Raw genomic sequence first — 115,627 nt, 5'->3', positions numbered from 1 at the left:
TTCAAATAAAATATTAAATAATAAATATAAAAAAAAAAATCTATTTTGATTTCATGGTCACTTTAACCTCAATTAAACAGCCCATTTTCTGTTAATCTTACTTCGGGTTGAGTCGCATTGCTTAACCTCCTTGTCATACATTTGCCTTTTCCTTATCACCAGGTGAGGGAGTGAATGTGTGTCCAAAGACTGCCCATAAGGAAGTGGTCGTCTAGGAGACAGCAGCCAGAAAATGATGGTTCTTGCAAAGCAAACCAATTTACCTCAGTGACGTAAAAGAAGAGCAACCACCGTCAGTGGTGTAGTATGTGCATATGTGTCAAGATTCACAAGATAATTAAATTTACACCATTCATGCAGCCCTCTAAATACAGATTTGTGCATCTCATGCAAGCGTTATCTAAAATCTGACAAGCTGAGAAATGCAGTATGCATGACATAATGTTATCAAGATTGCCATCCTTTGTACCCATAGACTCCCCTAGTTACAATGAAAGAGGGCCACCATATCCATGCAGCTATTGGCCAATGAGCACTCTCGTACTAACTCCTTATTGGCTAGCTCTTCAAATCACATTACACCAATGAGACTTCTTGTATCCATGAGAATGAAGCTTGTAGAGCTATTTAAATCTAACCACTGTGCCAAAAGATTGCTCATATGTGCATTATATTTTATGAGGAACAGAGAAACAGGAAATTTGGATTTCTACATATAGTGCTGGACAACTCATATCAGTCTTACTTGTGAAGTAGTTTTGACTGCTGTATAAGTAAAAAAAATAATGGATTTGCATCATGAATAATATTATTGGCAACTATTATTGGCAATAATATTATCAGCAACTCAATTAAGATCTTTGACGTCTCTAATAAATTAATTTAGCCAACGATTGTACAGTAAAACATCGTGGACAGATTTAAGTGAGAACACAAGCTTTTTGGAAAATTAAAATTCACGAAATTTGAGGTAAGATAGTGGTCTCATTTGAAGAAGGCCAAAAATGTGTAACTTTAAATTCCTCTTTTATTTTTCTGGGTGGGTTCAGCTCACCTGTCATCTCCTGCGTGATTACGTCTCTCCTCACAGTTGCACCTGGCGTCTCTGTGGGCTCTGAATTTTAGGATTTTTTCACTGAACACCAGGCAAATACTATGAGTTTTGAGGAGAAATATAAAAGAAGACTTCATTTACTTTCAGTCTAAATAAAAATAAGTATGTTTCTTTATCAAATAGGTCAAGTTTTGAACTGACTCACCTGTTTTTTTTTGTTTTTTTTTTTGTTTTTTTCATAGACTCTAGTTTTTTTTCTGTTGGAAATGATGTTATGGTTGAGGACACACACCTATCTATATATTAAGACAATCATTAGGTAATTATGGGTAATGACTTCAAATTAATTTGTTCTAAATCCTTAAAAAATAAAATGGAAGGAAAAGATGACAGGCTGTAAAAAGGCTGTAGGTTTCACGCAACAAAAGGCTCCGTGTGTCACATGACCATGCGCGTGGCCGTGATTGACACTGGCGTGCGTGCCTCTCTGCTGTCGCACACGCTCGTCTTTCTGGATTAAAAATGATCTCTTTAAAACAGTGAAATCGAGGCCTAACTCGTTTGGAAGTCAAGGTAAATGGGAATATTGTTTTTCTGTGCTGTTCACATCGTGACTGCCAAAGAGCAGCAAGTTGTCTAATAAAGTAGGCTGCAGGCAACGCTTGATACTAATAGTGTCGTGTTTTATCGTTGTTTTTGTCGGTTAAGTTACCTGAATATAAGATCACAGATCGAGTTGTTCATCGTAAGAGATTATTTATTTATTTATTTACTTCAAGTTTTTAGTTTCTTTGTACTTTATATGTTTTGGATGTTTTGTTTTGCTAACGTTACACCAGAGCTACTGTAGCAGCGTTGTGCGTTTCTATGGTGACAATGCGTGGACGCGCATGCTTGTCTCACTCGTTTCCCAAAAGCAACTGTTTGCAAGTTCGTTGTCACCAAAAGAGTTCAGTGGAACTTGCGACCATAGTTGGCTAACGATGCTTTCGGGAAACGCACCCCTGAATGATATGACATTGGTTGTGTGTGAATATGAATGTTGAAAAACAAGTCTTACAGGACAGCAAACCACTTGCTGTAAAATGTAGACTGAAGTAATAAAGATAAGAATGTCAGAGAAAAATATAAAATAAAAAGTCTTCTACAGATTTCCAAGAAGTAGTTAATTTTTTTTTTTTTTCAAAAGATAAAATTTTCTCTGCCTTTAACAATAGATATGCATCTTTACCTACCCTTTTGGATATAGGATAATGGACAAGGTTTCAGGCCCTTGATACTGGTACGCATCCCTATGGATCAAGCATGTCTTTAATGGAGCTTCAGGACAAAAGTGAACATGTCTACATAAGCACTGGCCTCAGGAGACAGACAAGTGCTGAGATAGTGTCAGAAGCTCGTCGCTCTCTCAGAACTCTCGCCACACGGCGGCCTTTCACACCTCAGGAGAAGCATCGGCAGCTCTTTGGAGAATCATCTTCTCGTGCACATGATGGACGACCACCATCTGCATTCAGGTAAAACAACATTGGAGATGATAGATTTATGTATTTATCCCTTTTGAATGTATTTTATGCTCCTTATAATATTTAGAATGAATTTTGATTCTAGAATGCAAAAGGACCTGTCCATTTTTTAAGCAGCCTTGATCATGGAAGTATTTTTCCCATTTTTTTTTTTTTAGGGATTTTTAAAAAAGTTTTCATTTAAGAATTATAAGCCAGGCACCAATCATAAATTAAAAACCTTGTAGTAGGTCTGCCTTTAAATGTTTAAAATTATTGTTAAAAGTCAGCCCCCCTATGGAGAAAATGAATGGAATTTTTACTTCCACCCTTTAAAGTACTTGAATTGTAACATTATGTTTATTCATATAAAACTAGTATGCTGTTTTAATTGCTTTCTCAAATTTCTTTTCTAGTCTATATGCCCAACATTTTGAAGCTCCTGACTCCAGGCCAGGCTCTGGAACTCGTCTCAGCCCACTGGAACATGTAAGAAGCCTTTCAAAACTTTATGTCTGACTGTTCAAATCAAATCAGGAAACAGTAATTCAAGAGTTCTCTCAATCTTAGAAACCCAGCCTGTCTGTGTCCCTGGATGAGGATGGCGGTGTTGAGGATGCAACTCTTCCCAAACCCCCAGCTGAACGAGGGAATACAAGGATAGGATCAGGAGGTTCTCGAGCCAGACTGCTTAGAGCAGCATCCATAAACAGACTACCACCCATGACACCAAACACAAAGAGTAAGAAAAGAAATAAACCTGTGTTTTATTAATCTGTTTGTTTTCTATTTTTTCTCTTTTCATTTAATATTTCCCCACCAAAAAATCAAACAATCAATAACAAGATGTCAAAGGGTCACTTTACTTTATCTTTCAAATCAAGTGCAATGCAGTTATGGTGCATATTATTGACCAGGCAGATTGATAACCCTCTTCACTGTGTCCTGTGTCAGTGCCTCTGAAGAGACAGTCAGCTAACTGATAAAGTATTTCACACTGAACCAATATAAATAGACACTTTCAAAAAAAATCTTATATAAATCTTATAGAAACTCTGTATGCCCTGAGTTTGTATTGAGAAAACAAAATGTTTGTTTGTTTGCTAGATTGAATTTTATTTATTTTAGTACATTAGTAATAAAACCATTCAAAAAGTTCAATGACACTAAAGGACAATGCTAGACTGTAAAAGGTTGATATGAATGTAACTATTCTGGCTGAGCTTCTGTTTATTCAAATTTCAAACAAATTAGCTATGTGTGTATATATATATATATATATATATATATATACAAACACACGCACACACTGTAGTTTGGGGTAAGTAATTTTTTTTTTTTGAAGAAATTGATCATGAAGTTGATCAAAAGTAACAGAAAAGACACTTATAATTCTATTTAAAAAAAAAAAAAGGATTTCAAACATATGTTTTTCTTTTGAACTTTATATTCATTAAAGAATCCTGAAAAATGTATCATGGTTTCCACAAAAATATAAAATATTAAGCGGTACAAATCTCTTCAACATTGATAATATTTAGAAATGTTACTTGAGCAACAAATCAGCATATTACAATAAGAAATAACTGCTAAATATGAATAAGATAAATAAATAAATATGAATAAGAATGAATATGAATAAAACAGTTAGTTTAAATTGCAATAATATTTTACAATATTACTGTTTTTACTCTATTTTTGATTAAATATATGCAACCTTGGTGAGCATAAGAAATTATCTCGAAAACATAGAAAAATATGTTTTTTTGATTGTTTAGCTGAGCTGTGTTGTTTTGTGCCTATTCAGATATGTCTCTAGAGGCAAGGATTGGAGCAGACCAACCAGGTGACAAAGAAAAGCTACGCTGTGTTGATGTTGTGGAGCATGAAACAAAATCATCCTCTGAAACAGACCTGCACATACTTATCAAACACAGGTTTGCTTTTGAGAACAAACATCTCTTTTGCTGTCTTATATGCGCACTTGAAGGTTTATTGTTCTTTTAATGTACTCCTACATCTGTAATTTTATTGAACACATGTTTAGAGGATTGAAACCTTTGAATCTGCATGTTTATGACAGGAACTCACATCAGGCGTTTGTCCCTTTGAGTTTAATAACAAAAATCTCTACTGTCAATGCACCACCAAACTCCCTCAGTAAATTGATTTATGCTCTGTGGCTAAGAACAGCAATAAAACATTTTATGTGTTGTTGACTCTCAGGACACCGTGTACAGAGAATGAACTTGTTAATTGTGAACCATTCTGAGGATCAGTAGATCCCAGTGGTATTAATCCCTTTCTCTTTTCTCTTCTATGTTCTCTTTCATGAAATGCACCAGAATTGTGTAAACCATCCGTCAGATCACATTCAAAGATTTGTTTATTCAAATCCAAGCGCTCTCATTAGTACATTGCCCAGAATGCCCACTTATGAAAATCGCAATGTTAGGTTATGAAAATCGTTTCCAGTTTGGATGCATTTACAGACACTCTGGAACTTAATATAAAGTTAAAGTCAGGCAGCAAGCCCTCTCTCTCCCTCTCTCTGTTACATATCCTTGTTGTAGTTGCTAATGGAGCGATATTAGATTATGCAGGCGGTTTGTGGCTGGCTGGCTTACTGGTGTGTTGACCACCAGTACAGTCTCATTTGAGATTCACGCGATGAGATCACGTCTGGGCCGAGGCATCCCATCAACAATGAGGCATTATCGAGACAGTACAAAGCCCAAATATGATCAATGCCACAAATATTCTTAGCCATACCATAATTTCTTCACAATCCTTAGGAAATACCCATGTGACATACAGTATGATAAAGAAGAATGATGCATTATACTGTACTATAAAAATTGAGAAACAGTACAAGTACATTTGAGACATACTATGTCAGTTTAATCTGCTGTTAGTGATAGCACAGACTAAAACCATGTAAACGGATATCTTGATATCTGTGATAAAATTCACCATGACAGTGCATGACTAGATCTGAGACAAGCACGTGAACCTGTGGTTTCCTGTCTGTTGTAGTATCCCTTACATGCACGCATAATTTGATGAACATTTACACAAGCACATTTTGAAAGTTATCTATTTTTCACCAGTAACTGATTTTGAAATCATTGACAGTTAAAGAAAAAGATATAATGAAAATAATTGGCCAAATGAAATGCTACATCAGAATATCACAACAGTGACCTCTTGTGTCTGCCAGGAAAACAGGAGAATTATATGATAATACTGCCATTTATAAATAAATAAATATTCTTTTTTTTTTAATTTCTTTTGAACTTGTATTCATGTTGATATATTTTAAGCATTTTCTATCTACAGACTTTGTAAAAAATGTCCAGGTTAAATATAAATGTTTTAAAACACCATTTAGGTTTTTGTAATTCATCTAACCACTGTTCCAAACACAATGATGTCATTTATGCTCTCAATCTGCTCTGTATGTACATTTATTTGTGTTTGTGATTAACAGAATACCGCAAACTGATGTATCCAGTGAAAGAGGATCAAAACCAGGTATATTGCTATATCTATGATTTATATATCTGCACTTGAAACCAACAAACCGACAGTCAAACACACGATAAACAAAGCAACAATGTTGAAAATCTTGCTCCTGACAAGATCTTGAATCTTGCCAGTAGCCACAAACATCTGATCGGATTGGAAACCCAAACCATTTTTGCTGCAGCAGTTTCTCAAGATTCTTGTCCAGATGCCAGTTGATAGCTGTTTGATCTGTTGTTTTCACAACCCACTGCTTCCTGCAGCTCGTCCACAATGCAAATGTTCAGAGATGCATTTGAACAGAACAGACACTAATGAAGAGGCGTGTGGGTGTAAAGCTCTGACCTTTTCATGCTGCGCTGAACATCCTGTATTACATTCATATGCTTTACGAACTACTAGGGTGAAATTTCTGAATTTCCCTAAGGGATCAATGAATTACATTTGTCTGTCTGTTCTGTTTATATATTTGTCTGTCTGACACCCACTCCATCTCGTTCTGCTGTAGAAGTCAAGCTTGGGCATGGAGACACAGGAGATGACAACATGGATGAATCTGTGTTCTGGAACACTAAAGTCTTTCCAGTCCTTCAAGAATTTGAGTCTTTTGCACAAGGTGATGATAAAAAGTACTCTTATGAATGGGCTTAATATGCACCAGTAATGATCTGATGACCTTAAAGATGACCATTAAAGGGTCACAATGTGTTTTGCTGGACATCATCAGACCAACAAGTTTACATAGAATTGGTCACTTCAAAATTAACATATTTAAGAAAGAATGATTTTGCTTTTTGATTTAACCCTAATGCTGTGTTTAGGGTCAAAAATCATTCATTATCTTTTGGGAATACTGTGAGAACAAATTTTTTTTAATGAGTTAAAGATAAATAATACAATAGTTCCAAAATGATTTTTTTTTAAATGCAAACATACAAGTAGTCAATCCCTCCAAAACATGAGAGTTTTAATTTCCATTCACCCTGTTACAGTTTTTTAATGGTCCAAAAACATTTTATTTGAGTGGTTTCTAGAAAGATAGCCCCAGTTGTGGGGGTATTGGATTGTGCTTATGCAAGTTCATACTAAAGAGCTGCACTTTAGCACTTGAATGTGCCCCTGAGTGAAATCAAAATTGCAGGGAGAAAGAAAAACACAATACCTGAATGCAAAAGAATAAAAACAAAACTTGTGTTGAGCTTGGCATGGTATAGAGCTTTTAACGTCAATGCATATTCGGGGAAAAGAACCATGAAATGCAACCTAATGGCAGTAAATATTTAAGCACTTTGAAAATTCAATAGAAATTCATTTAAAAAACAAATATAAAATATGTATTGTGCCAAGAGTCTGTTGGTTCATTCATAAATACCATTCATATTCTCCATGGCATCATCAGAGGGTGCAGTTGAGGAGAATGCCAACCATCTTGGAAACAGATTTGAGAAGCAAAAATAGCTTTGAAAAATGCAGCCTGTGACTTATCCCCTAAAGGCAAGTTTGATCCAGCAACAATAAGGCATTGCCAGTGCACACAATGGTTAAAAGCATGTAGAGATGGATAATTATTCCACAAGCAAAAGCTAGTTTAAGATGCAAAGATAAAGATTATTTATCAATTTTAATTGAGCCCAGGGGATTTTGGAGATATTGATACTCCATTGAAGTCTAATCTAACTTTTCAGTGAAATATTATGTTGTTGTGCTCAGAGCCAATGCACATGGAATGACAGTAAAGAGCTATTATATACACACTATATATACATACTATATATACACACTATTATATACAAACTAATGATGCATACCATACAGGGGGGGAATTTGCCCTGGAGGGCCATGTTAGCTCTGTCAGTGGGTGTTGACATGTGGGCCAAATGTCATTGAAATGTCAGTAAGCCTACTCTGTGTACACATCAGATCAGCTGAATGAAAGAGGCTGTGTACCCCACTGACTACTCTTCTTTCACTGTCCTTCACAGGGACAGTTGAAGGATGACAATGCAGCAATAATACTGTGGGAAAAATTCGGTTTGAAATGCGACCTTGACATTGTGTTATTTTGTGCACTGGAACATACAGTGAACAGATCGGGTTTTGTCTTCTTCAAAAAACAATCCTTATAGGTGATGCCGTGTCAGATGAGATAGTGGGAGAGCTGTGTAACGCATGCAGTGGTCTCCATAACGCCCTGGCAGAAAGAGGAATGCTGGGAAGGCAGTGTAAAAAGAGGTCTGCCATCCTTAGAACACTCTTCAGGCTGATAGATGTGGGATCGGACCGACTTAACCTAACAATAGCCAAACTTATTCTGGCAGTGAGTATATCGACAAACACACACACAGTACTGTATGTCTTAAACCTTGAATTAATTTAAAAATCTGGGTATGGTCATTATGGTCAGGGTCAAATTTATTCTAAATGGATTAAATAAAAATGTACCTATGAAAACAACATTTTAACATTACATTTTAAACAGAAGAAGTGTGGAGACCTGCCTTATTGCTTTTTTCTATATTACAAGCTCAATGTGAGTGGAAACAACTTGCTGAACATCTGCAAACTTGTCTTCAAAATCAGCCGGAACGCTAGTAACGACACCCTGTTCCTAAACGGCTGCATCCTTGGTTAGATCCGATTATTACATAACTTACCCAGACTTTCTAAACTCAATCATTCATTATCTCTAACATCAGCCCATTGTGTGTACACACACAGACTCCCTGCTGTCTCTGCTCCATTGTGAGGATGTGTGGAGTAAAGGTGAAGCTGTGCTGTACTGTGTCGGCTCATTGAAGCTCATCTCAGGGAACACCGCCCTCTCCAGGCTGCTGCTGTCTAAAGGCTTTATCAGCGTACTGCTGCAGTTGTCAAAAAGACTGATGCATGGTCCATCTACTTCAGCTAATGTAACTTCTCACAAGTCAGAGGGAGAAGGTCAGCATATCATTGCAGGACACATACTGGTACAGGTGAGTCATCCTTGATGGCTGCTTAGATTAAGCAGGAGTCAAAGGTCAAAGGTGCTTTATTGTCAGCTCTAACCCTGTTTTCAGTGTGGCGATCACGATCATACATATACCTACATTAGATAGATTTATCTGTTTTAAAGGGATGGTTTAACCCTATATTACCTGTTTGGCTTGCTTGCCTCTGTGGAACACAAAACAATGTATTTTGAAGAGCGATTTTGGTTGCCATTGACATCCATTGTGTATGGACCAAGAAACATTTCTCAAAATATCTTCTTTATGTACCACAGATGAAAGAAAGTCATACAGGTTTGAAACGAAATAAAGATGAATAAATAGTGACAGAATTCACATTTGGTTGAACTGACAAGACTTTTCTGTGATGTATGATCACCTTTTTTCTTTGTTGTCTGAAAACAAAAGATCCCATCATGCATATCTTCAGTGACTGAGGTTTTGTGCTCCCACTATGTGCTGGAATAGTGCTTTATGCAACACACACACCACCATAGATTAAAAAAAAAGAAAAAAAGTTTGCATTGCAAACATTGTAAATGTGTGTCTTGAAGACCTGAAGAATAAAGAATGCTTGAACCCCACACGGATGTTTCTCAGAACTCTGCTTTGGGAACGAAATGGAAACAAATATGAGCGCTTCATAAGGGTGGGGTTGCATGGGGCCAAATAAAAGGGCAGATTTTAATGTGCTTTTCCTCTGCTTTTGTTTTTGCTTTTGTCTGGGAGGATGCCCTTTTTCCACTTCTCCATGTCCATATTTTACTTCATACTCCTCCAGCACAAAGTATGTCTCACAGGAATGATTTAACTCTGCCCAAACAAACTTCCTGAACTCAGCACGCATGGTTTGATGTTCAGTGCCAATTGCTTTGCCACTCATTAGTCTGTTGGCAGACGGAAATGAGGATTTTTATGAAAGTATGGCCTGATGGGCCAAGCAGCTCTAGTAGGCTCCCTCCATGTATCCTAATCAGTGTCAGATTTATGAGGCCACTTTAAAGACCTTCTGTTATTTCTTCTTGATTATAAGTGCTTCCTCTTTTATATGCATCTCTACCCATTAGGCAGTAGTACACACACATGCACACCTGCTGCACAGTCCCTCATTCACACTCAATCGCCAAACATACATACTCATACATTTCTTTTGTGTGTGTGTGTGTGTGTGTGTGTGTTTTCCTCATACACACAGTTGCTCACAGTCTTGACCTCTTGACTCTTTATAGGTCACAGCAGTTTTGAGAAATATAGCTGACCAGTCTGAGTCTCGGCCTTCCTTCCTGTCCAACAAGTCATTCTCTACTCTTTGCCTGATTCTGGAGAACCACCGCAGTGACATTGACATCTGCATTAATGTGGCCCGAATATTCAGGTGAGTCTGTCTTGCAGTTGTCATTGTGATGTGTGTGTGCATTCAAATTTAGTGTTAAGACCAGTGATTCTAAACCTTTTTAATTCCAACATTTTTATATTTTATATATTTTTTACAATTTCAACCCGATAAAATATTGTAGAGCTTGACATAACTACAATGTATATTGATTCTAAAAATGCCCACAGTTATAAGATTTATTAATTTACAGTACAATACTTTTACAGGTCTAGAACTCACACTTCGATAAGAGTACCTCATATCCATTTTTTCTTAGTCTGTGGAAGATAAAATAATCATTTTTTCCCCAATGTTTTGCTTATAGGTGATAATTGACTTTTTAATAAAATAAGAGAATAAATAAATGGAAGATAAATAAAAGTATAAATTTGTAAATTTTAATTTTTAAATTTCTCAATACAAAAAAATTCAAATGGCTTTACTTTTGTTACATTAAAATATTTAATTTATAAAATATCATACATAAATAACATATAGAAGTATTTCATATTTTATAAATGAAACACTGTATGTGTAAGCCTCACATCATAATGTACAGATCAAAACAGTTAAAAAAAGACTTTAAAATGACTATGTTTTAATTTGAATTCAATGTTTTCTTTTATTTCAAATGATTTGAAGTCATCTTGAGTTCCTTTTAGCCCTTTTCTGAGGCCCTGTAATGGACCCCCTGATTGAGGATTACTGGTTAAAAGTTTTGTAATGTATGCTATAAAATGCATTTTAAATATCCACCAGCTGAGGTAAGTTATAATTTTAGATTGAGCTTTTTGATTAGTGTTGATAAAGTTGTGCCATGTGTATGAATGTGCTTGTGTTCGGTCTCCAGCAAGCTGTCCACCTACACTGAATGCTGTCATGCACTAGCTGAGACCCCACGCTGCTGCAGCCTATTTTTGGACCTGCTAGGCAAATACAGCAGGAAACAGGTGAATTTGGCCCAAGTATATGTACAATGTCGACACACACTCAGACATCCAGTGAAACAAACACATGCATGTAAGTATATAGGCTGTATGTTCCGCTTTCTGCTTTCAAGTGGAACTTGAGCAATGGTCTATGAAGGTGTGTGTGTTTTTCTTTTCATTTTATTTTGGTACAGACAGTTCATGTTCTTCTCTCTCTTTCCTTCTGGCACTAAGTGTAATGAGATCATGTGCTCCCAATCTCATAAAGAATAAACACGGTCCACACTGAGTACTAAGTATCATAAACACAGTCTCACACACCCTGTGCCTCACATAAGGACATACTGTCCTCGAGACTACTGCCAGAAGTCTCTGTCTGCACCCCGCTTTTTCATACATTCTAAATGAAAACAAAGAAGTTGTTGAAAATCTGTTTAAACTGTCTAACAAAACAAAGTTAACAAAAAGCAGCTAGATTCACAGAAGTTTCAAGTTATTTTTGCATGGGTTTAGTGGACCATCAAGTCACTAGGCCTGAAAATAATTTTTAAAATATTTAATCCTAATTGATCGCATAATTTTTATAGAGTTAACATATTACATTCCTTTTAGTAAATAATAGAACTGTGTGTACTGTAATTATTAGTATTTGTTTGTGTGCAATATATTTAATGTAAATGTTTGCAACTTGTGCTTTATGAAAAAAAGAAAAACAACAACAGATTACACATTTCTCAAACTGCTTCAGAACACACAAGAAATACAACATGGAATACAATGATAACTCAGTTATGAAAATCTTCCACACATTTAAAGGTACATATTTTAGATATGTATGCCGCTGATCTCCCAGTGTTTGCATTCATATTTAAATATAAGTCTAAAATATAAACGTTATCTGTCTTACAAGAGGGTGTTATATCATTATTTATGGATCAATGCCAAATATGTCAAATTAGATAAATGCATTAATATGTGTGTATACATATTAAATTGCATGTGTTGTCACCTTAACTTAGACCTACTAAACATAGACCCACTATACAAACTTGTCCTCTGTCTTTTCTTATGTGCAGGATCTGGTAGTGCGTCTCCTGTTCACACTAGGAAATCTGACAGCCAAGTGCACTGAAGCCAGAGAGAGAGTCTATGAAGAGGAAGGCGGGATAGATGTCCTCTTAGATCTTTTTCAGGTCTACCAGGAAACACCATCGCCCCCTGAGCAATTCCATGCCTCTGAGAGAGAGGACGTCCTGGTCAAACTGATCAGACTGCTGGCCAACCTGGCCATCCATCCCACCGTGGGCACGGCACTAGCTGCCAACACACTGTGTGTACAGCTGCTACTGGAAGTGCTGGGTACAAAACATAATCATGAAATATACACACACTCCTCTGAGTGGTTAATTTGTTAATAGTTCATTCAACAAAAATTGTGTATTTACAGAAAACCCACTGGGAATGTTCTTCACAGATACTGCAGTGCATTCACTCATGCATTTCAATGTGGTTGCCACTCTCAAAGCATTGTGTACATGCATGCTTAGCAAAAGCGATGTGACTTTAAACACACAGCAACACAGATGTGTCAGGCTAAGTTTACTTCCTTGAACTTGAATGAATGTGCAAGTTGGTGCAATCAAATGCTGTTCTCTCCACGTCAATTACTGGCACAGGCCCTCAAGTTACTGCATCCTCTCCAATGACGAGAACAGCCAGACTGTAAACTGCATGTTTTTATTATGCTTAGCTCTATTTCTGTGCAGCCTGTTGTTCTCAGAGATGTTGCACTGTGGTGTGATGGATGGAAGCTCGGTTTTGGTTCTGCTTGCAGACGTTTCAGAAGTAGGCATGTTTAGGGTGAAGAGGTAGTTATGCATTTCCTTTTTGAAATAGAGAAAGAGATTTGTGTCCTGTGGAAATATATGCCATTTTTAGAATGTGAGAAATGATATTAAAACTTACTGCTAGATTCTTACAGTTAGAGAAATGACAGTTAGAGGATGCTGTCGTTTTTAGAACTGAGATGTGGACAGTTAGAGAGGAAATGGGTGGGAGATTTATTGTTTCTCGCTTATCTACCTTATGTCTGGTACATTAAAATGACATCCTGTTATGATGAAAATATAAATTGAGAAGGAAAAAGAAACTGAGAAATCAAGGGTAACAATGACAGAGCATTTGCCACAACAAAAGGTGTTTCGAAACGAACACACACTTTGCAGCATGACGCACAAACACTGACAGAGCAAACCGCACTTTGAACGGGAAATACAGGATCTTACTACAGTCACACGCTCTGGCAGATTCTGACTACCTCAATTTCGGATTTATCGTGAAGAACTCACACGAATGGTTTTGAAACTTCTCAAGGGGGAAGTGACACCTGATCAGTGATCTGATCTTCTGTACCAAGAATTGAACCATCTGGCTTATGTTATACTGTAGCCAGAGCTGGGTAGATTACTTACAAATTGTAGTCCGTTACTGATTCCATATTACATGACAAAAATTGTAGTTAGTAACGTAATTCAAACATTACACATTTTAGGTACTCATTTATGACATTGATTTAAATTTAGACATATTTGTTTACTTGCATATCATGTAACCACTAACCAGTGTCAGAGAACTGTGAACATCCAAATGTGTTACATAATTATTAACTTGTTGTCTTAAAATCTGAGGGATACTTCAAGTTAATATATTAGGTGAAAGCGGTTCAGATAACAAAAATCCCTGCATTACATATAAATAAGAAATAACATGAATTTGTGCACTTTAAAGTGTTGAAAAGACAAAAGCCTTGCAGAGACATAGTAATACATGGTTAAATAACTCACTGAGTGATCATTTTAATGTAAATTGATGTGTTCATCAGTAGTTATATGTAGTTAAATATGGTTGTTAAATGCTGTGTGGCTTCTCAGGAGCATGGTTGAAAACGTTTACAGTAGTTAAACCAGGATAACCACAAATTAATCGTGAATATTTTGCGTTATTTTGCTACATTAACTATAATTTAACCATGGTATTTGTCGTAAAAAACAAAAAAACAAAAAAAAAACAGTTGTTTAAATAGGCGAACTTAATGTTCTGTACTATCTTGTATTAATACACTCAAAATAAAACTCTAAAAACCAAACAATCAGCAAAATCAGACTAATGGATACTCATTTTGATAACAGTCTTATTTTAGTATCATTAGTACCATTGAGATACTATTATATGTTTTATTAATATTTCATGAATGTTTATTTTTCATGTTTTCCATTTTTATTTCAGTTTGGTTAAAGCTTTAGTAATTTTTTGTTTATTTTGTCTTTTTAAACAACAATTTGTATTTATTAAAATTTAGTTTTAGTTATTTTAAAGACTTGGAGAGTCTTTAGCCACTCAAACTCTCCTCCTCAGCGTGCATTAGGACGATATAGACACACGTCCTCCTCCAGGCAGTTTCGTAACATTTTATGTTGACTGGAAATTCTTAATTATTGCTCTGATGGTGGTAATGGGAATTTTCATTGCTCTAGCTCTTTTCTTGAAGCCACTTCACTAATTTGTGAAGCTCAATTATATTTTGCTGTACATCAGAAATATATTCTTTGGTTTTTCTCATTGTGATGGATGATTAAGGGGATTTGGCCTTGTTTTCCCTCCTATTTATATTTCTGTGAAACAGGAAGCCATGGCTGGATAAAGTCATGTTCATAATCACCCTGGAGTGCTCAAAATTGTGAATATGAATGGGAAAATACTTCAGAGATATTTTACTCATAAGAATTTCTGGGTTACCAATAATTGTGGCCAACGTGTATTTGAGAAAAACATTTATTTCATAATGATATTTCCCCCCATTTTAAATTCTTATTATCCAATGAAAGGTTAGATTTTTGTGAATTTTTTTTAATAAAAGATCAAAAGGATTAACAATGCAGATTAATTTTCACAGCCTTCATTGATCATATTTACCAAGGGTGCCGATATTTTTGGCCATGACTGTGTGTATATATATATAGTCATATAGGGTTATATAGTTAACTAAAAAAACTAAAAAAAAAAAAAAAAAAAAACTAAATAAATGTTACAGATTAATTTTCACAGCCTTCTTTTATCATATTGTTGGAAACTCAGAAGCGAAGACCAGGAGACTCTTGGGTATCTTCAGCAGGACTCTTTTTTGAGAACACGCTGCGTGGCGCTGCAGTCATCAAAAGTGTAACTAAGGCAATGATACATTGTAGGTTATTTACATTTAGGGGGCAGTGCTTAGAAATGGAGACAGAGCACCTGGGTGACAACCTTAAACAAAGTATGCAAATGAGGTATTCAGGTATACCAACCTGCCCCATTTCACCAGTCCTAATCCAATCAGCATAACAACTCAAAGACTGGGGCAGAGGACCATTACAAACAAAAGGTGATAGTCTCAGTAATCTGGTTCATTTGACTAACAATAAGAGAACAGGAACTGACAGGAACCTCTTGCTACAAACTTTGCTTGAGAGAATAATTTTTCTGATTTCATCATATTTACCTTAAATGCTAAATACAGTGTACTTCACCTTAGTTTTTCATGTGATGCTATGTCAGAACACAGGATGCGAGCATCAAAAACAGAATCATAAAAATGTAATAAAAAATTATAAAAAAACTTTTGACCAAACTTAATACTCATAAAAAAATAAAAAAATTTTTTAATATAAATACAAACAAATATAATAATAAAATACAAATAAAATAATCATTGAAATATACACATATATACACATAAAATGCATCAAAGTTTTCTCTAAGTTTTCTGTCTTTTGCCCTTCTCTCTCAGAGTGCAGGTGTGTACAGGATAGTGAAGAATTATTGGTTAATGCCGTGGCCACCATCAACAACCTGTCTTTCTACCAAGGCATGAGCTCAGTGGTCCGTGCCCAGCACACACACATCTCACAGTGTAAGACGTGTGTCTGTGTGTGTGTGAACGCAGACTGTATATTATATCAGTCTTGGTCCTTCAGTAATGTCCCCCTCCCGTCTGTCCTTCTGTCATTGCAGTGCTACTAAAGCTCTTGCTGAGCTCCAGTATGGATGTTGTTTTGGAGGCCACACGTGTGTTTGGAAATCTGTCGCAGATCAAAGATGTGAGACACTTCATCATGCAGCACAAAGGTGTGAGACACTCTCCCTGCCACTTTTTCTCTCCAGATCTCCAGAGGCTGATGTTGTGTTGGTCTTTTGTGTCTCAGTGGAGCAGTATGTGGTAACCCTCCTGGACTCCAAGACCCCTGATGTGTGTTTCTCTGCATGTGGAGTTCTCATCAACCTATCTGCAGATCCAGACAACAGGGCCATGCTGAGAGCCGAGGGAACTGTTCAGAAGTAACTTGCCTCTCTCTTCATTATGCTTTCATCTTTTGACAACACTGTATGTATAATGTATAAGTACTATGCCTTCTCTCTATCTCCATATTGCAGGCTTATTGACTGTCTGCGTGACTTCGGGCCTCAGGACTGGCATCTGGCCGCTGTGGTGTGTCAGACTCTATGGAACTGCTCTTTAGATGGAGAGCTGCAGCACGCTGAAGAGCTGTTGGAGATCTTGTGGCTCTACACAGGTATATATGAACACACAAGATACAGCACTGCCAGTTTAATATGCTAATTCGGTACAATTAATTTAAAAATAAAAAAGTGCAAGTTATTGCTTGCAACAGTCAAAGATATTCAAATGATGCATGTGTATATAATAATGAAAATAAAATAACATAAATTTGATTTATTATATATAATTAATTTGCAATAAAATATAGTACAATACAATGTATATTATCTATTTTTTAATTGTAAAAAATGAATACATAGCTTTTATATATATATATATTAAAATATTAACAATGTAAATTATATATATTATATATATGACAATGTAACAGAATATATAAAACAAATGGTATATATATTATTAATCAAACAACAGTTAGTTGACAGTAACTTTTATCATGTGCACATATGACAATACATGAAGAAAACACTGTTTATTTTAATGATTAAAAATATTGTATGAACTTAATGTAGACATATGATCTTGCATTTTGGACAGACAGAGGAGCTTTGCAGTGGCCTTCGGATGATGGAGTCAGACAGGTCCAGGAAGCATGCTGGGAGCTGCTCTTTTTGCCTGTAGCTGAGAAGCTTAGACAGAGTTTTCATATTGAAGACACTACTGTAATCATTCCGTAAGCTCCACCGACACACTCCTCCTCGCCACTGTGTGTATTGGCATTTACTTTATGTACACCTAAAAGCTGAGGAATGAGCCAGTGTGCAAATTGCACTTTAATACAATATCTCTTTTAATGTTGTGAACTTATATGTTGTGAATGTTAATAGGGAATTTCTCAATTATGTCCAGCACATTTTTTTTTAAACAAAATAGTTCAAATGTTTATTACACAATCTTATGCTGCTGTATTTAGCTTAAATAGGAGAAAGCATGAATTGTGTCAGACACAGAAAGCAAGTCTTATGTTCATGAACACCACACTAATGGTACATGCAAAAATCACTCACGAGCATCTCCGTGATCTCAAAGACTTTATTAAACAGACACTTCCAGAAAAGTCTGTAAAGAACACAGAATAGAAACATTGTCATACTTTTTAATACAATCACATCAAACTGATATAATATGGCACTGGCTTCCTCCTCTTAACTGGTTAACACTTCACAGCTACAGTCTATATATTACCATAGCGTTTACACAGCTGCCCTAGAGGTGACCTACATACATGCTTAAATACCAATGACCGAAATTAGATTTTTGTGAAATGTATTTAATCACTATTTACTGCGATTTAGCGTTTTCTTCATTGTGTAAACTCTGAAGCTGTTTAACTCCTGCACAATATCCAAGGGACTTTTCCAGAAAAGAACAAGATACTTTATCGCTATTAAGAGGGGAACCCAACTTCTCACATTATTGTTTTAAAATGAGCAACAACTAGCCCATGGTGATTTCCATTTAATGACCATTTACAGGCACTAAATGACCACCAGCCTCATAACCACAAACAAACAGGGAAATTACAAACAACAAAAGGGAAAATTTCCATATTTATGCAAACAGGGATGGTTCCCAGGTTAACAATGTTACTTGCTTTAATCCTCACTGTGAGAGGACAAATTACCGCGTTCAACATTGTGTTGAAATCATTAGTGCACAGCAGGGGATGCTTTTCTATAGTCCTGTAGTGTCTGTGCTGATATATTGCTTTGCTACAAGGGTCTCTACTGTTGGGTGGAAGTTCATGGACATAAAAACATTGATTATGTGACCTAAAAGCTATATAAATTATATCTTAAAGTGTGTTATTGTTAATAAGCATATAAATAACCTTAAATTCTCGTGATATGAGGTGTTTGGAATGCTCAGATCTTTTTTTGTTGCAATTAATAATCAATAACAATAATTGTTCAGTGTAATGCATCATCATCTGTGACTTTCAGGGAAGAAAAAGACTTCAGATTAAATTACAAATGATACAACCAGTGAAATACCATGTTTTATTTATTTTTTTTACAAATAATTTCTTATAAAATTGTCAGTAACTGACATCAGTCTCTCAAGTCTGACTTAAAACCTCCTCCAAAAGAAAAAGTACCATCCCTCTAGTCCTGCCATCATCAGAATGCAGTACTTAACTGGTTTAGTAAACAAAAAAAGACCGCAGAGAATCCACCCCGCTTAAAAAGAAAACACACACACACACACACACTCAAAACAAAACTTGCTTAGTTACACTGGTTAAAGTTCTGATAATAAGAACAAGCATGGTTTAACCCCACAACCGTGCAGTCGTGCGGATTGCCTGGTTCACCGTTTAGCTCTGTTCTGCTCACCAGACAGCACTTAGATATTTAAGGATACACAACAGGAGGTATTTAGTTTAATAAACCCCAAAATAAAAACAAGGAGTTAAGATGACCATGCATTAAAAGGAAGACAGATAAGGCGGATGGATCAGAGCAACAGGAAGCACATCACAAAAGGAAGACCTTTCCACTTTGAAAGTTGCCAACACAAATAAAAAAAAAAGATAGAAAACGGTCATCAAAACAAAATGGCTACATAACAGCTGAAGCTTAACATTTTTCAAAAAAAGTGCTTTGATATTTTTTATAAATGAACACCCCTAAAAGAGCCTATGTTTGGATTTTTTTCTCTACTACCCTCATAGCATTCACCCATTGGAAATGTCCTAATGAAACAAAGTGGTGTCTTACAGTAAACTCTAACAAGGGCTCAGACAGCTATTACTTTTGAATTGCGTTCTCACACTAACGTTCCTGGATTAGCTTATATAAATGGGTGATGGTTTGGGTTTTAAGGGCCTCTCAATTGAGAAAAGCAGCATGAACAGACGGCACCTAAGCATCTTTCGCCAGTGCTGTGCATGACTAGGCACGCGTTTATGCAAAAACAGTAATGCTTCTATCTCTAGCCACTGCTGGAAAAAATAAAAATAAACTATATAAAACGATATGAAAAAAAAAAAAAAAAAAACGCTAGTAGATAGTCTTGTCAGTGCAGTCTTTCTGCACTGGTGCTGGAGTTCCTATTTGTTTTTCACATTTGTTTTTTTTTATCTCACATAAAGAAGATATGATTACATGGCATCTTATCGCAGATGCATTTGAAATACTAAAGGAAGTCTGGCCTCCAGAAGCTCGCAGTCTCAGCTTGTCCTCTTACACACTAGAGGGATTCTTCTCAGAGCCAGTGGCCAGTGTTGGCACTGCAGGCTGAGCAGCCACACAAGTGATTCAACAAGTAGGTTCAGTTGACAGTTTTTTTTTTTTTCCTTCTTTTAACAAAACAACCTTGTCATCGTCCTCCACACCCACCAGTTGTTGTTCTTCCTCAGTTTTGTTTTTTCCTTTTTTTTTGTAATTTTTACATTTATTGAAGTGTCAAACATCAACGACAGTAAAAAAATAAAATAAAAAGGTAGACAAGAACAGCACTTCATGTCATGTAGCGAGTGATAGCTCTCAGAGCGTAGAGCAGTTCTGCCTGCATGCGCGCTTCCATAAGAAGCAAATTAACGTGGACCTGAAAGACAAAAGAAAAGAATCGTTATTAACTCAGAGCCAGAGGATTTAACCTTCACAAATAATCTGTGCCTGTTCATTTTTGTTTCTAAAGTGCTTCTTACTTTCTCAGAGTGCTGGAACTGCCTCCAGAAGCTGTCATACATCCTCTTGGTGATCTTCTCTGGAGTGCGCACCATAGTTTTGATGTAGACTTTAAAACTGCGGTCTAACAGTTGGTTAATTTCTCCATAATCATAATCATCGTACCTGCCGTGTAACAGACAGAGAAAGAAAGATACCTCAGCAATATGATTTAAATAACATCTAAATAAAAATGTAAAAGTGTTTGTGTGTGTGTGTGTGTGTGTGTAGTGTATATATATATATATATATATATATATATATATATATATATATATATACATACATATCTGTACAAAATGGATGTTGTATATATAGTAGTATATATATATATATACACAACAATATATATATATATATATATATATATATATATATATATATATATATATATATATATAAACAAATTTTTACAGCTCTACCAAATATATTTAAAATTACTACATATTTGTGAAACAAAGAATAGTGGAGAGCCTTACCTAATCCCGAACATGCAGTGGATGTAGTTCCAGATGGCTCTACGAAGCATGGAAGTGTCCACACCCTGGTGTGTTGCCATTGTGTTGTACGTCAGATTGTATGCGATCTGGAACTTTTCATCTAGAAGCTGTCCAAAATCTGGATACAGCCGATTCACCAGGGAAAATCCATGATCCTCCCAACTATAGTCCTGCCAAGGCGGAAAACATCACAATTCTGTTATTTTAATCCTCCATTTCTTTTGACTGGCAACAAGGAAGACGATGTGACTTTCTTCTCACCAGCACTCTGAGAGTGGGTACATGTTCTCCTCTCCTGGAGAAGTTTTTGTAGCCATAACTAAGGTCTTCAAAATGTCGTGAAACATCTCTGGATGGTACACACTCCTCATCCTCTGTTGACCAAACATGTTGCTTTAATACAAGTCATCCTGGCATTGTAGTTTGAAATAAAAATTTAAAAATCCCACTTACCAGAGGTGACTACCAGCATGCTTTCTGTTTTTTCCCTCTCAAAACGAGTGGCCATTTCCTCCTGACTGGCTTCCTCTTCGTCATGACATTCCTGGAGCTGCTTCATCTTCTCCATCAGTACTTCAACCTCACCAGAGAACTCAGACACCTAATCACACGCATACAGGAATCTAGGTCATCACACAGTTTATGTGCACTGTATGGTTAGGAATTTGAACCTCAAACTCCATGCATTCCACAGACCCCTTTTCAGGACCACTGGATGGGAGACTAGCAATTATGAGAAAGTCTTGCAATCATTTTCTCTCTGTCTCACCTGCTGGTTTCCAAACATTTCCTCCAGGGTGCTGTTGCCATTGGCAATGTCACAAACGCAGTAACCACTGAGCGAGGGCACCCTGAACGTATGTCCTCCATCTGTGTTGATGTCAGGGTTGATGCCACATCCAAACGTAAAGGAGGCCAGAGAGTGATAGAGCGTGAGTAGCACCACAACATGGATCAGCTCGGCCAGGGACCAACTGTGCTCCTCTGCCTTCAGTAGATGCTGTAAGAAAAAAAGAAAAAAAATATGAGGGCCAATTATATGTAAGAGTGTCCACGACAAAGAAAAGGAAAAACAATTCTTAGAAATGTACTCTTGGTATTCATGTTGGTTTCAAGTGGTTTTGAAAAAGTGAAAAAGAAAAGTTTCAGTTTAATGACTAAGACTTGATGTCATAACAAACAAGTAAAACGTAATAGCATATATATATATATATATATATATATATATATATATATATATATATATATATATATATATATATATATATATATATATATATTTTATATAATTTATATATATATATTTTTTTTTTTTTTTTTTTTAAATAAGCATTTTTTTTCTAAGGAATAATAAAACCAAAACCTATTTAATAAAGCTTTCTTTTACAACTACAATATTAGGACCATTTTCTACCAGACGTTTTTCACATTAAGCACTCCATAAAATATCCAAATCTATATTAATTCAGAAATTAACATGCTTTTAATTTACAGAATTTAATTAACATGCTTTTAATAAATAACGCTTTTAATTAAGAAATTAACATGCTCATCATAGAATAGGATCACTGAAATCACTGCATGTACGTTTGAATAAATTAACAGATTTTTCACATAGACAAACACAAACACACACACACACACACACACACACACACACACACACACACACACACACACACACAGAAAAAAATGGCACCATGTAATTGGCACAAATTATTATAACTCCATTACAGCTAATAAACTTAATATCTCCTGGAACCGGACTGACCTAATACTTCATAGTTGCCTTTAAAAGCATTTTAAAACTTTGTTGTGCTCTTTACAGTTGCGTAACAGCTGTAGGCGAGTGTCCATGTGTGACTGTGAGGTTGAAGTCATACCTCAATATGTTCTTTGGTGAGCAGCCAGGGGCGATGGGCCAGGATCTTATTGAGCTCTCCAAGAGCCCGCAGCTTCTGTGGGGCTTCTTCCAGACCATTCAACCACTTGGGATCACCTCCGACATGCAGGAAGTCATTAACGTGCAGGTTGACCAGATACGTGCACTGGTGCCTAGCGGCAGCCTGTTGAACACAGTCACACCTTTTAGAGGAATATGTCATTGTGATTTTTGAGTGGCATACAAAAATACAGCCTCCAGTCTCACCATTATCCCTATGTAATGTCTGCAGTGCAGAGACAATGGACCATCCATCTGAAGCAGGTAATGCAGAGTCTTAAGAAAGCTCTCCAAATACTGAGGATGGAACCCCATCACCAAGGAGATGTTGTCAAGGCGACCGAGCACTGCGAAGGCGTCCTCAAAAATCGACTGTATTCTTTCATTCAATTTACTGACTTGAAGTATCTAGGACAACAGGGGAATAAAGATGAGGTGAACCTGGGGAATTCAGCACTGGTAAAATAGCTTCACTGTGATGATAAACATTGTTAATAACAAAAAAGGGGGTGCAATTTGTTGATTATAATGGTTGGAGTGAGATTCATGCCAACTTTAAAACCATCAGAGTTGATGTTAAACACTAACCTCTTTCTCTGGAATGAATCTACTTGGTCCATTTCCCACCAGTCTGGGGATTCGCACTCCAACGTCCTAAAAAGACCAAAACCAATAACATAGTTTCATGATCGGCATACATGTCAAAACCCCAGAGAAGCACTTGGCACGAAACTACGATTATTACATTGAAGAAATCCTGGCATGAGAGCTCTTAAAAACAACAGCCTTCCTCAGCTCAAATATTAATGGCTGGTTCTAGAATTTCCTCTGGCATGGGCTAGAAAAGCATTTTCTTTATAATACATGACATGATACATAATGCAATCAGCAGCGACAGTCCGATCTTGAACATTAATCATCTGCTTATTGATACAATAGAAGCTGCCAAAGGCACAGAGAAAATGATACAAAACAACCTACATTCCCTATGAACAAAAAGGCTGTGTGAGTTTGCAATATACCAGTGACATAATCATGCCAAAATAGCTGACTCAGACAGGGATTTGCAAGCAATGGTGTAGAACTACATTAAATGCTAAATGCTATTAAACTTGACACCGCTAGCCTTGCAGAAACATACATCAGTTCCACACAATCGCTATCTTGCATATTTGATTTTAGTGCTTTGCTTGTATAAAAAACAACATTTAGACAATGTGACACTGACTTTAATACTGTCTGTCATTGATAAAAGACGAATGTCTATTGATCCGATGACAGAAGACTAAGATAAACAAGCCAGCAGTATTCATGATGCAAGTACAAAGAACAGGCTGCACTGCAGCAAACGGAATGAATAACCGGACATTATTTAAAACCCACGACAAAAAGGGAAAAAAAAGAAGACTAACGAAACAAGTTAGCTAAAAATACATCTGTCATGATGTCAAGCTCTAATTCGGTTTCTTACCTTTTTACTTAGTCGCTCGCACTGAGTGCAAATTTTGAACAAGTTTGTCATGGTGAGAGAGGAATTTTCCATAGTTTCATTAGATGTCGATGCGTGCCTCATATTGCGCTTTTCTGCTTCTAAATAAAAAGTAGAGCGACTATCTTGTATTTGTTTTAGCTCCCGTTGTTCCTTGAGGCATTTGGTTACGCTACCAGTTCATATCATCTGTTGAAGCTCCCGAGCAGAATACCCACTCTTTCCTAGCTCTCTTTTGGTAAATAACAGGCTGTAAATATGACTGACGCGCCCAGTAGCCAATCGCGTTACGAAAACAACATATGTTGTCCAATCAAGGCCAAGTGGGCGGGGTTAAAAGAGACTTAAAACCGTAGTTTACGCAAAAAAGAAAATTCTGTCATCGTTTATTCAGACTCACGTCGTTGCAAACACCTATGCCTTTCTTTCTTTAGTTAAAAAGGACATGTTAGAAAGAGCATATCATTTATTGGAATAAAAGATGCAATTAAACTGAAGAGTAACGTCTCACATTCTGCCTAACATTTTCTTTTGTGTTTCACACAAGAGTCGTACAGGTTTGGAACAACATGAAAGTAAAAGACACAATTTTATGTTTGGGTTAACTTAACATTGAACACTTTTTATTTATTTATATATTTGGATTTATTTAACTTGATTTATATGGAAATTGTCTATGAATTGTTGAGTTGTTTCTATCTCAGTGCACTGATGGGGAGTTTTTCTTTGGTTTCAGGCATGGAAAAGCTTTTTAATGTTGATTAATACTTAACAGACTTTTAACTTGGCCTTCCAATAAACCTATTTACATAATCATGATTAGTCTAGTCTATGACACTGTTACCTCCTGCAGTTCCAACTGCCTGGTGAAAGGGACAGATTGAAGTAGCCCAAGCAAGTGGGAGGGAATGTTTTTCCCTGAACAAATGTGAACTGCAGTAAACAAGCCCCGCAACGTCAATGAGGAGGATGGCATGGACTACAGTGAAAAACAAGACAAGATCAATTCCTGCTGACAGCTTAATATGCCCCACAGGGGACAAGTCAAGGCACCCAATAGATAAAGTAATGGTTTTGGCTCAGAGATTGGTTATTTTCAAGAAAAAATAAAAAATAAACTTTCTACAGGTGCATTGGTTTACAACTGATTCAATTTGTCAAGATGATGCAATGCAATGCACTTCAGAATTTTGTTCATACAGTTGAACTTTAATCTTACCACCATATTGAATGATTCACAGCTAAAGCATAATGCATAAAGCACAATGTCTTATTTTTCCCCCTGTATGATGAAATGCATTATTGTAGAATATATTGTGTAGTAATAACGCCCAACAAACATGAATTAAAGTTCTGTGCATGAGCAGAAGGCTGTCAAAACGTTTGGATTTGGCATCGCTCACGAGATGAAGAGTAGCTATTCAGCATGTTCATTGTGTCTGAAGGGACCGTCCTACATTGGGGGGCTGAGGGGGTGTAAACAGACCAGAGCAGGAGTCAGCACTCTCTCTGGTGATGGGGGGTGGTTAACCAGGCCCACTGAGCCCTATGGCTCAGCAAACCTACAGAAGAGAATGGTCAGCGTTTGCCTTGCGCCCATCTCCCCCAAGGCACCCTTTCCTCTCTTTATTAAAAGAGCCATAACTATTATCTTAGAACAAACTTCAGGCTTTTCTGTGCCCACACTGTATCATAACATTGGGCTCAGCTGCTCAGTTAGTTATATCTATGGAAATAGACTACAAAAAGTGGAATGACCTAAAACGCAACTAATAATGAAAGCTTTCAAAACGGTAAACATAAATCTTGCTTTTGGAGTCATTTTGAGTCATTTTTCCATTGTATCGATGAATTCATTTAAGCACAGCACAAGAGAAACATATCCGGACATATGCATCTGATATACTTCTTGTAAGAAGTCACAAATTATCAGATTTCTTTTTTGTACCAGTAAAACATGTTAAACATGAAATTATCATTCGATAGCTGGAAGCCTATTTTATGTCCGTATTTTCTTCACTTTTATAGATTCTTTTACTAAAACTTCAATATTTTTGCCATATAAGAAATATTTTGCCATTTTTTAAACCTCAAAACTACAACTTATTCTTCATTAAGCAAAACTTCAATTCACCAGCTGTGGAGATCTCTTTAGTATTTCCTCAAGTGTGAAAATCCAGATTCAAGTTGTGTTCCTTTAGGACTATATAGTATATTATGTGAATGTTAGATTAAAAAAAGCTGATTTCCTGGAGCTGCGAGAAAAACAGCCACCATCTGCCAATGGCTCTGGTTGTGACTTTCTGCCGGTGAAATGTTTTTAATTATGTGTGAACACTTTCTGAGTAACAGGGTGTGTTTGTAGAAGTGACTCTCTGTGTGAATGTGTCTCTGTGCTGTTGTTTTTCTTGTGCTGAACGAGCAGCCACGCTAAAACCACAAGCCTTCGGATGTTCAACAAGTGGCAGAAAAGTTGCCTGACGCAGCCCTTGTCTGAACCAGTTCCATCCTGACCTATCAGAGAACAGGGGGAAGAAAGAGCGAAAAAAAAAAAAAAAACACAAAAGACATAAGCCTAGCAACAGGAGTCAGCCAATCAGAGAGCAGGACAACAGTTTCAGGGTCCAATCTATTTTTTTCACCATCACTCCCCCACCGTAGTGCCTCTGAAAGAAAAAAAAAGTAGTCTAACTTTGAAATGAACTTGTTTCTCAGTCTGTTCAATGACTAGGAGTGATATGTTTTTATGGCCGAATATATCTGCTGCTCTGTACGCACAAAAAAGTGTTGCAAGCCGACTAAAGTCTTTGCAGCCTTGGACTTTAGACTATATGGTGTGACAGTAACCACAATGTAAAAAATAATAATAAAAAGAAGGCCTTTATGGTGTTTTCTGTAACCCACAATCCAGATTTATTGTTTCTGCATTTGTCTGAAAGATCATTTTAAAATCAATATTGCAACAGGAAAGAGGAATAGGCAAATAAACACTAATTCTGCAGCAGGGGTCATTTTTTTACTCAGTTCCCAGTAATAATTCAACTTTGAATATTAGTCATTATCAATTCTTATTGATTAATTGTGCTAAAGGATTGTCTTTTCACTGTAAATGCATGCACAAATGAAGCAGGTCCTCATTGTTCCAAAGGTCAATGCAGGTAAGTATCCTATGTGTGACCCATAAGAACTGCAAAAAGAGAGATCTACATGTTTATGAAAAAATGTCTTAAGGAATAGAATTAAACTCTGTTGCTAACTAGACTAACATAGCATGGGCTCACTAGGTCAGTTATTTGCATGCAGGGTCCAGAATATACAATGGTGAGTGAATAAAATTATTAATAAATATATAAATACTTCTAACTGGGCATGATAATGTTTTAATATATATTTATTATTTATATATTACTAGTTTTAATAAATAGGTGTATATACTGTGAGTGAATGTATGTGTGTATATATATATATATATATATATATATATATATATATAGGATTATTAAACTGTTATTTTACTTATTAGTACAAATGGTGCAGGTAACTGTGTCAACATCAAAAACATCATAAACAAACTGTCTGTCTGACTGTAAAACTGTCAAACAGCACCTGTCATAAAACCATAAAAAAAGTCACATCATATGCATAATATATTTGCTTTGGTTAATGAAAGAATATTCCACATTATTTTCCACTGACGTAAAGTTCTTTAGAAGACGTAGAACAGAAGTTTTATTTAGACTTTGATTTGAATTACTTGCATTGGTTAAATCAACAAGTGTCAAACTCTAATTCTTATAGTTGACTTAACATATTGCAGTTCCATGTAAAGTTATCAAAAACCAGCAAGTAGCACCACTTTATTTACTTGTCTTTTCAACGTTAATTTTGAGCCTTTTTTATATATCTTCTAAGCAAGCGTCTTTGCCTAGCTAAGGCCAGTTAACTTAAATTACAGTGAGAGTTCAATGACTGTAGACTGTGCTCAGGCACTAAACATATAACCATTCAGCAGTGCTTTCCTCCATTATCCGATTCACCTTTAATCTTGCTCTTTCATCCTTATATCCTCTATCACTGGGTCATTTCTCCCACTCAACTTCCCATGTTCCTCTCTCAGTCTAGTACTTGGATTCAGCTTTCTGAGAACCGGGCTGATTGGAGCAACTCAGTCTTGCATCTGTCTTCCTGAAAGAGGTGCGGTCTGCTAGGAACACCGATACAAATGTACACACACACATACACATCCAGACAGTCAGAGGAAATGGCACTCCCAAAGCACAAACTACACAGCATATTAGCACATATATGCATTCACTCAGGACTCAACAATAAGGATTGTTTCTACTGGCCAACAGTTCAGATTTTTACTTTTATTTTTTACTATAAACATGCACACCCAACGTGCACAAAAAAGATAACATGCCCTGGTTGTCATGACAACAGCAGCTTTTAAGGGTGGTGTTTACACAGGACATGCACCTGCATTCCTGTGCTATTTTCTACCTGTTATCTATGTTTGAAATCAATCAGATGGATATCTTTGGCCTTTATATTGTGCCTCTCACTTGAGAAATGTTTCTTGAGCACCAAATCAGCATATTATGTTTCTAAAGGATCATATGACATTGAAGCCTGTAATGGTTGCTGAAAATTCAGCTTTGCAATCACAGGAATAAATTATGTTTCAAAATATATTAACAAATTGCAATTATATTTTACAATATTATGTTTTTTTTGTTGTTGTATTCAGTAATCAAATAAAAGAAACCTTGGTAAAGATTTCTTTCAAAACATCTTTAAAAATCTTACAGACCCAAAGCTTTTGAACAGTAGTGTACACCCTCTCACAAACATGACCTATATACAGTGGCCCCAGAAAGTGTCTGGAGTCACATTTTAAAATACTGAAATAGACACATCAAACATGTTATCTGCAAACAAATGAAGCAAGTATTTTTCTCAGAGCTAACTTTACTTCCGGAATAAATTTTAAGTGGATGTATAAAGTAAGTTCACCTCAGGTTCACACAGATGTTTTTGCTGAGTAATCACACATGTAGTTGTGCAGACAGTGTCACAACAAGATATTGCAGTGTCCAAATACTATTATTTTGAACAATATATCCGTTGTTTTATCATTTTAAATGTTTTTGTGAAACAATGTGCATGAAAAGTGTGCTTGTGGTATATTTATTTCCAACAAATGCCCTTTACTTTGACATTTCTTTATTTAAAACAATGATATTCAGACACTTTAAAGTCTTGCTTAAGTGTCAAATAGGGATGTAACAATTAAAAATCGATTCAAATATGTGACGATTCAAAATGGTTGAGAAGCCAAACAAACTGCGATACAATTGGAGTAGGAGTTTATATGAATGTATCTCTGAGGGGAACCGACTATCTTCATTTCGTAAAATGAAGATTAAAACCAGGATCAAAAAAACAAGCGGTTTGGATCCTGTCCACAATATGACGTCATATTGCAGTAGCCCCGCCCATCACTATTGACTGACAGGCGTGTATTACCATATCCTCAGCTCTCAGTGTGTTGTGCCAAGTCCGGCATTTTGTCTGCGTGTGATCGGCTGTGTTGCATCCATTGTTACAAAGCGGCTGTGAAAAACTATAAAAGTACATAAAAACTACTATTCCGAGACATTCTGGTTAATTTGTATTAGGCTCATTTGAAATGCATGTTGCTTATCCTCTCTGTTTATTGCCATATGCAAAGCAGAGACATCTAAGCTCCGCCCCCTTCTGGAGTCGGGTGGGAAGTTGCAGCTCATTTTCATGTAAGGGAACACACCCCTGAAACAGCACTTTTTAGACCCGCCCCAAAAATGACACTTTTCAACACGTTATAATAAACGATCTGTATGGTATTTTGAGGAGGCACATTCAGGAGAGCCATAAGATTTATATTACATATTGTAAATAAGGGGCATAATAGGTGCCCTTTAAAGCTGTGTTCATAAGCGCTGCACTGTTTTGTTTACAGCGGTAACCCAGGAAACACTGTTTAATTGCTGTTCATAAGCGCCACCTGCTGTCAGAGAGAGAATCTGCATCTCATTCAGCTTGTCTGCTGTTTCATTAAGATATGTTTTATGTAGTATAGTTTCACAAAACTAAAGTCAGACCATTCTGTTTTGGCTTCAAATTTTGAAATTATACAGTCTAATTTAGATTAAAAACTACTCATGCTGCATGTATGCTGCATCTTTGTTTGGATCATGATTCAAATCCAGTGGTTGCCTCTGACAAAGCCATAGTTTGTTCATATTAAGAGATTTCTTTTATTTGTGTAACTTACCTGTTTGATTTGGGGTTTGTTTTTAAATTTCGTGAGTTGAGTGAATCATTACATCCCTAGTGTCCAAATATTTTTTTAGGGACAATGTAGTTAAACAGACAAACAGAAATATCTCTCTTTCTCTCTATTCCATATATCTCGGTCTCCCTCTCTTGTTATATAGCTGCAGATCCGCCACTTGTTTTGCATGTGAGGAAGCCAAAGTTCCCGTGGATGTTATGTCAACGGGGAGTGTCCACAGCTGTTAAAATACAGGGGGTATAGCACACACACACACAATCCAATATGTATATTTCTAACATAGTGTAAATAAAGGCAAGAACCTCTTCTTCAGCACCAAACACAGTGCCACAAAGTTAATGCCTGTTCCTTATCATCTGATGTGAAACCTAAGCAGACTTTGCTTTATAACAGGGATGATCAATACAAATGGTTTGGTGGTCATGACTGATAAAGATGTGTGCTTTACTGAAAGTTACCTTGCATGAGCCCTTGACTGAACTGTCATGTAATTATGATGCTTTATTAAAATAGGTCCACTAAATAGCAAGTCATTAACGTCTCTTGGACATGCTTGATTATGTCTAGCAACTGTGCAACAGGCTAAACTAAAAAACACTTCCTCAATTAGACCAGAGAACACTGTTACTCAAAAAAAAAAAAAAAAAAAATATAGCAGTCTTTTTATCACCCTTCTTTTTATCCATAGTTCACAGCTGTGGAGAGGTAGCATGATGATCTTTTGAATACGTGCCTGTTATTTTAACCTATGACGCCTTACATAACCAGTCTTGGAACAAAACAATAATGGTGTCAGCATACTTAGTGTTAATTTAGAACTCCAAACATGATGTATTCACATTGGTCAATACAATGAGAATACTTTCCATAAACTTACCTGTATGACTCTCAAGAACATGTAATAAAAATAATTTCAATATACAGCAGAGATTGAAATTAGAGAAAAATCTATAAATACTTGTTTTTTCTGAAATACTGTTAATCTTCATCGCTCAAAATATATGAAGGAATATCAGCTGTGGGTTTACCACTTCTCTACTAACATGTTTGAGAAAATAGCCAAGGAATTGCAACAAAAACCTTTATTTTGTGGAAAATAAAATTATCAGAATTAGAGAACAGCCAATCTATAAAGAAAGAAGATTACAACTGAAATTTTGTAGGGTTACAGCTGTCAGAAATTAGTAGGAAGTGTAGAGGCCCTTGCTTTGACTGATTTCAGCACATCTGCAGCCGCAGGACATCACTAGTTTCTCACACTGCGCTGGTGTGATCTTTGTCCACTCTTCAACTCCTGCTGCACAAAACATCCCCCAAACCATGACACTTCCTCCTCCACCTTTCAGTGACTTCTTTACACACTGGGCTTTAATCTTAACTCAGTTTGATGCCAAACAAAATGTTTCTCTTTGGACCCAAATTGATTAAACTTGCTCTCATCACTAAAGTGAACCTAGGACCTCCACACAACATGCTCCTCAGCAAAGGTGAGCCAAGCCTTTTGATTCTTTCTTCTGATGAGAGGCTTGGTCACTGCAGAGTGCACTTCCAGTCCGACTTCTCTTAAACATGCTGAGACAGATCTTTACCCTGTTCTGCACTGAACTGGCGAGCAATTCCAGCTTCAGCGTTGAACCGATTCTCAGGGTTCTTCTCTGACATTCCTGACTGTCTTGTAATTGTTCAGTGATCTAGATTTAGTCCTGTATTCTGAGGTCTCCCTGGTTGCTGACTAATTAGTGTCATTGTAAAGCTGCAATATTCAAGAAATCACAGATTTGGAATGACAAACATCTCTTGCAGGGTTTCAGTCACCTTAGAGCGGCCCGCCATCTTGCAATCTCAGTGAAAACTGGAGGAATGCTGTCAGTTAAACAGGGTTTGTTATAGAATTAAAGAAATTAGCACCAGATGCCAGACAAACACCAATAACTTGGATGTATTTGAAAGTGTTCTCTAATTTTGATCAGAGTTCTTTTTCAACTATATCATTTAAGTTTTTTTATACTGTGAATATAATACAATTAATTTATGAAATATGCTTAAAAAACTGCCCTTCTACTCCTGTTAGGATAACTTCAAATAGGACTAAGCAGTGACCTTGAAATTTAGGAAAATTGGAGGTTGTTCTCTAATTTGGACTTAAACAATCTTAAACATTGTGTAAATAAGCTTCCTTGTCTTTTATTTCATTCAATAAAGAAAAGTATCAAATAGTTGCTTTTCTTAATAACAATCATTAAAACTATTTCTTCAAATGATCATCTTTTGTGTTCCACATAAAAACGTAAGTCATACAGGTTTGGAATGATGTGATGACAGATTTTTATTTTTGGGTGAATTATCTCTTTAAGTAATGGTCCATGTAGAATGTTCCAAATCAGTAAGGTTCCATTTCAGTTAGCATGCTGCCTCAGAATAGAAGGCAGCTGCTCATGTATGTCGGTTTTGGAACAGTGCCAATTGATTTAGACTGATATAGATCTGAAATTCTTGAGAATTGTTTGCTTGCAATGGTGAAGAGGAAATGCATTAAAGGTGCCATAGAATCCATTGATACAATATTTTAAATTGTTCTCTCATGTCCCCAGAGTGTGTATGTGAAGTTTTATCTCAAAATACCCCACAGACAATTTTTTATAGCTTGTTGAAATTGACACTTTTAGGGTATGAGCCAAAACATGCTGTTTATGTGTATGTCCCCTTTAAATGAAAATGAGCCGATGCTCCCGCCTCCCTTCTCAGAAGAGTGTGGAGCCTCAAGAGCCGTGTAACTGATGCTCACATTGCTTCCAAACGCAATTTTTAACTACCACATTCCTATTCACGATCATTCTGGTAGCACGTGAATGCAGCATTAGTGAAAACAGGCAGAGACAATGGTAGCTTTAGCAACATTAGCCTTACAGAGAGCCAAAAAGCTCTTTTGGAAAACAAAATATGATGCGTGATGCTTACTTTGTCTGGAGTCTGGACGTTTACACATGAATCGTTGGTATAGATCCCTCTTTCAAAAGCAATCTTTGCACAATTCCAGCGCTGAACTGACGCTCATTTGTGAGGCAGTCTGGCGTAAAATGTTAGCACAAACGTATAGGACTTTTCAGTTTTTTCCGGGACATTTTCTTCAAAAATGAAATGTAACCACCATGTCCTTAGCGGTCTATGGAGACTCCTATTTTCGTTGGTGCATCCCAACACACAACACTTTTAATGGCTCTTTCTGACATTACATCTCAACCACATAAACAAAAAAAACAAAACATAAATGGCGGACCGCTGCTTCTAACTCAGGGCTGTGTATATGCTAATAGGGCAGAGAGCATCACAAATGGGCAGGACTTTCACCGAGTATGACGTCATAGTCTGGAACTGCTCATAGGGAGAGACTATTTATGATTTTTTGGGATTATAAAACAATGAGTAAGTGAGTTTTTACCATAATAGGCTGGTTGTTTTCACACACTGCGGCCACACAACTGTGTTCAATCACCTTATAAAAGTGATTTTTCTATCTATCTATTTGAAGCTTCTATTTAAAAGCTCCAGTGGACTAATTTCACTCTGCGAGTAATGTACTCGTTCTTCATCAATATCAGATGAGGCCTGAGCCAAACAAAACCACCTAGACCTGGGCCTCAGGCCATGCCACAGTCGGTATGAAACCACTTAATATTTTATTGTTTATGAAAGGCCAGCAGAGAGTGTATACTTCTTGATTTCTCCTCCCCAGCTGTTGAAATTTCCATCCTTGAAAAAAGAAAATAATTTACAATCACTAAAAACCTCTGTACATGGCCTTTTATCTCTTTCTCGAGAAGTAATTAGGATCTGTTTAATGCACTCAGGTGGAAAGATTTACTGAACACAAATAAACACCATCTCTCTCTCTCTTGCTTACATGATACAGTCAGAGATCTTCAGAACACAGTGCAGTTTGAGCACATTTCAATTGACATTGTGCACGTGCATAAACATGCATATTAGCCAAGAGGTACAAGTCAGTCACTAACATATATCAACATGTCAGGGTAAGCAGGTTCACAGTCTTTACTTATTATGTGTGCTTTTTTGAATTATCCTATTTGTTCTATATGTTCTAGAGACTTCACCCAAACATGCCTACCTGTGCAACGCTGTTTGCTGAGCAGTTAATTAATTATGGACCCATGCAAGTCTTTATTAAATATCCATTTTTCATACTGCAAATTGTCGTGTGTGTGTGTGTTTGTGTATATATATATATATATATATATATGTATATATATATATATATATATATATATATATATATATATATATACATAGTTTAGACAAAATAGTGTTTTAATATATGGCATTTATTGGTTATCTTCTATACAAGTAAAATAATTAATAAATAATTAAATAATATAACAATAAAACAATAATAAATATAATTAAATCAATAATTAAAATTAATAATTTGAAAAAAAAATCTAGATAAACTAGTCAACCTCACTAATAATAAAAAAAAAATTCTGAAAACTCAAAAACTAGCACTGACTTCTATTTTTAGAAAGAGCAGAAACATTTTCACTAAAAATAATTTTTGCTACAATGATAGGACTACTTTATGCCCAGATACACTCACATTCTACAGTCAATGCTTTCGAAACCACTTCTTCTCTTTTTAAACACAGCAAAATCACTGTTGTTCTACTGCTATAAGCTTACAAAAGAGAGAAGGAGGTAAGGAAATTTGTTATTTATGAAAACAAAACGAGGAAGTGTGCCAAAAATTCCCGCTAAACACCCACACCACCCCCTCCAACTCCTTCCATACAAGAGATGGAGAAACTGGTTCTGCAGACTAGCAGATCGCAGACTGAATAACATGTTGCAAAACTAAGACAGACAGAGAACGGGGAAAGCAGATGATAAATCATTGACAGACTCATAAACTGAACAACATGCCAGGAAATTACTATAAATTATTAAAATGAACTGTAACTGCATTGAACCGGTTATACTAAACAGGACTCAGAGAGAAATGTATGGGGTAGTCTTTTTGGTAGGCCAAAAACTCTGAATGCCAGAGAAGTGTTAAACTTGGTTCTGGAAATGATTTTGCAATGAATATAATGAGAACAAATGATGCTCCCTTTCATGAATACACTGGCTTCATACACATGGCCGTCTGTTAGGGAGCCCATTTTAGAGGAGCCATATGGTCAGCAGCAGGAAAGACTAGACTTGTCAAGCAATGGCCAAATTAAACTATATAAACAGAGCACCTCTACAAAAGATAGAATCTGTGAGGAAGCAAATCTAACTGTAACAACCTGCCATGGAAGAAAACAAGTAGCAGCAGTGGAAAATGCACATTCACACTAGCCTGGCTCATGAATTTTAGAGTGAAAAACAAAAACGAAAATAAGAAAATTATTATAGACACATCAATCATAAGGGTTTAGGTAGACTGAAAAAGAAGATAAACGAACATCTTTTGTATATATATCAGCATTTTATGCATGTATGCATATATATATATATATATATATATATATATATATATACACACATACATATATACATACATACACATACACACACACACACACAAAATGAAAATCCATCTTTAACAATGACTCGTAATTACCAACCGGCAACCTTCTGATCTCTCCCTTGAAACCAACAGGGAAGTGACTTAAACTGCAATTCATCGACTGGCCGCTAGAGACTGGCTCCAAAAGGGAGTCAATCCCATGTTAAAATGCTAAACTTTACAACAGAAAAAAATGTTTACAGCCTGTTACAAAAAGTGGTTTTGGCCTATATAGCTATTTTTTTCCCTTCAGGAAACTGTGTGTGTGGTGGTAGTGGTGTGTGTGTGTGTGGGGGGGGGGGGGGGGGGGGGGCGGTGACAGGTAGATTGAGCTAGATGGGCATGGTTTCAGCAACCAGGTCTGAAAACAACAGATAAGATGTACAGATAAAGGCAAAATAAAACGCAAGCCAATAAATATGCCCATCATGAAGAGCTGTGTTTGGATTTCCAAATCTTTTGTTATCATCTCAAATGTCTCCTCCCGAGCTTGAGGAATAGAAATAATAGCGTGAAACATTCATTACTCTATTCATGACCTTTGTGTCGAGCTCAAACAACCAGACTCTCTGCAGTCCCGTACTGTAGGGGCAGACATGACTGTCCTATGGGATTCTCAGAGGAAATACTCGGACAATGCAAACCCCCCTTTACAAGGGCCACAACCTCTCTGCACAATGAGCAATGACCACGGTCAATTAACAAACACACACACACAAGCGGATTTAATGATCCACTACCATAATGCTTCAAGCAAGGGCTGCTATCCATTCCAAGGACAACTATGACAGCAAACACCTCTTACTACATGACTTGCCCAGCAGCTAACACCACAAAGGCTCATAGGTACTTCAAGTTAAAGCCAAAGTTCTAAATCAAGCATTCTAACCAAAAACATACAGCAGCAATTCCAGTGAGAGGAAGAAAACTTAAAAAAATAAAACTAGGTGAAAAGTCATCTAAAAAGAAAGACTGAAGAAAGGTTGGGAAAGAAAGAGGGAAAGAATAACTTAAGAAAAACAACTTAATTTCATGTTGATGAGCTAAATCCACTTAAAGAGTGTGAAAGCTTGGATTACTTTGGAAAAGTGGGACTTGTCTCTTTTTCTGTAATAAGGCAACAACATTATATAATATTATACCTGAAACTTTTTTAAATAACAAGACTTATGAACACAACAATGCACAGCGGTAAAAAAGAACATTTTATTTTTATTATGCTATTCCATAGCACACACACACACACACACACACACACACACACACACACACACACACACACACACACACACACACACACACACACACACAGTGAGAGAGGAGAGAATATGAATGGATGCACTGTGTCCGTAAAAGTTTCCTGCTGAAAAACTGGTTTTGTGCCAAACCAAATTTTTTTAATAAAAAAATACATGAGGTCTGTGGTGTGTGGAGAGAAAGAAAGAAAACATATCTTTATTTTAAGGGGAGGCAGAATTTATTTTTGCCACTTTCTTTTACTCATCTATTAATTTTCACTTTCCTTCTTTCACCCTTTCACCCCGACCCTATAGAGGTTTAACTCTGCATCAAAGAAATATGCTAGTGTGTTTTGTAACGTTAACATGTTATCTTGATGCCAACAGAATAAACAGTGATGTACTGTACTGTACACATATGGCATAAAAAGCGATATTTTTTTTGTGGCCAAATATATATTTCAATACATGCTAAAAATATGTTGCAAACAGAACAGCTTAAGGGAATATTTGTTTTAAAATAAAAATATATTTAGTTTGAACCACATGGCAAAATATATTATAGATGGACTTCAAAATAAAGAAAAACAATTTCCAGTCTTAAAATACAAAAATACAGCCTTAACATTTCTGAAAATATCATTTATTTAGACTGAAAATGTATTTTAAAAAATAGGCAAACAAATGATAAACTATTTATATGTCATACTTAAATTATAAAACATATTTAGCCAAAAATGGTGATTTTTTGGCTGCCTGTTGCATATTTCTATATAGACATGGACCAAAAACCACAAACTTCAATTTACATTTTATGGGGTCTTTGAACTTCTCCATGGTATTATGTGTGTGTGTGTGTGTGTGTGTGTGTGTGTGTGTGTGCATGTATGCGCATGTGTTTACATACAGTAGTGCTTACTGTGTTGGGTTGAGATGTGCCCTTGCAGAAAACAAACACTGATCGCATTACCAGCAGATAAACTGTGTGCATGTCAACACAAATTCACACAGCATCAATTCTGGTCCTTTTCTGACATTCCAGCATGAACATTCATTTATAGATCATCAGATGACAGATGATCTTTCAAAACAAATTCAGGAAAGTCACTGGATTTCCATTTACATAATGCAATTACCTGTTGTTTTAAGAGGCAAAACAAGGACGGGCGTAATTTAAGTCCTGCTCCTCTCTCCCTTTTTCACTGCCATTCTTATGGAGTTCTTTTTAAACTGTGCTACAAAGAGGGTTGTGAAAGCCTCTCAAATACAGTGGGGCAATTGAGGAGTGTAACTGGTATGCTGAAGTACCCACTCAGGGCTCAAAAACAGGGATGGTCTGATGGCCCGAAGCCACTGCAAGAGTCACTTGCCTTGTTGGTACATTCGCTGTATCATAGTTTTATACAAATTTGATTTACTGAACAAATGTGTTGCAAAATTTGCTAATTTAAATATGCCACAAAGGTAACCTTATATAAATGAAAAAATGCAAGAATGATTTACAAGGAAAAAGAGCATGTGTAGGAGTGGGCAGTAAAATCGAAATATAATTTCCCGAAAAACAGATTTTTTGAATCAGCAATGATTGTGAGAAGTGCTAGGATATATATAAATAAATACATTGGATTGTTTTTAAATTGATGATAAAATAATTATAAAATGTAATAATCATCTAAATTTTTTTTGTTCTGGGGCCTCTGAAAATATAGGCAAGTCAAGTACATATCAGAACTACTGGCCCATAAAAAAAAAAAATCCTTATTGTTTAGCCCTGCTCCCTTTCATGACCGCTCTTCTCTGTCTCCATGCTTCTTTCTCTGTGATCCTCTAATTGTTCCACTGTCTCCCTGATGTCCCATCTTCCTGCCTTGTGGTCTCTCTCAGTGGGCCTGTGTTGTGCTTGATATATGATGGCCAGCAACAGATGCATGAAGGCCCAATTATCTGTAAGTAAATACCACATTACCACAGAGACAGAGAGAAAGAGAAGAAAAAACAAAGAGTTCCTGGTTCAAATCCCGGACGAGTCCCCAATTTCATGTTATGCCCCATTTAGGGTAAAGGCGCAACACGGAAGAGTGTTTGAAAAAAAACAAAAACAAGGAGCAGTATTTTAATGAACACATTGGTTTTACAGTACAACTGGGGGAATTTTAGCTTTGGGAGCCGACAAGGCCAAAATAACCAACAAAAAACAACTAATTCTTATACCTCTAACTACTATCGTTCACAAAATAAAATAAAATACAGTTACTTCCCAACGCCCTATCCAAAAACAATCAATAAAAGGTTCCAACAAAAATGGTGTTGTGCCCCTACTTCCCCAGAACGTTATGTACAATTATTTACAAAGGTGAGCAAACAGGTCCAAACAGGGGAAATCCAGAATCAAGATCAAACAACATACAGTGGTCTGTATTACGAATGAGTGGGCTAAGCAAACTAACAAACAACAATCAATCTCTTACAGGCAAACACTCAAATATACTCTCAGACTTACTAACTCGTCTGTAATTAACTAACTGGATCAAGCAGAGCAAACACAGCAAGTGAGCACAAGGCTGATGCAGGAAATGACGAAGGAGGCTTTTATAGGCAGCTAGGAGTCAGCTGACCCGGCAGGGCGTGGCACCAATTGGACTGCAGGAACCCATCGGTCTTCTTCCTGAACAGAGACACACAAACACCTCCCAAAACAAAAGAAAACACAGAAATGGAAAAAAAAAGCAAAGTAACAGAGGTGGACAAGGACATCAATTTGATCTTTTTTGGCCCTTTGTCTGACTTTCACTCATGGTCTCACACAAACTTGTTCTGCATTTATTGATCTATTTGACTGTTAACTTTCCTTCTAAACAGACAGGCAAAAAGCAAGGCTTTTGACAAAAAGCAGGGTCCAAAACCACAGTGACTCTAGTAGTTTTTATTTGTTTGTGCAATGACAGGAAAAGCATGTAACAACATTTCACCTGAATGGCAGTTTTATTTTTATTTTTTGTGGAAATGCCATATTCAGAATGAGTTTTAATGTCCTCGATAGCTTAGCAACCTTAATGACCCCAACAAACAACAATCTACAGCAAAAGCTTCAAGACAAATTTCTATGTCACCTCAGATAACAGATGACATGGACCAGATATTGCTGGATTTCCAAAGGATAGAGCTGCTCATACACACAAACAAGGACAAAAACACAGTTTTAATCAAATCCACACAAATAAAAATTTAATTGTTTATTTGTGTTTTGTTTTAACACTAGTCTAGACCACCATGATCTAGCTTATTTTACATTACAAGGTAACATTAAGTTGACTAAAAGTGAAAGTAAAGACATTTATATAAAAAAAAACCCTGAAAAAAGTGGCAATATTAAAAAACAACTCTTCTCAACACTGAAAACACCAAATTGAGCAAGAAATCTTCATACAAATATTTATGTTTGCGTATGTGTAGTATATTTTCGGACATAACTGTCATTTACATTTATATCCATCCTAAAACCATCAATACATATTGATATTATATATTATATAGATCATGTTAATATTTAAAAAATAAATGTAAAAGATGTATGTAAGACCCTTTATTTTTAATATATTTAAAAACGTATTACAAAAACATATAAACTTTTTTTTTTTTTGCATTTGTGTTGTTTTATTAAGTTGCATATATAAAGGAAATGCATATTGTTGACATGTATGGTTGCTACTATAAGAAATGGGGATTTTGTATATGTTATAAACTTACATCATCTATCCAGAGAATGTACATATGTGAAAATATATATTTGTCTATATAATATATACAGATAAATATATGAAAATATCACTCTTCATATCTTAAAAAATATATATGGTAATATATGTCATAAATTGCATGAGTACTTTAAATTGCAACAATATTTCTGTTGTTACTGCATTTTTGATTACAATAAAATTTTCCCCAAAGTATCTTAATTTTTAACTGCCTAATGTTACAGGAATACAGGAAAGACAAAGAAAAAGAATGGCAGAGGTGCACATCAACAAAGGCCTTAATCTTGCAAAAACCGACACGTCTGCTACAGTCTTACTTTTTCTCACACACATGTGCTCGAACCTCCACTAGCTGTGGTCTGGCCTGAGTCCATGAGAGTGAGGTCAAGTGACATCATCGCCCGCGGACTACACTCTCCAGCTTCTCATCTGACCTTCTAATTTCTCGAAAAGCAAGATTAGATTTGGCATTTCCAAAAAACCCAATAATTGACACATGGTCAATAACTGACTTAAAAAAAGAGAGGAGAAGGAAGGAAGAAAGTTAATGAGAGGAGAGAAAAGAAGAGGAGGGCTTGCTGTCTCACAGCAGGAAGTCCGGAGACAAACACCAGCTGCCATGATGACATCACTGCGGTAGTGACAGAGCTGTAGGGCGGCCTTTAGAGTTTTGGAGGGCCACTGGAGTGGAACACAGAATGCCCTGTTCCCTTCTCACTCTATTTTCCATTTACAAAGCACACAAAGTAATACATCTTCTATTCCCATGGTAGAGAAAACATAATGCACTCATATCCAAGATGAGACAGTCTCATTGGTAACAGCACCTTTACAAAAATGTGATTAATGTTTTGGTGGTTTATGCGAGGAATGTTCCACATATGTGTTGCCACATGGGGTTAAAAAGTTGATAGAAGATGTGCGAGCCATGACCATCACTAATTTTAACTACAGTGGATGGTTTTTAATGCCTTTGGTTTAAATTGTGCAAATCACTTACATCAGCGAGGGTCAGATTACGGTCCTTAAATTTAATTTAAACCATATATTTAGAAGTGGTTTACTTGGTATGGTGACCCTGTCAGTAATAAAATTATTTGTGATTTTTATGTTTGGAATAAAAACTGCAACATGACGTCTTCTAAAATCCTATTCAGTTCAGTTCATTTCCTTTATTGTCACTTATAAATATGCAAGAATGCAATTATGTTCTGTATACGTAAAAGAGACCAAAATAAATTAGAATTGCTACTATATCGTTCAGAGTTTTGGGGTCAGTAAGATTTTTATTTTGCAAGAAATTAATTATCTTATTCAGCAAAGGTACATTATATCGATCAAAAGTATCAGTAAAGACATTCATAATGCTACAGCGTTACAAAAGATTCTTTATTTCAAACAAATGCTGTTATTTTGAACTTTCTATTCATCAAAGAATCTTGAAAAAACGGTATTATGGTTGCCACAAACATCAAGCAGCATAACTGCTGCTAAACATTGAAGTTAATGAGAAATGTTTCTTGCGCACCAAATCAGCATATTAGAATGATTTCTGAAGGATCATGTTACACTGAAGACTGGAGTAATAACTGCTAATAATAAATTAAAAATAAAAATAAATTACATTTTTAAATAAATGTATTTATTTAAATTGTAATAATATTTCACAATATTACTGTTTTACTGTATTTTTGATCACATAAATTCAGCCTTGGTGTACATGAAAGCCTTTCAGAAACATTATAAAATCTTACTGACCCCAAACATTTGAACAGTACTGTATTTTTAAATAATTTTTGAAAAAATTTAATTAATGACTGTAAAAATAAAGCAAGTAACCACACATTGCCCCTTCACCGGATCTGAAACTGTGACAGACAGGAAGACCAGAATCCATTTTGATGAGAGCAGATACAACTCACCCTTCGGCTCTTGACTCTGCATTTGCAAAGTTAAAGTGTTTCTTAAATGATAAGTTTAGATTTGGTCTTTGGAAATTAAATATGATATTAAATAACTTTTATATAAACAACAGAAGTCTGTTGTATGCCAAAGTGTGTGTGTGTGTGAGTGTGAGTGAGAGAGAGAGTGAGAGAGAGGAAGAGAGAGAGAGAGAGAAAGAGAGAGTTTCTTTCTTTAGGTATCTGTTTACTTTGGACAAACCACTGTTTTCAAAAGTATTAAAGTACAGCTGTTGAAGACAGTGGGTGAAAGGGTAGAGAATAGTTACTTTGAGAGCAGGTGTGTTTAGTTTATAAAACAGTTATCGACATCAACTGATTGTGTATGTGAAGTATGAGTGATGGATGAACATATCAGCTATGCCAAAACTTATCCAGCAAAGGTTTAACCTAGCACCTAACTCCAATCCATCATTCACACTCACTATTCCTATCATTATGGGGACATTCCATAGGCGTTATGGTTTTTATACCTTACAAACTGTATTTTCTATCCCCTTACACTTACACTTCCCCTAAACCTACCCCTCACAAAAAAGACTTCTGCTTTTTTAGATTTAAAAGATAAAATATAATTCTGTATGATATACAGTATAAAAACAGTTCCCCACAAGGGACAAGGGGTTAGAAAAAAACAGTTTGTACAGTATAAAAACCAAGGTCAAAATTGACTGGTTTTACGATTCTTGGGGGAAATTTGATCCCCATAACATATGAACACAAACACACACACACACTCACACACACACACACACACACACACACACACACACACACACACACACACACACACACACACACACACACACACACACACACACACACACACACATACACACATTTAGCTATGTAAATTAATACATATCATGTTTATATATATAATAACATTAAAAATTCAAATCCAGATTTTGATTTTCAAAAATGTATTATAAAACTTTATAAAAACCTGGATATTTTAGGCAATATAGAAATCCTGGCCAGGATGTGTGCTGGGAAAATGGCACGTTTGGTCACCCTACTTATACACAGGTACTGGACTAAAAATATATTAAATCAGTCATCGCTCCCAAAATGAATTAAACGAGTCATTCTGTTAATGCTATGAATTAATTACAGCAATAAAAGAAAATTTCATCATAAATATACATGAACAACAACATCACATTAAACCACAGAAATTCCAAAATGATATTTCCCTTACATTCAACTAGCTACCAAAAGTTCATTTATCTTTGCCATGTTACGTTTATTTAGTTGACAAGTGCTATATGCTGTATTAACAAAAACATTAATGGCATTTATAAAAACACTTACACTGACAAGCTATGCAATATCATGATCATAATCGAATGCGACTTATCTGCGATTATGAACACAATATTGCATAACTTGTCAGTGATGTACAGCTCTGTGTATTAAATGCCGCTCCATCTGAAAGCACACGATGGAGATTTATCACAGAACCGGCTTTACTGACGAGATGCGCATGACCATCACATGCGATTTATCATGCAGTCCTTGTTTAATGATCACAAGTACAAAGTACTGTAGATGAGGAAAAACTATGCCGGGTGTATTCAAAAGCGCCGCCATTACTGTCTAGAGTGCGTGGAATGGTGCTCTGTGATTGGTTGTTACCATTTACAGTGCGTGGAATGGTGCGCTGTGATTGGTTGAGCGGATTTATCACATTCTGCAAAGAAAGGAGACTGGCATTTGTCTTGGTTTGGAAAAAAAGGGAGAAAACATGAAAGAAATAACTCGTCAAATATCGTGTTTTGCGTAAAATTAAAAATAGACTTTTCAGTACCGACAAGATACAATACTGATTTTGGTGGAAACTATTTTTTTTTTTGTTTTTTTTTTACAAATGGCATTTATCGTGTTTTGGAACCAAACTCTTCATATATATATAAATAATTTTAACAGTAGCCCTAAAATATTTTTTCCTTTTAACAATTTAAAAATGGCCCACTGTGATACATGAAGACCTGTTTTCTTCGTATCATGCTGACACTGACTTAAAAACACTGATCTCTACCTAACGGACAGTGGCGAGTTCCTGCCGGTGATTCTCTCAACACAAAAGCCCTTTGTGTGCGACACTGCAGTAAATGCAGGAGGAATCCCTTTGGCAAGATTAGATAAAACATCAAGCAATGCGGGAACAGCCGCACACTCACAGATGCGCATACCATAGAACACTTGCACACACAAGCGTGCATAAACACACATGCACTTAGCAGCTACAGTTTTTAAAGATATTTTAAGGAATGATACTGACCCTTTGTTCAGACAATCAGATGTTCTTTTTTCAGCTAAAACATCAGATTCTCTTTGGGTCATTCTCAAATCATGCCAGATCAAGTTAGCAGGTCTCCAGAAAAAAAAAAAAAAAAAAAAAAAAATTCAGTTAAGGAGTCATTGGCAAGAAACAAAGTTATTTTTTAAGTGCCACGTGAATAAATGTGTTTTATATATTTTTAACACTTCACATTTCAGTCATACTGTCATGTGTTTATGTCTCATCTTTTCTTGTCTTAATCAGCATTTTAATCCATCTTTTAGATGTCCTGGGAACTAAGGTTCACTTAAATTGGGAACTTCCAACTTGAGAACTATATATACAGTCACAAAGAATTGTTTACTACACAGAATCTGAGCCAATATCACTGACCATAATTATGTCAGCATCACTTGGCCCTTGAGTGTTTGGGCTCCTCCTCAATGCTTCCTATAAATGTTGTCATGTTTTGCACAAATCCATTCTGTTTTTCTAAATTAGTATCATACAATTATAGGAGTTGTTGAATTTTACCTTAAGCTCCTTGCATTCTTTCTTATCATACAGATTAAGTAAAAATATGAATATGCAATATAGCACATACATTTAGCAAAATGCTCCTCTTTATAGTTATTTTTTCTAGCTGACTTATGAGCTTAAGGATGCCGAATGGTTATTGAAGAAAATGATTGTTATATGGTGTTTTCCACATTTTCTGCAGTTTGTAACACTGAATAAGCATGTTTATTTCATAGTATAGTAGTAAAGATGACATGCAATTTAATATGCTTGGTGACCGTTATAGGTGCACACTGGAGCCCTGTACAAACTTGTGGAGTTTGTGTAGCTCAAGTGCTGCTATCATTAGAGCAAAAGGGGGGATGGACATAATGAATATAAAATATATGAGGTGCTGCTAACTGGGCACTTCAGAAATAAAAGGTATTTTTTCTCATAAAGACTCGTCAGCCTGCAGCAAAACAACCACCACTTGCAAACGACAAGATGCAGAATGTCACACTTTGATGTCAGAGCACAAAAAATAACCTTTCTGTGGGCGTCACACACCGACAAACACAATGTCATTAGGGACAGAGTGAGGGTCAGGTGTTGCCCCCTGGACGTTGAGCACAGTGACAAAAAGTGACTGTCAGCAAAGTGTCATAACTCAGACACCTGTGAAAAATCTTCTCACTGCGGCTCACACAAATACAAACCAAAAACCACAATAGTACTGAATAGTTCATGATATCCTTGACTGACCATGGCTCTTAAAGCAGAAAATCAAAGACTAATGTAGGATTGAAAGTTTTAATTTTATAAAGAGCTGTGATGCAACAAAAGGCATGAGAATGTATATGTATTTGTGTGTGTTGGGGAACAGGAAGCTCTGATGTTTAGGGGGCACAGGGTATGGGATGATCTCTTCCCTTTATCCTGCCAGACCTCTCTCTCACAGACTCACTCTTTCCCTCACATGCAAACACTTTCACACACAGCTCTCAGCCTGTATCTCTGCTACCTCAGCATTTGTGTGTTTTGACAGGAAAGACCAGAGCCAGCTACCGTCAGTAACAATGATCCCTCTGTCACAGCTTATCTGTATGTATAGAGGTGTGTGATATGCTGTTGAACATTGATAATTTTTTTTTCTTCTAAAATTTAGTAGAAGATACTGGAACTTCAGTCAGTACTCATGCATTTACACTACCATTAAAAAGTTTGTGGTCGGTCAGATGTTTATTTGTTTTTTAAAAAAGTTTTTTTTATGCTCACCCACACTGCATTTATTTGACCAAAAATACAGTTAAAAAAGTAATATTGTGGAATATTCTTTATTTTTCTTTTCTTTTCTTTATATTTTAATATATGACAAAATTTAATTTATTCCTGTGGTGACAAAGCTTAATTTTCAGCAGCCATTACTCCAGTTGTCAGTGTCACTTGATTCTACAGAAATCATTCTAATATCCTGATTTGATGCTCAAGAAACATTTCTTATTATTATTAATGTTGTGAACAGTTGTGATTAATATTTTTGTCGAAACCATCATAGATGCTTTTTTTAGGATTCTTTGATGAATGAAAAGTTAAAGGGGTCATATGATGCTTTTTTAAAGATCATTATTTTGTGTATTTGGAGTAACAGAATATGTTGACATGCTTTAATGTTCAAAAAACACATTATTTTTCAAATATTGTACATTATTGTAGGTCCCATATGCCCCGCCTCTCTCAAACGTGTCGTTTTCTACAAAGTCCCTCCTTCCGACATGCACAGTCTGCTCTGATCGGCCAACTGACCCAGTACATTGTGATTGACCGAACACCGCAAGCACTCGTTGGAAATGTAATGCCCCTTTCCCTAATCGTAAAGACAGTTAATAATGTCCTTAGATTTAACATTAGTTCAGGCCCGAAAGGGGAACAGAGTCGCGTGACAGACACAGTGATGATGCTCGTATGTGTTTGCAGTGCACAAGCCACGGACAGTTAAGACAGCTGACTCCACTGTGTGACCCTGTCTCTCTCTCTCTCACACACACACACACACTGGCGCGCACACACACACACACGACGCACAAAACTACGCATTTGAACAGTCAATAGCAAATACTTAAATTAACAACAAAACATACTTACAGTAGCTGAATCAGAAGCACCAGATTGTCGTAGCAAAGTCAGAATTACCTCCTCTCCTAGGTTCATAAAACAGTCGTCCATAAAATGCGTTGCTGTTCTGTTGTAAGTCATCTTAAAGCTTCCTAAATGCATCTACTTTTGGAAGGCCAAATAAAGTGCTTTTGCTTTTGCCTAGATACACACAGCATATCCCTGACATGGCTGCTTCAGCACTAACTGCGGTCACTGAAGCCACGCCTTCTTTCTTTGTGTGAACATTTGGGTGGCATTACGCAAATATTTCCACATAGTGACATAGAGATGTGGGGGCGTGTTTGAATGAGCCATTTTAGGGGGGCGTAGCAGAGTCTTAACTAAGATAAAGAATATCTCTTTGGGTTTGAGACTTTAGTCTTTGCAACTTTACAGATCTTCTTCATGCACCAAGAGCTTGTAACACTCCAAAGAGAAAGGAAAAACTGAAATCGCATCATATCACCCCTTTAAAAAGAACAGCATTTGTCTTAACTGTCATTTTTGATCAGTTTAAAGGATCAGTCTAGGATGTTTATTTATTTTTGTCTACTGAAAAAAGTAAAAGTTAAATTAAGATACATTTTAACAATATAAGGTTAAATGTTGAATTTGATATTATATTTAGTCACAAAACCTAAACGAGTCATTTTGACCATCTGTGTACATCATGAAGAATAGATAAAATCTCTGAAGGATGTCAAAAGTTTGACTTGTGAAATATGTAACAAGATAAGTTTTGTTATCACATTGTGACAAAAATAATACTTACTTTGTCTTGTGCTTTACATTCAATGTGTCAATTTATGTGCCACAGGATTCTATCAGTTATGAAGATATTAGGCCACAGATGGTTTAACTGCATGACACGTGTGGTAAGTGATATATGTAAGGCAGTGTTAGATACTAGGCATACTACCTTTAAAATTGTAAGAAAATTGTGCATGTAGGTTTGTGTGTGGTTTTAATATATATGTGTGTGTGATATATATATATATATATATATATATATATATATATATATATATATATATATATATATATATATATATATTATATTAAAATTAATTATATATATATATATATATATATATATATATATATATATATATATATATATATATATATATATATATATATATATAATTTTAATATAATAATATAATTAACATGTTATATTTGACTAATTGCTTTAGATATGGTGTGTGTGTGTGTGTGTGTGTGTGTGTGTGTGTGTGTGTGTGTGTGTGTGTGTGTGTGTGTGTGAATATATCAAGGTGCAGGGGTATTTCCCCCAAGGTAAAGACATCCTCTGATTCGCAGCATGACATCCTGTGAGAGCCATCACACTTTTCTACCCTTCTTGTTCAGGGTTACACACTTCTTACTTGTTTCTTCAAGATGCAGTTACATTAAGCCCTTTGACTGTTAACATCTCTCCTCTCTGTAAACAACTCTACCTCTGACCTAAAACAAAACTATATTAGACACCCACAGTGACATGATATTTGTGTGATATATGACATATGCTGAGCCCTAAGAGAAACTCAGATTAAGTGTGTGAATAAATTTCATTTGTTCTAAGGATGAAAAAACATACAAGTGTATAGGTAAATGTTCAAAACATGCATCAAACCAACCCAGAACCCACTGAAAAAAAATATGAACAGCTTGTACATGCATCATGCATCTTAGACAAAAGAACAAACGATCCAGACACCACTAACACTCTCAAGACACTTAAATATACAAACTTCCTGTTTTATAAAAAAGAAACAGAACATGCTGTTCTAATTAAAGTAGAATCCCTCAACCACAGCGCCTCTTCAACACCAGCAGAGCAAAACCTACACACATACCACCCATTATCTCTTCTTTTTTGAAAGAAATTAATATTCAGCAAGGATCAATTAAATTGATCAAAAGTTACAGTTAAAACATTTATAGTTTTAAAAAAAGATTTTTATTTTAAATGTTATATTATTTTTATTCATCAAAAAATCCTGAAAAATCACACTTTCCACCAAAATAATAAACATTTTTGTTTTCAGCATCGATAATAATAAGAAATGCTTCTGGAGCAGCAAATTAGGACATGAGCATGATTTCTGAATGAAAAACTTACATTTTAAAATATCTAAAAATTTATATGAAATTCTACTGTATTTTTGATCAAATAAATGCAGCCTTGGGGAGCACAAATGACTTAATAACAATAAACAAATCCTACCAAACCCCAAACTTTAAACAGTAGTGTATTTTTGATGTCACTGCTAAAAATAGATCAAACACCAAGAGAGAGAGAAAAAAAAGTAAGAACCCAAAAAACAACTGTGATCCAAACATGTCTAAACATGTCTACTTACAGGTAGGCCTAAAAAACAGTACCAAGCTGAGTTTGAGGGGGGAAGGGAAGTGGCCACTGACACAAACATTCACATATCAATGCACACAGAGGCTTGCATTCAGCCGTGAGGCTCAGGGTCTTTTAGACCTAATGAGGTCTAATCACAGTTTTCCCCGTTTCTCAAAACAGTATTCCTTCACTTCTCTCTCTTGTGTTGCTCAACTTGAGCTGTTTGTCTCCACAGCTAATTAACAGATCGACTTAAGTATGAGAATGAGCACTGAGTCGCTACACAAACATGTGAGGGGTGGGCTGAGGGGAACACACAAAGAACACATACTTACACGAGAAGGAGAATGTGAAGAAGTTTGTGCATGTCAACAGTTTAATTTCTGCAAACGTTAGAAGCTACTAAGTCTAAATGTGTGTCAAGTTCCCAGAACATATTTTTTTGTTACATTTACTCAGATCACTTGTAAATCTTTGTGTAAGTTTGTGACATTGTCCGCCCTTTAGTTACCCTTTTAAAAGTTAGATGGTGGGGCTATTGTGTTGCAACAGGCATTTAAGATCAGATTCATGCTCACACACACTTCTAATACCTCATTCACAATGTGAGCCCCCTCTGTTTGTTCTCTCTATTGTGTCACACAACACACGCAGACCAACTCCCTTTAGCTCATAAGCTCCTTCAGCTTTGTCCTGAGATGGTTCTACTCACTGCTGTGTGTGTGCACTTGGATGGGTTAAATGCAGAGCAGAAATTCCGTGTGTGGGACACCATACTTGACCACATGTCACTTCACTAAACAAGCCAAGATATTGGTAGGTCAATGGGGGTAGGGGGAGAAAGTGGGTAGCTTTCATTTTTCAAAGAACTCATGGGTAACTAACACCTGTCCTTGACCCTGTTCTGAACACTGCTACTACTTGCCTTACACATCAGGGAAAGTACAAATGTACAATCTTCCAGTGTAAGGGGCCGTTCAGGCAGAATGCAATTTTACATTACACTGCGCTGCTTGTCCACTGTTTTTTTTTTTTTTTTTTTTTTTTTTTTTTTTTTAGTAAACGTGTTATACAGACATATTAGACTGTTGCACTTTTATGCCGCTTCCTATGAAAAGTTGCGCATGACACAGCGTTCTAAAAATGTGACGCTCAAGTCACATCTCTAGACCTTTCTAGATGTTTCTTTTCATTCCATTCCATTCCAGTTTAATACATAATTGAGATCCCCATTGTTTTGGTGCCAAATATATGCTGCTTTTGTTGTAAAAAGACAACAACATTCATTTAAATTAGCTTTTTGTTAGCAGCTTGTAATGTATCTAACAACATTTCAATTGCAGTTTAACTGCTTTTAATTATGTGTAACTTGGGAAGTTTCAAAGCAGCTTCCCAAACACTGCAAGCCACTAAATGTCTGCAGTGAAATGTGTGCTGACAGGTGGCAGGTGAATCTAGACCATCATATTGCATGTCCAAACAACTAGCAGCTGACCACACAAAGACAAACACACAGTACAAAATGTGCCTTCACAAGCCACAGACTAACTCAGCTTTAAATGTGTAAAATATGTTCCTCTTTGGGGTTTTCCTACCGTTATTTGCCTATTAAACTCTATTTAGCTATGTCATATTGTTTGTTGTGAACAGACTTCTTTATTTGTTCCTATTAGCACATAATGACTAAGATTAGGCCTATCAGTTAGATAACAGCAATCCCAAACACATTCGGCTATGGTCTGTGATAAATGTGGCATATCAGCTCCAGCCTTCTGTTTGGTTCAACTACCCTGCAAACATTCTAATAGAGCATGATACTCCATAGTCTGGATGGACTGTTTAAATATACCTTCTTACAGCATAATTTAACAAACGTATAGCGATGCATGATATATTAGTATCATATTAGTCAATATTACAGCTCCATTTCTCTACATTTATCAATATCTAATGCTAACTTAATCTTAAAGAGCCCCTATTATGGCATTCTGAATATTGCCTCTAAGTGCTCTATAAATTAAGTTACTGTCATATATTATTACCATTTTCAAAACTAAAGCGAGTAAACTGTGATAATTTGTGAAACGTCGAAGGTGTCTAAATAAATTTTGGCTTGACTGTATTTGTCTAATAACACTCTTTGAAATCCTTTTTTGTTATGTTTATCAGTCAAATATGGCAGCAATGCAGAGTACAATAGACCTGTTTCTCATTTGCACTGAACTAGAAAACACTGTCACAAAGAGGGTCATACAGAGTACAAGGCATATGCGTCACAACAACAGCAATAGATCAAGCCTTCAAAAACAACTCAATTTCCAACGCAAGACATGCACACTGCTCACTGTTACAGATAGCTACAAGAATGCTTGTCTTGATTCTTTCACAATGAAGGATCACATGCCTTCCATTGCAGAGTGTTTCCTTTTGTTAATGCATGAAAATCTACACATTTTCTACAGTCAACATCTCTGTTTACTAGAATAGTCAATTGGCTTTATTAAAGTGAATGAATTAGCTAATCTAGTTAGGTTGATTGACGTCCAATGGGAAGAAAAACAAGAGTGACACTAAAATAGATCTTTGCTTTTACAAAGTAGTCTGACTCCCTGATGATGAAATACCTAAATCAAAAGTAGATGTACTATGAAGGCATGTTGTGTTAGTATGGTGGTTTTTAAGTGCAGAAAAACTTTGTTTTTTTCTTTTTGGCAGATGGGAGCTACTTGGAATATGATTCCAGGAATGCCTAAATTGGAGGAATAAAGGGAGTAGCTAAGGATGCAAGAGAATCAGCGGTTTAATGTGGGTCAGCTCCTTTCGTCTCCCAGGCATCACCACAAACAAACAGTTCTCCGCTTTCCTAGAAATTTCTGGGAAACATCCAACCATATGGTCCACACCCCCTTGTCCAAGACCCCTTTCTGACTTCTACATGCTTCTGCCTCACTCTTTTTTTTCAGTTAGCAATGTTCATTTTTACACAGGACACAAACACATTCTAGGATTCTGGAGGTGTGTATCCACTCAGCCAATCACGGTGTGCTCATGCTGTGCATCTCAGCCAATGACAGTGCAGTGGGGGGTGGAGCCAGCATCTATGAGCGACAGTGCTAGTTGTTTATCACTGTACCACTTCTCTTTCTTTTATCATCTCCCTCTCTTTATCATTCTCCCCCTTTATTGATTGATTATACTAATGAAGCAGAGGTCACAATCTGGCATAAATAGACTCCCATATTGGAAGGTATTCAGAACCCCACCGCCCACACTTACACATACTGATGCCAGTTATTAAGTAAGCTGGTCAGAGGGTGGGACTGGCCCATAACTCCAACTGAAAGCACTATCTGTACTGAACAGAAGCAATAACACCTGGCCATTAGCTCTTCTGATGGAGTTAAAACACACATACACACTCAGTGTTAATTCAATCCAGCTATAAAGTCAGCCGGTCATTATCACAAAATAAACCCAGAAAAGACGGTCAGGCCCCTGATACGGAGAAAATGTGAAGTGATACGAGAGACACTGAACTGGCACAGCTATGTAAGAGATGGGTTGCCAGGGAAAACGGTCAGATTTACAGTTTAGCAGTCATTATATAAATATATTTGACCAGAGAATGCTGCATTTAAATACTTGATCACAATTACATATTCAGCAGCTAAAATGATATTTTTTATTTATTATGTCTATTATAATAACATTGCTAACCAAGATTGCATTTATTTGATCAAAAACGGTAAATATAGTAATACTGTGAAATATTACAATTAGAATAACTGTTTTCTATGTTATTAAATCTTTATTGTCACTTTTGATCAATTTAATGCATCCTTGCTGAATAAAAAGGTTAATTACTTTCAAAAGAATAATAATAATAAATCTTACTGACTCTTTTAAACAGTAGTGTATGGTTTGAGAACATACACCAGAAAACAACAAAAGCTGGCTTTGATTGTGAGAAGTTTTTAAATAGCTAATCATGTAACAAATAAAACTGAAACCAACACATGTTTGTAGTTCAAATGGTTTCATTTCAAATAAAGGGGAAATAATTAGTTTTTAATTAATAGTTTGTTTTACAGTAGTTTTGACATGCCACAAAGCTTGTGTATCTGGTGTAAGGTCATTCTAGGCTTCAAGATCATTCTAGTTCAAGCTCTAAAACAAGAACATTATAATGTGTGCATCTAAAACTGTCCCACACACATGATCCAATGAGTTCACATAAGGTTATATAGTAATGCTATGAAGTCTGCAATCATCAAAAGCATGCTAACAGTCTTGGCTGTATATCAAATGGCAACATACTCAACTAGGGCTATTGCATAACACAATCCATAGCTGACAAATTCAACATTCAAGCCACTGGCTAACACATTTTGATAGCCCTAGCAGGCTCATGCCTTTACACTGATTTATATGGAGAGCAAGTTTAAGTGTCTTCTCAAATAAATGGAAAAGATGTGTGGAAAAAATGGTTTCCATTTGATATAAAAATATCATTGCAACCTTTTAGCAACAGCTGCTAACTTGCTAAAACAATCCATGTAAGGCCCACTGTGTGGCCATGGGTTTGATAAATCGTTAAATGAATATAAAAAATGAATGTCACATGAATATCTTAAAAAACTGCTCACGTCCAGACAGAGAGGATGGCAGCAGGTGACACTGCTGTGGAAACTTCAGCTAAAAATACAAGTATAATTATACATACCAATAATAATGTCATGACAGGGGGTTTGTCTGCATCAAAAACACACAACAATATACACACACACACACATGCAAACCAGACCACTGTTCGTGTGAGAGACAAATATTGTACAATTGTTTTGTTATACACTTCCCTAAATGTGCACAATGTGTTATTGAGTGACTCAGCACCAGCTCTGGCATACGTTGCTGGTTAGAGGCTCACTGATTCCAACCTGTCCTAAGAGCCAACCGCTTGGCAGAGCAATCAAGCCATACCTCGCCAAGCTCGACACTCAAAATGTCGTATCAGTTGTTTTTTACTTTTATGTTTATTTTTTTTGTAAAATTTAACTGGTGCAGGCCTGTCAGTTGTTTAGTTCTGCGGCTCAGATAGGTTGATGTGAAGATAAGGCAATACAGATGAAAGCGTGCGACTTTGATTACACTGATTAGCTTGAGAAAAGATCTGTGCTCTTTCTACAACCAAGCATTGGTCAAAACAAAACATGAACATACCAAAAAAAAATAAAAAATAAATAAAAAATCACTGTATATACCAGGGGTGTCAAAATTTATCTTATTAAATTATTAATATAATAGCAAATAATAAAATAATTACATAAATTATTGATAATTAAATGTGCTACTTATCACATATAGTTATAAAAGGTAAAAATTAATTCAATATTTAAAAGAATAAGTACTGATATTTACTTATCTTATTAACACTAAAGAAGTAAAACAAAAATAATATTTAAAAATAATTTATATTTTTAATTGAACTACAAAGTACCACCCTCACTTATAAAAACATTAATTCAATATTTATATTAATAAATTAATATCTATTTATTTTATTAAATGAATTTCATTAAAAAGTAAAAAAAAACAGCAACAAAAAAACTATACATTATTAATACAACTCAAAATGAAATTTCATTAAATTAAATGTAGTCTTCAAGTATTTTTATTTTGTTATTTTTACTACAGACGTTTAAATTAATTCCAAAAGATACAAGAGAGAGACTGGTATTGTTACATTTAAGTACGAGCTTTGTCCCAAAGTACCATCACTCTGATATCCCTAGTATACACTTGAAAGATGTGGGTGGGTGGGTGTGTGTGTGTGTGTGTGATGAGAGAGGCGAAAAAATTCAAGGGTCTAAAGGGAGACATAAACATGCCTAACATTCAGGTTATGAAATTGATAGCTCTGTTTTCTTTTCTTCCTTTCACTCCTCACTATCTCTCCCTATCTCTCTCTAGATGTGACTCATCTCTCACTCCTTTTATTCAACTTCTAAAGATTCCACCTCACAAAGTTTACTTATGAATGAGTTTGCCCTTTCATCTTTGTTGACTTCTTTCTTCTGATTTTTCAACTTCTCACTGCCTCAGACATCACAGTGGTCTGTTGCTTCCACGCATGCCAAGCTATTTGGGTTCAAATTTATGTACATTTTGTACCTGCGAAAGGCTAATTGTGACATAACCATCAAAGAAAGCTTTCCAAGCTTTCCCCAGCTTCCATCAGAAGACCTGCTGAGATGCTTAAAAAGTGAGACCTGCATCAAATCACAACAAAGAAGAAGCAATGTCTAAAGCTCAACTACTGGGATCAAAGAAGATGTTACTTTAGAATAATAAAAAGTGATGCTATGGAGAGAATGCTTCATGGACACTGTGATGCAATAAAGGTTAATGGTCAGTTTTTATATTTTTAGGTTTTGACTCATAGTATCTCACACAGTCACCAGACCATCCAATCTCCAAACAGATTTCTTCTTCTACTTCAACTGACAACTCAGTCTATTTCTGTTCTCTATTTCACATCCATCTGATTTCCGGTTTTTATTTATTTTTATTTTTTACCTATGGCATTCTTATCCTCTGTAACAACACACACACAAAAAATAATGCCACTTCCTCTTTGGGTCTGGTTACACGTGGGTTCTGTGGCACGTGTGGCCTTCGCTCACGTTGCAGTTGCAACTTTTTTATTTGCAGAAATACAGCATATAAAATCCACTTATCCTCCCCACCACTTCTGGTAACCCAGATGTGGCCATAGTCGAAGCTGAGAACTTCTCAAGGTGGTTTGCTTCATCAGGTTTGTAATCACCTGACACAAGTGATGATGCATCGAAATGCCAGTCTCCAACTTTCAAGGTTACACCAAAACAGATTTATGTCTGAAGGATGATAGCAGATGTTTATTTCATTAAACTGAATCAAGAACTCTCAAAGAAACACAAAGAACACTTTAAATGTGAAAGATTCATTGAGAAACATTGTGATGTCAGAGGTGCATGCATCTATAAAAACTAAATTATAGCTGCCTGGATTTAACATGCACTCCACAGAAATGCTTCATTTGTGGTTTTATGGGTATCATGATGAACTACTTCTCACAACAATAAAAGTGTCCAGAACCTGTCGATGATGTGCTTGATGAAAAAGTTAAACATTAGTTTTCTCTTTTTAAACACATAAACAGTTGTGAAAGCTCTCATTTAGCCCTTTATAGAGTATAAACACACACATAAAAATCTAAGCCCTTCGATCTTAATACTTTTAAGATACTCACATACATGTCTACTTGTTTTGCCCAAGGGGTTAAAGTTTGGCAGGACAGCATGAACCCTACTGACAGACGCTGTTACTACATCATCCAGCAATTTAAAATTAGCAAGTGTATTCGGACTAAATAACATCTGCAAGCATAATATTAAATTGTGATACAGTAGATGTTTTACCAATGGTCAGGGAGGGCTCTTAAAAGCATTTAATTGATGTATATTTTTTCATCGCCTTTGACATCGCAGTTCAGGATGGTTGTTTGTGAAGGCCATGCCGATCAGTGTTGTCATGATGTCAATTTCCTGCATGCAATGGGTCTGCCAGCTGAACAACTGCTATTTAAATAAATGTGAATGCTAATGGTATTATAGACATGCATTAGCAATCTAATCCTGATTGTTTTCTTGACACCAGGAGTAAAGAAATAAAACAGTTCTGCAAGCATTTAGGTCAAGCGTGGAAATTTCCACTGTCTCAAACTTAAGGCTGTCTAGTAGTAAGTGGTCTTATTATGAGGTAATGGCACCCTCTGCTGCTCATAATTTTACACTATGGGAAAAACTTGGTTTTGTGGTAACTCACCAAATCACCACAGTACTGTCACAGTGTTCAACTGCCAGACACAGCTTTTATATAACATTCATGACGTGATTTCAATGCCACTTTGAGTAAAAGTCAACACATCTTTTGACGTAATCTCAAAAAATGAGGTCTCCTCCCTGACCATGGGGACTTGATCTGCTATGTCGATTCCAAAGCTAGCTATAATATGTAAAAGTTTGAAATCTTTCCAAAAACAAATCCTGTATGGATCCATGTGCACAGCTTTACATGCATTCATTCATATTAATCAACAGCAGATGGGCTGTAATCTGATCCTTGTACACAGCATAACATCCAACACTCCCAAAAATTGTTCCCTCGCTTTGTCCTCATCTTTCTGCAAGTTTGTCTTCAACTTTCACATTTGTAGCTCTGCCATCAATGGATTCTGCATTTCATCTACACCACTTTCCTCATCCTTCTTGTTTCATGAGGTGTTTGTGCAGATCAACAGAAGTTCCATTAACAGCACTCTCTTAAACCATTAACAACGCTCATAAAACTCCCAGAATGAACCAGCATCAGAGAGAAAATATCACATACGAACACCATATTAGAAGCCAAAGTGTTGACTGTGTGATGTCATGTTGTGTTTAGGGGAGTATGTGTCTTTCATTCCCTTTTCCATCCAAATAAGACTTTTTTTAATTTTATTTTTTTTAACTAGGCCATTTTTCACATTCAAACAGGCATCATTCCTCTAGGGCAGTGCCATTCCTCAAATCCTAGAGTTGTGAGAGGTTTCTAAGGATTTCCTCCTCCCATCAGCGTAGTTACCACAAACAAGTCCCCCTCCCCAATCGTGGGGTTGTTGTGCTACAGAGCTCCATGCTGTCATGTTAACCCCCTTCCTTAAATAGGGAGAAAACACAGTCTGCAGATTGTTTTGCGTTCATTGTCTTTTTCTTTCTTTAAGGTGAAGAATAAATAAAGTGTCTATTTATCCTTTTATTTTCCCCTCACTTAACCCTTTATCGCACAATGCTGCCTCATGGTGAGAAAGCCATTTTCATAAACCACATTTTCATCTTCAGTAAACACAAAATGTCAATGAAATGATTAATAATAAAGGGAAGACATATAATAAAAGGCTATTTTGGTCACACTACATCCTGATATGTTTTGGCTTTCTGGCATGGTACACTGTTAAGAGGAATGCCATGAGAAAAGCTATTTTAATAAAAGATGCCTGGGAAATAAACATACGACAATTTCCACAAAAGTATTAAGAAGCACAGCTGTTTTCATCACTGATAGAAATGTTTCTTATGCACCAAACTGCCACTGTGACACAAAAGACTGGAGTAATGGCTCCTGAAAATTTAGCTTAGCCATCACAGGACAAATTGCATGTAAAAATAGAAAATACTTATTTTAAATTGTAATAATATTTCACAGTATCACCTTATTACTGTATTTTTGATCAAATAAGATCAAGACGTCTTTCAAACATTTTACTGACCCCAAACATGAAATGTAGTGTACCCAGCAAAAATGATTTTAGTAATGAGGCCTATGCATGCAAACTGATTTAAACATTTTTAACACTGTTTTAATGCATGCAATATATAGGATTAAATAACTTTGCATTAGAAAATCACCACAATGTCTTGGACATGTAGACTTAACATTACTAGCACCCAGCTCACTAAACCAGTGCCAAGTGCCATGATGACACTCAGCTTCCATACACATACCAAACAAAAACACACACATCCAATCCACATGACCCTCACAAGGCCCACAGCTAATTTAAGACCTGAGGGAATAAGGAATCATTTTCAAAGCCTGGTTGGGCAACAAACAGGCTCCTCTACGGCTTTCTGTAACATGTCTTACTGTCTCTATAAAGAAACTTTCTTTCAGTCTCGTATCTATTGGGGTAAAACCCCTTTGTCCAGACTGAAAATGCCCTTATAATTATCAAAATAAGAAACATGGAAACGTAAATATCAATATTATTCATCAAATCATCTTTGTGTACATCATTTGCGAAGTGCTTCTAAATTCTTCATTCACAGACAACTAGCACCACATCCAAATAAAAAAAATATGACTCTTTGAGCCATAACGAACAAAACATAGGCCTTAGGAAATATTGGCATCTTACATAATTTCTAAAACTCCTTTCAGACCAGTGGACTGACACTGACCTAAATCTGTCTCTCTATCCATAGCTTCTCAGGGCTTATCACTGCAGAAACATGCATTAGTGTGCACACACACACACACGCACACACACACACACACATATAAACACACTCAAAACAAACTATGCCCATTCAGGTGCAAGTCATTCAGGTGCAATGCACAACCAGAGGACACATCCTGTTAGTGTGGTCTTAAGCAAGTGGGCTGCACCAACCACAATGACAATAACAATGCCTTACTATATCAGTAATCATTTTTTTCTTGGATTACTGCTTTCTGAGGTCACATCCTGAGTCTTTCTATGTCAGTATCTGTGTGGTGCTCGCTGTATCAAAGGTCAAATTTACTTTTTTCTCTACTGCTGTGGCCTCATTTGTCACGGCCCCTTGGATCCCATAATTCCGGATATCAGAGCAGACGGCTTACCACTGATACAGTAAGCAGAAAGGGTTAAAAGGTCAACCCAAAACAAGGGAGGAACATCCTGTCATCTAATAAACTACAACACAAAATAAGCACCTAAAAGAGAGGGCCTTCCATAAATAGAATAGGAAAAGATATATATGTATATATATATATATATATCACTGACTAATATAACAATATATCACCATATTCAAAATTATTCAGTCAGAATATCCTTGATCTAAAACTGTGTGAATGTGTCTTGTCATATTTGTAGTAATGGACATAGTGGAGTGACATTTTGGGTTAATTAATCACATATCTGTGTTAATTACCAAAGCTGCTGATCCAAAAAATAACACTAACAAAGCAATCTGCAACAAGTACATGTTAATATTTTGACATTTAAAATTTAGTCTCTGACACTCTGATGGAAAACCTTTGGGAAAACAGTATTCTCAGCACTTCAGGATTACAGGAAAATACAGTGATAGCAAATGGCCAGTCACATTCAATGTACAGACATGAGCCAAATGGATTTACATGTTTTGGTAAACCTTTCAGCAGTATCTGTGACTAAGGAGAGACCTTGATCCTCTCTGACTCCTCCAGTGAACTCTGTGACACAAAAAGTCTCAAATACTGTAAAAAAAATTACCCGGTCCCCTAGCTTCCTAAACCAGGGCAGAGCTATTTTATAATGTTACTATGGTTTGAAATTGAATGAAAAACATCCTGGAATCACAGGGGAACATTACTAATGGCAGAGCCAAACCCCAAAACCCCCCACTTCTTTATTACTTGCAAATCGCGTTTTAAGAATTATTGGCCTTCAAGGGTTCCCACACTTTCTGACCAATTTTAATGACTTTTCCATGATTTTCCAGTTGTATGTGATGAATGGATTAGGATTTGAAAAACAAAAAAGCATTTTATAGAAATCCCACTAAAAACAAGTGACTATCCAGGCAAAAATACTGTACTTTTAACTCAGTAATTACTATGGTACTTACCTGAACTTTCTGGAGCAAACATATGCATTTCTCCCGGACATCTTCATAAGGACACTGTTTGGAGAGCATCAGGACATGAGCCAGCAGAGCATTAAGATCACTGGACAGACTGTCATCCATGGCTGGGGGAGAGGAGGACTGCGGGTCTGGTATCGGCCCCATGGTCTCTATTCTCTTCATCACCTCCTGGTGAATGAGCTCCATCGCTGCCTGTCTGGAGCTCGAGTCTCGACTGCCCAGAGCATCCCACCTTCCTGCAGCATCTCTCACATCCATCACTGTAACAGTCTACTATTCTTCAACTATACACCTGAATGACTGAGCCATGCACAAGACAAAAAAAGGTGTGCTAATTATTTATATAGCTGGAATAATCCTAAACCAATCTGCTCTGCTGCAAGATGACAAAGGAATTCTGCAAATCCCTTCAAAAATATTCCATAATCTGCTATCATAAACAGACTTGCAAATGCATGGGCATGTCTTAGCATGCATTATACGAATTACATTTATTTATAATGTAGTGAATGCTTTACCAAACAAAAGTAGTTTTTGTTTTCTGTTGTTTAAACAGAAGAACTGACACACTTTCAACTGTCTAGGGAAATATTTTTCCAGAGTTTTATATAAACTGGTTATTTTTACCAAAGAAACAGTGAATATAATATTATACAGTAGACACATTGTAAAAAAATAAAATAAAAAAAAAAACCTTTATTGACGTTAAATCAAGTTCTGTTATTAGACAACAAGCTAATATTCTTCAGTTGTTACACAATTAATAAAGCCACGGGTAAGGTCAGTAATTATTAAGCGCGTACTATTTTAAAAAGAAACATCAGATGAAAATACTTACTAAATGTACATTCTCTCTAGTCATCCCCGCTGCCGTTGAATGAGGCCGTCCTGCGCGCTGGCTCTTCAGTCGATTTCAGTCCTTTGCACAGCGGCTTGAGTTAACAATTGATTGACAGCTGCCACAGTCCAATAGTGTTCTACAAAAAAAACTGATAGGCGGAGGCATGCTCTCGGCGCACCAATCAACGACTAGAAAGGCGTTCATGTCAAGCCGCGCCTCCAAATACGAATAAAAAGGGAATTGTAGTTCAGACGCTCGTTAATTTCAACGTTCTCTTGGAGGCGCAAATACAACACAGAACTACAAATACCAACAGCCACAAAAAACATTGGTAACTGCAGGGGCCCCGCCACCACTTGTTTATCTCAAAACCCTTTACCCTTATGATTAATGCAAAGCTTTCTCCAGATATTCATAAATCTTATTCAATGAAAATTTGTGAGCTAATATCTGAAAATAGAGCAGGTGTGACTACACCACCTCTTACTGTTTTACAAATATGAGCAAAGCACTCGTCTTTGTTTAAGTTCCTTAGTGTTATTATTATATGAAGGCATCCTCAATAAAAATAGAACTGTGAAACAAGTAGAATATTTTTGTTTTCAGCCTGACTAATCCAGATCTATCTAATCTACGTGTCTGTCTGTCTATCAGTATTTCTCTATATTGTGTAAGCTGTGCTCTTTGTGTAGATGCGGAACCACTGAGAGCGGTAAAAGAAGAGGGAAATTTGAACCTGGGCGGCGCTCTCGGCTACAGCTGTTAACGTGACACTCTATCAGCTAATTCATCTGCACCTCGATGAATACATCCTTTATTCTTATGTGTAACGAAGAGACGGATTCATAATGGATCACTTCAGAGATCAGGTATATATGCTTAATTGTTTAATCGATGTTGTTATTATTCTTAGAGATGTTTACATTGACGTATCACAGTCGTTAGCCTTATTAGCTTAATCACATTTTGTACTGAGCAGCCTAGAGCAGTAGTTTTGGGTTCGTGAAGCATTTATGTAGCCTAGAAAGCAGCTCATTAGGGTTTGACACACGGCCATTTAATAAATTAACAATGAAATGTATTGTTACAGTGTGTTTACAACAGTGTGGCTTGCTTTCTTCAGTGCTTTTGGCTGCTTTAAACAATGGTTCTCAGACTGTAACGTTAATGTATTCTTTAACAGCCATTTATTTATTTTTTTTTCTTCAAAGACGATGACTCAGTATATATATAGCTGTATTATTATCGTTCACTCATTCAAAGTGGTTTTTTTGCCATATAATTAATAATCTGCTCATTTTTTTATTTCTAAATTACAGAGTCTAAATCTGGACTCTCCGTCTAAACATAGTTATGTTGGCAGTTATTACAAGCCTCCAGAGAAGCTGTCAAGACCTCTGTATATGAACGCAGAAACACATCCACTGGACAGGAAGAGCTCAGGTTATCAAGACATCAGCCCACAACTTTATCAGACAGTACCTGATGCTGGAAGCAGAGGTGAATTAAATTTAATAAACAACACAGAAGACCACATGTAACCAAATATTTAAGACCAAATGTAAACGTTTCCTGTGTTTGTACAGCAGTGATATCAGCCCTGAAAACACTGCAGGAGAAGATGCGACGCTTGGAGCTGGAGAGAGTTCAGGCAGAGAGGAACGTCCAGGATTTCTCTCAGACTGTTCGATATCAGGCGGGTGCTTCTGCGCAGAGAGAACCGGATCACGGCACACAAGAGAATCGCTCTGCACAGAGGAAAGGTAAAAGTGTTTGCACAACAGGTTTTGATCTGTTGTCATTATAATTGGAAAGTCCAGTACTGCACTAAATCAGTGTGTACTAAGTTGTCTTTGTTTCTCTTTTTAGCAGAGCTGGTTTCTAAGCTTCACTCTGCAGAAACACGATACTCTCTGCTGGAAAAACAGATTGACTACATGAGGAAAATGGTGGAGTGTGCGGCGAGAGAGAGAATCACTCACACAGACAAGCAGGTGAGCAGACCGACAAAAGCTCAAGAGCTTGTGCACTATATTCCAAATATAATCCTATACTGTGCACTATAGCTTTTTAAAGCCTCTCGTTATCTCTTTCTGTTTCTCTTTTCTGATTGGTCTTTAGGACTCTGTGTGTAGGGAGAACACACATACAGACCCACAAATGCAGACACACCTCAACAAATTGGAAAGACTGGAAAAAGAGTATCTAAAACTCACCAGTACACAGTCTATTGCTGAGGTACAAATATATGATATGCACTAGGGCTGACCACCTGGGCTATATGTACTCAAGTCATTTGGGAGGGAAAAAAAATCCACATGGACAGTTATCTTTTTTATGATCTGTTGTGGTGTCTTTCATCTACAGAGGAAGATTGAGCTCTTAGAACAGAAACTTTTAGAGGAGCAACATGAACGCAAACTTGTGCAGGAGAAAGCAGAGGAGGTGAAACAAACAAAGGCAAAAAAATTGCAAATGCATTGTCAAAAAATAGATTTATAAATCATACAATCTTTCTCCTTACAAAAAGAGCTTTTATTAAAAAGCCATTTTTTAAATTTGTGCCTTAATGTCGTCTCTTTTCTTTTCTTGGCATCAGTTGCACCGAGAGCTTGAAAACAATCTCATCTCCCTTTCTGCTGTGACTCAACCTAAAAGCAAGAAAAAGAAGAAAGAAAAGGCCTCTTGCAAGGTAAAAAAAAAAAAATGCTCTGCAGTAATGTTTAGTGAGCACAAGGTGGCAGTATATTTACAGAACAGAATACTACAGATGTATTCTGTATTGAATTCTGTTAATAATGTTTTTTTTTTCTCTTATATTATGTCAGAACCCTCCTCAGTGAAGGTGGATGCGCCCCCCACTCCTAAGGCTAAACGCCTCCCATTTGTGGCTGGAACAGTCAGTATGACCTCACCCTGACTCAACATCACTTGATTATCATTTACATTTGTACATGGTTATTATTACACAAAAGTGACAGTAAAAACATTTATAGTGTTACAAAAGATTTTTTGAAATGTATATTAAGCAGCAGCTGTTTTCAGTATTGGTGATGATAATTATAATAATAATGATGAATGTTTTCTTGAGCAATTTTCTCTCTTTCTCAGTCGACCAGTCCCAGTCACTCAGTCAATGCCAATGTTCAGAGTGTGTTGCACCTGATGAAGCACAGAAACCCACGGCTGTGTGAGAGAGTCAGTGCTCTGCAAAAGTCGGGTTCTGAGAACCAGCGGGCCGAGCGCAGACCTCCGTCCTCCCCCAGCAGAGCAGCTTCAGCACTGGGCAGCCTCTCTGATGTTCTGCTCGCCCTTCAGGATGAACTGGGACAGATGAGCTTGTGAGTCACCATCTTGACCATAAACTGATCAAGACTAGTTTTTGTAATGCATTGACGGGGAGAGTAGGATACAATATAAACTGTGTGTGTGTGTGTGTGTGTGTGACAGTGAACACCAGGAGTTGGTCAAGCAGATAGACGAGACCTCTAAACGAGAGCTTCATGACGATCTGGAGCGAGAGCTGGACTGTCTGGTCAAGAGAATGGAGGAGAAAGCAGCTCAAATCTCCAAACTGCGCAAACATCAGCAAACAGTAAGTTTGTACTTAAAATTACAGCTTAAGTTAGACATTACCCTTTAATTTTTTTTTTTTTTTTTTAGTATAGTCTTTAAATAAAAACATCCTATAGAAAACGCTGATGCATATCAAGCTGCTTTTGCTTGTGTAGGTTCAGAAACTCTCCCAACGATCTTGTAGCCCCAGGAAGGAGCCACATAGGGCTGCCAATGTAGAGGGCAAAACCAGGGCACAGAGTGGGGTACAACCATTGCCACCATCCCCTGTCAAAGCCTCAACCAGCAAGGGACAGAAACAGAGCGGGAGCAGTCAAGAGTCCCTGAGGCTCCTCAGAGAGACACAGAAACTGTGCTCTGGCCTCCGCAAACAGGACATTGCATGGGAGACATAGATTCATTGTCCCGAAACACATATCCGGGGCTTTGAAGAGTTGCAGCTCAAGAGGACAGTGGAATGACACCTGATCTTCACCCTCAGAAGATCAGAAAACACTGTTTCACCTGCATCTTAATTCAAATTTTTACTCAAAAATCTATATACCTCTCAATGACTTTAATGAGTTTTTAATTGATTTTTATTTCTGTTGGTAATATGTTTTTGTTTGAATAAGTTGTGAATAAAATATCTACATATTTTTAAGTACAGGCCAACTTTTTATTTATGTGCACACTAAACTCTAATCACTTTTCACCATCCAATTGATAAAATGAAATCCTGTCCTACAGCTTTTGGTTAGATATGTTGTTTCAACTAGAAATAAGACAAATATAAATATTTAAATGAACATTTTACACAATCACAACAAATGGCTGTTGATAAGACTTTTTACTTCTACTCAAAGTGTGAGAAAATAATACCAGGAAATGTAATGCTGGTGATGAAAAATGTGAGGGAAAAACGAGTATTGTTGCAGCATCAGCTTTTGTGTTGTTTCTTTCTTATGAGATTTACAATCAGCTGACACATTGTTTCCTCCACTGTTTCCACAACAAAATGATCCCATTCTCTGACATCTGATCTTGTTACAACCACAAACCAGAGTGATGGTTTAAACCTTGAGAAACCACAAATATGAATATACAAATATATATACACACACACACAGTAAACATTTGAAGTGGATCAAAACCTTTCATCAAAGTTGTCCTAAAACCGAAACAATACCTATTCTTGTCGTAGGACAACTTTGATTAACTTTTTTGATCCACTTCAAATGTTTACTACTGTATGTATATGTGTATATATATATGTATGTATGTGTATATATGTATATATAAGAGGAAAGCATTCTAATTGTAACCAGGCAGAGAAGATGGACTCTGTTTTGTTCAGTGGGTCTTATTGGATTATGGTCTGTGACAGTACAGATTAAATCAGTATTGCATAAACTTATTTAAACACAGGAAGCACTGGCAAACACACACAATGTAATATCATTAATTCTTGGTGCTCACAACCCTTGATTTTGGCAAGATGATGACATCGGCATGTTAACCAGATTTGACTGGTTGTTACAGTACATCACGCAAAATGTCCTTGTAATACTGCATTTTTTTCAAATGATTCATGACTCTTACGGTCATATTTTCAGTAGAGTGGTACAGGGGGAAAACATTGAATCCCAGCACATGCACATCCTGTTCAGAGAAGAAATCTGAGCATTTGATGCAAAGTAAGCAAGAACGGAGTTGACCCTCAGGGTGAGCGCATATCCTGTTAGTTAAACATTACAGAGTGTGTTTTAAGGACTGCTTTCTAGGACATAGTGACATTGAAAAAGATGAACTATAATCCAGTGATTAAAAGACGTTTTAATGAATTCTAACTGTACTTTTGTTAACTTTTATCATCTCAGGGCTCTTTATTCTAAATAATATCAGAGATTCTTCAAACTGGCCAATGGAAGCCCACTTTAAAATAAATCATGTCATGTGAGATACAAAGTTGCAACTGTGAGATAATGAAAAGTCACACTTGAGAGATACATAGTCACAATTGTGAAAAAATCACTTTGCAAGATTTAATGGTGCATCGGGAGATATAAAGTCGCAATTAATTTTATTTATTTAACTTTTTTTGAGGTGGGAATGAACCTCTAGTGGATGTAACCATATATAGTACTGAAAAGTGACAGTCACAAAGGTTTCTTAAAGAAAAAGGCAACACAAAACACCCACAACAGTTTTACAATACTCAAACTTTAATTAATTAATTAATCACATTTTCAACCTAATTGTGAATGCAGATCTGAAACACAAGAACAAAAGAAAGAGTTCCAGAGAAATAAAACCAACACAATAGAGCATAAAACTATTAAGGCAGACTTTCTGGATACAGACGCAACAGTAAGTGTCTTCTAATTGACAAGATGTGGGGCATGTGCATGTTTATGTGAAGCAATAAAAAAAAAATACACTACTGGACAGCAGGCCATAGGTAATTACAGTTATTAAAAAAAAAAAAAAAAAAAAATTTAGTAACTAAATACTTTGCATTTAGATAACAAGCACAAGCGAGATCCTATAGTCCATGTACCTCTCATTATCTGCTCACAACTTGAATAGACCAAACCTTCACTCTAAAATGTTCAAGTCCTTTTGAGTGTAACTCTTCCAACTCGATAGTAATTCTCATCATCTAATCTTAATAAAGGCACTTTATATTCAAAAGGTGAAGCAAGGAATGCAACACTAGCTCAGAGCAATGGCACAATATGGCATTGTTATGGCTGTTTCTGTGGAAATTTGATGCATGCACACAAACATAATGGCATAAGAAATCAAGGCCACAAACTACTTTAAGTTAGGTTGAATTCTCTGAGAGTGAGAGGATTTTGAGTGGTTTACCTTCTCAAACATTAGCATCCTTGACCGAGCTCTGAACTTGTAATAAAAGGATAGTTCACCCGAAAATGCAGAATGTCCTTTATAGCCCTTTGCATGCACAGCTAAAATTCATTTGCAACTATGTGTGGGATCTTTGGATGTAGCCTGATGCTAAACAGACAATACTATGATGAGTTGTGTATTTTTGTATTTATGATAACTATTAAAAAAAAAAAAAAACCTAAAATGGAAACACTGTAGTCTGAACTCTTAAGTAAACAGTGTTTTTAATTTGGCAAAGCTGAAGCAAAATGGCAAACAACGGGATTTCATCTGACTACACTATGGGCATGATGAAGCTTGTGAAGCATTATAGCAGCTTTTCAGTGACTCGTGCTAAGACAGACACCTTTGGCATTTAAGCACTGTGATACGACAATGGACAAGCAATTAGAGTGGTTCAATAAAGGAAGTGAGGCCTAAACAGTCATCTTCTGAGAAACATGCAATTAACACAATGCTGGAAATGTAACATTTGCGACATTAGAATATCAAAAAAGCAGATGAAAACGAAAGCACACAGCAAACAAAACGATTCCTTACTGCCATTACAAAATTTGCAACCCAAATAACGTGAATCACTTCCCAAGCCAACAACATTACAACTCGCAGAGGAAGTTATTAGCAGCAAGCTAATCAAGATTATTACATTTCAAATTTCATAACACAGGAATGAAGGAAAAAAAATGACAGTCCCTCTGCCTATAAACGTGCCAACACACTAGCCAGAAAAATGATTTTATGAACATAGTACCAAATGAAATAAGCAAGGCAGGAATTAGGCGTAGTGTAGGTCTATTCAAAATAAATTCACCCTAACGCAGTAATTATATTTTAAGATATCAAACCCAAGCATTAAATGATGAGTATGTCACAGCTCTAAGACTCCATCAAAATCTGCAGATGACTGTAGCGATAGACAGAAACGACAGACTAAGCAAAACATATCCTGAATGCGCTTTTCTAGGGCACATTTCAGTTCTCTTAAGGGTAATTAACACAAAAGCTCCTTAAAAAAACATTAGGCTCTATGTACAAGCCTGTTTTAATCGCCCTGAAGTATGTACACCTCAGCTTATTGATTCAGTTTATGGTCAAAGTGTTCCGATTATGTACAAATATCAATCTGTTTTTAAATGGGAGTTCTAGAATCTGACCGACATTTCTGCACTAGCAAAAAACAAAAACAAAAAAAAGAACCTCAATAACAGAGAGAAGCTTTTGGGAAACATGATATATTAATCCAACGAATGAATTAACGATTAATTAGCGATCAGTCCAGCTGGCAGACACTAGATCTACTTTATCGAAAACAAGCATGCATGCGCGTCTTTAAACACACTGACATACAGGCAGACACACTAACATAGAGCCTGGCCTCGATGGAGGCCCAACACGAACTCATTCACACTTTTAAGGCTCACTTTTAAGGCAGCAAGCCACTGCCTCCACCTAAAGGCACTTTGACTCAACTGTCAATTATTCTGAATGGGATCATAGATCCTCTGCTCTCATAGTGCCTCAATCTATTTGCATGTCCAGTAGAACAGACTAATTTTAATGAAGACTCATTTCCGCTGTTAGTAGAACTGGATTGGCTGAACTCCTACTGTTTCAAATCCACCAACTCTCCGAAAGTACAACTTAAAATGGCCGATATGCTGGTAAGTCCCCACAATGATAAGATGCTAACTATGGGTATATAATGCATCTCTGATATTACCCAGCACTCCACTGTCACATTTGGGGAAGAAAAAGGAGCGAGACGCCAGTTTTAACTCATTTTGAGAACTGATGTCTACTGGTTCTCTAACTACAGATAGTTAACAGTGAGGGACTAAGGTGGGGAATGTTATTTATTGCAAACATGTTGGTTCTCTTGGTTGGCGAAAATGAGAGGAATGGCCAAAAAAGGGTTTGAAATCAAACACCACACACACAGACAGATACAACCCAAAGGACTATGTGTTGAAAATGCACAACAGATTTGAAATGAAGGGGGAAAACTTTGTTCATTCAATCCTGAACTATACAGATATTACTTTTGGATGTGGTGATGATGATGATGATGATGATGGACTCGATAGAATATTGAGAACCATCAGTCATGGTAACTGTATAAAAACACTGTTCTAGTGAAGATACCTGAAATTAACACTGGAAATTGGGAAGTATTGTCGTAGGTATGATGAGAAGGTGCCCCCTCCGATGCCTTTCAGGGGAAACACAATGAAACCATGAAAAACATTTACGGACATAACTTTGAAAGCTGTGGTTGTACACGAAAGCAGGACACATTTCGCATAGTCCATAATGCCACTGCTCAAAAAGGCTTGGGGCATTACTTTGTGTGTGGGGTGTTTTTGTGTTAATGAACTTGAGTGATTATGAGAGCTCTAACATTAATGAAAAATAAAGCTCAAATCACAGGAATTAAAATTAAAACAAATGTGAGGATGAATATGGGGGATTACAGGGGAGTGTTTAGGAAATTTCATCGAATCTGTGAGTATAATGTGTGTCTCTCTCTTTTGGGTTGGAGTGTGGGTTTTGTGGTGCCGTGTGGTGCCTCCAGGTGGCAGCATGTTACAGGGTGTGGTAGTTGCGATCCTTGGATTTGCAGAACTTGTAAAGGAAAAAGATGACCGCTTGAAGCCCAAGGACTAGCACAATTCCCCCGATGAAACTGGCGGCATCAAATGTGGATGATTTAGATGGAGGACTAGTAGTAGGTGATATGGCCGTGGTGTCTGTGGAAAGGCCAAATTTTCAGTTAAACTTGAAAGGATAAAGGAAGTGTTTCACTCAGTAAGAGAGTGCTGTACTTACTTGTGACTGTGCTGTTTTGAGTCGGAGCAACTGATGTGGTGGGGACTGTCGTGGTAGCTGAACAGAAAAAAAGTGCTGTTCAGAATCATTTTTCTACATCAACAATAAACAGTAAAAAAGCTGATACATCAAATCTTACAGCCTCTCTCTCTCTCGCTCTCTCTCTCTCTATATATATAGTTCATAACAGAGCAAGCTGTAAGATTTGATGTAATCTGCATTTTTACTATTATTTTTCTATATCTATTAACAGGTAACACCGGTATCATAAGAATAACTGGCCTTAATTTTTATTAAATGTACCTTTTTAATTTCAAAAACTGTCATATGATTTTTACTATTGTTATTTGTAATTGTAATAAATGTATTTTTTGGCTCTTTATTTATATTTTATGGTCAACCAATACAAGTTTTTAATATTGTTATAACTTAAATAAAATTGACACTGAACTGACTTTGGCATTGGGCTTTAAATTAAATAGGTATGCGTTCCAAGGTGTGTATAAATGCAGATGAGATGAGTCTGTAGGGCCGTACCATTGATGGTAGTGTTTGTGGTGGTGGGGCTCACTGACGGGGGTGGTGATGGGCCTGCAGTACAGAGAAAATGCACAGATTAACATCACATCATCCCAACATACAATTGGTCATGCCACAGATCATTTATAGCATTTATATATGACCCCATTTGCTTATTTTTGGCAGTTAATGAATGCTACCGCAAAACTCTTTTTCAGCTATTATAAAAAGGAGCTTGAGATAGTAGGACAGGACGTACCTGTGCAGTTCACACTGACGCAGTTGGCTGTTAGGTTCACAACACTGTCATTATAACATGAAGGTTTACCATCTGAAATATAGTGAAGGCAAAACAAATTATTCCAAAAAGGAAAAAAAGACAATACCAAGCAAAGTCACTGCGCATTTGAAATGCAAAAAGGTGGAATTTGCTACTCAAATATGATTATCTAAATCTTCATAGACTGACTGAAATAATGTAGCTGCACTGATTGAAGATTTCAGAAGTTGGCTTTTTTCCCCTGCTCTTCTCAAATATTGCAAACTGGTGCAAATTATCTTTGCCGTGCACCAGAGGTGGGGAAAAAAGATCTCTGAAACACGTTATTCAAAATCAACTTGCCATAAAAACCAGTAATACGTGAAAAATGAAACAAAGTGTAGTGATTAATTCAACATACATATACATACATAAATACACACACACACACATATATACACATATATATATAAAAACAGCAGATAATGATGATAAATTATAAAAATGTAGAAAGAACTGGGCAATTGCATCGATTCTTCCATCAACCTTACATAACATCAGTTTTAAGAATAAAGTCACATAAACACTCCCTTATAAAAAGATCATAGACCCAGAAATAAGAGGATGAACTGACAGTATGTCATATAATTATATAAGAAAGAGTGGGTGGAATCAAGGAAGACTTTCCAGAAACCTCTGTGTCACAATCAGCTGGTTTCCATTTAGAGTATCCTCCCGTCACACATGAATAGCATTGTGTGCAAATACGACAGCCAGCTCAGCACAGAAATTCCTACTGATAGCAATAATTACATTTTTACACATTGTTTCATAATCCACTTTACCGACACTGTTGTCTTCCTCATGTTTGTCGTTGACTTAAGTTCACAAAGCCCTGAGAGTCACAAGACTAATTCACTAACTGTGCGTATGCTCATATGTGCTTAAAGCCTAGTCACACAGGAAACATAATCATCAATTAGTTCATGCCTTAAATTATTTAGAAATAAAATACTTTAAAAATATAGAAAGAAAAATGTAGAATGTAGAAGTTGAAATCATGCAAAATAAATACAATACATATGGAATTTGTTAAGATATTAAAAAAAATAATATTATTATATACATTACTAGATATCAAATAACTATGTTCTCAAGGTTTGAGAAATAATGTTGTCTAGCCCTGTATAAAAGACATTTGGCTGCTGCTACAACTTGTGCTGTTTTGTGACTCTACAATACATTGAGTCAAGCATAACAGACTTTTTTTTTTTCCTCAATATGAGCGACCTGAACTGAACCAAGACGGGCTTTGAGTATTTTATGTCAAAAGAAGAGTTTCTCAGTGAACTGAACCTCAAGAAAAAGCCTTAACAGATGGGTTAAACTACAGATCAGTGTTTGGAAGTACACTGTGTTCTTTATGGCCTCAAAACAGCATACACTGAGAAAGAAATGTCACATGCTTTTGTGAAAGGTACAACTCTCATGTTGAAATTCCATACAATGACAACACCAAGATGTTTTCAATTCCTTGCTTTCTGAATAAGTGCTTCACTAGCAAAAATGTCCATGCATTCCACACCACTTCTCAGCCCTCAGCAGTTCATACAGCCGGCAAAACAAATTCAGCTACTCAGTCTCAAGTAAAGATTGAAGGGAAATGCATACATGTTCATTACTTTAAAAGGACTGCACAAGCAGCAATCAGATGAATGATGCCAACCGGTCTAATCTGGTTTTCACAGATTAGACCACAAAACCTGCCACTGAGATTCTATTCTTAACAGAACAGAGTGAACATCTGTGCCTTTGTCTCAGTACACATGTGCCAATGAGAAAAACTAATATATATATATATATATATATATATATATATATATATATATATATATATATATATATATATATACATACATACACACAGAGATTTATGTCTATGAATCTGTGTGGCACAAATCTGTAAGAGAATCACTACATACTTAATAATCTACACAGGTGTCTACACAGCATGCTAACACATGACCATATCAGATAAGATTAGCAAACAAGTATTAATACCTAATGCAACTGATGTAGTGAAACATTTAAATATTTGTTGTGCAAACATTGTACCAGGTCATCTCAGTTTCCTCCTACACCACACAGAGCCATACATCAATAATTCAAATGAGCATATTTACAGCTCATGTCACAGCACGTTGCTTTAGCCTGAACACTGTTTTAAACAGGCCTTTACATAAACACCTTCAAAATGAATAAAAAACACCAGCATTGACACCATATTTTGTACCTAGATACAGTAAGTCTCAAATACTCTCAACTATTTGCAAATCTATTTCTAATAATCTAAAGACTCTGAAACATTTAACCTGTTTATACTACCCACTAGTCTGCACTACAGCAGGAAAGACCCAGATATTTCCAGTAAGTTGTCACTGAATCAGTGTAAACCGATCGCGTCATCTCTGGGGAGCTGATAGCACAATGCTAACGCTACTGGCTTTGTTACAGGGGGAGGTGCGGTTACAGATTTTACACCTGCTCAGGCCAGTCAGACCACTTCTCCTTGCTGTCAAGCATACTCTCTTACTTAGAGACACAATACAGACTCTCTGAATGTGGAGAATGACAGCTGATGTTTAATTTAAGATTGAGAACAAAACCTGTGAAAGTGCAAAAGAAGTGGTTTATAACTGTATTGTTGTAGACAGTGTAATATAAACTGTTTAACTGCTAACCAGAACACTAAAAATTAAATAAAAATAAATAAATAACACAAAAACAAACAACAAGCTCACACACTCATTACATTCTAACTATTGAAACAGAAATGTTATAATGCTTCAGTGATACAAAACTATGAATCACATTTTACCAATTTATATACCTATGTTTATGTATCAGCCCTATATCTAATGCATGCCATTTCAAGTAATAAATATTGTGGCCAAATTTCTTATATATTATATATGTATATTGACCAGTGAGTAGTGAACACACACCCGGGATCATAGGGCAACTTTGATGAGGTGCCCAGGAGCAATTAAGGGTCCGTTGCCTTGATCATTTTTTACTAATTTATTTATGTACTTTACTTTTCTTTACTTATATACCCACTGCCACCTCCATTTTGCCATGAATGACTGTGCAGAGTGTGAAATCAAACTGAGTGTGGGTATTGAGGGTGGAAGAATGTATCGAGTCCATGAGTGCTGTTCATTCACCACCAACCCCCCCCACCCCCCAACACATCCCCCCCTACATTTCCTGCCGATACTGAGAATCAAACCCACAATCTTTGGGTTAAAAGTCAGATTTTCTAACCATCTAGTGTACATGTATCAAGCGCTCTTCTAAGTAATGCCTCCGCTTCCAGTCTGCCTTGACCACATGCAGAGCGTTCTGATAATACTGCTCTGATCTGGCTGCATCAAGGTAATCGGCACTCAGCTTGATGGCACGCTCTGCACTGCCATTCATGACAAAATGACAGTGGGCAGTTGTCGCCTAATGGTTAGAGAGTTGTAACTCTAACTTGAAGGTCAAGGGTTCGATTCTCATTACTGGCAGGAATTGTAGGTGGGGGGAGTGAACGAACAGCCCTCTACTGAGCAAGGCACTGAACCCCCAATTGCTCCCAGGCTGCCATGTTCATGGTGTGTGTGTGTGCACTTGGATGGGTTAAATGCAGAGGACAAATTCCAAGTATGGGTTACCATAATTGGCCTACATGTCACGTTATCACTTAAGTAAGTAAAGTAAAAAACAAAACAAAAAAATAAGTAAAGTAACTACTAAGTACTTACTAAGTAAGTAAAGAAAAGTTACAAAAAATTCAACTGTGCCAGAAACTGGTTATTATCATTATTTTTGTTCTGTTAAAACAAATATGCTTATTTGTCACCCTGTAACAATATTTTGCATTATACACCATTATACACCATATATATATATATAATAGCATACCTTATATGGTGTAGATGGTAACTCATACTATGTTAAATCAAACTTAAAATGGATAGACATTTAAAACCTTCTATGTCTTTAAGGCTTTAATTTTATTTAAAACAAAACATTATTCATTATTCACTAATTTCTGCTGTAATTTGAGTTTTCCACTCCTTTCACCCATGATACGGACACTTTCTTTCTGCTTACATTCACTCCGTTTTTTTTTTTTCCTGAAGTGGCTCGAGCGCCATAGCAACAGTGTGTGCGTTTCATTAGTATGTTTACTCTCTATGATTCATTTCATGTCATCCATCAGCAAAGAGGCATGGAGAAGGACTCCAGGGATAAAAGGGCAGTTACTTCAGGCTTACACTGACCGAAGCCAGCATAAAGCAGTCAATGAACTGGCAAACACACAAACCCTGGTTTACAATCATCTACTATCTGTACACTACATTAGGAATGCTTTAGACAGTTACAGGATCTGTGTTTAGAAGCATCAATGTGAAGACCCATGCTAATCTGAGACGATTTGGTAGCAAAATATGCAATAATAATCTCGGAAAAGAAAAACTAAAGGTTATGCTTTTCATTTTCTCTTTACGTAATGGGGAAAAGACAACTGGATAGCAAACTAAACTGGATATCAACACCACTGAAGCAAAAACAAAGCTATATATTCAAACTTTAAAAATCACATGCTACTGAAAGGCCAAATCCATTTACCATTAATGAAACAAGTACTATGCTAAGACAGACAATTCACTGTGACTAATAAGTCAGGTGAAGCATGTGTGCATCATACCAAATAGATCAAAATGTTGGCCTAAAAAAAAAAATAAAAAAATAACAACAACATCATCTTATAACAAACAATCATCAATAAACACACACACACACAGACACACACAAATAAAAAAAAAAAAAAAAAAAAAACAAACACACATATTTATATATATATATATATATATATATATATATATATATATATATATATATATATATATATATATATATATATACACACATATATAGCTAGCTAGATATACAATTACAAACACACTGTTTTGAGGACAGTTGATTGTTGTCATATGATCTTTGAATTTGACATGGAGGAGGGACTGACCTGAGCAGTTCATCCACTGGCAGTGAGTCACATTTCCACATGCTTCACAAGTAGTCAATGAAGAACAGTCTTCATCTGTAAAAGAAACCACCCATTAAATAACATATCTTGCATGCCTAAAAAAATATCACTGAAAATTTCAGCAAGCATGTCATATTCAAGCAACACACTGGCATTGGGTTTACTGTATTGTTGACCTAGACTTGCTGCCAAAGTTTGTGTCAGTGTTATCTCTTGGCCTTTTAACCGGAAAACAAGGAACACTGAGTAACCACAAAATAGACTATTACAATTAGTTAAACATTCTCCAAGTCTCTAGCTGAAAGATAACGGAGCCATGGCCACTATATGCCAATCTAGAATCTTTTTTTTTTTTTCTGGCAGATCAACATTTATTGTGTAGAGATGAGGAGTAGCTGAACAGAAAACTGGCAAGAGAACCAATGAGTCTTGTGATCAAGTGAACATTTTCTGATGTCTCTGGCAAATCACACACAAACCAAGGTCATTTAAAAACATAGTGACAGCCTTAAAGCCGATGTGAAATGGAAGTGACAGCAGAGTTGAGTGTTAAAAAAGTATCACAAAAGAAAGCCCTGTCTACATCTCCAGAAAGAAGCCTGTCATTTACACCAGAAGGTCCAGTTATGATATTTTGATTAAACATTACAAGAACAGCCCAAGTGCCTTTGTTCCAACAGAGAGAGAGAGAGAGAGAGAGAGAGAGAGAGAGAGAGAGAGAGAGAGAGAGAGAGAGAGAGAGAGAGAGAGAGAGAGAGATAGAGAGCATTTTCTGGTTTATTTTACAGCCCAACATGTGATTCTCTGGATAAATATAGATCTAAATGGAAGCAGAGCCACAAGACAACAAAATAGAAACCCTGATGTTTTGGATTACATAACAGAGGCAAGCCAACGATGATTTTGAGACACACGATTGCCTAAGTGATTAATTATTTTCAAACAGGTAAAGATAACATACAAAATAAACTATACCAGTTTGAATTCAGTACTGCGCAAAATCGAAAACACAGATAGTAAATCTGAATCACGAAAAAAACAGTCAGAACGTGCATCACCCGCGTTTAACAATATTAAAACTAAGTTTGGGAATCAATAAGCGGTTCTTTAAAATGATTCATTCAAAAACACCGGCAAAGAAGATTTGAGTTCTCGAACTTTCCTTCATCGGTGTGGAAGGAGCGACGTGGATTCCCGTAACTACACCACAACTGAATCTATAGCGCAAAACATACAGCAAGACCAAGTGACTTATGAATCAGGTTATTTTGTTGATCAAAGACATACAAAGCGAACAAAAGTAGTTCGATTCTTAAATAAACGACTCTTGGGAACCGGTTCTTTTTAGTAAAAAAATTACGATGTCACATCATGATAAGAGCTGCATCATTACTCAACATTTATTACCCAAAAGTACGAAAAAACAATCCTTAATGGAGCTGTTACGGAACCGGAATCGCAACCACTCCTAATTAAAATCACACAGTTAAGGTGTAGCAGATGGCGTGATAGAGGTTTGCGTTGTCCAACAGGACTAGCTGTTTCACTGTTACATTTAAGATGATAAATCCACTCACCCTGCGAAAATCCCTGGCTTGTCAACGATCCGAAGAAGGCTAGTAATATTGTCACGAAGAAAAGTCTCCAAAACATGGTTTCTAATTGGTTTATTCTCAGTCCCCGTTCCGCCGTCCAGGTCGAGCCGTCTGTAATTTCACTCTAGCGCTGCTGTGGAGTGTGGATGTGGCTGCGCTTCCTGCTTTCTGCATCACGTGACTGGTTCTTTTCATCATTGGATAGCAAATGTGGCTTAAAACCGTGAGACAAAACCTGCTTTCCTGCAGGTGGCGCTTGGCGGCTCAGAAAGATAAGTCTTCAACTGAGCAGCAATCAAACAGAAACCTGCACCGACAATTGCGTTGAATAGTAATCAACAAACAGTCGTGATTGGCTCATTCTTTCAGACGCCGAGAAAAGTAACGTGTACCACGTGGTAACATGGTGCTACTTTAACCGCAGTTAACCGCTAGGTGATATTTTACACTCTTAATAATGACACCGTGAAACTTTAATAGCATTTGAATTGAAAACACGCAATGAAAATGTTTAAATATGAAGAATATTATTTAGACCTCATCGTATCTAACCATTTGCCCGCTAAGCCCCGCCTCATTTCCGACCTCGTTTCATGCTGATACCTATTCCACTCTCTTATTGCCACGTGTTTGCCTCACATTTTCTTCAAACGTTGCCATCGTGTATAAAAATAAAGCTCAATCGGCGAAACCATGCAATATTTGTTTGGCTTATTAATAATTTTTAGAGCGACCTTTCCATCCACTAAAGTACTTTTTCCCCTCATGAGCCAGCCCTCCCAACAAAATGCCGGGAGTAATTTAAAGGACATGCCCACAGGTCCATATCTCCAGATTTTATTCTGCAACGCCATTTAGGGAGCAAGCAACCACTCACCGATCTTTGAGACATAAGACCGCTTTGCACACAACTTCACATGCCTTTAGTTTTAAGAAGACTACAGTTCTAGATACCATAACTCTACGTAACAAAACTCAAATAGGTTATGTGATATGCAAAATATGGTTATTCAGTTTAAAACATTTCAGTTGTTTCAACAGATACATTTATTTTTGAATATATGGCAGTACTGGTTTTAGTACAGAAGAAACAGTAAGCTATGAATTTTGTTTATAACATGGCAGATATTAGCTCATGAACTCTTGGTATGCTGCCACCCAGTGGACGAGTCCTTTAAAAAAAAAAAAAAAAAATAATATAAAAAAAAAATCTGTTGACGCGAAAACCAAGTGTTAAACCTTTAAAACGTAAAGTGTCCAGATAACTTTTTAAATGAAAAACACTAACATTTATATGTACTTAATAACATAGCAAAAAATATAAATACAAAAATATAACTGGAAAAAAAAAAAAAAAAAAAAAAAAAATCTGCAAATATTTTTTGTGTTAACATTTCAAAATAAAAAAACAATACATTGATATTTCAAATTTTTCAACATTTAATGACAATGCTATACATATAAGGTCAAAGAGCAGGGCTAAACCGAAAAAGAATAATATAATAAAAAAACGAAAAACAAATGTAATGTTTATCCTGAAAGTGCCCTGTTGAAAAAATAAAAAATAAAATAATAATAAACAGCAAATGCTGGTTAGGTATGTTGTATGTTGCAGGAGCTAGTTGCTTAGCACCAGCACATGACCAGCTTAAACCAGCAGCCATGCTTCAAAACATACCTAACCAGCATATGCAGTTTTTTTTTTTTTTTTTTTTTTCTCAACAGGATGTTATCATCTTGGATTAAGATAAATTAAAAATACACTGAAAAATAACATAAAACAAAACGTAATGGGAGGGAAAATTCTACCTTTACTTCACAAGACCTAATTTTATTATATTGTAATATCAATCTTACGTCACCAGAGAGCAGCTTTGTAATAAATATTGAACAGCGTTTTATTTCTTGAGCCTATAATCTATAGTACAATCCAGTTGTGACATAGCTTTCTGTACTTACAATTGCTTAACTGCCTGGAAGTCAGTATCAGTATTTTAGCCCTGAAAAATGTTGCCATTAGATACACAGGCACAGCCAAAAGCGTCGTTCAGTCAGCAGATGGCGCTGTACACTTTCACATGCAATCCACTCTCATAGCTACTGCAATTACTAGTCCAATCTTTCTGAATAGAATGCAGAAAAAAATCAGCCAGTCATGTTGCTTCACATGAGATCCATATCGCAATATGTATTTCTAGTGTTAAATATGACAATTGTCAAGCATTTGTTTAATTGTGTCATAACATCCATATGCATTTCATGTCCGTAATAAAGTATTTTCACAGAGAGATGGTCATCACTTGCTCTTCATTCATTTTAGAATTTTGAGCGGTTCCTTTTTCCACTATTCCAAAATTCTCATGAGTAATTTTGAACTACCTAGATAAAACCTGCTAAAGCATCCTAAGATGGTTTGCTAGTTTAAACTGATTTCAGATGGTCTTCCACCCTGGCCAAGTTTGTTTTAGCTCTTCTGTCTGGCCTGCCAGCCTGGACAAGCGGTCTTAAAAGTACGCATTCCTTTTACATGATTTTTCTGTTTATTAATACATTTGTTTTGACAGAGTTTGCAAGTTTTCAGTAATCGAAAAAGTTACATTTACTAATGAATCCGAGTTCCTAATTTCACCTAGCGACCCTAACCAGCAGACTTCGCGTTTGACTACGGTAACAATAGCAACTGAAGTCTGCTCGATCGTTTTCCGTTCAGGATCTGTGTGGTCTGTACGTAAGTATAATTACTTTCATTATTTATCATGAAACTTATTAAAGATTTTGATACATATAACGTTTATCACAAAAAAAATAATATTTTGTATAAAATAGTTGACATTTGGTTGTCATGACAGTTGTCAATCAGTCCAGTGCCATTTGATATTTATATTCACATCACTACTTATTTGACGACTTGAACTGACAAGACAACCACCAAGTCTAGTGGGTCCGCCCACTAACATTATCAAAATGTTAGAGAGAGATATAGAGAGAGGGAGGGAGAGAGAGATCCTCTGGCTGGGCTGCACACTGATAACTGAAGTAGCTATATCATCAGTGCAGCAGCTGTCTCAGAAGGAGGTAAAGCGATGTCTCATTGACTCAGGTGCGTAACGATCGAATTCATGTGCAGATGTTTCTGTTGTTGTTTGTATTTTCTGGTAACTGCAGGTACAGACAGATGTGCGGCAATGTCAGTCAATGAGAGTACATGAGGCATTGCATCGTAATTATGGCTCATTTGTCATTGAGTGCAATCGATTAAGCCATTGATGCCTATAAATGCTGAATGGAAACGATAGAACAAGCTTAGAAACGATTCTGAATGTATGGCATGAGACATTTGTCTTTGCTGTTATGCATCATATGGCACTATAGTTGTTTTAGGCTTCTGTTTGCTCTCTTTCACTGAATTTACCCTAAGATTTCTGTGAGATGAGGGCAATTTATCTCTGTCTGAAAACAAGTATATTCAGTCGCATTGGGTTTAAGGGTCATACAGTATCTGAGGTTTATGTGTGCAAACACGTTGCATCCAGTAGTTATGCTTTGGCTACAAAGGCGCGTCTTATAGTTTCATTCACTGTTCACTGTCCGTCATACGTTTGGTTGTCTGCGCTGTCCGCGGTGCTGAAATCGCCCCTACAAGGACAAAAAAGACGACCTCGCCATCAAACCGTGAATGATGCTCATTCTGTCATTATATGTTTCTTCGACCAGTGAGTCTTTCGTTCGCCAGTTATTTAGCAAAGACTGAATAATGACGTACGTTTGCCTCCATAGTTCACAGAAAGCTTCTGAAGTGTCATCTCACAGAGACCGGTGCGTATTTTGTATTACGCATTTTGATGTTTGGATATAACTTTACGCTATGCGTCTGAAACTTCAATAGATATAATATTCCGGCATTTGTCTGCTACTAAAATTAGTTTGTAAACCTACAGCTTATCCTCAAACTATGTAAATGAATGTCAAATAGTTTAGAAAGGGTGTTGTTGTTACAACCTACTCCACTAGGTGAGCTAACAACAAAAATATTTAATATTTTATGCACGATTTGTGGTAATCAAATGTGCTTGTTTAAATAATTGCTATGCCACCCCACCCCTTATTATTTAAAATAGTAGGCTTATAATTTAAATATTTTAATTCGAAACGGCAAATAAATTTATACAACAAATGTAAAACGCATAAAACATTTGCTAAAAGCATAACAGACAAAGCATGATCTTTTAACCTTTTTATAGCCCATTTTATTTGTCCTATAAATCTTTTATATTTTATTTTGAGTCTTACAACTGTCATCTCAGCATTTATGCTGGTGGTTTCACCCCTTAGGCATAGTAATTTTACCCCTGTAGCTCATTTTTAATTGGTTAAACTGTAACAAATCAACCAGTGTAACAACACTATCTTTCATTGTGTTAAATGATGCGCTGTTTCTCCACAGGTTGCACTGACCTTTAATGGATGCATTCTTTTAAAATGCATTTTATAATAGATGCACTTGTCTTCTCTTACTAACTCTGTGTTATGTTTTCTCAGCTGGTGTCAGGGCGCATTCCCGTTGTCCCACGTGCGCATCATGGTCCCTTAATTGAATCTGGGACTGCAGAGAAACGAGCACCGCTGGCACGAGCAGCTCTCACGCTATGCCCGTCACATAATGTGGAACATGGCACGCTTAAAGATGCCCTGTGTCTTGTGCGGACACTTTCCACTGTTCCTATGTCTGTTTCTACCGACACTCTCATCTCATGCGCTTGGGAACATATACAAGCGTTCGGCGGTCCAGCGCGCGTCGGCCCGGTCTGTCGCCCGCATGGATGGCGACGTGATCATCGGTGCGCTGTTCTCAGTGCACCACCAGCCGTCCGCCGAGCGTGTGGCCGATAGAAAATGCGGGGACGTGCGCGAGCAATACGGCATCCAACGGGTGGAAGCGATGTTTTATACGCTGGACCGTATCAACGCCGACCAGAACCTACTGCCCAACATCACCCTGGGCTGCGAGATCCGGGACTCATGCTGGCACTCTTCCGTGGCTCTAGAGCAAAGCATCGAGTTCATTCGAGATTCCCTCATCTCTATTCGGGACGACAAAGACGGATCTAAGTGGTGCATCGACGGGACACCTTCAAACCAGCCTCCTCCCACCAAGAAGCCCATCGCAGGAGTCATAGGTCCTGGCTCTAGCTCGGTGGCCATCCAGGTGCAGAATCTCCTCCAGCTGTTTAACATCCCCCAGATCGCTTATTCGGCCACCAGCATAGACCTGAGCGACAAAACTCTCTTCAAATACTTCCTCCGTGTCGTGCCCTCTGACACTCTGCAGGCGCGCGCCATGCTCGACATTATCAAACACTATAACTGGACTTACGTGTCTGCTGTTCACACAGAGGGTAAGTCACAAGTTTTAACTGTTTCTTTTGTTAGATGTACGAGACCTTTAATCAACTTTTCTAAACAATGTAAAAGCATGTCGTGTGAATACAGGCAGCCTATATGCCTGAGTAGCCTATTAAAAAATTTTTGTTTGATTTTTTATTTTTTTTTGGCTCACTGACTCAAAATTCTATATAATATTCACATATTTGTTCGCTCAAAATGGTTGTATAGTTTAGAAATGATCTCTAAACTGTGTAAATTAATGAATTAATGTGAGAAGGTGTCTTGTAAAGGAGGCAGGGGAGTGTTTTAGCACTTTTGTGTTTGCAACACTTAAAAAAAGTCTGTAACTCAAAGTAGTATAGAGATATACAGTATATAACTTATCCCAAAATTGTGTAAATGCCAAGTATAAAGACTACAAAAGTTATGTACAGTCTTTAAAGGATAGGTTGTAAATGGGAAAACGTGGTATTCTACATTTTTTGCATTGAAGTGATAGTCCACCCAAAAATAAAAATTCTGTCATTTACTCCCTCTCATGTCCTTCCAAACATGTATGACTTTCTTTCTTTTGCGAAACACACAAAAAAGTTATATCGAAGAATATTAGTAACCAAACAGTTTGGTTCCCATTGAATTTCTGTTGTATCGAATCTACAATGGGAACCGAGACTTTTTCAAAACTTGTTGTGGTCATTAAATTTACTTTAAAATACTTCAATCTACTTCCAATCTACTTCAAAAAACTTAAAAATAATTATTATTCCACCTATAATTTTATTTGAAACATTTTATTTCTAAACAGCATAATAAATGCTCAGGGTAACAACATAACAGTCAGTGTGGGTGTTATACAAATATATAACCCATACAGTGTACCGTTATGTGCAATATTTGTCCAGTAGAAGCACATTGTTACAGCCTTCCCTGTCCGGTCAGATGTGACTAGATTTCTAGTTTTTTAAACATGGAGATCATGTGGATGTTCTGTCATTCATTATTCTTTAACATGATCACAAATCAAACTATAAGCCAGACATGAAATTTGACTTAAAATCTTACAACAACTGCTATTACGTTAAGAGGGTGCTAGTATGATAGTGATTTCACCATTGTAGCTCATTTCTGACTGTTATAACACTCTGTAGTTTTCCTTACTTTGACTATAGATTGACAGAATGATAAGGTTGTGCAAGTCTGACTTTAAATATAAAAGCATGAACGTATAACAGACAGGATTTAAGTGTTAACATTTTAATTAAGTAAAAATAATTGGAAAAACTGTAATTTGAAGGTAGTGATTGCACCACTCTTTAAATACCTAAATGGTAATTCACTCCCATTAGAGTTGTAGTGAACGTGGACCAAAGACTTTTTATTATTTGCATATGGAAAAAATGCTCTAATGACTCAGTCAGTTTCTCCATACATAATGAGGGTAATAATGTATTTTCCCCTTCCCTTCCCACAACATACAGTTTTTGTTGCTCCCTCTAGCATTGTTGTGTGTATCACTTTCAATTCAGTAGGTGATTTGTATATAAAATATCCAGAGGTGGAAAGCTTCTATGTTAAACCACACATTGAGATGATCAATGTCCTCATGGGCCACATAACTTTTTTTTTTTTTGATAGTATTTTAATTCTGTTCCATTATAGCTGATGGAATTCAAAGTATATAAGGTCAAAAATGACTTGGTATATGTTCTCTTTAGGTAATTGTCAGCATACTGAGTGAATAAAACACAATGTAAATAAGTTTTTTGTTAGTGATGTCCTCCTTGTTTGATATTAATAGACTTTGACAACTTCTAACAAGCATTTGCTAAAATCGGAATATCTTATAAAGGGGCACCTTTAGACAGATTTAAATAAGCAATATAATGCTAATTCTAAGTTCACTGCTCTGTTGGTTTGGCGATAAATAATTAGTAAGATGACTTTTCCCTCTCAGGAGAGACTCTGTAATGACTTATGTAGCATGAACTAGATTCACAAACACAACATCAGCAGCTCGGACATAGCTGCCTGTTGCTCATAGTAACAGCACAGATCTTTAAAAAAAATACAGAGTTCTACTGATGTAAATCCTTATGAAAAGTCTCAAACTAAAGCCTGCTTGCTAATTTTAATTGGTTTAAGCTGGTCATCCAGCCTGGTCTTCAGCTGGTTTGGCTGATATCCCAGTGTGAGCAGCTGAAGAGTGCCAAAAAACAAACAAACAAACAAAAAAAAAAATGGCCAAGTCGGCACACTAATTAGTTATCACCAAAACAACAAAGCAGTGAACTTTGAGTATTAGAGTAAAAATATTTATTTAACACTCTACCCGTGGTACCTCTCTTTTGTAGGATATTCATATATTTAAATATATGGATCAAAAGCTGTTAATTTGATATCAGGATGACATCACTAACATCAGACTAGCTTCCTTTTTTAGCTGAACTATTTGTTTCAAAGCAGGCTCACATAATCTAACAAAGAATGAAAGGATTGAGTGTTTGGGATACAATGTTAAGTTCATTTGAGTTTGGTATATTAAGTCACAAGTCTGTTGTTTTTTTTACAACAGAGTTTTATGATGGTAAGCAGAAAAGCTAAAATGAGACACCTTTAAAAATGACAAAGAGTTAAAAAAAGGAAATATTTTTTTTCAGAAAGAAAAAAAAGGGAGTAAGCTAGTAAGAGAGAAACCTAAACCTGCAAATACAATTGTTCCAGACAACATAAAGAAAGAGGTAAACAGAGTAAAAAGGAATTGTTAGAGAGCCACAGAACTGTGAATGTGCTCTAATTGTTATCCGCACACCCACACTAGAGAGACTGACCTCCAGACAGTCATGAGTGACCACACACCACTCATCTTTCCTGATTAGACAGAAGCACTTCTCCTCCCCAGAACACACAAAACAACAGACACCTCCTCCTCTCACAAAAAGATATAAAAATCTCCCCTCACACCAGACGTTGGATGGAACAGAAGATGTTTTAAGTTTACCGTTGTGAGCCTGCAGCTTTTGTACGGACCTGTTTCTGATTCATACAATATTTTGAAAAGGACACAGAATGTTCAAGTGACCTATTATGGTAATTTGCAGTAATTCTCAAGAGCACCACAAAGTATTATTGGTGTCCAACTTGTTTAGTTACAGTGCAATGTCTGTGGAATATAATTAAAGGATAATGTTCAGTCAGCTGGTCCTTACTGAAAAATAAACCCAGACGGGGTGATCAGGTCTTGAATCAATATAAAGGCATTTGTTGTTTTGCCTTCTTACACAACAAATAAACAAATCATTGTGAAACATGAAAAGAAGAGGGATATTAGTTGCTTAAAGGGATAGTTTACCCCAAAATGAAAATTCTGTCATTTTCTCACCCACGTGTTGATGTTTTTGAAGAATGTTTCAACTGTTTTTGTATATACAATTAAATGTCAATGGGGTCCAAAACAGCATTTGACTTTCATTGTATGGGGGTGAACTATCCCTTTAAGATTAGATATGTAGGAAATCTATTGCAGCTTATCAGTGATTAAAAAATATTTGATTATAGAATGCTGTGCTCAACCAGTCAGAATCAAGTATTCCAAAAAGTAGGGCTGCACTGTTATGACAAAAATCATAATTGTCAAATATTCCCTGGAAATTGTAATTGCGATTATTAATTATGATTATCACAATTTACACTGAATGATATTTATACCATTGTTTGATGCAACTGCATGCCATATTTTTAAACGAAAAAAAAAAACAAGCTCAAAACACTCTAACTGAAATCTTTTAGTGCTTTTCTATAGTATTAAGCCTCTGATGTCAACTATTCATCGGATTGGTTTCTTCTTTAAATGATAAAAAAGTAAAAATATGAATGGTTTATAATGTTATGCTAAAACTAAACGCATCTTAAGCACGCAGAATAACATATGTGGACTTTTAACGATTAATTGCCACTTTGAATGATTACGTAATTGTGGCGTCCATAATTGTAATCACGATTAGAAATTCGATTAATTGTGCAGTCCTACCAAAAAGGCATTTATGTGAGAGTTTTTTTATTTCTGTGTTTCTCATTCTAATTGTATGACACCATTTGTATCTAAAATGGTGGTGACCATTTCTCCATTTCATGTTTTTCAGTTGCCTGTCTGCCTGTCATTTTGTGTCCTCCATAGTCAACTGTCATCCATTTCTTATCCTGGGCTCTGACTGGTCTGACAGGTGTAGGATCAGTGGCGGTAATCCATCCTCCATTCTGTGTCTTTGATTAGATTCGTATGTGATTTAGCATATCCTTTATTAATCGTCCTACATTTTCTATCTGAACGCAGGTAACTATGGAGAGAGTGGCATGGAGGCCTTTAAGGAGTTGGCTGCAGAGGAAGGTCTATGTATTGCCCACTCTGATAAGATATACAGTAATGCTGGCGAAAAGCACTTTGACCGTCTGCTTAGGAAACTGCGGGAGCGTCTCCCCAAAGCCCGCGTGGTCCTCTGCTTCTGTGAAGGAATGACTGTTCGTGGCCTGCTGATGGCCATGCGGCGCCGTGGGGTTTCTGGAGAGTTCCAACTAATTGGAAGGTAAGGCTGAAACCATTCCGTTTCAAGGCAGGAGAATCTGCATCACTCATGATGCTTAGATATAATTTGACCATTAATTTCAATCATGTCAGAGGAATAAATTGCAAGCTTTGGAAGAGACACAGAGGGCAAAGAAGTCAAAATGACACCCACACTGTCTTGCTCATGGTTATATCACAACTGCATCATCTTTGATGCTTTTGCATATTGTGTGCAAAATAAGCAAATATGATTCTAATATTTTTAATAATTATTAGTTCATTTTATGTGTTGCTTTAAGTGCCTAGGCATGTGTTTCTTATTATGGTGAAAGAAGAAGAGACATCGGAATTGGAAATAAGTGTTGCTACAGAATACACAAGTTTCCAGGGAAACCAGATGAGATTAAATATGGACATTGTGAACAGAGGCACTTTTCACACTTTTCACCACTAATGAATAATTTTTGGTCCAGTAGCTGGCTCACAAATCCCTGGAAACTGCCTCCTGCCTTTGTCTTATGTGGTGTGAGTGTTTGAGTTTATGTTTGGGTGCGTGTGCCAGAGAGGGTGGTCACTTGTTTTTAGACAGGGAGGGAAAAATGCTGTGGGCTGGGTATTAAATATTCAATCTCACAGCCTCTCAGGAAATGTATTTGATGCCAAATAACCAGTAGGCAAGCAAAAGATGATCCTTGGTCCCCCAATAGTGAATGCATCATGCAATCACTTGTGACTTGGAAATTAAGAATGTGCCATATGTTACTAGCATTTTTTCTTATCAGGATATATATATATATATATATATATATATATATATATATATATATATATATATATATATATATATATATATATATATATATATATATATATATATATATATATATATATATATATACACACACAGTGTATATTAGTTTTAGTTAACAATACTACTAGGGTCCCATATGATTCTGCTACTCTATATTCTGTCTACCATATATTATCCTGATAAGAAAACACATCTTTACATATAAAAACATGTCATTATATATAGTAATTTAAATAGATTAAAGTATGAATATAAGATTAAACTGAAATTACTAAAACTGAAACAAAAATAAATTTAAGCTAAATAGATACATAAAAATAAAGAAAAAATGCAAATGCACATAACAAAATTACTAAAATTAAAATGAAAACTGAAAATCTACAAATAAAAACGAATTCAAAAAATTTATAAATACTATGATAAGATACTAAAAAGACACTAGTCATCATTAGCCATACCCCAATAAAATATTTTGTTCTTTCTTTGCTACTTATGATTGCAAGTCTCTCGAAAATACTAATTAGTCAGTCATGGCATGTGGTGAACTTGGTCAATTGTTCAAGCAGTCCAATGTTTCCTAATTTTCGCCAAATTTAATTGCTCAGTAATTAAGGTGAATAATGTACAGTCAGCCAGTCAATATTGCAAGAGAGACCCCTTCATGATGATACAAGACACCCCCCCCCCCCCCCAGGTATCTTTAAGTGGATAGACAAATGGGTAACCAGTGTATTAAGATATCTTCATATAATCAATCATACACTTTCCGCACAGTTCTGGGATTGTTTTAAAAAGGCTATTCTCCGATCAGATAGCGAAATCACAGCAACACTGGATAATATTCTCAGATGGAATCCTTGCAGACTTGAAGATCTGGAAATGAATTGTAGCAGCTATCTTGTTTAATCTACATCAAGGCAACATCTATAGCCCACCCACGTGCGATCACAGGCAGGCCATCATATTCAGATAACAGACTTTCTAGGTCAAAACATTGTGTCTGGAATCTGGATTTTTTTGTCTATTTTCATATTTGCATGACCCTGTCTCATTCAGTTTTCAGCTGGGTATAGAAATGAACATGTGTGTTTTTATCAGTACATATTTGAGAGGAAAGGAGAGAATAAGAGAGACAGACAAAAAAAAACTGCTTTTGGGAACTGATGGAGATTTATTCATTAAAACACGTCATGCATTGTCATGATAATCTGAGTCCAGGCCTTCAAGCCAAGACAGCTGATGATGTGTATCTGAGATAGACACAGAATGAGAGAGAAGGAGACAGTGATTAAGAAAAGGAGAGAGAGAAACAGAGCGGAGTATGTTTGGAGAGCTCTTCTGTGAAAAAGAGGATGAGGTCCAGGTGTTCTTCTTCTCTGCTTTGGCCTTAGCCAGCACATGTCTCACAAAAAAACAGGCTATGTAATTTTCCACAGCAGAAGAAAAAACATAGACTTGAAATTTTTAATCAGCATCCTCAGTCTCACAGGCAGCTTCTCTTAAATGCTTATTACACTGGATTCCTCAGAAGTTGTCAGGCTATACTGGGCACTGTGTTTGCCTCTGCCTCTTAATGATCATGGTTCATTCCTGCTATATTTTTTAATCCTTATTTAGAGTCCCATACAGCATGTGCCCCATAGATATTTTCATAGTCACATGTTATTGCTCTCAGGACAGAAAAACAACATCAGCTCCTCAGTATTTCAGCTGTGTTTCAAGCACTGACAGGAATCCAAATTAAATGTTTAAACGGTGGCACTCTCCTCCCCTAGTGCCTTCTGTGTTCCCAGTCCCAATAATCCTTTTACGCTTTCCTCCAAAAACTCATTTTCGACTCTCATTACACATTCAGATAAAGAAGAAAGAGAAAGAAAATTCAGAAAAGGGAATATGACTGTTTCTTCAGTCAAACTCAGCACCATGGTGATGGACTAATGTGGGCAGTTTATGAATGTTCTAAGTGGTTGCTAGATAGTTGCTAGGTGGTTGGTAATATAGGTGGTGGATATATACTCTCACAAATATTTATGCTTTCACTTGGTATGTGATATATAAATTAGTACAGTATATATACACATTCTTTAAGTTTCCCCTTGCAACTTGAACGTCCCGAAGAAGCCCTCTCTCTTTAATTAGCATGACGCTGCCTCTCAGCTCTGCTCATCCTGTGAGAATAGTGCAGATTTTTTTTTTCTATAATCAGCTTGTCATCTTGTCATTGTTTTTGAGATGTGTCTCGTCATGGATGGAAATTAGTAGCCTTATCAGTGTGTCCAATTCACCACCGGTGTTTTAGTGGCTCGGCATTTCATCACCGGGGCAGGATATGTTCAGGACCAATCAACTGTGAGCAAAGTGGCACACCTCTGGCACATCAAAGTCACTCCCCCTTTTTCTCTTGCTCCAAATTAAAGTTCACTAGTTAAAGTTTTTTAAAGACAATATTGTTTTCACTTTTAGTGATGATTATAGTTTTTATATTATATTCATGCCATTATTATATACTTAAACCATTACATTTTACATTTTTACAATACATTACATATATTACATTACAATCCAATCATTATTAAGTGTTCAGTTATAATCCAGTCTTCAGTGTCACATTGTCACGGGTTGTAAAGGAACGATGAATACAGACGTGAGATTCATTCTTCAAAAACTTTACTGAGAACACAGTGGTAGTACAACACATAACATTAAATAATAACAGACAACAGAATCAGGACTATAAATACACATGGTAAATGAGGGAACTAAACAGGAACAGCTGGACAAGGATTAACTAATCAGAAACCATGGTAACTAATGAGACCTCATAACAGACATGACAGGAACTGAACTAAACTGAACATAATCGTGACACACATGACCCTTCAGAAATCATTCTAATATACTGATTTGGTGTTCAAAAAACATTATTATCAAATATTATTATCATTATTGTTCATAATTCTCTCCATGGGCCCATGCAAGGACTGCTCACGAGGAAAAGATTAAAGAAATATGTTATTTGACAATTATCTTATTATCAATGTGTATGTGTGTGTATGCATGCGTGTATATATATATATATATATATATATATATATATATATATATATATATATATATATATATATATGTTGATGGTGTGTCTACACACACACACGCATCATTCTTTCAAAATGTATTTTTTTATGTTGTTATTTTATATTTTTTTCTTTGTCAGTAGAGGGCAATCATAAATGTCAACATTGTTACCATGGTATTGTAAGATAAACAACTGATAATTGAGATATGATAGAAATATAAGAGTAAAATTCTGTTTCTAAGAGGCATAATTATATGCCCATATTTTACATTTCATGTATTTTATTATTTGTTAAAAATTCTCAATACATTTTAAAAATCAATCAAACTGGAAAAGGATGTCTGTTTCATAGTATGACCCTGCAGTCATTGCTAATGATAAACTGACTTAAAAGTGCTTGACCTCATTTTATCTGAGTTTAACAGTGTTTAATCAGTGTTTTTAATAAAGCATAGTGTCTTTGAGCTCGGTCCTGGATTCACTTCTGCTTCTTGTGTTACCCTTTATGGTTTCATGTTCTAAACTCGCATTATGACTTTAGCACAATTTTTTACCACGTTTGTATTTAAGTGGGTCATTTACTCGCAGGTGCGCTTAAACTCTCCAAATAGGTTTTCTTCTGAGGTTATTTTCTCCTCAAGTAATGTGGAGAATTGGATTCAGCATTCTTCAGTGCATTTAGTACTGCATGATTGCCTGTGACCTCCTTGTAAAAGTAATCATCTGCAGATATTGCAGATTTGTAAGAGAGCCACTCTTGCAAAGCCTGCGGAGGCTGATTCTCAGGAAACATCTCTTTCTCATTAGCCCTCTATTTTAAATGTATTCAAAGATTTATTAGTCATGAGGGTGAGCAGAGAGTGAGAAAAAGTGACTGTAACAGGTTTTCAAAATGTCTGCATACAGGAAGTTGCAACATTTGGCTGTAAAATCAGTTCAGTAGAATAAAACTTGGAATGGAACTTTAAGAAGAGATAAAAGACGCAGGAAACGAGAAAAATAGACTGTTTTTAGTGAGAGTTTGGCACAAAAACAAGCCTAGAAAGCAAGGTAGCTGCGTTGGATCAGCATTAACATTATAGACTCTGGGACGCTGCAGATATAAACCTGTTTGTGTTGACCTGCCAGTCTTTTGCAACACTTCACAGGCGCTCTGAGGTCACTCTCTAGTATTTAAGGTTCAAACAGCTACAGCGAACTACATTAGATCGAGGAAAGCCTGCAGGCATCCCAGCAGCCCTGTCATTGGAACTGTATTACACCACGTCCCATAGGACTACAAGCACATCTGTTTGTGCTCAGACTGCTGTTGTAATGTTTAAAAGGTTGATTCAACACTGTTTACTTCATGTCACTACGCACGTTTTCAAGTTTTGTCCCGTGTGAATTCAAAGAATATTTAAAAGAGGCTGACATTGAAAGGTTTGGGGTATGAATGGACTGATTTGGGGTGTTTAGGAGGGGAAAAAAGACATGTAGAGAGGACAAGACAAAGGCTCGTCATGTGTGTATGTGAATGTGAGATGGAGAGAGAGAGCGTAATAGAGGCAGATGAAAGCTGGTGTGGGGCAAGCGAGAGCAGGCGTGATGGGGGCTCCCAGCAGCAATGGTGCTTGTGAAACACAGAGCCAGGCTGCTGCTAACTGGAGCGCCATGAATTAGTAAAGGCTTCTGGATGAGTTCTAATGGCCCTCAGCCTAAGCCTGCACTGTCTTACTCAGTCCTTTAGAGAGGATCGAGCAACAGTCAACCAGAGCACACATGCACAATATACTGGATTTGAATGAGTAATGAGAGAATGGAGGATAGGAAAAGAAAAAAGAGGAGGACCAAAAAAGCAGAGCATCTCGTCACCATTGTTGAGCATATGCCATTTTATCATCTGGTGAGGTTAGTTAATTACATCTTTAGATCTTTAGTGTTTTCCGCACGCAACAACAAACACAACACAAGCTGTGATGTTCAATTCTTAAACAAAATTGACTCTTATGAACCAGTTCTTTTTAATGAGTCAGTTGGCGTGGGACAAGACTTGATGGGCAAGTGCAGATGCGGGCGGGTAGACACCCATGTGTGTGCGGGATGCGAGAGAATAAATTATTCACAGGGCCTCCAGCAAAGTATAACTATCTAAACATAAAATATCTAAAAATAAAACATCTACAGTAAAAAGAGCAATATCATGAAATATTATAATTTTTTCTATTTTAATATATTTTAAAGTGTAATTTATTCCTGTGATGACAAAACTGAATTTTCAGCAGCCATTGCTCTACTCTTTAGTGTCATATGATCCTTCAGAACTCATTCTAATATGCTGCATTGGTGCTTACGAAACATTTCTTCTTATTATAAAATACTTATAAAATATACTTATAAAAAAACAGGCACAATAATAAGTGTGCACTGAGACGAAGCGAGAAAAATGAAAATCGCAAATGACATGGGGAAGGTGAACATGTTGAGATTAATCTAAGCAGAGAATTAGGGATAAAATCAAACAGCTCCTGTCCTCCTACAATATGTGCCATCGCTGCTGTAGTTAGCCTGTCTTCAGCCTCAGGACACTGCCATATCTGCCTATCATAGCAGCACAGTGAGTCTACCTGTGCTTCAGCTCATTCATTATTCATAGAGGTAATAAAACTCTCTGTAGAGCTCTGCTCTATCTAGTCTCTGCCATTTTCTGCTCTACTGTGGGGTGCAAAGCTGTTTAGGGAGATGTATTTTAGGTCAATGCCTCTAAAGGTAATTTTGTCTAATTCGCTCTATGACACCACAATACCGCTGGTGTGCATGGAAGAAGGGAAGTTGGGCAAGTAAAGAATGATGAAGAGAAGGATTTATGGGATACTTAACTGAATAACAAAACATAATAAGCAAAACATGCTGACTGTGAGAAATATGTCAGTGGAGAATGAGGTAAGAAAGAAAATGGAGGTCCTAAAGTCTGCAGTGACTTGTAAAAATGCTTCTATTTGACATTTTTTCTAATTTAATAATAACTGTATTATATTATAAATAAATGTATAATATCAGCATAAAAGTTTAAGTTAAAATGGCTTGGAAAATGAAAACGTAATAGACATCATGTCTATCTTTTACTTTCTTTTAATGACACCAAGATTCGAGTTAGTAATAGTGTTAAATATGAAAAATCAATTTACTTGTTCAAAAGTTCCATACATTTACAAAATCCTAAAATGTTCAGTCCACTTCCAGGATTACATTATATCAGCTAAACAGAAGCACTCCCAGCCCAACACTGAAATGCTTTGGTGCCCACTGGTGATTTAAAGGGATACTCCATCCCAAAATGAAAATTTTGTCATTAATCACTTACCCCCATGTTTTTCATCTTCGGAACACAATTTAAGATATTTTGGATGAAAACCGGGAGGCCTGTGACTGTCCCATAGACTGCCAAGTCAATAACAATGTCAAGGTCCAGAAAAGGTATGAAAGTCGTCATCAGAATACTCCATCTACCATCAGACGTGCAATCTGGGTTATGAATGCGACGGGAACACGTTTTGGAAGCGAAGAAAACAAAAATAACGACTTTATTCAACAATTCCTTTGTCAGCAGTCTCCTCTGTGTCTCTCCATATCACCGTATGCTGCTTATGCTCTTAAGTATCATACGTGCCACAAGGATGCACTGTTTTCTTTCAAATCAAAGCTAAATACACGTAGAAACAGCGCATCCTTGTGACGCGGATGACACAGAAGAGCATACACAGCATACAGTGATATAGAGAGACACGAAGAGTCACAGGCCTCCCAGTTTTCATCCAAAATATCTTAAATTGTGTTCCAAAGACGAACCGAGCATTTACAGGTTTGGAACGACATGGGGGTAAGTGATTAATGACAAAATTTTCATTTTTGGGTGGAGTATCCCTTTAAGTGAAACCGAATCTCATTTGTATACAGTAATATGAAAGCCATGTTTATACAAAGAAGCTGGATCTTTATGACACAAATTTCTCGTCATCTGACATGTCATGTTCTCTCTCTTTTTCTGATGATGGCTGGGCAGATCGTGATGAGGTGGTAGAAGGATATGAGCAGGAAGCAGATGGGGGGATCACGATGAAGCTGCAAACGGAAGAAGTTCAGTCATTTAATGACTACTTTCTGAAGCTGCGTTTGGACACCAACACAAGGAACCCGTGGTTTGCTGAGTTCTGGCAGTACCGCTTCCAGTGCCGCATTCCTGGTCATCCTCAGGAGAACCATAACTACCAGAAAATCTGCACAGGTAAACAAAGAACCAGATGATGTTCAAATGTTATCAAAATGAATAATATCAGTAATATTTAATATTAGCTCAAATTAAAATAAAGGAGAACGAGTAGATCTATATCATTTTCGTGATATATGGTCAGTCTGGCAATATGTTGTTTTGCATATGTCTGTCTGATTGAATTAATAATTTTTTTAGGAATACATTTTATGCATGATACTTTACTGAATGATTAATGGTATCTCTGTATATTTTCCCTCCATTTTTTTTCATGTAATTATCATCTGGTCGGCGCTTTAAAAGGTGATATAGGTAAACTGAGTTTTGCCCCCTCATCTTTTGTGCTTTTTAAATAATTTTTCTCTTTGCCTGTCCACATAGAAATATAGTTTAACATATTTTGTTATAATTTTATTTTAGTACATAATATTCTATTCAGACAGCACAGCTGCTTCTACCACAGTTTATATGTTTACAAATTTAATTTTGCATAAAAATAATCAAACACAAAGAACAAATCTAATCTTAATGTAACTGGATCAACAAAGCCTAAATATCTAAGTCTGTGTAGTAATGTAGGTTAGTTTTTGATTGTTTTAATAAGTGACAAGAGCTTATAGTTTGTTATTGTTCTCTTCTTCTGAAAGACCCTCATGGTGGTAAGTGAGAGTTGATGAGAGACATTATGATGTTATGATACCTGCACTGAAGAAGCACTTCACTATGACAACAAACAGCACAATAGGTTGGACTGTGTTTGGCTTTTTTGACTGGCAGAGCTGTTGTCTGAAGATGATGTGCCGTTCAGAAAGGCATCACATGCAGTGATAATCAGCTAGTTTTATCATTGTCATTATAAAAAGCTCTGTAAAATATACTTATCCTCCAGAACACTATGAACATTTATCTCAAAGCTTCTTTGTCTAATATTTTATAGTTGTATCCTGACCATGCACTTGGAAAAGCATCAGATTGATATTGATCATAAACTTTTGATGAGCTGTATCTCTGGAAGACTTCAATTTAGTCTAAAAGTCAAGCAAAGTCAGACACTATGCTGCCAAAATAAAATATCAGTCCAACTTTTCTTTGCTGCTTGTAGGGTAGGCTTGATGGCACTGAGAGCACAAGAGAATCTTGCTGCACAAGAGGAAATAAGCCGTCACAAAGTGTGTGTGTGTGTGTGTGTGTGTGTGTGTGTGTGTGTGTGTGTGTGTGTGTGTGTGTAACTGTGTGAATGCACAAAGAAAAGACACAGTCACAGTGTAACGAGGTACCCACACTGTTTGCATGTGTGTGAGAGTGAAGAGATCACCTGGTTGATTTAGTCACTGCAAAAATCATTTTCTGAATCAATATTTTTCTCTTTTTTTCTGTACAAATGTCTGTACATGCTTAAAACAAAAAACATTATGTGAGAAGCAAAACTGTATGAATAAAAGTGAAAATTAAAATGATTAAAATCTCATGCCATTGGCAAGTTTGTTCTCGTTTTATGCATAAATCTTATTAACCTTTGATCATTTAGCTTAAAAAAAAATCAGCTTAAAAAAAAAGGATTTAAAAAATTTGCAGTTTTTCTTTTCAGGTGATTTTTATTTTGTTTTAAGGATGGATGTTTTTTTTTTAACTGAAATTTCTTTTGAATTTTTACTGAAAAAAAAAAAAACAAGACAAAAATACTGATTAAAGAAATTATTTATTTATTTATTTTTGTGCAGTGCACAGCTTGTGCAGTTCCAGGAACTACATTTAAATGATATTTATGTTTCGTGAAACTATGATTTAATTTTTTGTTTATTTATTGCCTCTGATCATTCTTGAATGTATATGTAGCACTGGAATGGCTTTTCTATCGGCTGGCTTATGAATATGGCTTTTGTCCAGTGGCTTGCCAGTGCTAAGATATGAAACTCAATGAAAGCATGTAGTTTGCCAGCCTGCCAGCAGGACTCTCCTTCCTTTTATTCAGTCTCTTCAGTGTGTTAAATGTTATCTCATTTTAATGTTAGGGGCATAACATGATATATTACATTAAGAGAAAGTGACATTCTGCCTTTAAGTACTCTGTAATAATCAGAAATTTTCAGATAAATTGTTTTATATTTTGAAACACAGAGCCTCTCGCCTTAGGCCTACTTAGTTTTTCAGGGTAATTTAATTCATTTAGCATCCATATTTTTTATTTGTTAAATTGCCAACAAATTCAATAGATAAACAAATATAAAAAACAGAAATCCTGGATGGATGGAGGCAGAGTGGCACAAATATGACTGTTGTCCTCGCTTTAATCTTGCTCACATTGGTTTAAAATCTTTTCTTGACAGGAAATGAGAGTTTGAAAGACAACTATGTCCAGGATAGCAAGATGGGTTTTGTGATCAATGCGATTTATGCGATGGCTCATGGACTTCATGACATGCATAAAGAGCTGTGCCCAGACCATGTTGGCCTGTGCGAGGCAATGGATCCCATTGATGGCAGTAAGCTGCTGGACTATCTTCTCAAGACCTCTTTTACTGGCGTGTCTGGGGAGGAAATCTACTTTGATGTAAATGGAGACTCACCTGGGAGGTAAATAATAAGAATACTTTGTATGTGCTAGTACTAGTGTCTTATTTCAAAAGGGAGTAAGCTACCTATAGAGGCATCATAGTTTAGATGGTCTCCCAGCCTGGCCAAATAGGTGTTTTGCTGATTTTGCTCTGCGTTCAGCTGGTGTTTCACTCAGACCACTTGAAATGTGCCCAAAAACCACTGTAAAACAAAACCTACCACAGGCTGGGATACCAGCTAAGACCAGTTTAGTTATAGTTCAGAGTAAACCCCAATTATTGTGTGTAGTTTTATACTTGGATTATTACAATGTTATTTTAGCAGCATGCTAACATTACTAGGGTGGCCATATTTCCTCGTTTTCTTGGACATGTTGTGACTGGGATTTCTAAATTGCCTGAAATGTCAAGGTTTTGACTTTGCTTTCCTACTAACATGCCCTCTATAGTCCTCAGCAATTATATGTACACATATTTGCTTTGCTGACCGCTATCTGTATATCCCACACCAAGACTGGTCAATTATGTTCAATGCCTGCACACTACTTTTCAGTCCTGACATTTTAGGCAATTTAGAAATCCAGTCCATAACATGTACAGGAAAAAGAGGACCTATGGTCACACTAAACATCACACACAATTGCCATTGTAATTGCTGCCTACTGTATGTAACGGGTTCTAAATGAGGGAGGTGCCTTAGAAGGAACTACTAGTGTACCAAGCCAGCCCATCAGGTTTTGAAACAGTGTGACATTGACCATTTTGAACACCTATTCTCTACGGCAACAATTGATCACAAATTCTCTCTGGTTAGATTTGGCATTGGCACCCTAGCCAACACATGCAAAAAGGTGCGTGTCAGAGGGTAATGGACTTGGAGTGGAACAGATTGCCTGTCTCAAGGAGATGCTTCAGTCCTCTCCACTCCAATACCCTGATGCGGTCAGCTCCTGTCACCCTGGCTATACACGAACAAAAGATGACAGCTCCACCGCTGCCAAGACTGCCATTGCCTTGTGTACATGTGTGCGCTTGTGACACTTTGCCTCATCTGTAAGCTAGGGAGTGTCATTAGTATGGACAAGTGGACTGAGCACTCGGGAGGTTGTGGATTCATATCCCAGGTGGAAGATGCGAAGTTGAGAGACTTGGATGTGTGAACATAGTAAAAGTGTGAACTCTGCCTCTTGCTAGTCCCGAGGCTTCAGCAGCGCTGAACTACTTATTATGGCAGACTTGCTCTTTTTCTTTCTCTTTTTTTTCATTACCCATATCATTACCCCCTCTCTCTCCTTTTTTATGCTCTAAGGTATGATATTATGAATCTACAGTATGTGGAGGAGCTGGGCCGCTATCATTACATTAATGTGGGGTCGTGGCACAAAGGTCTTCTGAGCATCAGTGATTACAAACTCATGACAAACCGCACTGAGATGGTCCGATCTGTCTGCAGTGAACCGTGCTCTAAGGGACAGATCAAGGTGTGTATATAGCTATATATATATATATATATATATATGTATGTATGCTATATAATGTAACTATGTAGCATTTATGTAACTATGTATACTTATATAAATAAATTTTTTACATTGTTAATTGTTGCGAGATTAATTAACTGATGTTAACTTGTGAAACTTCTAGAATTGTGAAGTGTTACCATAGCTGGCATCAATATAAATATTTTGATTGTAGGTGATCCGTAAAGGTGAAGTGAGTTGCTGCTGGATCTGCACTACATGTAAAGATAATGAATATGTTCAGGATGAGTTCACGTGCAGAGCTTGTGACCTGGGCTGGTGGCCTGATGATGAACTGGCAGGTAAGAGACTTTGTTTACATTTCATTCATCCTCCTAATTAACCACATCTATTAAATTATGTCTTCATTTAAACATTTAGACTACTATTTCCTTGAGAATAGCTCAAACAATATTTGCTGTACTCCACCAACCTTTATGCTTTAGATTCTGTTCAGCCCATATCTCCTTTCGGGTTCTCTCCTATCACTCCTCTCTATGCCCTTCGCATCCTCCTTACCCAACACCCAGCACTTTCTCTTCCTCTGGGCTGTGAGCTGCACGTTATTTTGACAGCTCTTTGCAGCAGCGAGCAGAGCTGGATAACGGTGAGGTTGGAATCCCATTAGTACCCAGCAGCTGTGTGTGAGGCTCAACAGTTTCACCATGGAACCTGAGCAGCAACAGGAAATTCTGATTACCAGAGAGACAGACTGATCTGAGATAGAGAAAAAGCTCTGTCATAGTGAATGAGAGAAAAAGACCCTTTAAGGATGTATAGAAGGCTCTGTCATAAAGAATGAGAGTGTTCAGAATGCATAGAAAGAAATGCACACAAAAGTGGGGCATATGAAGCTTAAGGGACAATGATGTGACGCTCTTCTTTTCATTTATTTAAAAAATATTTAAAAAATGCAATTCATACTCCACTGTTTAATGTTTTTGAAAGACATCTCTTATGACCAAGGCTGAATTTAGTTTCCTATTTTAATATATTTTAAAACAAGTTGTTCATATAATGGCAAAGCTGTATATTATTATCAAAGTTGAAAACACGTGCAACTTAGGATAATATTTGTGTGGAAACTGTATATATAAAGTTCAAAAGAACAGCATTTATTAGAATTTATTGTTAAACAATGGGAAAGTCTTTAATGGACCCTTTGATCAATTTTATGCATCCTTGCTGAATAAATGAATGCATAAAAAAATAACTAACCCCAAACTTTTCAATGGTTGCGTACATACAGTACAATGACTTTTGTATTGACTTTTGAACCATTACTGATTCAATGCTTATTCATTTTTTTTTTTAAATACTGTCCGCATTTAAAATATTTGTTAAAAAAATACACATTTTACCTTGACAGAATATATTTAAATGTTTCACAAGTACATTACAGGTATTCTGGGTGTACGGAAAAATACATTTACACCATAATTCCATTTTAATTACAATGATATCCACAAGTCCAACAATCCTGAAATTCTGTATTTGTTTTTGTCCTATTCTTTATTTATTTTCCATCCATTTTGACATTTTATCTGCTTGTTTTATTCCAGAATGTAAGCCCCTCCCACTCAAATACCTGGAGTGGAGCAGCGTGGAGTCCATCATCGCAGTGGTGTTCTCCTGCCTCGGCATCCTGGTAACTCTATTCGTCACCTTTATCTTCATCCAGTACCGTGACACGCCAGTGGTGAAGTCCTCCAGTCGTGAACTTTGCTACATCATCCTGGCGGGTATCTTCCTTGGCTACATCTGCCCCTTCACTCTCATTGCACGTCCCACTGTGATCTCCTGCTATCTGCAGCGCCTTCTAGTGGGCTTGTCGTCCGCCATGTGCTACTCTGCCCTGGCAACCAAAACCAACCGCATTGCACGCATCCTGGCTGGAAGCAAGAAGAAAATCTGCACACGTAAGCCCCGCTTCATGAGCGCCTGGGCCCAAGTGGTTATCGCCTTCATCCTGATTAGTCTCCAGCTGGCCGTAGTGGTTACGCTAATTGTGCTGGAACCCCCTGAGCCGGTGAAGAGCTACCCGAGCATCAGGGAGGTGTACATCATCTGTAACACAAGTAACGTGGGCGTAGTGGCTCCGTTGGGTTACAACGGCCTGCTCATCATGAGCTGTACCTACTACGCCTTCAAGACCCGCAACGTGCCTGCCAACTTCAATGAAGCCAAGTACATTGCATTTACCATGTACACCACCTGCATTATTTGGCTGGCTTTTGTGCCCATCTACTTTGGATCGAACTACAAGATCATCACCACCTCCTTCTCCGTCAGTTTCAGTGTTACTGTAGCACTGGGCTGCATGTTCACACCCAAGATGTACATCATCATCGCCAAGCCTGAGCGCAACGTACGCAGCGCCTTTACGACCTCAGACGTGGTTCGTATGCACGTGGGCGACGGGAAGGTGGCTCCTTGCCAGAGCAACAGCATCCTCAACATGTTTCGAAGGAAGAAGAAGAACAACAACGCGACCGGCAGTACCAAGTGAGTGACAGATAATAATAGGTTTGAGTCACATATTTGTTTTAATGCACATAGGCTATGAAACGTATGGAAATAAAATAATAGTATTTCTTTCTCAGTAGCACACCAATATGTTGGACTGCAGCGATAGCAATGAAAGTGTTTTTTCTAGCATGTGTGTGTATTTGAGTTGTCTCTCCTATGTTTTTCTACTTGCTGCAAACCAAGCGTATGTATGTACTGTAGCTAGAGCCAGACACTATCCGGCCATCCTTTATCTGTGCTGAATCCTTGTCTAAAATTTAACCTAATTTTCATCTAACTACCCATCCCCTTAGTCCCTCTCTCCTCCTCAGTATTAACCCACTTTTCAGTGTGCCTCCTCCCCCATGTCAAACCTTCTCCTGACTAAAATTTTAACCCAGTTCTCGCAGAGGCTGTAGCTCCCATATCCAGTTCCCTTCTACTGCACTGTTCACACTGATAGCAATTTTACCATTGACGTTCCTACTACTGGACAACTGGATTCTAAAGGGATGCTTGCAAACACAACTCGGCTTTATTTCCTTGTTAAAGTCTATCTGGGTTCAAAACCCCCAAGACATCAGAGCAATTTATTCTAACCAGAAAGATTCTATAACATGAGTCCCTGCTCATTTGCATAAACGTAACTTTTCTTAACTTGACAGATCACTTGGTATTCTTCACATTAAGTCACTGCTCATTTGTTTAAACTTCACTCCTGTTGGTAGCTGCTGCTTTGAGTCACTGCTTATTTGCATAAAATGAATCAACTTGGACACGTTACTAGATGCCTCAAGTCAATGCTCTTTTGCAAAGCCTAAAATTTTGCCCTCCCATTAGTAATTGCTGGTCACCGCATCGAGTTACTGCTAAACATAAACATTTGCAAAACTTTACTATTGTTGGTATTTGGCACATTGCTGCTCATTTGCATAAATTGAAACTTTGCTCTAACTTTGCCTTGCCGCTTCAAATCGCTGTCAGTGTGAACACCCCTTGATTCTGATGCAGCTTTCAGCTCTGAGGCCTCTCTGTCCGGTTACCTTAATTACACTAAGAGCGGACAGCGAATGCCATGTTCATCTGAAACTGAGGGGAATTCCATAAAGCCCTTATTCATACTGCATGACATTCAGTTTGAGCAGAGCAGTGCAGAGAAGGAATGGCAGAGAATGAGCCATCGTGGCTTTCATAATGCTCTGTAAGCAGGCCATTATGAGATACACAATTAGCATGTTTGAGGGATCTCTGTCAGCGACTTCATGAATTAACAATGTTGAGTTACGCATCGTGTGCTAACCCTAATCATGAGCATTTTATGGCTGATAATTGTATGAATTGTATGAATGATGACATGCATAATGATCATTTTTCTGTGATGTTCTTCTCTGTCTCTGTGTCGCATTCTGGCATTTCTTCGTGGGAATAACATGGGGTCTCTGTTTCATTCATAGTCCTAATGGAAAGTCTGTGTCATGGTCTGAATCAGGTGCCAGACCCCAGGGGAGGGGGTCGAGTGTGTTCCACAGACTGTCTGTGCATGTGAGGAGGCAAGCGGTCGGCCAGAGTCAGACGGCGGTCATACGACCCCTAACTAATGCCTCACAACCCCCCGAGTCTGAACATGATGCTGGTCTCAACACAGCCCCCAATGGCTCTCACCCCGACGACAAGGATCTCTACAACCTCAGCGAGGGGCACGATGGGGGTCCCCAACATCCTACAACCCACGAGAGAGGGGTACCACCTTCCTATTCCCCTCCTAATTTAATAGACCACAGCACTGATTATCCTCAAGGGGGGCCAGTGGACACTCTGAGCTCTACGGTTCCTGATTTTGACCAATTTGTATTCGGCACAGGGAACAAGTCAAGCCCCGTCGCCTATAAATCATCTGCCAATCAGCTGCCTCTTTCCCTGCAAGGGGAGGCATTCACTGAGGAAGGTTCAGAAATGGAAGCTCTCAATCTCATTCAGGGGTTTCTGTGTGAGAGTGCCACACAAGAAGAGGAGGAGGAAGAGGAATGTGTGGAGGAAGAGTTAGCACAGAGTAAGCTGACTCTGCTCACTCCACCTTCCCCCTTCAGGGACTCACTTCAGTCAGGGGGGTCCATTCCCGGATCCCCTGGCTCTGATAACAACCCTCCCTTCACCCAAAATATGAACTACACCCCAAAACAGAGCTCTTTTACGCTATAAAAGCAAGTGCTCAGGATGGCGCTGTTTATTAATCGATCACTGCAGGATTTCGCTTGCTTACTATCTTCACAAGTATCTTTCAAAATGTTTCAGAAAGCAGGAAGAATTGTAAAATGAACAAATGGGACGTCCTTTTGAGAATATTTTTCTCCGAGGTAGCGCTGGCAGCATCCATTTTCCAAAATGCTGCAGAAAGTTGGAGTGCCAAATATTATTGTGTTGCTGTGCCCAAAATGCACTGGCTAGTGAAATCACAACAGTCCAGGAGTGATAATGCCAGCTTGCTGCTTTACGATTTCACTCTTGACACACTTTCTGGGATTTTATGTGCTTTTGAACTATGTAGCTGGACTTGGTTCTGATTAAGAAGTTTAGTTACTATTGCTAACACAAAAACAATCATGGGAAAAAATGAGGGTTTTGGATGTCGACGGCACAGACACATAAGTGCATAAGTGCACACAAGTGAATCATATCTCATATTGGGCTGTTGTGTATCTGGTTTTGGTGTGTGATTTCCATTTTTTAAACAGTTTCAGTATCTGTGCACAAGCCAGAGTGAAACACGGAAACCATGTGCACACAACAAATCTCACTTGGTTGACTGGACGAGTAAATGTGGAATTTCCCATCTAAAATGTTTTCCAATTTCCTTGTGGCTCCCAAATGTAAGTTTCAGTGTTTTTGCTTTGAGATTCAAAGGCAAGAATGCTGATTGTAATGTTAGGTATAGAATACTATTTTAGCTTTAATGTGGAGCCAAGGTAAATAAAAGAAATCTTTGAAAAAGGGAGCGCTGTTTTGCAAATGTTTGTATACCGTTCTGCCATCTATTGTTTTCCACAAAGATGGTGTCTTTGTATTTCTGCTATATGTTTCTATGATAAAAAGGTAAGATATTTGTAAGTTTTAAAAACAATGTCTTATAACTTGCTCTTTGTGATAAAGGGATGTACCGTATATGGTGGCACTGAAGCTGGAGTATTATTTCAGCAACTTTTACAAACTTTTAAATGTTCCATTTTAAAATTGTATCTATGAGTAGTTGCTTCTAGTGGTAACTTGTAGCATTTACTGCCAATCTCGTGTAGGATTATCACATGAATTTGCGACTGTAACACTTTAAGTTTCGCAGGACTATTAGAATGCAACTCTCAAAAGAATATTCTTGAATATCTCACATATTGTAATTGTTATAATGGATTGTAATATTAGGTCTTTTAGTGTAAGTTGTTTGGAACAGAATCATTTGTTCAGTATAAATGAATTGACAGATCATCTGTTTACATGGTCAAACTTAAAAATGAGGAAAATGCTCTTTTTGCCAGGACAAATCATGCTGTAAAATAAATATTTTATATCTAAAACTGTCTTTTGTTTTTCACCACCCGTTCAGTTTAAGAGCTTGATGTGTTTATGGCTTTAGAATGTTTATGCACTTGTATCTTATGAATTGCAAATGCAAGTGGTTTTTAATACACTATTAAGAACAGTTTAGTATCAGTTTAGATTTATGTCAGGGTATCACTATCTTCAATATCTTTTAATGTGTTACGTCATAAAAGCATCATTCTCTAACCCCACATCACCATAAATGCGGTTTAAACACTCTAAAATGCCACATCAGGTTTTTATTTTATCTGCTTCTTCGTTTCTGATGTTCGTAATATGATGTTGTGCAATATTTGCAGTCGTGTCTCCTGCTCAGGAACCGCACATGTTGAAATTCAGATTCTTTTGTTTTACGTCTACGACTCATCAGACCGCATCGCATGAGTATATGTGTGTGTTCTTTATTTTCTTTGACCCTAAAGCCCAAGCGGGTGAAAAGCAAAGCAATCCAATCGAGGCGTGATGTTTCCGGATCCTATGACTTATCAGGTGGTTGTCCGGTGGGAGGAGAGGGAGCGTGTGCTTTCTGTTTGAATACTTTCCTTACTCTCGTCCCTGAACCCAAAGCACTTCTCCAAACTGTGTGAGGGAGTAGAGGGGAAGTGGTTGTTCAAAGTTGCCAAAACTTTCCTCTTTCATAACTGACATTTGGCATTATGGCAGGCGGGTCCGTGTCGGAGTGTAAGGAGTATTTGTTTAAAGTTTTGGTAATCGGGGAACTTGGTGTGGGAAAGACGAGCATCATCAAGCGATACGTGCATCAACTCTTTTCGCAACACTACAGAGCGACCATAGGAGTGGATTTTGCGCTCAAAGTCCTCCACTGGGACAGCAAAACACTAGTGCGGCTACAGCTGTGGGACATCGCAGGTAAGGACGTGTAAATGGAAATGTCTTAAATCTAGGTTTCATTAATAAGCCTACACAGATGCAGTTTAAAGTGTTAAAGCCTTATAAAAGTTATACGGTTTGTTGTACTTGTCTCGACATTAAATAAGCCTTAAGGCACGCACACGTAGCACATGACTCTTGATGTTGGGCTTGAGAGACTAATGATGGAAAGTCCGAGTTCATTCCGAGATTCGGTTCCTTTGAACAGTTCAACTTTCCTTATAAATCATGACGTAATTGCGTCGGCGCGTGGTCTCCTAAATCTTGACAATATCGCATGCGATTAACCGTTCCAATAAAGATGATAAACAAAATATAAAGTCTGTAGCATAGTTTGAGTTTGCTTTTTGAACTGTGTTTTAACCTAAAATGTAAATGATTTAATGTAAAATGTAAAGGTTTAATTGCATATGTTGATTCAGTTCAAAACAAAGTCAATTCGAACCCAAATTATTTGCATTTACATTAAACGCAACATGTAGCCTACTATGTTATCTCTCGTTTGAAAAGTTGCTAAAACTGTCAATCAGTTGTAAACATATTTCCAGGTAATATTATTTGTGACATTTTACCACAACATTTTTAGACAAATCCTTTACTATCAGCCCACTCACCGGTTCTCGAATCATTATGTTCAAAAGAATGTTCAAAAGATTATCTGTTCATTAGAATCGTTCAAGTGATTCAAACCACTTTAAAATAAAAAATAAATAAATTATATTTAATTTGAAAATTCTTGACTCAAAAACCTAGGACAGAATCAATCTAATTTGTGAACGAATCGTTCAGACCGCGTTAGTGAACATGTTCAATTGTATCATTGAAAAGATCCGATTCGAAGATCGATTCGGACATCGCTTTGATTCCAGAATCAGTAGCCTATCTGCTCACAGTTAGGTACCCCAAGGCTTCTTAAAATGAAAAAAATAAAAAAAAGGGTGGAATTCCTGGCTATTATGACCTCTAAATAAAAGCAAAAATTCAGTTTGGGAAGAATGCCTTAAACTTTCTGAAAGCCCAGAATAGGTTTGAGATCTAGCTTGCTGTAATCACGTCAGCGAACATAATTGCTACGCAATGTAGGTCATGTTGACACTAGAGAGAAGGGAGGGGAGCGATATGCTTCATACCACTATTATGACTTTGCGAGCTGCCTATATAGACCTAATCTGGGCCAGAACGTGCTTAAATGTTGTCTTAGTAAGCAGCTCACTGGGTTTTAAGACGCAGCCTAAATGTGCATAGGTTTACTAACCAATCAAATTCCACATATACGTTATCTTTGTTGATTCGGTGGCACAAACAGACCCACAGTACCACCAGTGCTGTGTAACTAAAGAGTGAAAAGGGAAGTGAAATCAAGTATCAACTGAAACCTTGACATGACATTATGGAATGCAGGCAAGTCATAAAACAAGAATTTTCTTTCTTTCTTTCTTTCTTTCTTTCTTTCTTTCTTTCTTTCTTTCTTTCTTTCTTTCTTTCTTTCTTTCTTTCTTTCTTTCTTTCTATGTCTCTCACAGCTTTTATTTAACACTGCTCGTGGACTTTTCATGCACTTTACACACATATACAAGTCTGAGATATTCCATATCTATTCTGTTATTTGATTAATGTTCCTATACAACATTCATTTCTTTCCCCACCCATACAATACAGTGTCATACATTTAACCCTGTAATGCCTGACATATGAAATAATAGTAATTATATATATATATATATATATTAACCTTTAGACAAAAAATATGCAATGCAATTATATTCCATCCATATATGGATAAGCAAGTTAACCTAACTTGCTTCAGTCCAGTAAATGTTCATCTTAAAAAAAAATACAGTATGAAACTTATAAAAATATAAGTATAGGGACAGGATTCTAGTATTTAGTTATACTAAAAGGCCTTTTGCTTACTTAAAAAGTATGGAATATCAGTCAGAAGGTGGAAGGCATGTAGAAGATTGATTACAACAAGTTTTTTAGCAAAGGTTTGATCATGTTCATAATTTATCAGATATGATCTAGCTTTATAGGGTTAATAATATACTTAGGAATTCACAATGACTCAGCATTTTCACACTTAAGTGATTGTGAGACATTGGAGAGCTGTCTGTCTGTAATCTATTCACACTCTCTCTCTTCCCATTGGTAGACCCACACTGCAATCTCTATATTTCCCCAAAGACAGATTATGTCTTTCCACTGCAGTATTCATTGAGTACAATAGGACCATGGAGGCATGTGTAATTCAATATACTGTACCAACTGTCCACAGCAAACTAATGGACAACTTTAGCTTTCAATTTAATTTCAGTGTCATGTGTGTCAGCCTCCTGTGAAATTGAATCATGAGGATTTGAAAGGCTGGGTTGTTTTATGTAGGGTGACCAAACGTGCCATTTTCCCAGGATTTCTATATTGCCTAAAATATCCACGTTTTGGCTTTGTTTGCGCTGCGCAGACCACGGTACTTTGATGTCATACACCGATCGGTATGCTCAGTGCTGCTTCAAGTCGAACACTAATATGTTCACGTATTTGCATCGCTTTGACCGCTCTTTGTAGATCCCACCTTCTCACGCACCACGATTGGTAGATTACGTTCAGTGTCTGCATGTTATTGGACAAACGATCATTACCTTCATTAAGTATGAAAACAGGAAACCAACGCCAAAACCTGGATATTTTAGGCAATATAGAAATCCTGGCCAGGACGAGTCCTGGGAAAATGGCACGTATGGTCACCCTACCTTATCTAAACTGCACCCTAAAATCTGTACTCTGGCATGATACAAGTATTTTCAAATTGAAATATATATATATAATTTTTTTATTTGTTAGTTAATAAGAGTTTTTACTTCAGGAAGTTTCAAATAATTTTTTTCTTGTAAAATTACCTGGACATTCTGGTTATTGACTAAGCATTTGGACATTTTGAGTACAATGTCCAGGAAATTATGAACAATTAGTACAGGCCCTACAGCCTGGGAAAAACAACACGTTATGTTACATGAAGTGGAGATTAAATAAATAAGATTAGGTATATTTTATGTCAAATAAAAATATACATATAGCAAATAGAGCATGCATATACGTATATCTGTAAAAAGTATAAAACAAAATTGCAAAACATAGAATGACAAACAAATATTACACAGTCTTCAGCCAAAGAGCTATCAACTTGTTTTTCACCTTTAATAGACATTGACCTGTGTAGTTTCATTTCTGTACATCTCAAATTCATTGTAAACAAGACATTTTTTTTGATAGTTTATATGAGTTTATATTATATATGTATATATTTTTAATTATCAGTAAAATTACCTGTACCAGTCATTTACAAATTATTTGGACATTTTGAGTATAAAGTCCAAGCAATTATGAACAATTAGTACAGGCCATATAGGAAAAACAAGTTATTAACACATACTTTGATAGGAAATACAGATTAAATATATGAGATTAGGTCCATTTATGTATTAAAAATTTGTATGGCAAATAAAAGACATCAAATATATTTCTGGAAAAAAAGTATAAAACATTATGGTAAACCATAGAATGGCAAATATACAATATCTCTAGCCAAAGATATATAAAAGAGCTATAAAAAGCCATTTTTAGGGGTTTGAGGTTTCATCAGCCGTGTATTGACCTTCATTTAGTCGCAGTATTCCTTTAAAATAGAGATTATGTTCCACTCTTCATTTCTTTCTCTCTCAGCCTTGTATTCTCTCACCCGAGTCTTGGTTGTCACAGTGAGCTGCAAGGACAATGTCAATGATGTGTGAATTACACAGGTTGCATTCTTTCAGTCAGTATGTGGGTGCATGTGTGAATGTGTCTGGAGAAAAGCTGGAATACTTTACTTTTACTGTGTGGTATACCATATCAATGATGTACAATTAAAAAACACAGGCATCTCAACTGCTCACTGTGACATCCTGGCCCAGTTCCCAAAACTAGTCCAGACCTGTATGATCCTGGATAAAGTTGATCAAAGTCTGCCCCATTTACGCATTTACTTCTACACTGATAATTAACCCTGTTAATCATGCACATAATTGGTAGCTCAGTGGTACTTATCAAGTACGCTGTTTTTCTATACCCGCACCGACTAGTGATTACGATAATGACCCTGAACTGGATGACTGTAATCAAGGCCTTCTGCAAATACATATGTGTCGGACCCTGAGTGAAGCCAGGGGCTCACCCGCCTACCTTGGCCCAGAATAGCAGTGCTCCAGTGGGGCTGTCTGAAAGGAACACGCTTATTGCAGACATAGAGCTTTAAAGAAACTCTTAACCTAGATGTGTTAGAACATCTATATCTATCTATCTGTCTGTCTATCTATCTATCTATCTATCTATCTATCTATCTATCTATCTATCTATCTATCTATCTATCTATCTATCTATCTATCTATCTATCTATCTATCTATCTATTGTTCTATCTATTGTTCTATCATTCTATTGTTTTATCTATCGTTTTATCTAGCGTTCTATCTATCGTTCTATCTGTCTCTCTGTCTTTTTATCATTCTATCTCTATCGATCATTATGTCTGTCGTTCTATCTGTCTATCTATCATTCTATCATTCTGTCTGTCATTCCATCCATCCATCCATCCATCCATCCATCCATCCATCCATCCATCCATCCATCCATCCATCCAGCATTCTACATGTACCTGTATCTATAACAATCTTTTTTATATATCCATAAAAGTATTCAATTAATTTATTAAATCTTCCCTTTACATGTTGTTAACTTGTCTTCTACATATGTATTGATATTTGAATTGTTTTTGACAGAAATGCCTTATGCTCAACAAGGATGCATTTATTTCACCAAAATTACAGTAAAAAAATAACAGTAATATTGTGAAATATTATTATATTTTAAAATATAATTTAATACTGTGATGGAAAAACAGAGTTTTCATTAGCCATTACTCCAGTCTACACTGTAGCATATTCATTCAGAAATCAATAAAGCCAATCAAATTCATTTATTAGTTTTATTTTAGTTTATTTATTTATTTATTTTGGTCAAGAACTTTTCTAAAATACAGCTACAGTGGTCTCTGTCAGTATTGGGTGATCTTTGGCGGTGCTGATTGCAGATAGCCTTTGTCCCAGTGCCTTGAAGCCTCTGTCTCTGGTCATTAGCTGTACTGTTGGTTGGGGAAGTAATGGCGGCCCAAAGCGTCTGAAGTGTGTTGATGTTCCACTGAGTGCCAAAAAAAAAGAAAATATGCAGCTGGCTCGTCTGGCTTGGATTGTTGCCATAGCAACACACCCACAAGATTGTTATCTTGATGAAGGCCATGCAGGAGAAACTTCAGGTTGCCATGGCTATGGACAGCGAGTATCCCTGTCTCCCTATATGCCACAACCCCCTCTTTTCTCTCACTGTCTCAAGCTTTTAAGTGATTTTCTTTTCATAATCACCATAATTCACATTAGCAGTCATATTTAGAAGTACACAGATTTGTTGTGATGTCTAACCAAGAAATTAAACAATAGTCAGGTAGGGTACTATAATTGTTTCAAAGTTACAGCATGTGGGTCAGTGACATACATTTTTTGTGCTATACATTAATTCATTGAATAATACGTTAAAATGTAATTGTACAGTTACTTTAATCCATATGTTTTATGATAGGCATGTTTTTCATTTCTGAATTTCAAAATGCTTACTTTATTATTATTTTTTAAATGATCAGTTTTACTTTGTTACATTGCACACTGTTTCCTAAAGATGCAAAGTTCAATTGTCTATAGAGTCTGATAGAATTTCTGTTTCACATATGCGAATGCAATTATTCCTCATTCAACTGATATAGTGCATTTCATAAAGCCAGTGCCACTTTTTGTGGTTTTAAAAGGAAGCAATAGAAACAGAACTAGACACTGAATAAACCTTCACTATCATTAAGACTCACTCAATGTTGTCAAAACAGTTAATTGTTAATCATATTTATTGTAAATCATTTGCTGCTATTGACCTCTCAAAATGTTGATTGGCCCATCTCTATTGCCATCATGCATTCAAAGCTTTTGTTTACCTCGGGTCCCCTTTTGCTGTTGAGAAACTGTCAGTTTGTGTTGTGCTATATTTGCACATGCTATAGGCGGGTCGACATCCCATCGATTCTTTTGTGAGTTGTAAAGACAAGTCCATGGATTGGTGATAAATGGAGATTGATTCTTGACATTGCTTCCCCAGAGGGGAGAATAAGGTCTCCCACTGCACAATTATTGACACCATCATTTCTGACTCTCTCTTTCCCTGCATGGCCAGTTTAGGGCGTCTACATTATTGATCAGAAGCACTCAGAAAATGACGAAAAATAATAAAAATGACCTAAAACCTCACCATCACTGTACCTCGCCTGTCAAAAAGGGCCTTCATTAAAAACCCAAAGGGCAGACCTATTGTGGTTGTGCTGCATAATGAGCCCTGTTTTGTCTACCATTATAATAATCATGAATTTTAGTGTAGTAAAGGTTTGATCACATAGGAGAAGAGCAAACTTTTGCCCAATTGACCCTATGCTGAGCTGCCTTTGATTATTGTTGCTACCTCAAGACAAGTTTTACAGAACATGGAATGAACTGGATATTTCCATAAACATTCCCATAAAATGCGTTCATATAGTGGTAAAAACTGACATTAACATGGTCTGGAATTAATTTGAATGTTTATTT

General features: G+C 36.7%; 6 protein-coding genes across 13 annotated transcripts in view; 4 read left to right on the top strand and 2 right to left on the bottom strand.

The window, feature by feature from the left end:
- The first annotated feature begins 1,444 nt into the window (after nt 1-1,444).
- LOC109055964 (armadillo repeat-containing protein 2-like) lies at nt 1,445-19,833 on the top strand. Of its 4 annotated transcripts, none has more exons than XM_042777890.1 (18): nt 1,445-1,627; nt 2,272-2,571; nt 2,976-3,048; nt 3,130-3,301; nt 4,367-4,496; nt 6,050-6,093; nt 6,593-6,700; nt 8,211-8,401; nt 8,609-8,711; nt 8,803-9,056; nt 10,301-10,446; nt 11,297-11,396; nt 12,452-12,734; nt 16,201-16,323; nt 16,425-16,538; nt 16,616-16,748; nt 16,845-16,984; nt 17,470-19,833. In XM_042777890.1, exons 2-18 carry the CDS (start codon nt 2,360-2,362, stop codon nt 17,607-17,609), a joined length of 2,466 nt encoding a protein of 821 aa, XP_042633824.1. In that variant the 5' UTR covers nt 1,445-1,627; nt 2,272-2,359; the 3' UTR covers nt 17,610-19,833. The 4 variants fall into 4 exon arrangements, 3 of the variants coding, with proteins under 3 accessions (XP_042633824.1, XP_042633823.1, XP_042633825.1); XM_042777889.1 differs by having other exon boundaries at nt 1,446-1,627; nt 2,304-2,571; XR_006162767.1 differs by lacking the exons at nt 16,425-16,538; nt 16,616-16,748; nt 16,845-16,984; nt 17,470-19,833 and adding an exon at nt 12,823-13,243 and having other exon boundaries at nt 1,446-1,627; nt 2,304-2,571; nt 16,201-16,296.
- On the bottom strand, nt 18,919-63,105 carry LOC109055951 (sestrin-1-like). Of its 2 annotated transcripts, XM_042777892.1 has the most exons (11): nt 62,999-63,105; nt 62,143-62,460; nt 23,634-23,699; nt 23,253-23,453; nt 22,987-23,169; nt 21,873-22,103; nt 21,557-21,704; nt 21,365-21,477; nt 21,083-21,273; nt 20,585-20,729; nt 18,919-20,481 (listed from the first exon to the last, which is right to left on the bottom strand). In XM_042777892.1, exons 2-11 carry the CDS (start codon nt 62,416-62,418, stop codon nt 20,395-20,397), a joined length of 1,641 nt encoding a protein of 546 aa, XP_042633826.1. In that variant the 5' UTR covers nt 62,419-62,460; nt 62,999-63,105; the 3' UTR covers nt 18,919-20,394. The 2 variants fall into 2 exon arrangements, with proteins under 2 accessions (XP_042633826.1, XP_042633827.1); XM_042777893.1 differs by lacking the exons at nt 62,143-62,460; nt 62,999-63,105 and adding an exon at nt 24,517-24,759.
- A 230-nt stretch (nt 63,106-63,335) lies between these two features.
- Nucleotides 63,336-69,053, top strand: LOC109113022 (centrosomal protein cep57l1-like). Its single transcript, XM_042777894.1, has 12 exons — nt 63,336-63,466; nt 63,694-63,870; nt 64,321-64,501; nt 64,588-64,764; nt 64,874-64,995; nt 65,123-65,239; nt 65,369-65,446; nt 65,601-65,717; nt 65,847-65,900; nt 66,113-66,342; nt 66,452-66,596; nt 66,733-69,053. Exons 2-12 carry the CDS (start codon nt 63,850-63,852, stop codon nt 66,970-66,972), a joined length of 1,482 nt encoding a protein of 493 aa, XP_042633828.1. The 5' UTR covers nt 63,336-63,466; nt 63,694-63,849; the 3' UTR covers nt 66,973-69,053.
- Nucleotides 68,764-79,949, bottom strand: LOC109112746 (sialomucin core protein 24-like). The gene is made up of 6 exons (XM_019125645.2): nt 79,752-79,949; nt 78,154-78,228; nt 73,074-73,145; nt 72,833-72,886; nt 72,296-72,352; nt 68,764-72,216 (listed from the first exon to the last, which is right to left on the bottom strand). Exons 1-6 carry the CDS (start codon nt 79,825-79,827, stop codon nt 72,053-72,055), a joined length of 498 nt encoding a protein of 165 aa, XP_018981190.1. The 5' UTR covers nt 79,828-79,949; the 3' UTR covers nt 68,764-72,052.
- A 2,773-nt stretch (nt 79,950-82,722) lies between these two features.
- grm1a (glutamate receptor, metabotropic 1a) lies at nt 82,723-108,000 on the top strand. 4 transcript variants are annotated; one of them, XM_042777885.1, is made up of 11 exons: nt 82,723-82,869; nt 84,309-85,165; nt 89,485-89,734; nt 97,631-97,866; nt 98,155-98,163; nt 98,499-98,510; nt 100,179-100,425; nt 101,716-101,887; nt 102,102-102,228; nt 103,489-104,431; nt 105,889-108,000. In XM_042777885.1, exons 2-11 carry the CDS (start codon nt 84,430-84,432, stop codon nt 106,631-106,633), a joined length of 3,477 nt encoding a protein of 1,158 aa, XP_042633819.1. In that variant the 5' UTR covers nt 82,723-82,869; nt 84,309-84,429; the 3' UTR covers nt 106,634-108,000. The 4 variants fall into 4 exon arrangements, with proteins under 4 accessions (XP_042633819.1, XP_042633822.1, XP_042633820.1 ...); XM_042777888.1 differs by having other exon boundaries at nt 105,924-106,178; XM_042777886.1 differs by lacking the exon at nt 98,499-98,510.
- Nucleotides 108,001-108,406: 406 nt separating this feature from the next.
- The window catches only part of rab32a (RAB32a, member RAS oncogene family), a 19,545-nt gene continuing 12,324 nt past the window's right edge, over nt 108,407-115,627 (top strand). Inside the window, exon 1 of the mRNA XM_019125648.2 lies at nt 108,407-108,895. Within this exon, the coding sequence (XP_018981193.1) occupies nt 108,682-108,895 (214 nt within the window). The 5' untranslated portion in view covers nt 108,407-108,681. The remainder of the gene's footprint in view (nt 108,896-115,627) is intronic.

Source organism: Cyprinus carpio, chromosome A20 (assembly GCF_018340385.1).
Source record: "Cyprinus carpio isolate SPL01 chromosome A20, ASM1834038v1, whole genome shotgun sequence".
Taxonomy (NCBI): domain Eukaryota; kingdom Metazoa; phylum Chordata; class Actinopteri; order Cypriniformes; family Cyprinidae; genus Cyprinus; species Cyprinus carpio.
The sequence above is the reverse complement of the archived record's forward strand: the minus strand, read 5'-3'. Positions and strand labels throughout refer to the sequence as shown.

Coding starts and splice junctions, on each gene's coding strand:
- LOC109113022 (XM_042777894.1), top strand. CDS start 63,850: ATGGATCACTTCAGAGATCAG. Junction 64,502..64,587: donor ACCTGATGCTGGAAGCAGAG/GTGAATTAAATT, acceptor GTGTTTGTACAG/CAGTGATATCAGCCCTGAAA. Junction 64,996..65,122: donor TCACTCACACAGACAAGCAG/GTGAGCAGACCG, acceptor ATTGGTCTTTAG/GACTCTGTGTGTAGGGAGAA.
- grm1a (XM_042777885.1), top strand. CDS start 84,430: ATGTGGAACATGGCACGCTTAAAGATGCCCTGTGTCTTGTGCGGACAC. Junction 100,426..101,715: donor AATGGAGACTCACCTGGGAG/GTAAATAATAAG, acceptor TTATGCTCTAAG/GTATGATATTATGAATCTAC. Junction 104,432..105,888: donor AACGCGACCGGCAGTACCAA/GTGAGTGACAGA, acceptor TTTCATTCATAG/TCCTAATGGAAAGTCTGTGT.
- LOC109112746 (XM_019125645.2), bottom strand. CDS start 79,827: ATGTTTTGGAGACTTTTCTTCGTGACAATATTACTAGCCTTCTTCGGA. Junction 78,229..79,751: donor AAGCCAGGGATTTTCGCAGG/GTGAGTGGATTT, acceptor TTTCTTTTACAG/ATGAAGACTGTTCTTCATTG. Junction 72,217..72,295: donor TCAAAACAGCACAGTCACAA/GTAAGTACAGCA, acceptor GCCTTTCCACAG/ACACCACGGCCATATCACCT.
- LOC109055951 (XM_042777892.1), bottom strand. CDS start 62,418: ATGGATGTGAGAGATGCTGCAGGAAGGTGGGATGCTCTGGGCAGTCGA. Junction 23,700..62,142: donor GTTTGCTCCAGAAAGTTCAG/GTAAGTACCATA, acceptor TGGTCTTTTTAG/GACGTTGGAGTGCGAATCCC. Junction 21,705..21,872: donor AAATGTTTGGAAACCAGCAG/GTGAGACAGAGA, acceptor GCGTGTGATTAG/GTGTCTGAGTTCTCTGGTGA.
- LOC109055964 (XM_042777890.1), top strand. CDS start 2,360: ATGTCTTTAATGGAGCTTCAGGACAAAAGTGAACATGTCTACATAAGC. Junction 11,397..12,451: donor GCAAATACAGCAGGAAACAG/GTGAATTTGGCC, acceptor TCTTATGTGCAG/GATCTGGTAGTGCGTCTCCT. Junction 16,324..16,424: donor GCACACACACATCTCACAGT/GTAAGACGTGTG, acceptor CTGTCATTGCAG/TGCTACTAAAGCTCTTGCTG.